The 121,896-nt window shown below is 52.0% G+C and overlaps 6 protein-coding genes and 1 long non-coding RNA gene across 12 annotated transcripts; 3 read left to right on the plus strand and 4 right to left on the minus strand.

Moving 5' to 3' along the window:
- Nucleotides 1-3,202: 3,202 nt before the first annotated feature.
- Nucleotides 3,203-5,865, minus strand: LOC136310431 (uncharacterized). Its single transcript, XR_010726564.1, has 3 exons — nt 5,358-5,865; nt 4,775-4,910; nt 3,203-4,660 (listed from the first exon to the last, which is right to left on the minus strand). It is a non-coding gene; the product is annotated as an uncharacterized lncRNA (long non-coding RNA).
- Nucleotides 5,866-6,061: 196 nt separating this feature from the next.
- Nucleotides 6,062-19,151, plus strand: H2AZ2 (H2A.Z variant histone 2). Of its 2 annotated transcripts, XM_066239896.1 has the most exons (5): nt 6,062-6,187; nt 12,114-12,191; nt 15,013-15,126; nt 17,676-17,805; nt 18,826-19,151. In XM_066239896.1, the coding sequence occupies exons 1-5, from the start codon at nt 6,185-6,187 to the stop codon at nt 18,885-18,887; spliced, it is 387 nt and encodes a 128-aa protein (XP_066095993.1). In that variant the 5' UTR covers nt 6,062-6,184; the 3' UTR covers nt 18,888-19,151. The 2 variants fall into 2 exon arrangements, with proteins under 2 accessions (XP_066095993.1, XP_066095994.1); XM_066239897.1 differs by lacking the exon at nt 15,013-15,126.
- Nucleotides 19,152-23,496: 4,345 nt separating this feature from the next.
- Nucleotides 23,497-26,299, minus strand: PPIA (peptidylprolyl isomerase A). 2 transcript variants are annotated; one of them, XM_066239289.1, is made up of 6 exons: nt 26,157-26,270; nt 25,135-25,202; nt 24,675-24,705; nt 24,498-24,586; nt 24,109-24,281; nt 23,497-23,831 (listed from the first exon to the last, which is right to left on the minus strand). In XM_066239289.1, exons 4-6 carry the CDS (start codon nt 24,504-24,506, stop codon nt 23,699-23,701), a joined length of 315 nt encoding a protein of 104 aa, XP_066095386.1. In that variant the 5' UTR covers nt 24,507-24,586; nt 24,675-24,705; nt 25,135-25,202; nt 26,157-26,270; the 3' UTR covers nt 23,497-23,698. The 2 variants fall into 2 exon arrangements, with proteins under 2 accessions (XP_066095386.1, XP_066095385.1); XM_066239288.1 differs by lacking the exon at nt 25,135-25,202 and having other exon boundaries at nt 26,157-26,299.
- A 6,031-nt stretch (nt 26,300-32,330) lies between these two features.
- Nucleotides 32,331-48,819, minus strand: ZMIZ2 (zinc finger MIZ-type containing 2). 3 transcript variants are annotated; one of them, XM_066238928.1, is made up of 18 exons: nt 48,660-48,819; nt 42,131-42,265; nt 41,858-41,972; nt 40,382-40,584; nt 39,962-40,154; nt 39,480-39,728; nt 39,197-39,343; nt 38,324-38,492; nt 37,558-37,702; nt 37,275-37,485; nt 36,427-36,532; nt 36,130-36,287; nt 35,495-35,562; nt 35,174-35,242; nt 34,675-34,919; nt 34,050-34,219; nt 33,718-33,957; nt 32,331-33,083 (listed from the first exon to the last, which is right to left on the minus strand). In XM_066238928.1, exons 2-18 carry the CDS (start codon nt 42,178-42,180, stop codon nt 32,976-32,978), a joined length of 2,646 nt encoding a protein of 881 aa, XP_066095025.1. In that variant the 5' UTR covers nt 42,181-42,265; nt 48,660-48,819; the 3' UTR covers nt 32,331-32,975. The 3 variants fall into 3 exon arrangements, with proteins under 3 accessions (XP_066095025.1, XP_066095027.1, XP_066095026.1); XM_066238930.1 differs by having other exon boundaries at nt 42,131-42,268; XM_066238929.1 differs by having other exon boundaries at nt 42,131-42,314.
- Nucleotides 48,820-54,363: 5,544 nt separating this feature from the next.
- OGDH (oxoglutarate dehydrogenase) lies at nt 54,364-101,853 on the minus strand. 2 transcript variants are annotated; one of them, XM_066238222.1, is made up of 23 exons: nt 100,233-101,853; nt 87,249-87,497; nt 77,979-78,170; nt 75,871-75,961; nt 65,767-65,882; nt 65,147-65,301; nt 64,880-65,026; nt 64,473-64,563; nt 64,035-64,214; nt 62,266-62,394; nt 61,880-62,059; nt 61,427-61,579; nt 60,821-60,923; nt 60,592-60,720; nt 60,135-60,285; nt 59,791-59,918; nt 59,525-59,703; nt 59,348-59,419; nt 58,904-59,032; nt 58,444-58,516; nt 55,624-55,787; nt 55,368-55,522; nt 54,364-55,283 (listed from the first exon to the last, which is right to left on the minus strand). In XM_066238222.1, exons 2-23 carry the CDS (start codon nt 87,468-87,470, stop codon nt 55,163-55,165), a joined length of 3,060 nt encoding a protein of 1,019 aa, XP_066094319.1. In that variant the 5' UTR covers nt 87,471-87,497; nt 100,233-101,853; the 3' UTR covers nt 54,364-55,162. The 2 variants fall into 2 exon arrangements, with proteins under 2 accessions (XP_066094319.1, XP_066094318.1); XM_066238221.1 differs by lacking the exon at nt 75,871-75,961 and adding an exon at nt 75,646-75,748 and having other exon boundaries at nt 100,233-101,847.
- Nucleotides 101,854-106,018: 4,165 nt separating this feature from the next.
- TMED4 (transmembrane p24 trafficking protein 4) lies at nt 106,019-109,366 on the plus strand. The gene is made up of 5 exons (XM_066238224.1): nt 106,019-106,219; nt 106,337-106,437; nt 106,600-106,725; nt 106,983-107,129; nt 108,349-109,366. Exons 1-5 carry the CDS (start codon nt 106,093-106,095, stop codon nt 108,496-108,498), a joined length of 651 nt encoding a protein of 216 aa, XP_066094321.1. The 5' UTR covers nt 106,019-106,092; the 3' UTR covers nt 108,499-109,366.
- Nucleotides 109,367-112,282: 2,916 nt separating this feature from the next.
- Nucleotides 112,283-120,290, plus strand: DDX56 (DEAD-box helicase 56). Its single transcript, XM_066239778.1, has 14 exons — nt 112,283-112,356; nt 112,457-112,618; nt 113,549-113,709; nt 113,854-114,024; nt 114,158-114,248; nt 114,830-115,074; nt 115,598-115,717; nt 116,301-116,414; nt 116,510-116,604; nt 117,277-117,350; nt 117,435-117,524; nt 117,971-118,076; nt 118,727-118,797; nt 119,190-120,290. Exons 1-14 carry the CDS (start codon nt 112,297-112,299, stop codon nt 119,265-119,267), a joined length of 1,638 nt encoding a protein of 545 aa, XP_066095875.1. The 5' UTR covers nt 112,283-112,296; the 3' UTR covers nt 119,268-120,290.
- The last annotated feature ends 1,606 nt before the right edge of the window (nt 120,291-121,896 follow it).

Consider the following 121,896-nt stretch of genomic DNA (forward strand, 5'->3'; position numbering starts at 1 on the left):
CAGGCGGTGGCACAGTGGATAGAGTATTGGCTTGGAACACAGAGGACCCAGGTTTGAATCCCCAAGGTTGCCGGCTTGAGCGTGGGCTCACCAGCTTGAGCATAGGGTCACTGGCTTGAGCGTGGTATCATACACATGACCCATGGTCGCTGGCTTAGGCACAAAGGTTGCTGGCTTGAAGCCCACGGTCACTGGCTTGGCTGGAGCCCCCTAGTCAAGGCACATATGAGAAAGCAATCAATGAACAACTAAGGTGCAGCAACAAAAAATTAATGCTCTCATTTCTCTCTCCCTTCCTGTCCCTATCTTTCCCTCTCTCTCTCAAAAGAAAGAACAATCTCAACAGTGTTAAGTGACCATCACATTTATATATTAATCGGCATATGTTGAAAAAATTTTAAATAACATATTAGCTCAATTTTAAATAACAAAGAATTTATGTTAGGTAAACTGATGGTGATTTCCTGTGGCATTTTCTAATATACATATCTTATTATTAACTATGCCACAAAGTCAATAACTGTTATGCAGAAGTTAAATTGTAAAGTAACTCTTGCCTGACCTGTGGTGGCCCAGAGGATAAAGCACTGACCTGGAATGCTGAGGTGGCCAGTTTGAAGCCCTGTAGTTGTCCAACCAAGGCATTTATCAGAAGCAGCTACTATGAATTGATGCTTCCTGCTCCTTCCCCTTCTTCTCTCTTTCCTCTCTATAAAATCAATAAATTAAAAAAAACTCTTTAAGAAAAGTAATTCTTTATTATTTTAGGTCCCATTCAGTCAGGCACAGACACATTCATCTTCTCTAGTGGTAAAACAAACTCTTGGGCTTCTGGAGTTTAGAGAAAAATGTCTTTATTTCATGAATTCTTATAAATGGAGAACTAGCTGTTTATGCTTCATAGATCTGTTTGTTTTTTTTAACTTTTTATTTATTTATTTATTTTACAGAGACAGAGAGTGAGTCAGAGAGAGGGATATACAGGGACAGACAGGAATGGAGAGAGATGAGAAGCATCAATCATTAGGTTTTCATTGTGCGTTGCAACACCTTAGTTGTTCATTGATTGCTTTCTCATATGTGCCTTGACTGCAGGCCTTCAGCAGACCAAGTAACCCCTTGCTGGAGCCAGCGACCTTGGGTCCAAGCTGGTGAGCTTTTCCTCAAACCAGATGAGCCCGTACTCAAGCTGGCGACCTCGGGGTCTCGAACCCGGGTCCTCTGCATCCCAGTCCAACGCTCTATCCACTGCGCCACCACCTGGTCAGGTCATAGATCTGTTTTAGTCTGTATTTCCCTTTCAGGTAAACAACTTGCATTTAAAATTAATGTCACTAAATGAAATAATTCTCTGCTTAGAATTCATTCAACTAGGTACAGAGATCCAGGTGCCCTTCACTTTTGTGTTATGAAACTATTGTTCAGTTTAAAAATAAAAGAAGTGGTTTTTGTGATACATTATATGATCTACAATGAGTTCTCTTTGTATTAAAAAAAAAAAATCCTGGCCCTGGCCGGTTGGCTCAGCGGTAGAGCGTCGGCCTGGCGTGCAGGAGTCCCGGGTTCAATTTTCGGTCAGGGCACACAGGAGAAGCGCCCATCTGCTTCTCCACCCCTCCCCCTCTCCTTCTTTTCTCTCTCTTCCCCTCCCGCAGCCAAGGCTCCATTGGAGCAAAGATGGCCCGGGCGCTGGGGATGGCTCTGTGGCCTCTGCCTCAGGCGCTAGATGGCTCTGGATGCAACAGAGCGATGCCTCAGAGGGGCAGAACATCGCCCCCTAGTGGGCATGCCGGGTGGATCCCAGTCGGGCGCATGCGGGAGTCTGTCTGACTGCCTCCCCGTTTCCAGCTTCGGAAAAATGAAAAAAAAAAAAAAATCCGCCTGACCTGTGGTGGTGCAGTGGGATAAAACATCAACCTGGAATGATGAGTTTGCCGGTTCAAAACCCTGGGCTTGCCCGGTCAAGGCACATATGGGAGTTGATGCTTGCTGCTCCTCCCTCTTTCTCTCTCTCTCTCTCTCTGTCCCTCTCTCTCTTCTCTGAAAATTGAATAAAGTCTTAAAAAAAAAAATCCCTGACCCTACCTTCATCTAGCTACTGACCCTGGAGCTTTAGCTTAGAATTCAGAAAGAGCCTTTCTGAATATATAGTGCCCCCTGTAATGCATAGTTCAGGACATAAAGGCAGGGTACCCACCTTTAGTATAAATAACAAAAAGAAAAAGCATGCTAGGATCTCAGGAAGAATGGCTGAAAACAGTCTTCTGAGGGAAGGAGGGCTGGTGTCAGCAACATGGAATGTTCTCATCTTAGCAGCTGCCAATTTTCCAGCAGGGAAAGCCCAGCTGGCGACATCACTCAGGCAAGTGAGTCATCTGGCCAGGAGGACCTCTGACCCACCCCTTTTCTGGTGGGGACTGAGCTCTCTTTTGGAAACAACTGCTGAACTCTCCCAGAACTTTCTCAGCTCAAGGTTTCTCTTTTGACTTAGGACAGAAAGTATGCAGGAGATTCTTGGAGTTTTTGTTGCAATGTTTCTACACTGTAACTATCACTTAGTCTTTGAAGGCTTCTGAGGAAGCACTTGAGCATGTTGATTCATTTCCTGCCAAGCTGTTTTCTATGTAAATGAATAAAAGAAAGCAAATTCTCTTTAAAGAGAAATTCCAGCACCATCTGTCTAAAAGACTGTGCTTTCCTCCACTGAATTTTCTTGACATCTTTGTTAAATACCAAATGACCATAGGACTCTATATTTATTCCATTGGTCTACTCTACGGCTATACTATTGCCAGTACACCATCTTGATTACTGCAACTTTGTAGTTAGTTTTGAAATCAAGAAGTGTGCATCCTCCAACTTCATTATTTTTCAAGATAATTTTGGCTATTCTGGTTCTCTAACATTTCTGTATGAATTTTAGGATAGTATTATCCATTTCTACAAAGAAGAAAGCTGGGATTCTCTTAGATCTTAAGTTTTCTCAACGTTTGGTAGTTTTAAGAGTGTAAGTCTTGTGCACCTTTTTGTGAAATTCATCCCCAAGTATTTTATTCTTTCAGATGCTACTTTAATTGGAAGTGCTTTATACTTTTACATTTTCATACATGTGAATATACTGCTCACTCGAAAGTTGACTAATTGCAGTGAAAAGCCATTGTCATAGGTCAGGTTTCCCAGGAAACAGACTTGAACACGGAAATTTGCCTTCAAGTTTATTGTGGTGTGCTCTTGGCAACATCACAGAAAATAAAGGAAGCAGGACTAGGTGGAGGAAGTTGAACTGTGATGCAGTATTAATCACACAGGGAAATGCAGAGCTGAAATGGCCCTTCAGAGTTGTCCCAAATTAAGGCAAAAGATCCACCAGTCATTGGAGGTACACTGTCCCCTGAGAAGGGGTGTAACTGTGGGCAATGCAGCTCCTTTCGGCCAAATATAATTTGTGGGAAGAGACTACTGATCAGAGGTCAGTCAAAACTCAGGAGCTGAGGAATGAACATGCCTGGGTCTCTGGAGCTGTGCACTGTGGCTTACACGACACCAGTTGTTCTCAGATTTTAGTGCACACCAAAATCTACTCAAGGGTCCCACCTCGTTTCTGATTCAGTAGGTGTGGGTCTGGAGTCAGAATCTGCACTTCTAGCAAGTTCTAAGTGATACTGATGGTGCTGGTCTAGGGATTACACACTGAAAACCATTAGATTATATCTTACTGGGTTAAGTTAGCAAAGTTGAATAATTTGTTAATGTTTGGTAGTTTATCATCATAAATGCTAAAAGCCTAAAAATCTCTAGTTAGATGGGTGCTCCTTATGAACTCATACTACCTTCTTTGAAAGCCTAGCTCACTGCAAACTAGACTTTCCTTCCTAACACACTTTGTTAACAGGCAGTTTGTTTACAGAGGACAGGAAAATTCCATCCCTTTTTCTTCAGTCTGTAAGCCTCAATAATTCTCCCATCTCTAAACGGGATAAACAAATCATTAAAGGGACTGTTCTATGATGAGAGCCAGTTTATTTCATCCTAACTCCATTTTCATCAAAATGTCAATCAGTGACAGGACAGCTGAGGGGCAGACCGTGAAGACAAGATGAATGTCCTGCAAAGAATCTGACACTTATGGGATGTTTAGGACGTGCTTGGCACAGAGCTAAGTACTTCCTCATACATTACTGAATTCGGCTCACTGGCACCTGTACAATAGGGGTCCTTATCTTCAGTTTTACAGATGACAACACAGGCTCCACGATAGGAAGCACCTCGCCCGGGTCAAACAACTACATAGTAAGTGAAGGAGTCTGGATACAAAGTCCAGCCTTTCCGGAGACCAACCGAGTGGCTTAAAAAAAAGACAAGTGTTGCGTTTTCGGGGTACTTGATGCTGCGCCAAGCAAAGCCGTCGTGGCCTTCGGGAAGTGATGTAACTCAGCGCAGTCAGAGCCCACGGCCGCGGGGCGCACTGGGGCCAAGGGGCTGCCATCCACGCGTGGGACGTCAGCGGAAGACCATCTGGAGAGGGCCAAGTCTTTGCTGACACCTGACGGACGATGAAAAGCCGGCCAGCAAGCCCTGACGGGGTAGCTCAGCTGTTTGAAGTGTCCTCCCACACGCCAAGCTTGCGGGTTCGATCCCGGGTCAGGGTGCACACAAGAACCTACCGTGAGTGCACGAATAGCTGGAACAAGTCGTTTCTCTTCCCCCACCAACCATCCCCGCCCTCTCTTTTCTGTCCTTTTAAAATAAGTAAAAAAAATTAAAATAGCCTGACCTGTGGTGGCGCAGGGGAGAAAGCGTAGACCTGGAATGCTGAGGTTGCTGGTTCGAAACCCTGGGCTTGCCTGGTCAAGGCACATATGGGAGTTGATGCTTCCTGCTCCTCCCCACCTTCTCTCTGTCTCTCTCTCCTCTCTAAAATGAATAAAAAGAAATTAAAAAATAAAGTTAGCCAGCAAGTAGCTGGGATGGGGGCTGTTTCCAGCACAGGCAAAAGCAAGAGCAACAACACACACACACACACACACACACACGCACACGCACACGCACACGCACGCGCGATGCGAGGCCTTGGGCTTTGCCCAAAGTCGATGGGACGAAGGGAAATAAACGTAGTGGATTTGTATTCAGAAGAGTGGGGGGCGCGGAGGAGGAAGGGGGGAGGGCGTTGGTTTAGGGGCTGTTGATCCCGGAGGGAAAGGGCAAAGGCCGGCCGAGCGCGGAGCTGGGGGCCAGGGCACGTGGTCGGAGGGAGGGCCCGGTCCAACGACAGCGGCCACCCCGCCTGGCCCAGGCCCTGGCGGTGTCAAGTCCTTCTCCCCTCGGGGCCCGTGCGTGGCTGTCCCCGCAGCGCCCACCTGCTGCCATTTCTGAAATGCCAGCGCGGCCACCGAGAGGCACCGTGGATAATATACGGGCCAATCCCAGGCTGCGGCGGGTGAAACACGGCCCGAGAAACAGGGCTGCCGGGTCTGCCTGCTCGTCCCTCGGCGTCGCAGCGGCCGAAGGTGCTCAGGAGAAAGGCCGCCGGCCCTGGGTCCCCGCCCACCACGACGCGAGTCCCGCGAACACCGACAAGCCCCGGCAGTTCCAAAGCCGGCGGGGAGAAGCGACGCCCACAACCGCTTCCTTCCAGACACTTCTTAAAAGCGGGAGAGACGACGCCGCGAACGCGCGGGAAAAACCTTCAACGCCTTCACTCGCCTCCCATTCGCTAATCCCGCTGTCGTTCCAGACGACCCGCCCCCATTGCTGGCGGGCGATGTTCTTATTGGCTGGCTTCCTCCAGCTCTTCGCCGTCACTGGTCCGTCCCTCCGTTCGTCAGGCTCGGCCGCGGACACAGGTGGAGAGCTGCGCCTGGCCGGGTCCCCGCTCGCACACAGGCGCGTCCGAATTGAGGCTCGAGGCCCCGCCCCCACGTGCCGTGTGCAAAAACAAACAGCCGTTAGGGAGGAGGTGCCGGGGGGCGGGGTCTGGCTAGAAGGAGATGCGCAATTGGGCAGCCGCCTGGGTTCAAACTAGCAAGGCGAGCGGCCATTGGCCAAGGTGACGCGAGGCGGGCCCCGGTTATTGTCCGGTCTTCGGCGGCGTCTGCGGCAGTGGCGGCAGCGGTCGGTGCTGCGGGAGCAGCGGCGGCGGCGGCGGCGGCGGCTCGGCAGGAGCGAGGGCGGAGCGGCCGAGACCATGGTGAGGGCGGCAGCGGGGCGGGCAGGAGGCGGCGGGCGGGCCGAGGCTGAGGGGCCTGAGCGGGCGGCAGCACCTCCGCCGCCGGCGAGCGAGTCGGAGCGCCGAGTCGTGTGCGGCGGGGCCGCGCGGGTCCCGAAGGCGTCCCGGGGCCGTGCAGCGCCGGTGCCCCAGCCCTCCGGCGGGCGCGCGAGACTCAGGTCCGCCCGGCCGGCCCCGCGGGTGCTGTCCGTGGTCACGCGCGTCCTGGCGATACGCTGTCCCCCGGTGTCCCTTTCCCGGCAGCTAAAAATACTGGAGCCGCTGAGTTGCCCTCCAATCCCTTCGATTCTTAAACCCGAGCGGAACTGAGCCTCGTCCGCTACCGGAACGTGCGAGGGTCCCGAGTGGAGTGCAACCCGGCTCTGCCACGGGGATGCTGCCCACCGAGCGCCGAGCCCAGGGCGGTCCGGACTCGGTTCCGGGAGTGACACGTGTATTCGAGCGAATGCACACGCCGAGTCCGGGGGCGCTGCGGAAAGGGGGCCTTTGCGGTGCAGGGTGCATAGTCCCAGAAGTTTGTGGCGCCGCCGAAGTCGGATCGTGTCGGTGTCAGCAGTGCATTCGGACCCTGCAGCCCAGGATTCTAAAGGCTGGGTTTGTGTCTTGCTTCCTTAAAAAGGCAAAGCGAGTAGATAAAGCAAATATGTATGATGGACGAAACGGCTTAAGAGGAGTGGACGCCTGCGGCGTTTTGCAGTGGGTGGCTTGTCATTGATAATAGTTCTCAGTTGATAATGCAGCCGCAGAGAGACACTGATTCGAGTTTTTAGACCAGGCACCAGTTGAGAGGTGGTTGAATGTTCTAAACCAGGGCAGGCAGCTGAAAGAATCCTGTAAGGAATGAGTGAGGATTTGTTGTTGTTCCTTGACCTGACCTCAGAGATCAAAATACTATGCGCTATGGCCAGAAATTTTGCGACTATATGAGGCATCCTGGGAGAAGTCTAGAGAGCCTCTGTTCTCACTGTTAGACTAGTCCACGGGTAGATAGTTATATGAATTAGTTCTTAGACTTCTGCTTCTAGTACCTGCCGTAGCCTTTTTTCTGAATGTATAATTGTTAGAGGTAAATTAACTGACACCTGCACTTAGCAGGTATATTGTTGGGCAGATAAAATGTATTATGCTCACTTTGTTAAAGATGGTACTGCCCACGTGAGGCCGTTGCCCAGGTGATATTAATGTGTGTTGAGAATCCTTGTAGCCTGGGGCTTGGTTTTGGGATTAAGTCTTTCCCACCCTTTTTGATGTGGGGCGGTACAATCCAATCATGCCTCAGAGAAGTGACTTTGTATTAGAGACTTCCCTATTTTGTATATTGGATTAGAGATTGTGAAGCTACAATATAAAATGGGGGCAGAACGAGAGTTTGCCCTCTTGGTTCCTGGGATGATTAGCATGAGAGAGCAGAGGGAGCAGAGCAGAGAGCAGAAAGAGGCCATGTGGCCAGGAGAAGCAGCCAGGAAGCCGGAGTGCTGAGTGAGATGCCAGTTTGTGTAGAGTTTGTATCTGGGATAAGGAAGGAGATGGGGAACTGAGGAGAATAAGGCTGGTGAGCTAGAAACCTTTGATTCTAGGAAACTCGGATAAGTCAGTAGCTTTGTGAGCACTGAATGTGAGTGGGTTTTAGAGCCCAGTGTGTATTTTTACTTGCCCGCCGGGTGCAAGCTAGAATTAAAGACTATGGCCCACCAGTTTGTGGCTCCGTTGTTTCTTTACCGACTGTCCGAATCCAATGCGAATCTGCATGGGCCAGGCTGCTTTGATGGTGGCCCTGGCCATGGATACTGGCCTTACATATACTCGTTTGATTTCTAACTTTAAAAAATTTTAAGGAAAGCATTAAAGAGGGGAAATGCCATTCAGAGCTTACCCCCTACTTCAGAAATAGAGAGCATCAGACTGGGTCACAGAGGAACCAGGTTCAAGACCCCCGAGGTCACCAGCTTGAGCATGGGCTCATCAGCTTGAGCCCAAGGTCCCTGGCTCGAGCAAGGGGTCACTCAGTCTGCTGTAGTCCCCCCCCCCAGGCATATATGAGAATGCAATCAATGAACAACTATGATGCCTCAACGAAGAATTGATGCTTCTCATCCCTCTCCTTTCCTGTCTGTCCCTCTCTTTGTCTGTCTCTCTCTCTCTCTCTCTCTCTCTCACACACACACACACACACACACACACACAAAATAGAGACCCTTAAACAGCTAGCCAATCTTGTAAACTCATTTCTTCTTTTAACTAGTTTTTTCTTTTTTTTTTTCCTTTTTTTTTTTAAATTTTTTTGTTTTTAGATTTTATTTATTCATTTTAGAGAGAAGGTACACAGGGAGAGAGAGAGAAGAGAAGGGGGAGGAGCAGAAAGCATCAACTCCCACATGTGCCTTGACCAGGCAAGCCAGGGGTTTCGAACCAGCGACCTCAGCATTCCAGGTCGATGCTCTACCCACTACGCCACCACAGGTCAGGCCTAACTAGTTTTTTCTACTGTGAAGAAATAATAAATTTAAATGGTAAAATCAGGCAGTCCAAAAGAGAACATTGGTTTCCCCTCTAGTCAGACCCCTAATACTGTATTTCCTCTCCAGAGGCAGTAACTTTCTAACTTACTGTGTGACCTAGAATGTAAGTGTACACACACACTGTAATCCCCCATTTCTACATAAAGGAGCTAGCTCCCTGTACTTATATATCTCTTGTCTTTTCCATGAAGAAATATGTTTTGGTTTTTTTTTCTTTTCTTTTTTTTTTGTGGGTCGTTCTTTATCAGCACACATCTATACCTCATTTGTTGAAATGGCTGAGTAGTATAGTAAGTGCTCACTCAACGGTTGTGGGTAGGTTCTGCGACTTTATAAAGTTATCTGATGTTAAATGTTGAGGCCTTGGCTGGGTGGCTCAGTGGTAAAGTGTCTGACTGACGTGTGGATGTCCCAGGTTCGATTCTTAGTCAGGGCACACAGGAGAAGCGCCCATCTGCTTCTCCATCCTTCCCCCTTTTGCTTCTCTCTCCCTCCCTCCCCCCCTCCCTCCCTCCCTCTCTCTCCCCTCCTCCCCTCCTGCAGACAGGTTGGCCCAGGCGCTGAGGATGGCTCCATGGCCTCTGCCTCAGGCGCTAAAAGAATGGCTCCAGTTGCAACGGAGCAAGGACCCAGATGTGCAGAGCATTCCTGCTAGTGGGCTTGCGGGATGGATTTCGGTGGGTTGGAGCACATGTGGGAGTCTACCTCTGCCTCCCCTCCTCTCACTAAATTAAAAACAAACATAAAAACTGAACAAAAAGGCGTATTCAAAGACTTGCAGTGTTTTATTGAGTTTATGTACCATGTCCTAACAATAAACATTAAGGTATTGCAGAAATATTTCTTTTCTATCAGTGGAAAATAGTATTCGTTTATGTTTGAAAGTATTTAAGTCATTGATTTTAGAGAGAGAAAAGAAACATCGATTTAGTGTTCCACTTTTTAATTGATTTCCTGCATGTGCCTTGACCGGGATAGAACCAGCAACCTTTGTGCTTTGAGATGATGCTCTAACCAACCAAGCTATCCACCCGGTGCTATTGGTTGTTTCTTTTTTTGTTGTTGTTGTTTTCTTTTTAAAAAAAAGATTTTATTTATTAACTTTAGAGAGAGAGGTGGAGAGAAGTATCAACTCATAGTAGTTGCTGCTTGTACATATATGTGCCTTGAGCCAGCAAGCCCAGGGTTTAGAATCAGCGACTTCAGCATTCCAGGTAGATGCTTTATCCACTGCACCTCCCCAGGTCAGGCTATTGGTTGATTCTTTTACGTGCCTTGACCAGGACCAAATCTTGGATTGTTGGCCCTGACCAGGCGGTGGCGCAGTGGATGGAGCGTTGGACTGGGATGCAGAGGACCCAGGTTCGAGACCCTGAGATCGCCAACTTGAGCTCAGGCTCATCTGGTTTAAGCATAGCTCACCAGCTTGGACCCAAGGTTACTGGCTCGAGTGAGGGGTCCTCGGTCTGCTGAAGGCCTGTGGTCAAGGCACATATGAGAAAGCAATCAATGAACAACTAAGGTGTCGCAGCAAAAAGATGATGATTGATGCTTCTCATCTCTCTCTCTCTGTTCCTGTCTGTCTGTCCCTGTCTATCCCTCTCTCTGTCCCTGTAAAAAAAAAAAAGATCTTGGAGTGTTGGTATGATGTTCTAACCAACTGAGCTACCTGGCCACAGCTGCAAGCCTTTTTTTTTTTTTTTTAATTGTAAAATATACATGACATAAAACTTACATTTGTAAGTATTCAGTGTAGTGGCACTAAGTACATTAACCTTGTACATCCATCACTGCCAGTCATCTCCAAAACATTTTCATCTTCTCAAACTGGGTCTCTCCATCTGCCCCTCTCCAAGTCTCTGCCACCACCATCTGCTTTCTGTCCCTGTGATTTTGACTGGGGACCTCATATAAGTGGAAGTATACAACATTTGTCCTGTGACTGGCTTGTTTCATTCAGCATAATGTCTTTCAGGTTCATTTCTATTGTAGCCTAGGTGAGAATTTCCTTCCTTTTTACAGCTGAATACTATTTTGTATGTATGGACTGCATTTTTTAAATTTATCTGTCGGTGGACCTTGAGCTGTTTTCATCTTTTGGCTATTGAGAATAATGCTGCTATGAACAGCGCTGTACTGATACCTGTTCCAGTCCCTGCTTCAATTCTTTTGGTATATATACCGAGAAGTGCATTTTCTGGATAATATGGTAATTCTGTGTTTACTTTTTTTTAAGTTTTTTTTTACATGCTTCTTTTCTTTGTAGAAGAGTTAAGTTCTGAATATTTCTGTGTAAATTATATATTGACATTTAAAAAAGTTATTTCCAACATTTCTAGCATAAAAGTTACATGGATTTGCCTGACCTGTGATGGAGCAGTTAGAAACCCTGGGCTTGCTGGGTCAAAGCACGTGCAAGAAGCAACTGCTGTTGAGTTGATACTTCCCACCCCAGCCCCCATCTCTCTCTCTCTCTCTTTCTCTCTCCTTTCTCTCACTCTTTTTCCTTTCTTTAAAATCAATAAATATTTTTTTAAAATGCAACCAGGAGGTTCACTGTGTATAGAGCATCGGACTGGTACACGGAGGACCCACATAGGAAACCTCAAGGTTTCTGGCTTGATAGCCCCCCCTCACCCAGTCAAGGCACACATGAGAAAGCAATCAGTGAACGACTAAAGTGCTGCAACGAAGAATTTTATTTATTTTTTATGGAGACAGAGTCATCAATCATCAGTTTTCTTTGCAAGACCTGAGTTGTTCATTGATTGCTTTCTCATATGTGCCTTGACCGTGAGGCTTCAGCAGACTGAGTAACCCCTTGCTTGAGCCAGCAACCTTGGGTCCAAGCTGGTGAACTTTGCTCAAACCAGATGAGCCCGCGCTCAAGCTGGTGACCTTGGGGTCTCGAACCTGGGTCCTCCGCATCCCAGTCCAACACTCTATCCACTGCACCACCGCCTGGTCAGGCCTGCAGTGGAGAATTGATGCTTCTCATCTCTCTCCCTTCCTGTCTGTCTGTCCCTATCTGTCCCTCTCTCTGACTCTGTCTCTTAAAAAAAAAAACTTAAAAAAAATAAAAAGTTACATTGACTTCATGAAGATTCTTCAGCCTGAAACTTGAAAACTGTTCAAATTTTTAGCAATTTAATTTTAAATAAGTAAGGTTTGATTTCATTTTTTATATAAATTAATAAATGGTAATATAACACATGTATGTTGTGTGTATATTCACATTATTTATATAAAATTGAGGGAGTCAATCACCTAGATTTTTTTTTTAGATTTTTTAACTAAAGTAAAACTAGAAAAAAAAATTTCTGAATATTTTTCAAATAGCATCTTTATCTGAAGCCTTTTTCATGTAGGCTGGAGGCAAAGCTGGCAAAGACAGTGGGAAGGCCAAGGCTAAAGCAGTGTCTCGCTCACAGAGAGCTGGGCTACAGGTAATGTATCCATAATGTAGTTCATTATTAAATTATTTCCTTCACTGTTGTAATTTCATGACCCATAGATGTTTCATTAGTTACAAAAATGTACTGCTGACCTTTAATAATGAGATTAACTGGTCAAAATTTAAATACTAAAACAATTATCTTTTTTATATATAAAGCAATTATCTTTTAATTTGTATTGTCTTCTTTCAAATGAGAACAAGTTATGAAAAAGTTTTAAATGAATTGGGTCATTTTGTTCTCTTAAAATCTATTATTTCTAGATTATAATTGTGTTCTTGATTCTTTTATAAATTGTATCACTGAAAGGAGCCTGCTGTGGTTTTCTTCTGAGGAAGGTGTTTTTAGTGGTGCACTAACTTTCAGGATGAGACAGAATTTTTGGTAGAATAACTAATTATCCATTAGTTCTCTGATTATTTCCCCAATAGCTTAGTTTTAGACTGATACACTTGAAACTATATATTTTCAAACTTTATCTGATTGAATAATTGTACCTTTAATCCACAAACAAATATTTCTGAATGAGTAAGAATTGTCCTTTCTATATAAGAGACATTTATAAACAGGAAAGTTTGAAGGCCAGACTCTAAGGTTTGGATTTTATCCTCTTGGGGCAGTGGTGAGCCACTGACAGTTTTTGAGCAAGAGGCTGTCGTGAGCTAACTGGTCCTGAAGGAAGGGGGACAGAAACTTACACTTGATGGATACATTCTGTATTTTTAGAATTTATTTGAAGTGGGAGATGGGAGACAGATGGAGGCTATTGCAATAGTTGTAAGAGTAAGGTGATACATATTTGAATTAAAGGGGGACAGATAGGAGTAGGAGTCGTGTATGTGCTCCCAGGAAGTAAGAGGACAGGTACAGTGTGAGAGGAAAGTCAGAGGTTTCTGTAAGGGTTGGAACTAAGGGACACAGGAGTTTGTGGTAGGAGCAGGTTATGAGATTTAAGAATTTAAGTGGAGTCATTTTGAAGTTCCATCAAAACAGCCATGTGAAAATGTCCATAAGTTGTAGATTTGAGTCCAGCTTTCCAAGAAAGGTGATCAGAAGTGTTACAATTTAAAATAATTTCTGGCCCTGGCCGGTTGGCTCAGTGGTAGAGTGTTGGCCTGGCATGCAGGAGTCCCGGGTTTGATTCCCAGCCAGGGCATACAGGAGAAGCGCCCATCTGCTTCTCCACCCCTCCCCCTCTTCTTCCTGTCTGTCTCTCTCTTCCCCTCCCGCAGCCAAGGCTCCATTGGAGCAAAGTTGGCCCGGGCGCTGAAGATGGCTCTGTGGCCTCTGCCTCAGGTGCTAGAATGGCTCTGGTTGCAACAGAGCAACGCCCAGATGGACAGAGCATCGCTCCATGGTGGGCATGCCGGGTAGATCTTGGTGGAGCGCATGCGGGAGTCTGTCTGACTGCCTCCCCCCACCTCACCACCCGCTTCTCACTTTAGAAAAATATAATAAATAAATAATCATTTCTGTAAAATTGATAGTTCATGCTATGAATGAGTTTCCAAATAGAACATGAGAAAGGAACACAAGGACACTGGTGGACCCCCGAGAAACACACAGAAAAAACAGGAGTGAGTAGTCATAGTTCAGAGGAAGTATTAGAACTCTCTGTAATCTGCAACTGAAGAAATGGTTTTTTAGGTCCTACTATGTGTTTTGGGGAGTAAGAAATATATCCTGCTCTTAGCAAGCTCAGAATTACTTAGGGAAGGAATGTAAACCCTCTCCTCCCTACTCCACTCCCCACCCCCAAAATTATGCCTTTTCTCTTTAAGGATGCCATCTAGAGGTTGCTAATACATTTGGTCATTAAACTGTCACCTCTGGCCCTGGCTGGATAGCTTAGTTGGTTAGAGCATCGTCCTACAGCACAGAGGTTGCCAGTTTGATCCCCTGTCTGGGCACATACAGGACTCTCCCACTCTCTCCCTTCCCCTCCCTAAAATCAATAAAATAAACATTTAAAAGAAAACTTTAAAAAATGTCACTTCTGGCCTTTAAGAGCAGCACTAATCAGAAGCCACGTTTGGGAGAAAATGGGTGACCAGAAGGGAAGGATTTCAGGATTTACTTTTACGTTTTGCTTTGGAAAGGAGGTCTTGGCCGTAACTGGACACAGTCGCCAGAGACACATGGAGAAGTAAGTGTGTGGAAGGAAAGGGTCCTGTGGAGAGGAAGAAATTGGAGCTGTTGAAATGGTGGGGCCAGAAATAGGGTGAGGAGGGTCCATAAGAAGTCGGTAGGGGATAGCACAGATCAGAGGGATTAGGGTATTTTGGAAACGAGAAAGTACCCATTCTCAGAAAGTAGAGTCACAATGAGAGAATGTGTTGGTTTTTTTCTCAGGCAGCTTTTGACTGAGGAAAGAGAAAATGGAATTGGGGCTGAAGGCAAGTGTTGGCGTTTCAGAGTCACACGAGGCTATTGTATGAAGGACTTCACCAGATGACGTATACAGTTAGAGGCCACATGGAACGTGCACTTGACTGCACAGCAGAGTTTCTCTTCATTTCATGACGACACTCTATAGTATGCAGAAACTAACTGTAAAAACCTGTGTTGGTTCATGTTCTTTAAACTTTTATTCCCTCCTCAGAATGGTAAAAGCGGGCATAGAGATTTAGGGCTGATTACTAGGACACAACACACAGGCCTTAGGAGCTGCTAATTGCCCAATAGGTTTGGCTTCTAATATAGGTGACCAAATTTTTTCACTATGCTTTACTCATTATTTGCCTTTGATGACGCTCAGTGGTGCGATGTTAAGACTCTTCAGTGCCTCCCATTCAGATGGTGTCTCTTTCAGTTTCCCGTGGGCCGCATCCACAGACATTTGAAGACTCGCACCACCAGCCACGGAAGGGTCGGGGCCACCGCAGCCGTGTACAGTGCTGCAATCCTGGAGTACCTCACTGCTGAGGTGTGTGGTGTGTTAGACATGGAAGTCCAAAAGTCCCAAACTAGAAACAGCTGGAACTATGGAATAAGGGTTTGAAACATAAAAGATACGTCTGCTCATTGGTCTCTTTAATAGCAATTTTAGATGTCTTTTTATTTTTATTTTTTTTTATTGTTTTTAACAGAGACAGAGAGAGTCAGAGAGAGGGATAGATAGGGACAGACAGACCTTTTTTTTTTTTTTTTTTTACAGAGAGAGGGACAGATAGGGACAGACAGACAGGAAGGGAGAGAGATGGAGAGATGAGAAACATCAATTCTTCGTGGTGGTTCCTTAGTTTATTGGTTATTGATTGATTTCTCATATGTGCCTTGACCAGGGGGCTACAGCAGACTGAGTGATCTCCTGCTCGAGCCAGCGACCTTGGGCTCAAGCTGGTGACCTCGGGGTCTCGAACCTGGGTCCTCCACATCCCAGTCTGACGCTCTATCCACTGCGCCACCGCCTGGTCAGGCTATTTTTAAGATTTTATTAATTGACTGGTTACTTGGGTGAGAGTCCTTAATTACTGGACCACCACTTCCTCCATCCTGGCCCCTCCTAAGGGAAACATGGGTAGCCACGAAACTCGGAGAGTTATATTTCAAGCAAGTCACGTGTACAGGTAGCCCACCTAGTACAAACAGAAGGAAGGTCTTTACTTGAGACGGATTTAGGTTTCACCTACTTAAAATGATCTTTGCTATCATTTCATTAACCTGAACAGGTCATTGTGTCTCGCTGAAGATTTGAAGTTGAATTACCAGTGGTTTCAGCTTTGCTGTGTCCTGCACTAGGTGTTTCATTGGCAGTGTGGTTGGTACTAGTTGAGAACCTCTTTTCCCTCCAGGGAAGTTGGTGGGACTTCCTAGAAGGTCCAGCTCACCAGCTGCTTTTATCCGCTTTAGGAAGTAGCCCTGGCTGGGTGGCTCCATTGCTTGGAGTACTGGCCCAAAGCACAGAGGTTGCTGGTTTTATCCCCAGTCAGGGCACATACAGGATAGATGTCCCCCTCACCCCTCTTTCTGGCTAAAATCAATAAATAAAAAAATTTTTTTAATTAAAAAACTAAAGTGAAACAACTATGAGCTGAGACTTCTCACTGAACACCCCCCCCCCATGCACGTAAGATCAATAAATAGTTTGTGGGGTTTTTAAAGCATTTTTAAGGTCAGCTAGGACTTTGAAATTCCTCTAGTTGAAAATTTCCATTATAGAATAAAGGGCTTCTAGCTTATTGCATACAGATGATAGGACCCAGTGATGTTAACTCCAAAAGAGAAATTTTATTTTAATTCTTATTTATTGATTTTAGTGAGATAGGAAGGCAGAGAAGCAGAAACATAGACCTGTTCCTGTATGTGCCCTGACCAGGGATCAAACTAGCAACCTATCAGGGTAGTGCTCTAACTATCTGGCCAGGGCAAGAAATTTTTAAATTATATTTTATCCCCCCAAAAATTATATTTATATTTTATCTTTCCTACAAGTGCTAAGAAATCCCAGCCATTAAGGGCTATACAAAAATAGAGTACGTGGATATATTAAAAAAAATTTTTGGCCTGACTTGTGGTGGTGCAGTGGATCAAGCGTCGACCTGGAATGCTGAGGTTGCTGGTTCAAAATCTTGGGCTTGCCCAGTCAAGGCACATATGGGAGTTGATGCTTTCTGTTCATCAAGATAGATGCTTCCCCCCCCATCTATCTCTCTGTCTCTCTTCTCTAAAATGAATAAAAATAATTTTAAAAAGTTTTTTTTGGCCTTGGCTGGTATAGAGTGTCAATCAGGTTTGATTCCTGGTCAGGGCACACAGAAGTGCCCATCTGCTTCTCCCCGCCTTTTCCTCTTCCTCTACCCCTTCCACTACCCGTGGCTCGATTGGTTTGAGCATGGACCCAGGTGCTGAGGAGGGCTCAGTACTACATCATCTGCCCCAGACAGGGGTTGCCGGGTGGATCCTTATCAGGGCACATGTGGGATTCTGCCTATTTTCCCTCCTTCTCACCAAAAAAATTAAAATATAATATTTTTTTTTCTAGATGTTCACATTTAGAATCTTGGTTAAGGAAGTAAATTGTCTCTTGGCCTTTCTATAGAAGTCACTTTTGCTCAAGTTTCTAGCACATAAAATATTAAAAGGCCAAATGAAGTAATGAGAGCTTTATAAAAGCATTATAAAAATAGGAATGAAAGAATGAATTTTGGAATTTATGGACATTCTTATGACTTTTCCATGAATGGCAAGGGTACTTAAAAAGAAACTGTTCTCGGGAATCTGTTTGTTTTGTAATATATTGGATGGAACTTGTTTGTATATTTATATTCCTGTTCAATGCCATGACCATTTTTGGAGGAGTGTTAATATCTCAAAATTCATTGAAATATGAAAAAGAAATGTACTGTTGGTTTCTATGTATTTTTGTGTTTTATGTACCGATGCATTGACTGCAATTACACACTGACTCCTTAAACTCTTCACACACACACACACACACACACACGTTTGATGTGCTGTCTCTGTGCCCCGCAGGTGCTGGAGCTGGCAGGTAATGCTTCCAAAGATCTCAAAGTCAAGCGCATCACGCCCCGTCACTTGCAGCTTGCGATCCGTGGGGATGAAGAGTTGGACTCTCTTATCAAGGCTACCATAGCTGGGGGTGGTATGTATTATGACTTCTTCAGCTAGATGGTTATTGGCCTTGCTAACTAATAGATAATTCAGGTCATCAATCCAGTGCATTTCATCAGCCAATGAGAAAACTTAAAACTTAAATTCTGTAATTTAAGTTTTATTAAAATTTTAGGCTTCTTCTCATATCTGAATACTTTCCCATCTACAAGGGTACTTTTACTTGAGCAAGTCCTTTATCTAAATTTCATATATGATATTTAAAACCTGGTGTTTAAAATATTTCCCATGCTTGTTAAATTATATTTGAAAAATGATTTTGAGACGTTGCTTAATGTGATGCTCTTGAAAATCAGGGCTGAGATAATTGGATGCGTGGAGATCCGGGAAGGTGAGATGTACATTGGTGTCACTTAATCATTTTTGGGTCACCTTTGGAGAAGAACCTCTTGAAAGCTGTGGTTGCTTTTCTCCCAAAAAGCACATAAAATCACATCATTTTACATACAGTTTTAGAGGGGTTCCCAGATCCTAAAGTGGGGCTTGCCTTGGTGTAAACAGAATCAGATATGAGAGGACATGTAAGTAAATTTCATTCTTTGTATAATTGTTCTTTTTGGCTTGAGGCACTGAAGTGGTCAGGTAGCCAGATTGACATTCTCTTTTCTTTTTTTTTTTTTTTTTTTTACAGAGACAGAGAGAGGGATAGATAGGGACAGACAGACAGGAATGGAGAGATGAGAAGCATCAATCATTAGTTTTTTCGTTGCGCGTTGCAACACCTTAATTGTTCATTGGCTGCTTTCTCATACATGCCTTGGCCGTGGGCCTTCAGCAGACCGAGTAACCCCTTTCTCAAGCCAGTGACCTTGGGCTCAAGCTGGTGAGCTTTTGCTCAAACCAGATGAGCCCTCGCTCAAGCTGGTGACCTCGGGGTCTCGAACCTGGGTCTTCCACATCCCAGTCCGATGCTCTAATTCACTGCGCCACCGCCCGGTCAGGCCAGATTAATGTTCTTTTTAATAATGCATTTCTTTTTATTTCATTCTAGGTGTGATCCCTCACATCCACAAGTCTCTGATTGGAAAGAAGGGACAGCAGAAAACTGCTTAGAGAGTTGTTTTAAACCAATCTTCTTCCTCCCCGTCATTGTACTGTAACTAGGACAGAAGAAAGAATGGGGATATGTGGAATTTTAAAAAGTTAAATGGAAAAGCATAATTACTGTAGACATGGTAAAAGAAACATTTGTATGTTCTTAGACTCGAAGTTTGATAAAACTACCTTTTCACGTGGCAACAGTTATGTGTTGATTGGCTGGATTTCTCCCATGTGTTTTATACAAAAATGGCATTGATAAACCATTTTTTACAAAAATATTGGCTCAAAACTGTTCTGTTTGTGATATATTGGAAATATTTGAATCTTTTAAATTTTTAAATTGGCTTTATATATAGATATATAGATATACATATATAAAGGCTTGCTATATTACAAAGGCCTACTCTAACAACTTTAACATGTAAAATTGTTTTAAAGTAATCGAGACCACCTCAGAGAAGATTTTTAAAGAAATAAGGAGGCCTGGAAGAGTCAGGTATATTTGGAAAAGTTTAGTGTAGGGCACAGCATGAATGACATCTTGAGAGGATTACATACTTTGTACTTCTTTTTCATTGATTGATTTTAGAGAGGGAGGTAGAGACGGAGAGGGAAGCATTTATTTGTGTCTCCTTTTTTTGAGGGAGGGGAGAGCTGCATCAACTCATTGTTCCACTTGGTTGTTCCATTTCTGGCTGTGCACTCATTGTTTCTCACATGTGCCCTGACTGGGGTTAAATGTACAACCTCAGTGTGCTGCGACAGTGTTTTATCCACTGCGCCTCCGCAGGTAAACCTGCAACCTTGATGTAGGGGGACACACTCTAACCAACTGAGCTACCCATGTTTTTAATACATAGAATCTATAGTATATAAAAACAAAGTACAAGGGCTGTTCCAGGTTAAGAGAGACCAAGGACACAACAAACAATGTGTGAACCCAGGTTGGATCCTGGGGGTGTGTAGACTGGGTTAGAAAGGACCTTCTAATTGCATATAAATTATACCTTAATAAAGCTGATTTTACAAACACCTAGGACCCTGGCCAGTTAGTTCAGTTGGCTAGAAAATCTCCCCAAAACACCAATACCAAGATGTGGGCTTGATCCCCAGTCAGGGCACATATGGGAAGTGATCAATGAATGCACAGCTAAGTGGAACAACTGAATGCTTCTCTCTAAAAAAAAAGTTAGGCCCTGGCCAGTTGGCTCAGTGGTAGAGCATCGGCCTGGTGTGTGGAAGTCCTGGGTTCGATTCCCGGCCAGGGCACACAGGAGGAGCGCCCATCTGCTTCTCCACCCCTCCCCCTCTCTTCCCTCTTGCAGCTGAGGCTTCATTGGTGCAAAGTTGGCCCGGGCGCTGAGGATGGCTCTATGGCCTCTGCCTCAGGTGCTCGAATGGCTCCAGCTACAACGGAGCAACGCCCCAGATGGGCAGAGCATCAGCCCCTGGTGGGCGTACAGGGTGGATCCCAGTCAGGCGCATACGGTAGTCTGTCTCTTTGCCTCCCTGTTTCTCACTTCAGAAAAATACATACAAAAAAACACAATTTAAAGAAAATTGTATAAAATAAAAACACATAGGACCACTAAGAGAACTCTGAATATGGACCACTCTTTAAATTTTATGGATTTTGCTTCTTTCCTAAAGCTTGATAAAAGCACCTGGTGACCTCAACCTTCTAGGAAGTCCAGCCAGCCTCCCTGGTGGTGGCTCTTGTCTTCCTGGGTCTGAGGCAACACTGTCCTCCAGGTGCTGCTCCTCTTGCCTTTTCCTGGGACCTTCATGTTGTAACAGTTGACCCTTTTTTTGCAGTTAGGTTTGAGTTTGCCTCATTTTTTTCAAAACTAAACAGTATTTTCAGGGACCCACAAGTGCTTGAGATCAAAGAACACAAAAACTAGAATCATGTTTGCTTACCTCTGGTGAGGGAAGAGCATACAAGGGTGGGAGGACTCCCACAGGGACCTCTGGGTGACGGGACACATTAGCTATGCTGGTGGTGGTCTGCTCTTTTACACTGTCTTACATACTTGTAGTCGGCAGTTTTTAAGGATGGCCCTTGATCCTTACCTCCTGGTGTACATGCCTTTGAGTGTGAGCTGAACCTAGTACTTGCTTCTAACACAACACAGCAAAAGTGGTGGGATGTCATTTCTGTGACAGGTTTTAGGACTGACTGGACCTAAAACCTATCACCTTGCTGGACCTACTACCTTGAGAATTCTATACTTTCATGAAGCAAGCTACCAGGTTAAGACCTTGTGGCAAGAAGCAATCCTGCTGCATAACACCCATGTGAGTTTGCTACAATGCAGATCCTTCCCTATGGAGCCAAGAGAACTGGCCCTGGCCAACTCCTTGACTGCAGAGAACCTAGTCAAGCCATATTCAAATTCCTGACCCACAAAAACTGAGTTCTTTAATCATTATCTTTAGGATAATCTGAAACACAACAGTAGATACCCATACAATCTGCTTCTGTATGCATGATTCACAAAATATTAAGTTCCTAATTCCAGAAAATAATAAACAGTCCACGTTCAAGTTTCAGTTTACTCCAGTATTTGTGAACCTCCTCTGGGCCAGGCACACCTCGAAACACTGGCAATACACCTATGTGCTAAGCACTCACAAGAGAGTGATAATCCTCACAACCCCATGAAGCAGTGTCCTGTGTGATTGTATAGAATACAAACTCAGCTCTCAAGAACAGGATAGGCAAACCACTCAGTTTGGGAATTACCCATGAGGGCCTAGTGACAGCCTCAAACCAGCAGAATTGGAGGGTGAACAGGAAACTGGAAATAAGGCCTTCATACACAAATCTTGTTTGAACCTTTTCTTCACCTAGTTAACTCTTGTTAAGCCATTTAGAACCTTTCTGACTGGGTTATACTGCACATTGACACCAAATCAAAGTTACCAATTGTAGGAATCTGGTCTGCTCTCCACCTCCTAAAGTTCTGTAAGGCAGGACTTCCCTTCTTTGCAGTGTTTCCAATACCAGCAATGTACACTGGCATTCAAGTCTGAGACATTTGTTAGCTAAATAAAAGCAATCTGAGTTAGTGTGCATGGTCACACCTACTAGCCCAGTAGAGGAGCACTGAGCTGGTATTTTTAGTGAGGAAAGAGAAGGGGGGAGCAGGCATACACTGAGCCGATTCAAGTACATCCATACCACATTGTCATCCACCATTTTTAGTCCTGGCAGTCACCCAGAGAACATGAGAAGATGTAGAGAACGAAAGCCTACGCAGGGGAGGCAACTCCATTTAGTGCCGAAGGTACCGGCCAAGCAGAGTTCACATCAACAGGTCAAGTACATCATCTCACACACCACTGGGACACAAATGATTGTTGGGACAACCAAGCTCCCAAACTGAAGTCAGCTGGGCAGGTAAGGGTGCTGCAGTGATTGGGCTTAGATTTCCGCTATTGTTCCTTCTGCCTACCCACAGACAATTCTTGACTATTGATTTTAAAGGAAACCAAGTTCATGAAGGCAACTAGACCTTACAGCTGAGGCTGGCTAGCTTTGTTATCGACAAGAAAAAATCACCATGGGAAGTCCTGATAGTAACCCATTACAGTACTACAGTTGGTTTGGGGTTTCAAGAGTGAGGCAGACATAATCAAATGTCAAAATAACCTAGAGATGTTTATTATGAATACATGTACCCTATTCATCAGTCACTCCATTAAAAGTGAAGCAGAAACATCCTCTGTGCACTACATAGATCCAGGCATCTGATCTTTCACAATTTTTGTCAACACATCTTCAAAAGCAAACAGTTGCAATCCTTCCATGAACATAGCCAGAAGACCTTTCCCTTGGGCCTGCAAAGCCTGATAGATTTCCTGCAAGGTGCCCATGTTTAATACAAGCCATCCCTATGTGTTCGTGTGCCAAGTGGGAACTTGAGTCAGAGAGGTATAGACAGGGACAAACAGGAATGAAGAGATGGGAAGCAACAATCATCAAGTTTTTTGTTGCAACACCTTAGTTGTTCCTTGATTGCTCTCATGTGCCTTGATTGTGGGCCTTCAGCAGAGTGACCCATAGCTTGATCCAGCAACCTTGGGTCCAAACTGATGACCTTGGGGTCTCGAACCTGGGCCCTCTGCATCCCAGTCCAGTGCTCTATCCACTGTAAAACCGCTGGTCAGGCCAAGTGGGAACTTTCTTAAAAGGAACTCTTCCCATTTGTCTTTTCCTGCCCCTCCTGATACCTCCCAGAATTCCACTCCCAGCTTACCTGGGGTGTAAGCAAATAACATTTATTCCATAGGTTAGAGAAGCAAAAAAGGTATTCTGTGGAATTAAGCAAACAGCAAGGTTGACTTAAGAGATAACCTGTTAGCCTGACTGGCAGCTCAGTTATAGCAACATGCTGATATGCCAAGGTTGTTGGTTCAATGCTACCAGGTCAGGGCAAAAAGAGAAGTACACTAAATGAGTGGCTGCTTCTCTCTCAAATTGGGGGAGGGAGGGTGTTGAATCAACCAATGAAAGCATAACTGGAACAGCAAATTGATTATTTCTCCCTTCTCTAAAACAATAAAACAAAAGACTTCCTGCTTAAAATGAAACCCTAACACAAACAAGGACAGACAATTGTTGTTTAGTTTTTATTTCATTATCATAAACTTAACTCTGCACTCCAGCTAGACTTGAAGGGGTAAGGAAGGAGGGACCCCAATGGACTGTGGTGATAGCACGAAGATTAGAGAACATTCCAAGCAGATGGGGGTGAAGGGGTGTTCTCCTGAGCTACAGAAGGAATGGTCTGGTGATTAAAATAAAACAAGAGAATTTATTAGAGTTGTCCACAGTCGGCAATGGTGATCTTCTTGCTGGTCTTGCCATTCCTGGACCCAAAGCGCTCCATGGCCGTCACAATATCCATGCCATCTTTCACCTGGCCGAAGACCACATGCTTGCCATCCAACCTGGAACCGGAACAATCACTACCATCAGTGACCAGAGGTAACAAGCAGCCTGCCCTGTGCATTAGGACGGGTCCGTAACTCACATGCCAATGAGATCAAAGTACTAGACACTTTTAAGCCAACTCTCCAGCTTCTACAGCAGGGTTTTTCTTTCTATAACAAACTACCTCAAGTTGTACACACCCACGCCCTACTACCCCAGAGAAGGAAAACAGCGGGGAGAGGCTGAAGCAAACAAGCGTTGTTCCCTGACTGCCGCTGCCAGGTGCCACCTTACCACTCAGTCTTGGCAGTGCAGATGAAAAACTGGGAACCGTTTGTGTTGGGTCCAGCATTCGCCATGGACAAGATGCCAGGTCCCGTGTGCTTCAGGATGAAATTCTCATCATCAAATTTCTCCCCATAAATGGATTTGCCGCCTGTGCCATTATGGCGTGTAAAGTCACCACCCTATGAACATTAATAGAGAAACCTGTCATTTTTACAACATAATCGGGAAACATGCCAAATCTGCAAGGTTACAACTTTGAAACAAGTTTAAACTGACCAGAAGATTTAAGTGAAACTAAAATGGCAGAGTCACAGCTCATGTGTACACATCCTGAAAGGTGCTGGCTCAATCTCAAATTAAGGTAACAACCCAAATCAAAACCAGTAATTGCATACCTGGCACATAAATCCTGGAATAATTCTGTGAAAGCAGGAACCTTTATAACCAAATCCTTTCTCCCCAGTACTCAGAACACGAAAATTTTCTGTTTAAAACAAAACAAAGAATATATGTATATACACAATACACACAATAAAATCAGACTGCCTTTATTAAACTTAAAAGGAACTAACCTGCCGTCTTTGGAACTTTGTCTGCAAACAGCTGTGAAGAAAAATAACACCTGCTTACATATTTTATTGCTAACCAACCATGTTTTTAGGGGCTTCTGAATCAAATTCATTTTCTCACTAGAAAAGAACGCTTCAGTAATCACTGTGAATCCCAAATAAGTGCTCCAGACAGCCTTAATGTCCTGTGGGGGTGAGTTAGGCAACATGAGACCCAAAGACATGCCAAAAATCCAAAACCCTTAATGGCTTAAATAGTGTGAAGCTTCTAAAAAGTGACTTAGAATTTTAAGTGCTATGACACCTACTTCTAAACGGATACACGCTTCTCGAATGTCCATCACCTCCCCCAACCTCAGCCGGAACCGAAGGACAAGCTTTTCAGGAATTGTTAACTATTGCTGCTGCACAATCCGGGGCACATTGCTCTAGTTTTAGTCACTGGTAACGAAAATGCTACTACCTCCAATCTGTTAACATAGCTTTAACGGATTAGATGAGCAGTCACTCCTTGGTTTCCGGGTCCCTTACCTGGTAGTGGGGTAAAAAATATAGAGATTGGTTTCTGACGAATCTGCCGGAACCTTCCCTGCACGTATCAAACATTTCGGCTGGAGACGTGTACGCCCCGGAGGAGACACTCACAAGCCCTTTCGCAGGGATCTCACTAACTGCCCGGAGACCTGCGGCCCGTCCTCTCGGCCGGTCCCGGTCCTCGCCCTTAGGGAGACGCTGTCACTCAGCTCCCGAGAACTCGTCCCCACCCTACACGGTCTCTGCGACCCGGGCTGTCCCCCGAGCTCCGCCGCCGTCCTCGCCCCGGGGACACGTGGGAGGCGCGATCGTTTCCCCTCGGGCCGCGCTAACCCGACCCTCACGCGTCACGCAGCACCAGGCCCCGGCCCAGGTCTCCACGTGGCCTGTGACAGTCACCAGGCGGCTCCGGGAATGACGGGCACGCTGGCTGGACGCGCCCAGGGGCCTCCGCCCTCGACCGGCACGAGGCCTGTACCCCGGGCGTCCGTGGCCTCAGAGAAGCGGCGGAAGTCGGGCCGCGCCGGATGACGGGGACGCGGCCTGGTCCTCCCCGGGGCGTCGGCTGCACCGCGCGGCCCGGACCCGGGAGGCTGCGCTCGCCCCGCGGTCCGGCGCGGGAAAGGGCGCCCTCGGGGGCGGCCCGGCAATGCGTTCGACACTCAGGGCGGCGCCCGCCGTCCATTTGGGGCGCTGCCAACCCGCAGGGCCCACGCTCCCCACCGCGGCCAACGGCTCGCGGTCCGAGCACGTGCGCGGCCGGAAGGGCGCGGCCGCCCCTCCCCCGTCGCCTTTGTCTGCCCGCCGCCCCCGTCCTCCCAAAATGGCCCCTCGTCAGGAAATGGCGCCGCGCCGCCGGGCTCCTCGGGCGGACGCCCTCCCGGGCCCCTGGGCCGCTGCCCCCGACCCTTCGCCCGGGCCCACCCGGCACGCCGCCGCCGCCCGCCTGACCTCGAACGAGACGCGCCCCAAGGGCTCGCCGTCGACGGCGATGTCGAAGAACACCGTGGGGTTCACCATGGCTGATTGCGCGCAACTCCGGGGTGGTAGCGTCTGCAAGGCGGCACGAGCCGCGCCGCCCGCTCCTCTTATAGTCGGACCGGGCCCCACCCACAACGGGTCGCGCGCCGCCGCTCTAGCCAATCGAGACCGCGTGCCGCTCAGAGTGACGGCGGGGCTGGCCTATGGGCAGAGGCAACGCTAGTGGGGCGCGGGACGGCAGGCGCGCGTGCGTACTGGCGTCCTCCGGCCGGTTCCCGCCCGCCGGCTCCGTCGCGGCACTGCGGCGTGGGGTCGGACGTGGGGCTCGGGGCGCGACCTCGCGATAGAGTCGTGGGTGAGGGTCGGGGACGGCCAGCGTGGCCGGCGGGAGCGTGCTGGGGGTCGCGGGCGACGAGAGGCGTCCCCCCGCCCGAACGTCTTCCCACTGCTCAGAGGGGACAACTGAGGCGGACGCAGGCCTCAAGGTCGCGTCGCGCGCCAAGGTCGCGCGGGGCCCCGGTGGCCTCGGGCCCCGCCGACCTCTCGAGTTGCTGCTGCTGCGGTGCAGCCGCCCCCCGACTGAGCGGTTACGACATGCTTCCAAAATGCCCTACTTTCCGAAAATAACCTTGCGCGTTCTGCCCGAGCCTCCTGCAGGAGGACGCTTCGGGGGCGTCTGGCGGCCCGACCTGTGCAGACAAGGCACCTTCTGCGCCCCGTTCTCTCTCTGCGCACTCCCCAACCCAGCAGAGCTGTGCTCTGGTCTCGGGGGAAAGAGCCACAGTTTCAGTGAATTCCGGGGGGAAGAGGAGGAGAAAAGGGTGACGGCCAGAGACTGGACTTGGGGGCAGGTGAACACCATGTGGGGTACAGAAGATGGGTCGTAGAACTGTGTGCGCCTTGAAACCTGCGCGCTTCTGTTAACTAGGTCACCCCAATCAATGCAATTTTAAAAACCCTTGGCCCTGGCGGGGCAGCTGAGGTGGTGAGAGCTCGGAGGCTGCCGGGTCGGATCGCCCTCGGGGCACAGACAGGAATCCACCCAGGACTGCAGGAATGGGTCGAAACAACAAATCAATATTCTCTCTCTAAAATTAAATCAGTAATTGTATTTTTTTTCCCCCCTAAGTTCTTTATTTTTCACGGCTTTATTGACTGGTTTTAGAAAGAGAAAAGAGAGAGAGAGAAAGGGGAGGGAGCAGAAGCATCAACTTGTAGTAGTTGCTTCTCAGATGTCCCTGGACCCGGCCAGGCCGGGGTAGCCCTTTAATTCTTTTAATTCTAATAGAGAATTTAAACATATATTTATTGGTTGCCTGACCTGTGGTGGCGCAGTGGATAGAACGTTTACCTGGAATGCTGAGGTCGCCAGTTTGAAACCCCGGGATTGCCCCGTAAAGGCACATACAAGAAGCAACTACTACGAGTTGATGCTTCCCACTTACTCTTCCTCTCCCCTTCTCTCTTCACATCAGCAATTTTTTTTTACCAAATCTTTTTGTTGTTGTTGTTGTTACAGTTTTTACAGAGAGAGAGAGATAGGGACAGACAAACAGGAGCGGAGAGATGAGAAGCATCAATCATTAGTTTTCATTGCGCATTGCAACACCTTAATTGTTCATTGATTGCTTTCTCATATGTGTCTTGACCGTGGGCCTTCAGCAGACTGAGTAACCCCTTGCTCGAGCCAGTGACCTTGGGTCCAAGCTGGTGAGCTTTTGCTCAAACCAGATGAGCCCTCGCTCAAGCTGGCAACCTCGGGGTCTCAAACCTGGGTCTTCCACATCCCAGTCCAATGCTCTATCCACTGCGCCACCGCCCGGTCAGGCTTTTTTTTTTTTTAATGTTGAAATTGCACTGGCCAGATAGCTCAGTTGGTTAGAGCATTGGAGCATTGGTCCTGAAGCACCAAGGTTGCCAATTTGATCCCCTGGTCAGGGCACACACAGGAACAGATTGAAAGGCCTGCCTTTTCTTCACCACCAACACTTGCAGCCAGGCTTAGGGCTGCTCACTTCACACAGGCACACAGTATGTACACTCAAAGTAAACATGCATGTGCCTTGTTAAGGGGGAGCAAACATAGGCAGATCTTTTATTGGCATTATCTGTCAATCTGGACTTCCTGAGTAAGACATTAGCAGGAACAGAACCTCCAGAATGTGGGGCTGTTTGGACGATTCAGACCAAAAGCAAACTCAAATGAATTCAATAGTGCCCTGACCTGGCTAACAGGAGGTGTGCTACCCCCAGCAAGCAGAGCTCGGTAACTCTGTTCATGCGGCATATTATACACAAATGCTCATCTCAGAAACATCTCTAAGCAAGAGAAGATGTAACAGGAAAATAGGTTATTCAAAACTACAAGAACACCCCCTTGGGAGAGGGCAACTTGTGTCATTAGGGCCTAGCGTGGCACCTCTGCCATCTCGCTTCTGCTCGCATCTGGGTGAAGCTGCCCCTGGGGGGACAACCAGTGACATCACAGTCCACAGGTGCACTGTTTTTTGCAGGCCATGTCTTTCCCTCCATCAGGCATGTCCACTGCTTCCTCGATGGCCTTGACTTTTCTCTCCCCTTTCTCCAACTCTGACCTTTTCCCGTGAACTGTCTCACAGATTTCTCTTGTGTCAGAGTGATCCTGTTTTGTTTCCTACACACCTGCCATGGTAAACCTCATCCATTCCCGTGGCTCAGATTCCCAGGTGACTTCTAAACCAACCTCCCTCCCCAGACTCCCTCCCCCTACCACCTCCTCTCTGTCCCTTCTGCTACAGCCCTTGTTTGGGCTTTCACAGGGAGCAGTCTCCTACCTGGTTACCGGGGCCCCTGTTTTTTCCAGGCATTTCCTGAGTGGTTGTTCTCAAAACCACCTGATTACGTAACTCCCATGCTATACAGCCCTCTCCACAGCCTCCCCGGGGGTAGGCCCATAGTATAGCACATACACATCCCCTTCACAGTCTGACCCCAACTGGCTGGCTTTCTAGTCTCTGGGTGGACAATTCTCCCGCCACACTGAGTTTCTCACTCACCCCACCCTGTGCTTCCCAGACTCACTCTATGCCTGTGCAGGGACACCCCTAAACACACACTTTCCCACCAGCAAAGCTCACCTCTGTTGTCTGGATGGAAAGTTGCCTTAACCTCTTTCGGAGTCACAACATCTGCAACATCCAAACTCAGTAATCGATGCACCAATGTGGTTAACAACCCCACAAGTTGTTAACTGGGTGATGAGCGAGCCAGTCCCCCAGGGATGTTGTCATTCTTACATGGCCCCGACCCTGTGACTGGCCAGCTCAGCCGTCACCCATCCTCTTGACAGCTAGCCAGCCCAGAAGAATGTCCAGGGGGTGAAGCAGCTTTCTTCCAGTGCTCCCTCCCCCACCATCTGTGCCCACTAACACCTGCCCACTTGCTGGCTCCCTTCCCTGATTCATCATCCTCTCCTGTCCCCATCTCACCAAGTCTCTCCCAGGTGGCGGTGGCAGGCCCGTTTTATTCTTCCTCCTCTCATCTCAGCCTCTCCTTCCTGTGGATCCTCCCTATCCCCAGCCCCTGAAGCATGCCCCAATGCCACTCTTGACTCACTTTTTAGAACAGTCTACACTGCTCATTCCCTTCTTCACATGTGCAGACTTCTGCCCTCTAGATAAACCCACCTAGGTCACAGGCCCATCCTGATCCATCCCCAGGATAGGCAAGATGGACTGTTTCAAATTCCACCCAAGAGGGCTGCAGTGAGGAGAGCCAAGGGAATGGGAGCTCCTCCTACAGAGGCCTGGAGTGGGACCAGGGGCTGCCTGACCTGAGAGTCAGGGCACGTTATCTGCACCCATCCCCATGTTTGGAACCTGCTAGAAGCAGTTGTCATTTTTTAAAAATGTTTGGTAGAATTCACCTGAGCTGTCTGGTCCTGGGCTTTTCTGTATGTCTTTTTTTTGGGGGGGGGGGCAAGTTGGTCACTGACTCAATCTCCTCACTCACTGGAGTGTTCAGTTGCTATCTTTTTGGGTCAGTTTGGGTATTTTGTGTTTTTAGGAATTTGTTCAGCTAGGTTACCTGACTTACTGGCACACGATCATTCCTCACGTTTTCATCACCCTTACTTCTGTAAGGCTGGCACTAATACCCGCCCCCACTTTCATGTCTGATTTTTGTTGTGATTTCTCCTTCTCACTCAAGGTTTGCTCGTTCTGTTGCTTCTCAAAGAAACACTTGTGCTCATGTTGACTATTGCTTCTTGGGTCTCTAGTTCATCTCTACATCCTAGTTATGGCCCCTGCTAGCTCTGCAGTGTGTTCTTCCTCTAGCTCTTTCAGTAGATCATTGAAACCTTTTTAATGTAGACATCTACGACAGCTTTTCCTCTGGCACTGCTCTTACACATCTCATACGTTTTATATATGTTGGGTTCTGTTTTCACTCATTTCAAAGTGAATCTTGTCACTGTAATTACTTCTTTGACCTTTTGGCTGTTCATTTCCACATATTTCTGAATCTTTCTCTTCCATCATTGATATTGAGCTTCATCCCACTTTTGTTAGAGAAAGTAGTTTGTAGGATCAATCTTTCTAATTTATTGGGACTTGTCTGCTGCTAGGTGTTCTAAGTTTAGCTGATTTTTGTTTTTTAATTGCATATTTGGTACAAGCATAAAATATATGACATAGTTCTGACCGGGTAGCTCGTTGGTTAGTGTCAGCCCCATACACCAAGGTTGTGGGTTTGATCCTCAGTCAGGGCACATACAAGAATCAACCAATGAATACATAAGTAAGTGGAACAACAAATCAGTTTCCCTCTCTTCCCTTCTATGACACGAGTGCACACTAAGGTGAAAACTCATGAAGCCATTGCTCTGCTAGGGACCAGACTCACTACCACCTTTGCTTTCCCAGACACCCCTCCCCAGGGAAAGCAGATGTAGGAACCCCATAAAATGCCCAGCTGGTGTTATGCTTTGAGATGGCTTCTAGTGCAAAACCCTACACCCTGCCCTTCTGTCCTGCATTGAGAAGTCCAGGTGATGTCAGGGCTTTGGTCACTGTTCCCCTGTCCGATGCCATGGCAGTCACTGTCCAGTCCTTTGTGTCCTGAGGACTGTGAGTAGCTTGCAGCCTTGTGTCCATGTCCTGATCTCTCCCTACCCCCCAATAAGCACCCACAATGCAGTAGGCTGGGGATGCACGGATACTGGGAGATCATGTATGAAAGGTCACCTGTTCTGTCCACCAAATCCCCTCAAAAGGGCCCAGGTGCCTGACCAGGCAGTGGCACAGTGGCTGGAGCATCAGGCTGGGACGTGGAGGACCAGGGTTCGAGACTCCAAGGTTGCTAGCTTGAGCGCGGGCTCATCTGGTTTGAGCAAGGCTTACCCAGCTTGGGCCCAAGGTCGCTGTCGCTGGCTCAAGCAAGGGGTCACTCAGTCTGCTATAGCCCCCCCCCCAAGGCACATGTGAGAAAATCAATGAAAAACTAAGGTGCTGTAACGAATTGATGCCTCTCATCTCTCTCCCTTCTTGTCTCTCTCTGTCACACACATAGACACACACACACACACACACACACGCACACGAAATAGGGCCCAGGTATGTGTGTGTGGGCAGGGGGTGGGGGTGGGGCTGCTGATGGGAAAGCCTTGTGCTGGTCCTGACCGCCTTGCTCGTCCCTGGGCCGGGCTTCTGTTCCCGGGCCTGGACCTCAGGTGTTCCCTATGGCGCTGGGGTGCGTGCTCACCCCCGCGGCCAGACAAGCTGGAAACACAGGCTGCAATGGGACAAGCTGGTTCACGTGTGGGGCCCTAAATCGTCAACAGGCAAGGATAGGCAACTGTCCCCTGCCAGAGTGTGAGGCTGGCCCCCTGCTGGACAGGAAGGTCTGGGGCTGTGGGGGAGGGGAGTGCACTGGGTGGCCCACGCGGGCGGAGGGCCCCACCCCAGAACTGGGCTCTCAGCCCAGCACGCCCACGTGAGGGGGGGGCAAGGTGGCAGAGGTGTCTCCTGGCCCAGTGACACTTCACAAAGCAGGAGAACAGCTCTCAGGCCACAGCCAAGTTGGAAAATTCCAGGGAGTAGGAAATATACCGCGTGGGGGGCGGGCGGGGCTCCGGTGGCTGGGGTAGCAGGCAAGGAGCACGCGGCCATCATAGGAATCCTTTAATGGAGACAGACGGGCAGGCGGGCATCCCTACCTGTCGGTTGGGGCACATGGGAGGTGGCTTTAAAAATGCGGTGGGGCTACATGTGGACTGTAGGGGGGGGCGGTGAGGACAAGGACGCCCACTGGAGGTGCACACGGCCCCACCCACTTGCGCTCAGGCCGGAAGGGGGTCCTGGGACCACGGCCCAAGGCACCTCTCCATTCACTTCAGGCCCCGCAGGGGCAGTTGGGGGGAGGGGGCTGGGGGTCGAGGGTGTGGAACCTGTGGAACCATAGGAGCTCCGGTCACAGCTGGATACCTGCAGGCCCTGGGACTAGGCCGAGGGGTCAGCTCCAGTGGGCAGAGCCAGTGCTAAGTGCGCAGTGGCAGAAGGGCGGAGCAAGGAGACGGCCCCCTTCCTCGGTGGGGGCGGGGCTCGGGCAGGTGGGTGGGGCCGGTCCGCTGAAACCTCCAGCAGCAGCCAGAGGGGCAAGGGCAGGACTGCTTACAGCTTTGGGGACAAGTGGCTCCAGGTGTGCCTTGAGGAGGGGAGAAAGGGAGGGCTGGTGTCAGGGGGCTGGGCTGGACGGCAGGGTGCTGTTACATCTGTGGCAAGTCCCTGCCCGTGGGCGGGGCCCACAGGCTCAGTTGTTCTCGAAGAGAGAGAGCAGGTCATCGTTGCTGTTCGCTGGGAGGTCGGGAGGTCCCAGGTAGGACAGCAGCTCATCGGGGTTGGTCAGTTCTGGGAGCAGCTGAGGACAAAGCAAACTGGCCTCAGATCCCCCTCACTCCTGCATGGCCGCCCTATCCCACACCCAGCCAGGTCTGGGTGGGCAGAGATGGGAGTGCCCACTCCCCAACACAGTCTCCCCAGCCTGTCTGTATGGAGCTGGCCCTGCAGAAGACAGCTCTGTGACCAGGGAATCACTAGGACATGTTGACCAAGACCAACAGTGACCACACAGCGCCCACCTCAGATGGTTGAGCTGCTCCCAGCACATGGGGAGCACACAGGACTGGGAGGGGACATAATGTGAACAGGGCAATGCAGGAAGTGGGACCTCAGTCCCCTGGACTTTGTTTTCAGCTGCTCTAGTGTTTTCATGTTGAACTTGAATGAGTTCATTACAGTTGAGGGACAGTCTTTACACACTGGCTCACACGACACCTGTGAGTTAGAGGGCTCAGATTAGATCCTAAGGCTGGTGTCATCAGTTATGAGTCCAGTCTTCTGGGAAATTCTGAACATGCCACCATGATGCCCAGGTCCCCAGAGTTCTGCCTTTGGTTGGAAATCACTGAGGTGTGAGTGTGTGGACCCAAGAACAGGAACCCAGCTCCCAGCCAGGCTCCCACATGCTCTTCAGCAACGGGCATGGTACTTACGTCTAGAGCCGGCTCTGGGGCCTCCCCTGCCCCAGACATGGGAGGCCCCATCACGCCTGTGGCACCATGGAAGGCCAGCTCACTGACAGGGCCCGAACTCACTGGGCCCAGGGGCTGCCGGGGCGCTGGGGGAGGGTTAGGGTGGTGTAGCTGGGGTGCTGGGGGGCCTCCTAGGCTGGGGGTGTGCAGTCCCGGTGGCCCAGGGTTGTGGCCCAGGTCCAGGTGACCTGCGGCTGCCATCTGAGGAAGGAGAGAAGGACCTGGTCAGACGGCCCAGAGCTCCCTAGAGGAGAGAGCCCCTCAGCCCCTCAGCCCCTCAGCCTGGCACTGACCTGGCCCGGAAGGCTGGGTGTAGACTTCTCTGGCACCAGGAGGCTGCTGGGAATGTCAGACTGGTAGGAGATGGGGGGTAGGCCCCGGGTAAATTCAGGAAGGGTCGGGGTGCTGGGTGTGGTGGGCGGGAAGGAGTCAGGGAAGGTCCCGGGTCCCAGGAAGCTGGAACCTGAGAAAGGAGAGCCAAGTTCTGGGTGCGGCCCCAGGAGGGTGGGGCCTGCAACGCTCACCCACAGGTAATATCGGACTTTACAGAAGTTGCTACTTAGAAAAGGCCTTTCTCATCACTGCCAGGGGAACTGGCCTTATGACAGTGCTCACAGGCCAGGAGTCGTCAGGAGTGGGACCAACCACAACACACAGGGTCGGACAGGGCCAGTCCACGGATGTGCCGGCAGACAGCCCCTTGTTTGAAACTGCTGGGGGGCTGGGGAGCAGCTTCAGTGGGAGGCCCTGCTGCCCATCCTTGTTGGCTCAACGGAGGCCACATCTACACTGCCAGGTCCGCAACCAGCACCCCGAGGCATGGCCCACGAGGCAGCAGACCCCCAGGTAGCTGACTGGTTTGGAGAGGATGGTCATCTGTCCAGGGCTGCCTGCTTGCAGGCTGGGTGCTGTACTCACCCTGGCTGGGGTAGTCGGCAGTGGCCGGGGCTGAGGGGGGCTGCAGGGGGGTGAAGGGGGTGGCTCCCGGGCCCAGGGCGGCTATCATCTCCATCACGCTGGGCAGGAGCGCGTGGGCAGGGCTCACGGTGCGGCAGCGCTTGGGCGCCGGCCCATCTGGCTCCTCTTTGATGTGCATGTCCGGCTTGACAGGCACCGGTTTCCAGCTGCATGTGGGGTCAATGGTGATCTCCTCGTAGTCAGAGCTGGGTGGGGGACACAGGAGCTAGTCACCACCTGTCCTGCTGCCTCTCCTGGCCCTGGAGCGGTTCCTAGGGAGACCTTCCACTCAAATGCACATCCCATGTGCCCTGTGGGATGCCAGCCAGGGCGGAGGCAGATTCTGTGTGGCTGGAACTGAGTGCGTTCTGTGGTGGATCCACAAGGGCACCACCCTCCCATTCTGGGGCTGCCCTCTGCTGACCACTGCAGGCTGGGCAGGCTGGCAGGGAGGACTCACTTCTGAATGTAGATGAGGATGCCCAGCATGTACTGGTCCACCTCCAGACCCTCCAGCAGGGCCGTCTTGCTGTAGAAACAAAGGGGACGCAGCTCAGAGGGCTGGCCCAACCTCTCCTCGTGCGCAGACCCGTCATTCTCAGTTCCCTCCTCTGCTCCGGGCCGCCCAGTGTGCGGTGACTCTGTGTGAAGTCTCAGCCCTGAGCTGTGCTGGCAGGTCTGTGCTGTAACTCCCACGCCCGGGCTGGGTATTTCCTAACAGACTCTGAAAACATGCCCCCGCCCCCAAGCACCGCGTGAAGATTGCCTCTGGGACACTTACTTGCACACGGGGCACCTCCAGGTCCCCCGCTCACAGTTGAGCTGCAAGTAGGACTCCAGATCGAAGCACTACGGAGAGGCAGACCATATCTCACCCGGGGTCAGTGCCCACCATGTACTTCCAGGGAGGCAGGGCTTATTTCCTAGCGTGTCTGAGGGGCCACATTCACCAGGTTTCGCGACGTCACTGTTCTAATGGATCAAGACTGGGGACAGTCACGTGGCCCTCACTGGGACTAGAATGCCACGGGGCCAAAGCCAGAGTCGGCCAGATGTCCTCCAGATGTGGTAGCTACAGACAAGACAGGGCACAGGGCTGTGCGTGCACTGATGTGGCCACAAAGACCTCCGGGGGGCGCACTTGTCTGCAGAGTTCTGGCAGAGATCCTTCGTGGCACTCATGGGGTCATAGGAGGGGGTTGCATCCTACATCTTCGACACTGTCAGCACAAGAACCCCTGAATGCAGTAAGGTTATGATGCTTAAAGGATACAGAACCCCACCCTGAAAGGGACAGAGAGAGTCAGGCCACCTGCCCACGCCGGCCAGTCCTGTCTCCTACGACCCAGGCGCTCTCATCTGCTGAAGAGAGTTACGACAGCAGATGTGCTAGAAAACCTCGCAGTGACCACACACCTGTATGTGGCGGCAGTCATGGCCGCGGGCAGGGAGCTGGATCCTGCGGAAGGTGATGGGGCACTTGAGGGACACTTTGATGGCCGTCTGCTCCACCCCATCCTCTCCGTTGAGTCCTGGGGTGCCAGGGATGGTGCCACTGCTGAAGTTCCGCTTTACTGTGGCAACAGGGAAAGGGCTGAGACAGGGGCCACCACCAGAACATGACAGCTCCCCTTGGAGCTGACCGCCGCCCCTGCCCAGGGAGACAGCCTCACGGGAAAGGGTGGTGCAAGGGGCAGGCTGGCGGGCACTCACTCTTGGTGATGCAGTGCTCAGCAGGCAGCAGTCGCTTCTTGAGGAGGCCCTGCAGCACCGAGCGGACGGACGGACGGTGCACCAGCTGCAGCACGAACAGGTGGGACTGCAAGGCCGGGAGTGGGGGTCAGGGGCGCAGACCAGGCAGGTGGAGCCCCATGTGCTCCCAGCGAGGTGCCCAGGTCTGCACTGCCTCTCCTGGTGCCCAGGGGATACGAGGCACAGGTCTGCACTGCCTCTCCTGGTGCCCAGGGGATACGAGGCACAGGTCTGCACTGCCTCTCCTGGTGCCCAGGGGATACGAGGCACAGGTCTGCACTGCCTCTCCTGGTGCCCAGGGGATACGGGGCACAGGTCTGCGCTGCCTCTCCTGGTGCCCAGGGGATACGGGGCACAGGTCTGCGCTGCCTCTCCTGGTGCCCAGGGGATACGGGGCACAGGTCTGCGCTGCCTCTCCTGGTGCCCAGGGGATTCGGGGCTCACCCTGGCCACCCAGGCCCCATCTCCACACTCCACCTTCCCCGCCCCAGGGGCCCCAGCACCACCACTCAGGGGCCCGGGGAGCCCGCCTCAGGCTGCCCATCTGACTGCCCCGGCCTGGGTCCTGGTGCGGCTGGGACCGAGGGACTCCTCATGAGGACCCGGTCCTGCGAGCCTCCTCCCAGAGACAAAGGCTCAGCTTGGTTTCTCCTACATGGTGATGTGAGTGTCCTTCTCACGATGAGCCCTAACTGGAAGCCACGAGGGCGGGTTTAACTGGATCTTCTTCTTAAAGGGCCGGAGGGGAGCTGGAAGACACTGTCAGGATAGTGACCGTCCTCAGGGTCAGCCCCAGCCCAGGCACTCACGCAGCAGCAGGCCGTGACGGTGATCTGGATGGTGTTGCGGCCCGGCTGGCACACCTGCTTCAGGTGCAGGGGCTTGTGGGAGGTCTTGTTGTCCCCACGCTCAATGGTGAGCGGGGTGGCGTTGACGCTGACCTGCACAGAGGCGGGCCAGTTGGTGTTCATCTGCCGGTCCTCGTGGTGGTAGCACTTGAACTGCAGTTCCAGGTCAGGTCTGTGGGGGCAGGACGGACGCTGAGAGCCAGGCGGGCATGGGAGAAGGTGTGGGGGGCTGGGCACCGCTCACCTCAGCATGAGGGTCTTGTAGACAGAGTCGCGGAGCTGGAACGCATGGTTGCTCACAGCCAGGTTGTGCTGCAGGCGGAAGGGCTCCAGGACCACCCCGTCCCGCACGGGGAAGGTCAGCCGCAGCTCGTCACAGGGGCCGCCGCCTGGGGGCGGGACCTTGGTGTCAGCAGGCCGGCAGCCCATCCCACCCCTCTGCAGGCACGGTGGCGAGGGGACTGCGGCCCTCCTCCCCTTCCACGGGGCCGGGGTCTGGGTGGCATCTCTCCTGGACCCCTGGGCTCCACCATCACCTCAGGCACCCTAGCCGGCATCTCCTAAATTATGACCCGCCCACGTGCCAGACAGACCGAAGGTGCTCCTGGCCCTTTCAGCAGGGTGGCGGCTGAGAAGGTGTCTATGGGCCCCTGGCTAGCGACCCCCGAGTGCTCCAACTAGGGTTCAGGACGCCGGTTACAGGGGTTCCGAACGAGAAATGGGCCTCAGGCACTTTTATACAGAAGACCCACACCCACGACAGATGTGCAGAGTCCCCGGCCCCACGCTCCCTGCAGGGCCGAGTCCCGGGCCCCACAGACCCTGCAGGACTGAGTCCCCTGCCCCACGCTCCCTGCAGGACCGAGTCCCGGGCCCCACAGACCCTGCAGGACTGAGTCCCCTGCCCCACGCTCCCTGCAGGACCGAGTCCCGGGCCCCACAGACCCTGCAGGACCGAGTCCCGGGCCCCACAGACCCACCCATCCGTCCCGGGACCGAGCAGCACTCACCAGGGGGTGACGGGTGCAAGGAGCTCATGCTGGGCTTGAGGTCGGGCAGGAAGGGCGACTTGACGTCCTGGCTGGTGGACATGTAGGGGATGCTGCTGCCAGGAGTCATGGGTGGTGTGGGGCTCCCTGGCAGTGGGGAGCTAGGGTAGCCAGGGACGGAACGGGTGGGCTGTGGGGTTGAGCAAACAGTCAAGGCAGTATGGTGGGACTGCAGTGTGTTTCTACACCCACTGGGAATGGTCGGGCAGCCCAGAGGTACCTGGCTGGGAGCCCACACTTCCCCGCGCCTGGGCGTCCTCTCTCCACACGCCCACCCCGGGAGCCTCCCGCACGTCTGCCAACCTCCTGTACCCCACTCAGCCCAGGCTGGCTGTAGCTGATGCTCCCCCCGTTGAAGCCGGTGCCCTGTCCACTGAACTATTCCGTGGGCTAAGGAGAGAAGACCATGTGCGCCCAGGGCTCTGGCTGGCCCTTAGCCGACCCCACACTTGACCCAGGAGCGGTCTGGGCCGGGCCTTGTGTGTGGGACTTCCGCCTTTATTTTCTTCTCCACATGCTCTTGTTTTCTCCAAATAATCTACAGGGAGCATGTGCTGATTTTATACTTTTAAAAACTGCCACTACAGAAACAGAGGACCCCACCTCAGAGGGGTTGATGTGGATGTCACAGAGGCTGCACTCTCACGGGTCCTTTCAGAGCAGAACCCCTCTCAGAGTTGCACTGCACTGCCCAGGACCCTTGCGAAACTCCTGGCTACTCGGCCACCGAGTGCCCACGGGCCCCTCCCCTGCCAGCCCAGACTGCTCAAGACCCATCGGTATCCCACAGAGCTGGGCTAGGGCGGCCACAGGCCCAGGCAGAGCTGGCCCTACCTTGTAGTGCAAGCCTGGGGGGCCAGAAGTGGACAGAGGCAGCCTGTGACCAGGGTAAGAGGAGGGAGCAGGGGGCTGCCCGGGTGCATACTGGGTGGTGCTGGGTGAATACTGGCTTCCCAGCAGGTACTGCTGCCCTGGATACACCTGAAAGAGGAAAGAGGCAAATGCCCCGGCCAGTGGAAGGTGTCAGGGAGGCCAGTTCCCAGGGAGGGGAGCCGTGCCCACGGCCAGTTCTCTCACAGACACACCTGACCTCACCATGCCTCTGGATGGCACTCACCTCACTGGAGTAGGCTCTCTTGACTCCCTGTCGGGGCAGTGGCTGGGCCTGGGCAGGCCCTGGGTATCCATGCTGGGGCAGGCGCTGCCCTGCATACAAGGGTGCCATGCCAACTGCCCGAGTGGGGCTCATGCCAGAGGGGCCCATCAGCCCGCCCATGCCAGCAGGGTTCATGCTGCTGGGGACGCTGGGCCCCCGGGGACCTCCGTGCTGCAGGAACTGGCTGTTAAAAGACTGTCCAGCCCCCATCTGGGAAGAGAAGAGAAGCCGTCCAGGCCCAGTCACCACTGCAGGCGCCTCAGTCTTCCCCCCTCAGCACCACGCTCCTACCTGCCCACGTCCCTCCCAGGGCCTCGTCCTCACCAGCCCCACACACTGCGTGGATGAGCACACCCCGCAGCCCCAGAGCCCGAGCCTGGCTGCCTATTGTCCCTGACGTCCAGAGCGGCCACGGGCCCACCAGGGAGGGGCTGCAGCCTCACCGCTCCATACTGGCTCAGCTCCTGGCTCTGCTTCTCCTGCAGGGCGGCCACAGTGGCCGTGGCGGTGGCGGTGGCGGTGGCGGCAGCAGCCGCCACGGCAGCAGCAGCCGCCGCTTGAGTGAAGTCCGTGGAGGGTCGTGAGGCATGGGAGGGGAGGCCCAGGCCCCCAGGTCCCCCAGGGCCACCTGCATACCTGCAAGAGACACAGAGGACTCAGCTCAGAAGCACTCCCCACCTGTGGCTCAGGGGGAGGGGTGCACACAGCTCCCACGCCTGCTCTTCCCCAGATGTTCCCTCAGAAGCTGTGGGAGCCAGTGGGGGAAGCAGAGATACCACATCCACCAAATCACTGTCACATTTCCTAGGTGCCCACCCCCATGGGGCTCCTAGCACACCTGCCAGGGGGAGGATCCCGCTTACCCGGTGGAGAAGCTGGGGCCTCCAGGGTAGCCCCCGCGGCCATACATTCCCTGCTGCAAGTAACCCTTGCTGGCGCTGCCCTCACCAAACGCCTGCTGTCCCAGGCACTGTGGGGAGCTCAGGGCTGAGCTGCCTCCTGCCATGCCAGGCATCATGGAGCTGCCTGGGGGGCTCCCTGCAGGGCCCATGGGGCTCCCCAACACCTGCAAGGAAGCCAGGGTCACCAGAGGGAAGCATCCAAACAACCTGCTTCACACAGTGGATGGGAAAATGCGGAAAGAAGAGGCTAGCACGTGGGCAGGGGAAGGGGAGGGGAGGGTGTGGCAGGGGGAGGGGAGGAAGGGGCAGTTCACAGTTGGGTCTGTGGAGGCCAGGTGAGGACAGGGAGAACGAACTCGTCCCCCAGGACCTGGCTGCACGCTGTCTGAGGTCTGAGGTGGGCTCACCTGGCTGCACTGTGTCTGAGGTCTGAGGTGGGCTCACCTGGCTGCACTGTGTCTGAGGTCTGAGGTGGGCTCACCTGGCTGCACTGTGTCTGAGGTCTGAGGTGGGCTCACCTGGCTGCACTCTGTCTGAGGTCTAAGGTGGGCTCACCTGGCTGCACTCTGTCTGAGGTCTGAGGTGGGCTCACCTGGCTGCACTGTGTCTGAGGTCTGAGATGGGCTCACCTGGCTGCACTGTGTCTGAGGTCTGAGGTGGGCTCACCTGGCTGCACTGTGTCTGAGGTCTGAGGGGGCTCACCTGGCTGCACTCTGTCTGAGGTCTGAGATGGGCTCACCTGGCTGCACTCTGTCTGAGGTCTGAGGGGGCTCACCTGGCTGCACTGTGTCTGAGGTCTGAGATGGGCTCACCTGGCTGCACTGTGTCTGAGGTCTGAGATGGGCTCACCTGGCTGCACTCTGTCTGAGGTCTGAGGGGGCTCACCTGGCTGCACTCTGTCTGAGGTCTGAGGTGGGCTCACCTGGCTGCACTGTGTCTGAGGTCTGAGGTGGGCTCACCTGGCTGCACTCTGTCTGAGGTCTGAGGTGGGCTCACCTGGCTGCACTGTGTCTGAGGTCTGAGGTGGGCTCACCTGGCTGCACTCTGTCTGAGGTCTGAGGTGGGCTCACCTGGCTGCACTCTGTCTGAGGTCTGAGGGGGCTCACCTGACTGCACTCTGTCTGAGGTCTGAGGTGGGCTCACCTGGCTGCACTCTGTCTGAGGTCTGAGATGGGCTCACCTGACTGCACTCTGTCTGAGGTCTGAGATGGGCTCACCTGGCTGCACTGTGTCTGAGGTCTGAGGTGGGCTCACCTGGCTGCACTGTGTCTGAGGTCTGAGGTGGGCTCACCTGGCTGCACTCTGTCTGAGGTCTGAGGTGGGCTCACCTGGCTGCACTCTGTCTGAGGTCTGAGGGGGCTCACCTGGCTGCACTCTGTCTGAGGTCTGAGATGGGCTCACCTGGCTGCACTCTGTCTGAGGTCTGAGGGGGCTCACCTGGCTCTGCGCTGCGTTGCCAACTCCCCACACGGTTGTGACCACGGACAGCGATCCTGCAGGCTGAGTGGCACTCTGCTGCCAAGGCACCGCCTCATAAGCGAAGGGACCATCACTGCAAGGACAGGGGTGTCTGGGAGGCCTGTGTCTGGAGGCCCCAGGGGCCACGATGCCACCTGGGAAGAGCTGAAGGCTGGGAGCAGAGGGTCAGTTTGGCCCCCCCACCCACATCCCTGGTGCCCGAGAAGGGAGGACGGCAGGAGCCCCACTCACCCGTGTGGCGCCACGGGCAGCGCAGGTTTCATGGGGTTCATGGGGTTCATGGGCTTGGGAGCAGCCTAAAGGCCAGGTCTGTGGGTGGCAGGAAGCAGCCCTCACTGGTGCTGACGTGAGACTCAGCTGCTCTGGCTGCTGGGACATGAGGAAAGGACAACAGTGGAGATGCCACTGGGAGGCCCTGGGAACAGGGAGCAGGGTCAGGGTGGAAGGGCCCTGATGTTCAAGGTACAGGCAGCTCCCCCAGCACTTGGCCCCACCCTCCTCTGCTCCCACTGATGGAGGGCAGGGCAGGTGGGACTGGGATATCAGGGCCACTCCGGGGTGTCGAAGAGGCCTGGCATCAGCCCCACTCCACTTTACCAACCCCTAAACCCAGCCTAGAGACATCATAACCCTTTCTGGCCAGGCCCTACCACTCAGAACCCCTAGAAACCTCTGAAAGCACGCTTTCTGACCCCAAATACTTCCCACACTCCCCTTCCCACAGGAAGGCCTGGATAATCATAAACTGCAGGGAATATCCAGAGCCCCCCAGAAGGCTGGGGTAGAGGCCAGGGGCCAGCAGAGTATTAAGCCATCTACCTGTCTGGGCTGGCAGCCCCCCAGAGGGCCTCTCCTCAGGGAAGCAGGAGGCAACTCACTCCCATACTCTGAGGCTAAGGGGGCTTCCTGGAACTGGGGTACAAGGGCCAGGCAAGCACAACAAACCCCAGTTCCCAACAGGACAGGGACACTTATAGCACTATGGGTGGAAGGTGGGCAGGTGCTCACAGACATGGCAAGGGACCAACACGGACATGGCAGCAGATGCTGGTGGGTCCTATGGGCCAATGTAGAGATCCCGCCTGCAGCACGGGCTCACTCTCTCCCATTCAGTACCTCAGAACTGGCTGGTACCCCAGGCTGCCAGCATCCCCTGACACCCCACAAGCCAGCCCTTCACTGACAGGCCTAGGGCCCCTGCTGGCTCCCCAGGGCCACCTTCCATCCTATCTCTACCAGGCCTAACCACAGATGCATAGGGGCTGTGGTTCTCAGAGGGTCTCCTGGGAGGCACCCTCTTGGGGTCACGGTCCGACAGGGAGCCCCACTGTGTTCTGGAGGCTGCCAGGCCTCATACACAGGCAACCACCTGGGACGCACCCCAGCACTTGGGATGCCTTTCTCTTGCCCAGCAGCAAGAGGGTGGCCCCAGCACCCACCCAACCCAAAGGCTCCCATTCCTGAGTGCTGACCCACAGACTGCCTGAAGGAGGTGGGGTTACCACCACGCTGTCCGCACACAGACCTCTGGAGGTGCACAGGGGTGAGTCCCTGAGGAGGGCCACCAGAGCAGGTCAGGGCTAGAGTGGGGTGGCTCTGCGTTGGAGGAGCAAGTGGCCTTCACGGGCCCCTCCCACCACAGAGCACTCAGGTGTGCGGGTCCCAGAGTCACAGCAGAGCCAAGGCAAGAGGGAAAGGAGGTGGTCACACCGGCCCTGCCCCCTCTCAGGAGGCAGCCCCAGGTTCCTCTCCTTCCTCCCCAAGTCCGGGTCCACTTGGGAAGCAGAGGTCAGAAGAACAGGGACAGGGCTCCACAGAGCTCAGGGGCACCCGGACTCTGGGTAGAGGCAGGACCGAAAGCCAGGGCCGCCCAGCCAGATAGGAAGTAGACTGGCATCTAATTACTCAGTCCCCACTGCCTGACTCTGGATGGTGACATTGGGGTGGGGAGGGGGGCGCTGCCAACAGCCAGAAACTCTCCTTGGACCTGCTGGGTGGGGCCTGGAGCAACATGCATGGTTTCCAGGACTTAAAATATCAGCAGCTAATTCAGACTGTGGTGTTGGCAGAAGGACAGACACCAGGGCAATGGGACAGACCAGAGAACTTGAAACAGACTCGCACAAATGCGCCCAACTGATTTCTGACAAAAATGCGAAAACTGCTTTGGAGGACATTTCAACAAGGGGGACCAGAGGGCCAGCCAGCCACAGGCAAGGAAAAGACCTCAACCCCAACCTCACACAACTCAACTCAAACAGGTCATAGATTTAAATGCATAATACAAAAATGAGAAAACCTTTAGGTAAGTAAACAGGAGAAAATCTTTGGGACTGAGTGCTAAGGAAAGTGTTCTTTTTTCTTTCTTTTTTTTTCTGAAGCTGGAAATGGGGAGGCAGGCAGACAGACTCCCGCTTGCGCCCGACCGGGATCCACCCGGCATGCCCACCAGGGGGCGATGCTCTGCCCATCTGGGGCGTAGCTCTGTTGTAACCAGAGCCATTCTAGTGCCTGAGGCAGAAGCCATGGAGCCATCCTCAGCCCCCGGGCCAACTTTGCACCAATGGAGCCTTGGCTGCGGGAGGGGAAGAGAGAGACAGAGAGGAAGGAGAGGGGGAGGAGTGGAGAAGCAGATGGGCGCTTCTCCTGTGTGCCCTGGCTGGGAATCGAACCCGAGACTCCTGCACGCCAGGCCGACGCTCTACCACTGAGCCAACCAGCCAGGGCTGAAAGTATTCTTAGATATGACACCAACAGCATGATTCATAAAAGGAAAAACTGAAAACTTCTGCTCTGTGCAAGAGGCTGCTTAGAGGGCAAGAAAATGCAACAGGCTGGGAGACATATTTGCAAACCACATATCCAACAAGACTGGTATCTGGAATATACATTAAAAGGGAAGTTCAGCCTGACCAGGCGGTGGCGCAGTGGATAGAGTGTCAGACTGGGATGCAGAGGACCCAGGTTCGAGACCCCAAGGTCGCCAGCTTGAGTACGGGCTCATCTGGTTTGAGCAAAAGCCCACCAGCTTCAACCCAAGGTCACTGGCTCCAGCAAGGGGTTACTCCTCGGTCTGCTGAAGGCCCGCAGTCAAGGCACATATGAGAAAGCAATCAATGAAAAACTAATGATTGATGCTTCTCATCTCTCTCCATTCCTGTCTGTCTGTCCCTGTCTATCCCTCTCTCTGACTCACTCTCTGTCTCTGTAAAAATAAAATAAAATAAAATATATTTTTTTTTTAAAAAAAGGAAGTTCAGTTAGAAAAAGGGCAAAAGACATGAGACATTTCACCAAAGAGAACGTGCAGATGGCAAACAGGGCTCAGGAGATGACGCTCAGCTTCACTGGCCACTGGGAAATGCAAATTAAAACCATGGTGCGAGGTCGGTGCACACCTACCAGATGACCAGAGTAAAAGACAGTGACACGCGGTCTCTCCCACGCTGCTGGTGGGGGTGTGGGACATACAGCCCCTCTGGAAAACAGTCTGGCGGTTTCTTATAAAACTAAGTCTGCAGCCCTGGTCGGTTGGCTCAGCGGTAGAGCGTCGGCCTAGCGTGCGGAGGACCCGGATTCGATTCCCGGCCAGGGCACACAGGAGAAGCGCCCATTTGCTTCTCCACCCCTCCGCCGCGCCTTCCTGTCTGTCTCTCTCTTCCCCTCCCGCAGCCAAGGCTCCATTGGAGCAAAAATGGCCCAGGCGCTGGGGATGGCTCTGTGGCCTCTGCCTCAGGCGCTAGAGTGGCTCTGGTCGCAACATGGCGACGCCAAGGATGGGCAGAGCATCGCCCCATGGTGGGCGTGCCGGGTGGATCCCGGTCGGGTGCATGCCGGAGTCTGTCTGACTGTCTCTCCCTGTTTCCAGCTTCAGAAAAATGCAAAAAAAAAAAAAAAGTAAAAACAAAACAAAAAACTAAGTCTGCAGCTACCATCTGACCCAGCAACTCGCTCCTGAATGTTTATCTCAGAGAAACATAAACAGATGACCACATAAAAAACTGTATTATGAGCCTGCCTTTGGTGGTGCAGTGAATAAAGCGTCGGCCTGGAACACTGAGGTCCCGGTTCGAAACCCTGGGCTTGCCCGGTCAAGGCACCTATGGGAGTTGATGCTTCCTGCTCCTCCCCCTTCTCTTTCTCTCTCTTACTCTCTCTCCCCTGCTCTGCCTCTCTAAAATGAGTAAGTTAAAAAAAAAAAAAACAAAAAAAACTGTACATGAATGTTTATAGCAGCTTTACTCCTAATCACTACAGAATGGAAACCCAGATGTCCTCCAGGGGTGAAGGAAGATTAACCAAGGCCTAAGCATCCACAGCTGGAGGCAAAATCTCGGAGATTCTGCTGCGTGGAAAAAGCCAGTCCCCAAAGGTTACACACTGAACGATTTCTTTTATATAACCTCCCTGAAATGATGAAATTACAGAAATGGAGAACAGACGCTTGTTGCCAGGGGTTAACCGTGGGGAAGAGGGCCACAGGAAGTAAGGGATGGAAACATCTGTATCTTGACTGTATCCACAAAGTATCCTAGTATTCTGTGAAGTTGTGCTATAGTTTTGCAAGATGCTACGGTGGGGGGTGGCGGGGGTGGCAGGTAAAGGATACACAGGCTGTGTTACTTCTTACAAATGCATAGGAATCTAGAATTCTCACAAAATTAAAACTTAGTTTAAAAATCACCACCACCAGCAGCCATCTCTCTCTAGACAGGCCCACGGCAAGCCTTTCCCAGCCCAACCAGGTCGGATATTTTAATATCCCAGAAGCAAAAGGTGGGGAAGGGCTGGAAGAGGCTGAGTCCCAGGGCAGGATGGTCCAAGGTGTTCCATTCAGAACTAAGCCCGAGTCACTGGGAGGGTTGGGGGAGGGGGATGAGGCAGGTGCAAGGGCAGCCTCCCACACCACGTGGGTCTGGGGAATTCCACCCCCCAGGGTTCTCGGCTGTGGACAGACCACAGACATTTCCAGTTCCCCAGAGCTTACTTCGCGGGGGCGGTGACTTCCTGCCTGCCAGCTCCTGAACCCAATCTGTTCTCCCCAGAAGACCAGGCTCCCGATGCCTCTGCAGGCACTCTGGCCCCTTCGCCCTCACAAGGAGAGTCATGTGAGCTTGGACCCTCTTCCCCACTCCTGGCCTGTAGCAGAGCTGGGAAGGAGCCAGGGAGTGTGCAGGGCCTGTGCCTGTCTGTATACCAATTCTAGCTGGAAGCCAGGACCCCTTGGCAGAATTGCCCTGGCATGAGGTCAGTCAAGGCCACATGACCTTCTGAGGATCAGATCGCATCTTCCTCTGGAAAAAAAGCTACAGACAACTTACTACCCAGACCCCTCTTCCCTGGAACCTCACAGCAGCTGCACCCCAGTCTCCCGTATGCCAACCAAAGGCAAATGTTAATGTTGGTCAGCCCTGTATCACCCTCCCTACTCCATCTCCCCTGCCTGGTCACCCAGGAGCAGCATGACCTGGCCCCAGCAAGCCAGCCCCTTTCCTCAGTCACAGGCAGGGAGCTATGGTTCCAGATTACTCCAGAGGGACACTGAAGTCAAACAGGTTCTGAGATCCCGGGGAGCAGGAGGATGCCAAGGTAAGGGTTCACATGCTCAGGTGCCTGGAAGTCCTGCCCACTCTACCTGCCAGGCCACAAAACTATACACTAGAGTTCATCCAGAATGCTCAGGAACGAGGATTTACGAACAGGGGTGTGGGACATTTCAGACTGGCTGAAGGGTTTTGCTACCTTGAGCCTCAGTTTACATATAAAATGGGTGTGTGGTGGCCAACCTAGAACTGAGGAAGGGAATAGACCCTTGAACCCCTTAATGTCATCAGCTCTGGCTTCCATCCTGGACACAGGTGCTAGTGGTCACTCCATGTGAGACCTGGCTGCTGTGTGATCCTCCTCCCCAGGAATCTTCCTCAATTCCTACTCCAGCCTGTAACCCTTCCCTGGGTGTGACAATTCCCCAGGGCCAGGACCCACCGGCTGAGGTTAAGATTCCCTCCCTGATCCTCTCTCAAGCTTCTTCCAGGAAGACCCTCTCTGGTTCTGGCACACCAGAATCTGGTGTTGAGTTTGGGTCACCCTACCTGATGACCCACCCTGTCTTATGTATCAGTTACGTGTGTGTCCCTGTGAAATCTTCTGAGGTAACAATTGATTTACAGACATCACCATGGATGAGGCATGGGGCAGCAGGTAGAGGGAATCAGGTCAGGAGGGAGGAGGTCAGGGATGGAAAAAGAGCAGGGAGGGGGCAGCCGGTCTGGGGGGGATGCAGATCAGAAGGGGGTAGGAGGTCGGGGTGGAAAGGGGAGCAGGGTGGGGAAAGCAGGGCAGAGCGGGGCCGGTCACAGGGGCCTAGGACAGGACACCCCCGGGGCAGGGCACCCTCCCGCCTGAGCTTCCGGGTGTCCCGTTTGGAAAGGGATGGACCGATCCACGGCTGGAGCTGAAAGGTCAACACTGCTCGAGGTGGACCCGCCAGCCACATCGCGAAGCGGCGGCCGCGGGGCCAGGTCAGGGAGCCCGGGCAGCCTCCCGCACACCCGCGGGCGCCGAACCGGCTTCCGGCCGCCGCAACAAAGGCTCAGGTGAGGTCGCCCGCGCGCACCGGCCGGCCGCCCGGGACCACGACGCACGCGCGGCAGGCCGGCTCCGGCTCCGGCCCCGGGGTTCCGCCGAGGCGCCGCACCTGCCGCCCCGCACCTGCCGCCCCTGCCGCCCCACCACCCGCACCTGCCCACTGACCGCTCACCTCCGCGCGGCCTGGCCCGGCCCCTAGCCGCCGCGGCCCCAGCTGGCGCCGCTCCATGCGCTCAACCCGCTCTGCGCGCCGCCCGCCACCCCGGAGCCGCCGCCGCCCGCGCCATCGCGCCGCCGCCGCTCCCAGGGCACAATGGAGCCGCCGCGCCGCTCATGCATATGCATGACGTCTCGCGGCCCCGCCCCCAGGCCAGAGCAATGGAGCCCCGAGCCGCCGCTCGGGCGGGGCGGCCGCGGGTCAGGGTGGCGGGCCGCGTCGGGAAGGCGGGTGGGCCGCGGGCGACCTACGACCCCGCCCCCTCCTCACCTTTCCACATGCAGCGTCCGCGGAGCCACCGCGCTTCCTGCTCGCTGTCTGCCGGACGGGGCGGGGCCGGGACGGAGAAGGCGGAGCTTGTCAGGGGTGGGGCAAGAGGAGGGGCGTGATCATGATGGAGGTGGGGCAGGAGGGGGCGGGGCCTGCCGGTGATGGCAAGAAGAGGGGCGGGGCCGGGAGGGGAGGCGGAGTCTGTCAGGGGGTGGGTTAGGGGAGGGGCGAAGCTGGGTCGCGACGGAGGGGCGGGGACGGGGTCAAGGTGTAGGAGGCGGGCCCTTAGGGCGGTGGGAGCCGTGGGAAGGGCGGGGTCAGGGAGGCGGGGGCGGGGCCGGGCCCCCTGGCAGTGGGCTGGGCTGGCGAAGACCAACCTGGTCAGCAGGCCTCAACTGGGTTTGGGAGGGTCTTGCAGGGAAAACCAAGCTACCAAACAAGATGCTGTGCTTGCGGCTGTTTCCTCTAACCACAGCCGCCCCTGCTGGGACTTTTTTGAATTCTAACCGATGGCGCAGTCTTTTTGATCAGTTTGCACCTTTGAAATGCTTTTATCACCCTTTAATTTGTCCACTTACCTGTGGTGGCGCAGTGGATAAAGCATCGACCTGGAACGCTATGGTCACCAGTTTGAAACCCTGGACCTGTGTGGTCAAGGCACATATGGGAGTTGATGCTTCCTGCTCCTCCCCTATTCTAATAATGAATAAATAAAATCTAAGAAAAAAAAATTTATCCACTTTTCCTACTCTCATTTAGGAAGACCACATTGTTGTGAGTACCCACAACTTCCTTTATTGTGTTTAAAGTACACATAACATAAACTTCACCATCTTCATTAAGTGCACAGTTCAGGGGCATTAAGCGCATGCAGCCATCATCACATCCATCCTCAGAGCCCATCATCTTACAAAACTGAACTTCTGTCCCATACCCACTCACTTCCCACCCCAGCCCCTGGCACTACCATCTACTTTCTATGAAATCTGACGACCCCAACAACCTCATTTAAATAGAACCATTCCTTATTTGTCTTTTATGATTGGCTTATGTCCTCAAAATTCATCCATGTTGTAGCATGTGTTAGATTTCCTTCCTTTAAAAAAATGTTTATTGATTTTATATTTTTAAATTTTTATTTGATTTTAGCGAGAGAGGAAGGGAGAGAGAGAGAGAGAGAAAGAAAGAGCGAAATGTAGATCTGTTCCTGTATGTGCCCTGACAATGTACTAACCAACCAAGCTATCCAGCCAGGGCTTATTTTATTGATTTTAGAGAAAGAGGAATGGGGGAGAGAAAAAGACAGGAACACCATTCTGTTCCTGCAATGGTCCTGACTGAGGATCGAACCCACAATCTCTGCACTTTGGGATAATTCCAACCAACTGAGCTATCTGGCTAGGGCACACGTTCTTCATTTTTAAGGCTGCCAGGCCTGGGCCCCACTTCCTGTGTCTGGTCTTTGCTCCATGCACTGGGCTGAATGGTGGCCCCAAGGACAGGAGGACAGGAGGACAGGTTTGCATTCTAGTCCCCAGAGCCTGTGAATCGTCATGTATATGGCAAAAGGTGCGACTAAATTAAGGACTTTTCCAGGAGGAGCTTATGCTGGATTATCCCGGTGGGCCCTGAAAGCCTGAGAGTGGCAGAAGATGTCTGAGCCAGACACCCAAATAACAATGGGACCGTGGAGCAGAGACTGGAGTGATGTGGGCACCAGTCAAGGAGGTGGACGTATGAGGAAAAGGGCCCATCCCCAGTCTCCAGGCAGAGCACAGCCCTGCCCACACCTCGATTTCCATCCTCTGGCCTCCAGACTGTGAGAAAATAGATTGCCATTGTTCTAAACCCCCTGGTTTGTGTCGCTTGTTACTCCTGCACTTTTCTCTCTGGTTCTTGTGGGGAGCCAACGTGTCCTGTCCTCACCAGGTCACCTAAAACTGGTGACCAGACCACCCTTCTAGGATATCCCAACTCCCTGGTGCCACTTCCCCTTTCTCTGGATTGGCTCTTCCTCCCCTTTCCTCCCCGGACAGCCTGCTGAGCCTGCGCTGGCCAAAGGCACCTTCTCAGTGGGCTGTCTCCCTGCTGGAGAAGGCGTCAGCCCCAGGCCCAGTCCTCCGAGCTGTCCTGTTCCCCACACTATCTCTGAAGTGGCTTGTGTGCACTCTGCTTTCACACATGTGGCCAGCCACCTTTATCTCCCTCCTCCAGACCTGGCTGACCTGGCCGGCCCACTTCTCTTTCCAATACCAATCAACAGCAGCAACGGCAGCCCCTGCGAACTTCTCACACTTGGCCCTGCTGCACTTCCTTTTTGCTCTTAATAACATCTTAATTGGGATACAACTCACATTCCACACAATTCACCTGTATACACTGTGCAATGCAATGGGGTTAACGTTTACTCAGTCGTGTAACTACCACCACAGTCAAATTTGAGAACATTTCATCACTTCCAAGAGAAATTGCACCCCTAGTCCCTAGCAACCAATCATCTACTTTCTGTCCCTATGATTTTGCCTATTTTGGACATTTCATATCTATGAAATCATATAACATGTTGTAGCATGTATCAATACTACATTTCTTTTTATGACTGAAGAATACTCCATTATATGGGCAGGACACATATTTTTAACCATTCATTTGATGAACATTGGGGTTGTTTCCACTTTTTGGCTGTTACAAATAATGTTTCTGTGAGCCTGACCTGCGGTGGCAGAGAAAATCAAGTGTCGACCTGGAACGCTGAGGTCGCCAGTTCGAAGCTGAGTCAAGGTACATCCAAGAAGCAACAACTATGAGTTAATGCTTCCGCTCCTCTCTCTTTCTCTAAATTCAATAAAATTAAAAAAAAAAAAAGAATGTTTTTGTGAACCTTCATGTACAAACTCCTGTGCAAACATACATTTTCATTTCTCTGGGTATAATACCTAAAAGTGGAATGGCTGAGGAACTCGATCCTGATTTCCACAGCAGCTGCCCCAGCTTACACTCCCACCAACAGTGCCCAAGAGTTCCGATTTCCCCACATCTTGTGTCCTTTTAATTATTAGTCATTAGTGAATGTGAGGTGGTCTCGCATCGTGGTTTCGACTCGCATTTTCCTCCCTGATGTTAATAATAATGTTGAACATCTTTTTTTTTTTTTTTTTAAGTTTTTTTAAAATTTTTATTTATTTATTCATTTTAGAGAGGAGAGAGGGAGAGAGAGACAGGGGGGAGGAGCTGGAAGCATCAACTCCCATATGTGCCTTGACCAGGCAAGCCCGGGGTTTTGAACCGGCGACCTCAGCATTTCCAGGTCGACGCTTTATCCACTGCGCCACCACAGGTCAGGCCTTGAACATCTTTTTATGTGCTTGTTAGTCATACATAATATTTTTAAAATTGAATTTATTGTGGTGACATTAGCTAATAAAATGATACAGGCTTCAGCCATATGTAACTTTTAACTGAGTTGTGTTTTTATTATGAAGGTGTAGGAATTCTTTATATATTATAGATAGGGGTTTCTGATCAGATATATGATTTGTAAATATTTTCTGCAGGCTGTCTTTTCACTGTTTTTCTTTTTTAAAAGCTTTTATTGATTTTACCGAGGAGCAAGAGGGACGGGGAGCAAGAAGCATCAACTCCTAGTTGCTTCACTTTAGTTGTTCATTGATTGATTGCTTGTCGTCTGTGCCTTGACCAGGCAAGTCCAGGGTGTTGACACTCTACCCAGTGTTACCACGCCAGGCAACTTTTTTTGTCCCCCCAGCAAGAGAGACAGAGCCAGACAGGAAGAGAGACGAGAAGCATCAACTCATAGTTGTGGAACCAGTTGTTCATTGACTACTTCTCATATGTGCCTTGGCTGGGGGGTCTTCAGCCAAGCCAGTGACCCCTTGCTCAAGCCAGCGGCCTTTGAGCTCAAGCCAGCAACCATGGGGTCACGTCTGTGATGTCTATGATCCCACACTCAAGTGGGCAACCCCGCACTAAAGCTGATGAGCCCACACTCAAGCCAGTGACCTTGGGGTTTCGAACCTGGGTCCTCAGTGTCTCAAGTCAACGCCCTATCTACTGTGCCACCACCAGTCAGGCTAATGTACTTTCCCCTATCCCTAACTCAGGCAGAGCACAGGACCCGGACAGCTGCTCAGTTACACTCAGGGAGTGTGCTGGTTCTGGGCACACTCAGGAGGACCTGCCTGCACATGGCCCCCGTCACACCAGGACTGGAAGTCTGAGGGGCAAGCCACAGGGAGCACACTGGGCAAGTTGAAGATTCTGAAGAGGCTTCAAGGACAAGGGACCCAGGTGTGGCCTAGGCCAGCTGTTTCCAATAACCAGTCTATAGGCCGGTGCCAGTCTGCAAAAGATGTAGAAAGTTTATCTGCAGACCGGCACTAAATTTCTCGAGGATCGGCAGTTGAAAACCACTGGTATAAAGGACAGGATGACTGCCAGGGGGCCGTGATACTGGAGGGTGCCCCACGTCCATACCCAGGATTTCCCCTGAGCACTCCCTCCGTGCTCCCTGTGCCCCCACCCCCAAGGCTTTAAGCTGGCCTGTTGTAGGCCCAAGATTGGGACTCTTGAGCTTTTGCTCAAACCAGATGAGCCCGCGCTCAAGCTGGTAACCTCGAGGTCTCGGACATGGGTCCTCCACATCCCAGTCCGACGCTCTATCCACTGCACCACCGCCTGGTCAGGCAGATTGGGACTCTTTTTTTTTTTTTTTTACAGGGACAGAGACAGAGTCAGAGAGGGACAGACAGACAGGAACGGAGAGATGAGAAGCATCAATCATCAGTTTTTCATCGTGAGGCCTTAGTTGTTCATTGATTGCTTTCTCATATGTGCCTTGACCACAGGCCTTCAGCAGACGGAGTAACCCCTTGCTCGAGCCAGCGACCTTGGGTCCAAGCTGGTGAGCTTTTGCTCAAACCAGATGAACCTGTGCTCAAGCTGGTGACCTTGGGGTCTCGAACCTGGGTCTTCTGCATCCCAGACCGATGCTCTATCCACTGCGCCACCGCCTGGCCAGGCAGATTGGGACTCTTAAGAGGAGACAATGGACCCCATGGAGGATGGTGACCTGCTAGTGTGGCCAGCTCCCCTCCAGAGCTGCTTGGGCTTCTGGGTGGGGGTGCTAACCTACAACAGATGTGCTGGGGGACCCATGAGGCACACCTGGTCAAGTACAGACCCAAGAGCACGTTTTTACATGGAGTGGGAGGGCACCTGGCAAGACGTGCGTGGATCATGGAGACGAGGCAGGAAGGAGAGGGTGGCGGGCCTGTGGGCACTCGGCACGAGGTCAGCATGCACTGAGGGCAGGGTAGAGGCCTCTGCTTCAGGGGAGAAGGCAGGTGCGAAGAATGACTCGCAAACAGGCCCATGGATAACTTAGTTTATGAGTCAAGCCAAATGCAAAGCAAAGTTGTTTTGCTTTTTTTTTTTTAACCAAAATAAATAAATCAGATCTGTCCCTGGGACAGGTGATGGGAGACCCCCGCCCCCCCTGCCCCCCCCCCCGAACGGCTTTGGCCAGCAGAGAGAGAATGCTCCAGGTCTCCACTGTGTGAAAGGGACAAAGAAGTCTGGGCTGTGCAGGGGACCGAGGTACAGGGTGACCAGAGAGCAGGACCCAGACCAGCAGCCGTGCCCTGGTTGTGGGGCCAAGTGGAACCTCCTGACCATCCACCCTTGGGCCCCACGCATGGCCTAGACCCTCTGAGAGGTGAAGTGGACGCTGCAGAGGGCAGACCGGCCCTCTCTGTGCCAGGCAGGCTTAGGTCGCCCCCTGCCGCCCACCCACCCTGCAGGGGCTCTGAAGACCATGGCTCCTGCACGGTGCCTGGGGCCCCACGCAGGAAGAGGAACCCGCCTCCTGCAGGTGCAGGACCCCTTGCTGGGTAGGGTGAAGCTGGGGTTGGAGCTGGCCACCCCTCCCAGGACACCTGCAGGTTCTCTCCCCTCCACCCGTGGCCTCAGCAAAGGCTGCGCAGAGGACGGAAGCCGTGGAGCCAGGGAGCGGTGGCCTTGTGAGGCGGCGGCCTGATTCCTACTTGAGCGCGGGGAGTGTGCAGGTGGCGCACGGGCAGAGGCGTGGGCAGCACTGAGGCACTATGTATTCTTGAGAAGCGAGGGCAGTGGTGGACATGGAGGCCAGCAGACCAGCGGCCAGGCAGCATCTACGAGAAGTTTTTGAAGGCGTCCAGGTCAAAGGCTGTGTCCAGCAGGCGCTGCAGCTCCGTGAGGTGGGTCTTCTTGTTCCCCGTGGCGGGAGCGGCCGCCGGGTCCCGGCCGGCATACCTGGGTGGGGCAGACGGCGATGGCAAGGTCACCCCGGGACTGTGTCCTCCCTCCCCTCCAGTCCCCATGGGGGCTGCGGCCTACCACACGGGCTTGGCACGGCTGATCGTGGTCCGCAGCCGGGGCTTCACGTAGTCGTAGTAGCCCTGGTTCTTGTGCTCCTCCTGGCACCAGGCCAGCTCGGCGTTGGGGTACTTCTGCACCTCCTGCAGCAGCAGGTCGAAGGGGAACGGCGACAGCTGGGGAGAGAGGGGCTCCGTCAGGTGAGGGTACCGGAGGGGGGCTCCGGGCCCCGGTGCCCGGGGAGGGACGCATCGGCTGTGGCACCGCCTGCCTGCACCTGCTCGATCCTCGTGATGGCCACCTGGTCCACCATGTTCCGCGCTTTGCGCTCGCGGGTGAGGTCGTAGTACACCTTGCCAGTACAGAACAGAAGTCTCTTGACGCTTTCTGGGTTCTGGACTGCAGGGCCATCCTCTGGGATCACCCGCTGGAAGTGGGTTCCTACAAGAGAATCCCCAGACTTGGCTGAGGACGCTGGGCCCACCCAGGATGGCGAGAGCCCACACAGCAGGTGGTGCCAGGGCTGACCCAGAACATGTGGCTCTGAGAGTCAGCGATGGCCCCTCCTGCCACCCACCGATGCCCTTGAGTTCTCCAGACCGAGAGACTCGGGAAGCACAGGGAGGTAACGGCTGGCGGGCGAGGCAAGCCTCGGAGGGCAGGTGGCCCAGCGCATCCTTCAGAACAGCCCTTCTCAGACTTCAGGCAGCAGCAGCGCTAGGAGACATCCCATGACCACTCTGCTCAGACCCTCTGGAGCTCAGACATTGATACTACTTCCTACACAACCACAGCACATGGTCAGAAGCTCACGGATGGGATGGTGACCCTGGGGAAAGGTGGACTTTGGGAAGCCACCTCCAAAAATGAAGGCCTCCCTTAGTGAAACACAGGGAACATGCTAGGATTAGAAGGAAACGACCTCCGTATGGTAAAGGCCAGACAGGAAAACCCACAGCGAGCATAATGCCAGTGGTTACAGAGACTGAGAGCTTGGGGGCCCCTCCAGCACCTCCACTCAACACAGTACTGGGAGTTCTAGCTCCAGCAATCAGGCAAAAAAGGAAATAAAAGGCATCTAACTTGGAAAAGAGGTAGTCAAATTTTTTTTTTTAGATTTTTATTTATTCATTTTAGAGAGAAGAGAGAAAAAAGGGGAGGAGCAGGAAGCATCAACTCCCGTATGTGCCTTGACCAGGCAAGCCCAGGGTTTCCAACCGGTGACCTCAGTGTTCCAGGTTGACGCTTTATCCACTGCGCCACCACAAGTCAGGCCAGACTGTGGTCAAATGATTTTTCTTTTTTTTAGATTTTAAAAAAATTTATTCATTTTTAGAAAGAGAAGAGAGAGAGAGACAGACAGAGAGAAGGGGGGGGGAGCAGGAAGCATCAACTCCCATATGTGCCTTGTCCAGGTAAGCACCGGGTTTTGAACTGGAGACCTCAGTGTTCCCAGGTCGGCGCTTTATCCACTGCACCACCACATGTCAGGCCAGACTGTGGTCAAATGATTTTTGACAAGAGTATCAAGGCCATTCAAAGGGGAAAGGACAGTTTTTTCAATAGTGCTGGGAAAACTGATATACACGTGCAAACGGAGCTGGACCCTTACTAGATATGCCAAAATTAACTCAAAACAGATCAAAGACTTAAAAATACAGCTACAATCACATAATGCTTAGAAGAAAGTACAGGACAACAGCTTTACAACAGTGGATTTGGCAATGATTTCTTAGAAATGACATCAAAGGCACATGTAACAACAAAAAAAATAGACACACTTGACTTCATGAAAATTTAAACATCTTGTGCATCCAAATACAGGAGAAAACAGTTGCACATCATATATCCAACAAGGTATTAATATCAAACATACTCAACAACAAAATAAAAAGTGATTAAAATATGGACAAAGGACTTGAGTAGACATTTCTCCAAAGAAGACAAATAGCCAACAAACAGATGAAAAAATACTCAACATAAGTAATCACGAGGGAAATGCAAATCAAAACCAGAGAGATACCATTTATGGTCATTAGGACGACCATCATAAGAAACAAACAAACAAAAAGAACGTGTGGGCCTGGATGCAGAAAAGGTGGACACCTTGTACACTGTTAGGAATGTAAAATGGTGCAACCACTATGTAAAACAGCATGGCAGTCCTCGAAAAATTAAAATTAAACTCTGTATGACCCAGCAAGTCCACCTTTGGGTATTTATCCAAAAAAAAAATCAAAAGCAGGGACTCAAGGAGATGTTTGTGCACCATGTTCATAGCATTATTCACAACAGCCAAAAAAGTGAAAACAACCCAGGTGTTCCTGACAGATGAAGTATACACCAAACGTGATACACACAGTGGAATACCCTTCTGCCTGAAAAGGGAAGGACATTCTGACACCACGGTGTGGCTCAATCTTCAGGACACGTGCTAGTGAAATAAGCCAGACACAGGACCAATACTGCCCAGTCTCTCTTATAGAAGGTCCCTAGAGGGCTTAGACTCAGGGACAGAGAGGATGGTGATAACCAGGGGCTGGGGGAGGGGAGGGGAGGGGACAGAGGTTCAATTTGGAAGATGGAAGTTCTGGAGATGATGGTGGTGATGGCGGCACAGTGTGAATGTGCTAACACCACTAAGCTGTGCACTTCACAATGGTTAGTGGGACCCCACGGCTGGGAGGAGGTGGCTCCCCTAGCCCCATGAGCCTGAGGACGTGAGGGGCCTCACCTCGTACCAGTGAGCGGACTAGCTGGCATGTCCTACCCGCCTGGTGCCTCTTTGTCCCTGGAGGTGACCTGTGCCAGCCTCCAGAAGCAGAGCCCAGGTGGTGGGTGACCTCTAAGCTCAGACTCATTTCACTGCCTCTAAGGGGGTCCTCGGGATGCTCCAGGCGAAGGCCTCAGACCGGGGCAGACGCGAGACACGCCTTTTGACCAGCTTGCACACAAGCTCTGACATCTGTGCTGTGTTTGGTGGTGTTCACCCAATGACCAGAAATGTGGCAATGGCTACAGTGAGAGGCACAGGATGAGCCCCAAAACCCCACAAAGCAGCAGCCAAGACCCCTGAAATGCCCATCCCCGCACCCACCTGGAAGCATCTCATCAAAGCTGGTCCTGGCCTCCGGGTGCCGCAGCAGGGACTTGGGGGTGAAGATGATTAACTGAAAAACAGAACCACAGGCTGATGATGGACCAGGCCCTCAGGGAAACAGACGATGCAGCTTCCCCGTCCCCCTCTCTCTGCCCTTAGTGGCTGGGCCCTGCTTGGCCAGTGTCCACTTCTCCAGAGCCCATCCAGCCTGCCGTGAGCCCCAGGCACCCCGACCCTGTGCCCAGGAAAGAGCCCCTTCCTTCCGGGGCGCTCCTGCCTGCAGCCAGTCTGGCCTGGCACTTCAGCCTGTTCAGCCCGTAGCAGCCGGGGGTGTGTCCCACACACGCTCACTCATCATTTAACACCCTGCTTCAGGGGCCCCTGCTGGCTTCATCTGTCTTCCAAGGTCAGCACGCCACCTACGACCACCCGCTCACGTGTCCGCCCTCCCACTGACCGGCTTCCGGAAGGGGAGGAGGATCTGGCGGCGCAGCACGTGGAAGAAGTTGCCGGGCGAGGAGCAGTTGACCACCACCCAGTTGCAGTCGTACAGCTGGCTGATGTCGAAGTTGGGCTCCTGGAGGTTCTGCGGCGAGGAAGGGGCACTCAGGGGACGTGTGGGGACTACGGCCTTGCCTCGTTTTTAGTCCTCCTCCTGACAACAGCTGCCTGGCCTGCGCTCACGCAGGTTCCACCCCTGCCCAGCCCTGTCCTGACAGACGACTCCCGGTCACTCGGGTCACTACCATTGCCCGAGTTTGCACCAGACACGCTTCTGCGGTGGCAGTCAGGGTGGCCACACTGCCTTTCAGAAGGCCTCACTTGGGGCCACCAGCTCAGTGCCCCCCCCCCCCCCAAGACTGCAGAGGACACAGCAGACGCCTAGGAGGCGCCCCCTCACCGGCAGGACATCCGGGTCATCGTTGCACATCTGCAGGAAACGCTCGGGCCTGGCCGAGGAGTGCTCTGGGCCCTGCAACAGAAGGGCCACAGCTTGTCGTCTGTGGTCTGAAGACACCGTGTGGCTGCTCTGCTGGCACGTGCCCCCCCCCCCACACGTGCGGGGCGGCCCGCTCACCATGCCCTCCATGCCGTGGGGCAGCAGCAGCACGATGCCGTTCTGCCGCACCCACTTGGCCTGCCCGGGGGAGATGAACTGGTCGATGATACACTGGGCCGTGTTGTGGAAGTCGCCAAACTGAGCCTCCCAGAGCACCAGAGCGTTGGGGCTGGCCATGGCAAAGCCCAGCTCAAAGCCTGAGGGGCCAAAGGGGTGTCAGGAGGGAAGGGGTGGGAGTAGGATGGGCTGGGGAGAGGGGGGGGTGGGGAGGGGGCCTCGCTCACCCAGGACCCCGTATTCGGACAACGAGCTGTTACACACGGTGTAGGGGGCCTGGTTGGGCCACAAGTGGTTCATGGGGATGCAGGTCTTCTTGTCCACGTTCTGGTCGTGCAGCACGTGGTGGCGGTGGCTGTAGGACAGGACAGGTGAGCAGGTAGGACCCCATGCCTCTGCTCTGCAAGCAGACCCCACACCCTGTTCCTCACAGGGGTGTCCACATCCCAGCAAGGAGAGTGTTCTGGGCCTGCGAGGTGGACCTGAGGACCGTGTCTGGGGAGTGTTCTTATGGAAGAGAAGCACCTGACACCCCCCCCCACCTCTTCTACCTCGAGGGCGGCAGCCTCACCTGAAGGTGCCCCGCTCCACGTCCTGGCCGCTCAGCCGGATGTGGATGCCCTCCTTCAGCAGGGAGCCGAAGGCCATGTACTCCGCCAGGGCCCAGTCCACGACCCGGTTCTTCACCATCTCACCACGGGTTTTCAGGATCCGGCTCAGCCCTGCAGACATGGGTGCTCACCAGACAGCCCTGGCCTCCCGTGTCACCAGCCAGCCTCGCCAGGAGAGTGAGGAAGGGAACGCGTGGGCACCAGGTCAGGGAGAGGCTGTGATGGCCCATCCTTTCCTCTGCAGCGGCCAGCAAGGACATGCTGGGCAGGGGGTGGGGGAGAGAGGGCTCCCGCATTCAACCAGCTCCTGCCTTGGACAAGGCAGGGACTGTGGTGGATGGGGATTGGGTCCCGTGCTGGTCAGCGCTCGTCACTGGACCTGCCCAACACTTCTGAAGGTCAGTGCAGCGCCCTCACCTCCGTGAATGGTGAAGTTGTCCACGGGCACAGAGCTGGCTACGTTCCCAATGTGGGTCAGTATGTCCTCTTCCAGGCCCGTGGAGGGGCAGGTCATGCTCCTGGGCTGCCCGTCCAGGGTGAAGAAGCCTAGGACAGAAGGGATGCACTGACGCCCGGCCACAGCTGCCCCATGAGAGGCTGTGGAGAGGCCTGGGCCGCAGGGTCCGTGGGCGATGCCCCCACTCACCAGGCCAGGGCGAGTCCAGCCAGTGCTTGATGTGCAGGATCTTCTCGTCCTTGGACCGGGCAAAGGCCTCCTCACAGATCTTGTCGTACTTGGAGATCTCCTCCTGGAGGGCACAGTGCAGCATCAGTAGTGCTCTGAGCAGGCGCGGGCCGCGTGTGGCCCGGTGGCTTTCCCTCCACACACTCTGCCCCACTCAGGAGAGCCCCGGCCCGCCCACTGTCCTGTGGCAGAACTGAGCCCAGCAGCGCCCTCGCCAGCACCTGCCCTTCCCACACCTGTGAGGAGGCTGCCGGGCCAGCTGCCTCGCTTTCCCTGAGCCCCTGCTCGGGCCTCCCACCAGCGCCATGCAGAACCACCAGGCCGGCAGGCCCTCCTCTGCGTGGGACTCGCCTCCAGCAGCAAAGCAGCATGTGAAGCCCCTTCCTGTGCCCCAGTGCTCAGGCCCCACTCCTCCGTGGGTCCTCAGACGCTGCACCCCACCCCACCCCGAGATGTTCTGCAGAGAAACGCTGCAGCTGGAAGTCTTTTGCGAGCCCTCGTGTGGACCAGCCACTGCGCCGGCGAGCACTGCCCGCTGGCCCTTGCACCTGCTTCCGGGCTGCGCACCTCGTACTCGGGCTGGTTGACCACGCCCTGCGACACCAGCAGCTCTGCGTACTTCTGCAGCACCGGCTTCTGCTTGCGGATCTGCTTGTACATGAGTGGCTGCGTGAACATCGGCTCATCCATCTCGTTGTGGCCGTTGCGCCGGTAACACACCTGAGGGCAGCGGGACACCAGTGTCAGGGACCACGTGGAGGGCGTGGGTTCTGCACAGACCGGCCCCTCCCGACACGACACCTCAGTCCACCTCCTCCAGGATCAGGCCCCGTCTCGCTCTCCTGCACACACCACAGTTACTCTGTCACGTGAGACAGAGCGAGAGGGACCTGGGGACGTCCCAGGACAGGACCCCAACTACCCTCCTCCACAGGTGACTCATCCGGGCCCGACACTCTTGATGCCCTCAGGAGGGGCTGCATGTGACCACACACCAGGGCTCAGGGCCCGGCCACTCACCAGGTCCACCACCACATCCTTGTGGAAGGTGCTCCTCCACTCGGCAGCCACCTTGCACACATACATGACAGCCTCTGGGTCGTCAGAGTTCACGTGGAAAATGGGGGCGTTCACGACACGGGCCACATCGGTGGGGTAGGGTGAGGAGCGGGCCATGCGAGGGTCTGTGGTGAAGCCGATCTGCAAGGGACACAACACAGGCTGGCCAGGGGTGGGTAGGGCTAGCCACTCCGTGGGACTCAGGAGCTGGGGGTCCAGGGGGCGGGGCAGGGAAGATCAGAGGCATGGCCAGGCGGGCTGGGGGTGGGGCCAAGGGCAGGGGCATTACTAAATTAATCAGAAACCTAGCACCATGGCCTGGTCAGGGGCCTTCCCCACTTGGTTACCTGGTTGTTGACGACCACGTGGACAGTGCCGTGAGTTGTGTAGGATGGCAGGTCACTCAGGTGGAAGGTCTCGTACACGATGCCCTGGCCGGCAAATGCAGCGTCCCCGTGCAGAAGGATGGACATGACCTGCAGATATGCAAGGAAGATTGCAAATCCAGCACGGTCCTGACCACCATGTCCATAGGCACACTGGAGATTAAGTCACAATTTACTTTTCAAAAACGTTTTCTGAGATCATTTCAGAGTTAGAAAGAAAGTGGCAGAAGAGCACAAAGACCCCCAGCCCCTCCCAGCCAGCAGCTGATGGCCACCACCCCTGCACATGACACACAGGACCCCCCCCCCCCCAGGAAGCCAATGCAGGCCCAGACCTCAGAGGGTGCTGGTGTGTGTGCACCACCCACGTCTGCTGAGTTCCATCCAGCTCCACATCCCGATGGGTCTTGGGTCCTGATGGTCCCCCGTGACCAGACTCAACAGTGGCCTGCCCCACACCAGGGAGGCCTGCTTTGCTCTCCCTTTAAACTCACCCTATCTCCTTGGTGATGACAGCGGCAGTGCCTGGAGAACCTCCATGTGCGGAACCCAGTGCCCCTTCCCCCCATACATATTGTCTCCAGGGTCCTGTGAGACCCTGCCCCAGGACCCCAGCTCACGATCGGACCTCTGTCCTGGAGCCTGGTCCCTGCAGACGGCACCCTGAATCCAGCCCGGGTGTTGCCTGCTCACCCGGAGAGCCTCTCCAGGCCCCCACAGTGCAGGCTGGAAAACACACGCCCATGGTCGTGTTCACACGGGATCTCCAACCTCTGTGCAGACGGCCTGCCCACGACACCTCCAGTACCCCCCGCCATCCTTGTCAGCTGCCCACTTGAGTTTCTGTGACACTGTCCAGGCCTCCAGGCCTGCCGTCCTCCCTGCTGGCCACACCTGCTCTGTGGTGGGTGTCCATCTGTCCATCAGTGCAGACCCCAGCCTGCTCTCAAAACTGCCCAGCCCAGCGCCCATCACCTCTGATGCCAGCTCCTCTTGTCCCGCTCCGAGCACAGGACTAGCAGACTCCAGTGTTTCCAGCTACAGCCCTGTAAGCTGACCCTGGGTCCCACCCCTAGTCTGACCCTCGATCCTCACCCCATCGTGCACCTCAGAGAACTTCCTGCCTGCCTGCCTGCCCAGCTCCTGCGTTCTCCAGTCAGACATGACTCCCTGCCCTGTGGATGAGGTGTGACTGCCTCTCACTCCCCTGGACGCTGAACACAGCTCCCCACGGCCCCTGCTGAAGCCCCGTATCAGCTCGCCCCCCCACTGCGTGCTCCTGGCTTCCGCACGACCTTTCTGGGGAGAGTGGGAGCTAGAAGCAGGGTCGTGCTGCCAACCTTGCACCCCCAGAACGCACACCCATGCTGGCAAACACGGTTTTCCTGCCTGTGTGGCTTTGAGATCGTGATCTGTTAGACACGGCAGTGGTCACAGTCGTGAGGGGTTGTATACACAGCCAGCCACTGGCGCTGGGTCGTCACACCACCCACCTGGAAACTGTGGCTCCACAGGCACCACCTGTCCACTCTCAGTGCCCCCTTCGCCTGGAGAGACTCTCCCCACCCGCTCGGTGACAGCAGCTCTGTCCACCGTGACAGCTGCACTGCAGACACGGGGGCGCTGAGAGTGGCCCCGGGGTGGGTGTCCCAGCACCGCCCTGCCCAGGCCTGCGGCAGACCTCCCTAACGTGCCCAGGGCGACGCGCCGTCCCGGCCCTGGTGCTGTACCTTCTTCCCCTCGGTGTCCCCGCAGTAAAACTGCTCAGCCTTGGTCTTGCCCATCACCACAGGGTCGGCAGCCTCCAGGTGGGAAGGATTGGCCACCAGCGACAGGGTGATGTTCCTGTCGGTCACACGGTTGATCCGCCGGTGGTACATGCCCAGGTGGTACTTCACGTCTCCAGAGCCCTGAGGACAAGAAGCATGTGACAGCCCTGCCGTGTCCCTTCCGTTCCCACAACCCACTGGAAGCTCCCACCCAGGGGCTGGGGAGACGTGGGGGCTGCCAGGCCTCTGATCCTCCCAGAGGTTGGCCCTTGGCCGCTTGCTTCGTGGATGGTGTGGAAGGTTCTAGCTCCTGGCAAGTCTTCCCCGAGAAACTGGTACAGCCAGGGTGCCGTGCGGGCTGAGCCGCACTGGACATTCCTACAGGACACCAGGCCTCACCTCATCGGCAGCCTCCAGCTTTGAGTCGAACTGGCAGAAGATCTGCTCCAGCTCCTTTCTGATGACGTTCGCCAGCACGTTCAGCCGCCCCCTGGAGTACACGGGTCAGCAGGGCCTGAGCAGCCCCCCAGGCGCCCCGACCTCCCCCGAGGGACAGGCAGCACTTTAGTTTGCTGCCCGAGAGGTGCTGAGACCACAGCTGGGCGGCACGCAGTCTCCCTCTGCTGTGACCCTGACGGGGCATTCAGTTTCACTTAAGTGATGTGTGGCACAAGGCCCCACGTCCGTGTGGAACCACACATGGTCCTGGCCTGACAGGGACTGCAAGGCGAGGGGGTGCTGGGACGACGGGTACCCTGGGGCAGGGGTGCTGAGGGGGTGAGAGCACCACGGGGGTGGGCAGGCACCTGTGCGGCATCCCCATGATCACGTAGTCCACGCCGTTCTCGCTCGACTTATCAATGATGGTCTTGAGGGCGGGGATCAGCACCTCGCAGCCCTCCAGCCCAAAGCGCTTCTCGGAAGACCACTTCCGCTGCAGGAACTCCTCAAACCTGATGGGGACCAAGCCGCCCTGAAGAGCAGTCGCAGGTCCGACCCGCTCCCGCTCCCGCTCCCGAGGGGCCAGAGCCCCACCCTGGGTGAAGGACACGCCCTGAGCGCACTGTCCCCACCTGGTGGACCGCACGAGTCTGGCCAGGAGGGTGCGCTTCTCCTCGCTGGTGAACTGCATGACCCCGGGTGTCTCAAACTTCTGCCGGATCCACTGGCATTGCTCCAGGTCATTGATGAACATGAACTCCACCCCGATGTGCTGGCAGTAGGCCATCTGTTGCACACACAGCACGGATCAACGCCCGCTCAGGACAGGCTAGGAATGGCCAGGCCTCCCTTTCAGATGCACCAGGAGCCCCGTGCGGGCAGAGACGGCTGTGTGTGTGTGAGCCTGCAGAGGGTGCCGCGCGTGCTCAGTGCCCGCCAAGGCCCGAGAGGAAGAGGGAAGGTAGACACTGGAGGGTGAGCAAGCTGGTTACGGCCGGGCACCCTGGGCTCATGCGTACGCACCAGGGACCTCTCGCATCTGAAATGAACACCCACTGGGATTAGAACCCACAGAAATGTTTTCTTTCTGTGGTTGGTTGTAAAAATGAAAACCATACATTTTTATCTGTAAGATAGTAGTAAGAGTTCCCTTTTCTTTACATTTAAACTATATATAGGATAAGAAAAACTCTACCTATCCGGGATGACTCCGGCCAACCCAGGCTTTTCCAGAGAGCATGCAATTGCTCACCTCCAGCCGCCGGATGATCTCCCGCAGAGGAAGCGCTGACTCCTGCCCCCCGATGAAGGTGGTGGTCGGCAGGTGGAAGACCTTGTCGAGGTCAGACTCATCCAGGCCGTAGAACCCTGCGGGGCGAGGAGAGACGGGCACAGGCACACGGGGACCACAGTTTACGGAGAGGGGAAAGGGACTCCCCAGAGGAGAGAAAAGAGAAGGAAAAACCATAAAAACCTCTGATATATATGAAAATAACATTTTACAGCTAGAAACACAGATTTAGCAACAAATGGAAGCTGAGAATATTACTGGGTATCATAGGTAAATGAGAATAAAATTGATATAAGCATATATTTGTCCAGTGCATCAATTATTCATAATTTAGAGAAAAACGTTTTTCAAGGTCCCAAAGACACCAACCAATTTTGGTTTTAAAGGCACTGGGTAAGTCAATCAGAAATCAAGTGAAAAATAGTAAAAGAGGAAATTCAAGTAGAAAATGAGGAACTGGTATAGAACAGGTCTGTGTCTTATACGGTGATAACGTCTGTATGCGGTGATTGACAGGAAGCCAGGAGACTGAGAAGTGAGGGACAGTCACCAAGAAGCCGATTGGTCTGCGGGAAAGCAGCTGGGTAGCACAGCGAGGGTCCCACAGCCATCCCTTCTCCTGGGGGTCCCCAGTCTGCACATTCGGGACCCACTCTCCTGGTCCAATACTGACATCTCTGCCTACTGATGGCTCACTAGCTGACAGCCACTGGCTGGACAGGTGCTCACTAACTGACCAGTCACTGCTGCTTCCTCCTCGAGCTGATGGGACGTGAGGGACCGGCTCTCTCAGGAACAGTGTGCTGGCTTCCAAGGGCAGGCTCAGAGAACTGTCCAGGGATACTGGCAGGTGGGTTCCCACCCACAAGGACAGAGGCCTGTTTCCCGGCTTGGGAAACAGACCGTGTATCTGAACCCCTAGGAGGTTGGTAAAAATGTACAATTTCCAGGCTCCAACCTGAAAACCAGCTCACTGGTCACGGTGGCCAGGGATCTCTCCGATGCTCCCCTTCCAGCTGGCTCAGGAACTGCAGCCTTGTTTGTCTAGCGCTTCAGAGCAAAGCCTACGTTTCCCAAACCCTTTTGCTGGCTGCTTCCCTGCAGTGGTGTGGGAGGGGCTGGTGAAGCTCGGCACTGCTCCCAGCTGCCACTCCACCAAGAGTGAGGGCTGCCCATCATATGTGTCTGGTGAACTGCCTGGCTCTGGCCATCAGCCCAGCTCACGGTGTTTCCAGAGTAAAACTGGAATCATGTGGGGGCACCTCTCCTAGCTGAGTGTCCTCACAGAACGCTCCCGCAGGGCCTCAGAGAAGCAGAGTGCCTATGCGTACTCTGGGAGGACCCCGGGATTGTAGGGCTGACCAGGGAGATCCGCGGGGACCTGGCTGCCACGACCTTTCAGCACGAGGAGCCTGCAAGCCTCGAGTCGGTGGCTCTTCACTTCCACCCTCTGAACTGATCGGTCTCTGAACCTCCTAACTATTGGTCCCACTCCCAAGTTCTTGGGTCCTTTGAGAAATCAAATCTACAGGGTCAGCTTCCAGGAAGGTGGAGAAGACTCTCTCCTCCCTGCTGCCCGCTAAGTGCAACCAAGACCCCAGAAACCACAAGTCAGGCGACTCTGGAAAGTGGAAAGCAGCTGACCAGCTGGCAGCACTGGGTTTACTCCTGGGCTCCCACATCCCCGACTGGGAGCCAAGAACCTGCACCCTGGAACTCCTCCAGGTGCAGACAGACAAACCCCAACAGAAGCAGCTCTTGCTAAAGGACCAGGAGAGGGCAGCCTGGCTGCACAGACAGAGCTGTTTGGTTCCACTAAACACCAGCATACACTGCAGCCCCACCCCCACCCAGGCTATCCTGCAGTGTCCTCCGACCTGTGACCTCCATGGTTTCGGAAAAGGCCCAAATTTCCATCTGCTCTGGGAGGTAATGTGCCTGCCCACTCCCCCGTCCAGGACATTCATCCCCACCTGGGAGGAACTCAGGGGCCTCCCACCAGAGTGGTGTTCAGAGAAGACTACTGTAACAGACACCAGTAAGATTCTAGGTCTCCTAACCCCAAGCGTGCTGGTTTCAAAAGCAATCACTTAAACAAGAACGAGGAATATGTCAGATCGAACAATATAATCAACAGACACCAGAGGGGCACAGACCTCGGAATTATCTGATTAGATTCTTAAGGAGCTAGTATCACATAGTTTCAGCAGCAACTGGAACATGACAGGGACAAATGAAAAAAGATAAGACTCGGGAAAAAAAAAAAAAGTCTGCAGAAAACAAAACACTGAAGACACAAAGAAGAACCTAAAGGGAAACTTAGAAACTGCAAAATATCATGGCTCAGATCACCACTCAATGGGTGGGCTCTGGCAGAACCAAGAACAGAGGACCAGTTGTGACCTCGAAGGTAGAAATGAACCAATGAGATGGTTCGTTTCAGAAATGAACCAATCTGGAAAGGAGAGAGCACACGGAGGAGAGAAGGAAGAAAGCTGTGGAGATGTGTGACACTATCACAGATCTCACAAGAGCGAGCACAGAAAGAGGGCAGCTTGGAAAAAAATGGCATAAAACTTCCCAAATGTGGCAAAAGACAAATCCACAAGTCTGAAGAAGCCGAGTGAACTCACGGGAGAAACTCAAAGAAACCCACACCAAAACGCCCTAGTTAAACATCTGAAAATAAAATTAAAAAAAGTCTTGAAAGCAGACACAGTAAAATGACACTTGGAGGGAAAAACAGCTCAGGTGACGGAGGATTTCTAATCGGAAGCCCTGGACCCGTGGGGGCGCAGTGGGTAGAGTGTGGACCTGGAATGCTGAGGTCGCCAGTTCAAAACTGCACTTGTCTGGTCAAAGCACATACGACAAGCAATCAATGAACAACTCAAGTGAAACAACTATGAGTTGATGCTTCTCGTCCCCCTCTCCCTTCTCTCTGTAAAATCAATAAATAAAACCTTAAAAATAAAAAAGGCAGCCCCGAAGCCAGAAGGAAGTGGCAGCCCACTTTCCAGAGCTGAAAGAGAGGAACTGTCTCCCCAGAGCCCCACACATTTCTACCGAAGTGTCAGCAAGACTTTCTGTAAACAAAAGCAAGCTTGCCTGGCTGGTTGCTCCTCTGGTCTGAGCGTCCTATACACCCAAGTTCCGGTTTGACTCCTGGTCAGGCACACACAGGAATCAACCAATGAATACATAAATAAGAGGAACAACAAATCCATGTTGCTCTATTTCTCTCTCAAATCAATAAATAAAAAGTTAAAGAAAACAAACTTGTTCTGAAATTTATATGGGAAGACAAAGGCCGGAGAAAGCAATGCAAATCTGAGACAGAGTACAGCAGTGACAGTAGTGAACACCAGGTGGCACCAGTAGGGATGTAGACGGGACCCCCACAGATGGGACCCCCCACCCAGAAGAGCCCAGCTGATTTTCCACAGAAATCCAGAAGTCAGTGAAGGAAAGACTGTTTTCAGTTTACGGTGCTACAGCCATCAACATTCATAGGCAGCCCCTCCAAACAAATAAAATCCTTCACATTTTAGAAATTAACTCAAAATGGATCATAGATCTAAATATAAATCCAAAGCTGGAAAACCTTCAGACAAATACACAGAACATCTTCGGGATCGAACACAAGGGAAAGCGTGCTTAGACTTGACACCAAAAGCAGGACCCACAAGACGGACCCACTGGACTCGTCAGAATTTAACTTCTGCTCTGCAAAACACCCACTAATCAGCTTCAACAACTGAGCAGCTAAAACCACGGTGGCCAGAGTCAGGAACAAAGCGTTAGAAAACAGCACAAGTGAAACTCTAGAAAATCAGGCTGATTGGCAAGTGCCATTTCCAAATATTACATATGGTGATTTTATCAGTATAACCTTCTGGAAATGACAGAGAAACGGACAGTGACTGCCAGGGGTCACACACGGGGGTGGGCAGGGGGGAATGGTGTCTACAGAGGACAGCAGGATGGACCCTGTGGGGATAGACATGTCACTGCAAGCCCCTGCTGGGTGACAAGGTGTGACCACTGTGGAACTGGCTGAGAGGCACATGCTCTGTTATTCCTAACAACTGACTATGAATCTATAATTACATCAAAATAAAATAAGTTTAATCAAAACTAGAGCCTCACAACCTGACGTGGTGGTGCAGTGGATAGAGCATCAACCCCAGACACTGAGGTCCCCAGCTGGAAACCCCAAGGTCACTGGCTTGAGCAAGGGGTCACTGGCTCGGTTGGAGCCCTCCTGCCTGCCTCAAGGCTCCTGTGAGAAGTAATCAATGAACAAGCAACCACAAATTGATGCCTCTCACCTTTCTCCTCCCTCCCTGTCTTCCTCTCCCTCCCTCTCAAAAACAAAAGAACACCTAGAGCCTCAGAGCCATTAATAGCAAGATGGAGGAAAATGAGCATTGAGAGAGGCCAGGTGTGGGAGACTAGCCACAGTGAGCAACAACAGGCAAGGACCCCCAGCACCCCATTCTGGATTCCCTGAAGGTGCTCTGCCCAGAGTCCAGGGTCATTAAGGGGCCCTCACTCCATGCAGTTTTTATCAATACCTGGGACAAATGGGAAGTCTTATCACCAATGCCCAAGAGGCAGAATCTGAGAGAATGCAGAGTCCAGCTGAGGGCCCAGCACAGGGGCAGGAAGGAGTGCACATGCAGAATGCAACGTGACCTCGGCACTGTGAGGGCAGAGGCACCTGAGGCCCTGCACAGGAGGGAGCAGCGCGGGGAGGTGCACACGTGAGGTGGAGGTGCTCCAGGACACAGAATGGAAGGACAGAAATGACAGAGAAGCAGCTCTACCTGCTAGGTCACAACTGAGTGAAGGGGAAACATTTCCAAACAATTAACAAACTTCAGAACACCTGACAGAGGTGTCAACTTCCCCCAAGGGCATGCTAGGAGAAGCTGCACATTCTGTCCAAGGCTGTCCTCAGCTCCCAGGAAGAAGGCTCGGTTTCCATACCTCCCACTGTTAGCACTCGAAGTCGTTCCTGGAAAACGGCAAGGTCTGAGAGCAGGGGAGCGTGGGGAAGCGCAGGAGGAAAAAGACAGGTGAGAGTTAGTTCAGAGACCCAACCCCCCACACTCCGCAGCAGTCAGGGAAGCACAGACACTGTCACAGACAGACAATGAAGGAGGACAGGGTGGTGACAAGGTGGGGCTACTATGGTCAACAGCTGGCCTGGTGTGGGGGAAGGCAACTGGGGGCAGTGTCTGAGACCCCCTTTCTCCTCCCACAGAAGTGGCCGACACATGTCTCCTGGGAAGGAGTCCATCAAATCTGGATACGTTGGGGGAAAAAAAGGGACAAGATGAAAGATTGATTCTCATTCCTCAGCAGACTAGATCTGAACCCTCAAGACTTTAGGGTGCAGATTCTTTCACTCTTGCAGATTCTAGAATCTAGAGTGAGAGGCGGGTCCGTGTCAGCCCAAGAACACAACTCAGCTGCACGCCCAGTGCGCGCCTGTCTCCCGCACTGGTGGCCCTCCTGGCCACACTGAAAACCACCAAACACCTTCCTCTCCCGAGTGGTCACCTGGGGGCAGGGGCCAGCAGGATGGGTCAGAGAGGTTCTTGGTAAGAGGGTTTACAAGGCTGAGGGCTCAGTGGTCAGAGCATGGCCACTGTCCCTGCAGCTGCTTCCTGCCCCGGGAAGGCCAGCAACACTTCCTTTGAAGTAGACGGCAAGAACTGTGACTCAGAAAGGATGCAGGGACCCTGCTCAGGTGGGAACGGCTCCCATCAAGACCTCGGAGCCAGAGGCTCTAAGACTGAACAACCAGGTTCTGCAAAGGCTGATGCTCTGCTTAAGGTGAGAAACGAAGACTGTTTTTCTCCTTCAGTCCTCAGAATCAAGAGACAGGACCATGTCAAGGGGCGACCTACAAACACACCATCTGTGACAAAGGCTAGAGGCAACACTTGCTCACTCTGGGTATGGGGTGGGCGGATGCTTTTACTTTCACCTGTACAGCAGCACACCCTCACTGGTGGGTTCAGTTATCCCCAGTCAATCATGCCCAAATATATTACATGGAAACTTCCAGAAATAAGCAGTTTGTTAGTCTCCAGTTGCACGCGGCTTTCAGCAGCATGATGGAGCCTGGAGCTGCCCACCTCGTCCTGCCTGGGAAGTGAGTCATCCCTCTGTCCACCAATTCATGCCCATTAGTCATTTCAGTTCTGAGAGAGAGACCACATTCATGGAACTTCTACTTCAGTGTATTGTTATAGTTACTTCATTGTTGGTTGTTACTCTCTCACTATGCCTTATTTATAAATTATACTTGTCACAGGTGTGTGCGTAGGAGAAAAGAGTACATGGGTTCACCACTGGGGGTTCTGGAATGTACCCCGCAGATAAGAGGGGACTGCTGTAATTTTTAGCCTCTTAAGAATACAGTGCAAACAGAAGACATGAACCAAAGGACAGTAAGAGATGAAAGTCTGTTTGTCACTCACAAGAGCACACAGGGTCCCCAGCACCTGAACACACTGGAGAAAATATCGCCTGCTGAGTACAGGAGGCTCTGCTGGAGGTGAGCGCTCAGGGTGAGCCACCGGGCTTCCAGCTGAGCACCTTGAGGGACGGCAGGAGGGCCTGAGGCCAGGCCTGGGCGCCACTGGTCTGCCAGCTCCAGCAGCTTGTGAGGACTTAGGGAGCCTGGTCCCCGCTCCTCACTCACAGCAGCCAGGAAATGCTAGGTGGACTGCTCAAAAATTATGAAGCTGATTAAAAATCAGATGTTTTCAGCTCATTCTCCCAGCCATCAAGGGAAGGTCCTGGGAGTAGGCTAACGCAGTTAAGCAGCTAAAATGCTTTTACAGTTCTGGAATTTTAATTTGGCTTTTTAACTGTTTAACTGAAGGTCATATCCCAAGACTGACAATGGGCAAACACTGCAGTGCTCCGGGCCCTCTCGCTGATACAATGTTTCCGGTTCTTCTTGTATGTGAGCCTCAATCACTGTTACTGTGAGCAGGTAGACTGTAGCGTTTACTCAGAAACTGCTGAAGATGGCAGGCTTAAGTTGCAATCTAATGCAAATGTTGCACTTGAAAGAGAAGGTGGGTGGCAGCTAAAGGGAACTTTCTCAGGTCCCCAGAGCAGTCCAGGGCAGCTCAGCGTGGCCAGACTGGGGGCTACATAGACAGGTTCAGGGTGGGGCTCCCAGCCCTCCTCTGGGAGGTGAGTGGATGGGACAGTGTGGCACCTAGAACTGGCCTCCAACAAACACACCTTGAGAAAAGGCACCTGCTGCTAGCAACTACCCGCACCAAATGGAGAAACTGTTCTACCACGAGTTCAATTTCAATCAGAAGTACCAGCAAGCCCAGCATCTCCACCGCGCTGTGCTGCCTCCACAGTAATGCCGCAAGGGCAGTGTCCTGACATCCCTCCCAGGAGCCCCCAGGAGCCCCATGGCCGCCCAGCCTGTTAACACCCCATCTCTCCATCTTACTTCAGGGGCTGGGAGAAGTGCTAGGCCAGCCTTCCCCAGCCTTCTCACAACTGGTCAATAAGGGTCAAGAGCTCAGTGGGAAGCATTTACACATTCTACATTAAGAGATTCCGAGTGGACAATAGTCCTGCTCCCACTGCCCACTGCCCCTGCCTGCAGCGTGCTCTGCAATGTGTCCCCAATCTCAGTTTCCCTGTAGAGATGAGAAGCCCCAAGGAGGCGTGGCAGCAGCCGAGGACAGCAGGACCCTTGCTCACCCCGAACCCGCCCGCAGTGGCACCGTGCCCCCGTCACTCAGGCGAGCCCGGGCCTCACCCACAGCCTTGTGTGACCTGGGCTCCAGCGCTCCACCAGGGGGCCAGTGCTGATCACGCTGGCCCAGGGTGGACCTCAGGGTCTAGCTCCGTCCTGAGGAGCTTAGCTAATTCTGAAACAATCTGACAGATGAGACAGGGACCCAGCAGAGCCAGGCCTAAGGTTCAGGTGACCTCACGAAAGCGCCCGAGAAGCGGTCCAAGGCCCGTGGACGGAGTGGTTGTGCTGGACCACTATTTTCTTGATCCACGCACATCAAGGGTGAGACAACTCAAGACTAATTTTCCTACAGATGCAAACATATATTGGTTTACACTATTTCCCATTTTTGTAGCTAAAGACTTATCATGACTTTTATGTCACATTACTTCAAATTCTCAAGATGAAAACACACTTTTCTTCGGCAAAGGGGGTGGCGGCTCCCTGACTTTCTCAAGTGGTTCTGAGGGCCCCTGGCCAGAGGAAGCAGCATCTTCCTCTAGCGACCTCAGGGTGCTGTGGGGCCACCGCTTGTGTCCCTGATTTGTAACACCCACCCCCATTGTGAGGTGCGCTGTCAGGGATGCCACTCCAGAGTGGGGTGTACAGCAAGGTCACGGCGGCCTAGAACGAACAGAGGCCCTGCCGGTGCCCTCGATGAGCTGTGACCTGTGGAGCTGGGCAGGGTCCACAGCTGACTTCCCTCCCTTCCCAGACTCATCACCTGGGTCGGCTGTGGCTCTGACCAAACTGACCACGTGGGGCAGGAAAGCTCTAGACTCCCTAAGCAGCTCTAATGAGAGCTGAACAGGTCTGTTCTGATACCAAGAAACTGGCACCCACGTCCCTGGGAGGGTGGGAAAGGAGACCTCACCTCCCACGCACCCTTCCTGTTCTGTTTGGAGGGTCTGCCATGTGACCCATGGGCCATCTCCCAGGAGGGCACGCGTGCTGAGGAGGCATCGGGACAGGTGAGGATGGGGGTGTCAGGCCTGGGTGCTGCAGGATACATGGGGAGGAGGAGGAAGAGGACAGAGGCTCCATGTCCTGGGGACACCACAGAGAATAGCCCGCCTCTGGGAGCACAACACTGCCTATGACCTGAACTGGCCCTCCTCAGTCACAGTCAGAAGGGTCTCCCTCGCACACCTGAGTGCAGGCCCAGCGCAGAGAAAACCCTGTGCCACCTGTGACTGCTTCTGAAATGCAGAAAGACCAGCGACAAGCCACTGACACCGATGCCAGAGCCACGCTGAGTGCAGGCTAGCCTCACCTCCCACGTCAGCACTGGTCAGCACTGGTCAGCCTCACCCAGAGGCGGCGAGTTAGGTCCCCTGGCAAGAGCAGTGTTAGGCAGGGGGTAATCGTCAGTCTCATTAGCATGCACGGTTTCTGTGAAGCCCGCCCACTTCAGAATTAGTCACATCATCATTTCTTTAGCACAGTTAGCAACACGGTGACTGAGAGCAGATTAACTTGAGGAAGCGACTGAGTGGGGTGAGCCAGCCACGCCCTGCACAGCACGGCGGCAGCAGCGAGGGGCGTGTGGTGATGGCCTGTAGGCCTCACACGCCTCTCTGTGCACCAGGGCGCCTTCCGAAGTTTCCTCAGTGTGATCACCAGCAGTTAGGAATCGAGACCCTCAGCTGCACAACCCTCTCTGGAGCTCGTCCCGTCAGTGACCGCAGGGCTGAGCACAGCCTCGTCCTGGCGCAGGCGGCCCTGCACCGAGGTCTGGAACCCGCAGCCGGCGGCCTGAGTCTTTGATTATCTTCTGACCACCTGCACAGGTGGGCCATCCTTTTCCTGTGTCCTAAACCTTTTCTGTCCCAAATTTTACTTTCCAATTTGAGCCTCAGACAACTGAGCTCACACAAACTGGCTGAAAAACTGGAATAAAAATAACTTGCCCCAACACACTATGGCTGCATGTCCGGTAACTTTCAAGTGATCAGAACAAAGGAAACTTAAGAGCCTTCCCTCCCGTCCGGCTGTCACGGCTGGGACACGGGAGCTAAGCAGCGCAGCGCTGGCTGCTCTCAGGCCCTCACCAAGTTTGTCTGTGGATGAGATAATGTCAGCGGGCACGGAGGAGTCCAGATCGGCATCCAAAATTCCCAGGGGGTCCAGCTGAGCTACATGGTGCCCTCGTATCTACGGAAGGGCCAGCGATGGAGAGGGAGGGACACACACAAAAGGACAGGAGAAAAAAAAGAGGGAAGGGGTAAAAAAAAGTAAAAGTACATTAAAATTAGCATTTACAGATTAATCCTCACCCACGTTTGAAGAAACAGTTACTGGAGCATCATCAAAATTTACACAACTAATTCCGAGAGGATCAAGTTTTGCAATGTGGTGACCCCTGACCTGGAAGCAATAACACAAGCAGTGGTTAAGCAGGTCCTGGGCTGTGGGGTAAAAGTCACATGTGGTCAAACTTTCCTTGAGAGCAATGAACCCAAGTAACAGATTAACTTTTAAAAGCCTTAAAATAGTTGACTTTCTTTTCTTTTCTTTTTTTTTTTGTATTTTTCTGAAGCTAGAAATGGGGAGAGACAGACAGACTCCTGCATGCGCCCGACCGGGATCCACCCGGCATGCCCACCAGGGGGCGATGCTCTGCCCCTCCGGGGCATCGCTCTGCCACGACCAGAGCCACTCTAGCGCCTGGGGCAGAGGCCAAGGAGCCATCCCCAGCGCCCGGGCCATCCTTGCTCCAATGGAGCCTCAGCTGGCTGCGGGAGGGGAAGAGAGAGACAGAGAGGAAGGAGAGGGGGAGGGGTGAAGAAGCAGATGGGTGCTTCTCCTGTGTGCCCTGGCTGGGAATCGAACCTGGGACTTCTGCACGCCAGGCCAACGCTCTACCACTGAGCCAACTGCCCAGGGCTAATAGTTGACTTTCTAAACACTACTGTGCACAAAGGCACTTTTATGAAAAATGCCTCAGGTTACAAGAAAGTTGGGAATCTGCCTGACCTGTGGTGGCACACTGGACAGAGCATCAACCTGGGACGCTGAGCTCACTGGTTCGAAACCCTGGGCTTGCCTGGTCAAGGCATGTATGAGAAGCAATTATTATGGGTTGATGCTTCCTGCTCCTCCGCCCTCCCTTTCTCTCTAAAATCAATAAATAAAATCTCAAAAAACAAAACAAAAAAACCTCTCAATATTTAAAAAAAAAAAAAAAAAGAAAAAAGTTGGGAGTCTAAAAGGACCTACTGGATAAATGGAAACAGGTCTGCTGGGGACTGTCACCCCAGTGTGATGCCACCTCCGCTTAGAACAGGAGAGGTTCCTGAGGAGGAAGGGACACCACTGCTGGGCAGAGGCAGTCTGAGGTAGACCGTGGGGTCCTGTCCGTCCCTGCTGGGGGGTCAGGGCGCAGTGTCAGACAAAGGACAGCTATGTCAGGGACTTCCACATCTGACCTGAACTGCCTAGAAAGAGGAAAAAGAAAGTCCCTCCAAGTCTGCTTCCTGAAGCACGGGGCACGTCACCCACGCGCTCTGGTGGCACTGACAGGAGCAGTGACAACCCCCTGGTGGCGGCAGCTGCTGAGTGCATGCACCTGTCCACAGCGGCACCCACTGGGAGCGGCACTGTGGGCCCAGCCTGCCGCCCTCGGGTCCCCGCACAGCTTCGCTCCTTGGGGAGAACCCACTGGCTGCGCCCCTGTGCACCTGTCCAGAGGGCGGAGAACCCCTGACCCACTGGCTGTGCCCCTGTGCACCTGTCCAGAGGGCGGAGAACCCCCGACCCACTGGCTGTGCCCCTGTCCAGAGGGCGGAGAACCCCCGACCCACGGGCTGCGCTGTGGAACGTGAGAGGCAGCAGGGGAGCCTGGCTCACAGGGGCCCCTGAGATTTTGCTCCCCAGGGCTGCCCTGGGACCAGGTGCCCACACGTGGACTTGGGCTCTTCCCTATGTCAGGTGGCTAGGGGCTGCTGGGCTCTGAGAAAGGCTCTGCCCAGGTCTGCCCCAGGGGGTGGACTGTGAACTGCAATGACCTCACCTGCCTCTCCCTGCTTCCAAGGGCATGTTCTGTCCCCAGACCCTTACAGGTTCATCTCCTCCTACTGTATTCAGGTACGAGCAGCTGACACGGGGACAGACAGTCCTCCTGGTCACTGGCACTTCCCGCCAGCTAGCACTGTCTTCCTGCTCACAAATCTTTCCTGCCAACCTATGGAGACAGATCAGGAGTGACCTCCAGGGCAAGCGCTAAAGGTGGCGGAGGACTTGCACAAAGGCTGAGAATGTCCTGCTCCTTTTCTCGTCTTTCTCATTTTTACATCCCTAGATCCCAGGGCAGGGAGACAGCGCCCAGCATTTGCAGGGCTGGAGGGCAACGTCATCCTCGGGAGGCCAGCCAGCACCACCTTACCTGGTAGGCCCTGATGAGAGACTGCACTGCCAGGTGGTCCTCAACGAGCTTGTCCACGTTGGGCTGGGCGGCTACCAGGGGCTGCGCTCGGGCCACGGCAGACAGGGCTCCTGGGCTCAGGGGGAGTGGACTCTGGTAGGCGGTGCCTGGGGGTGCCCCAGCATTGGTGTTTCGGAAAAAAATGTCCCATGACTGAAGAGAGAAGGAACACATGTGTCACTCCAGTGCTCACTGGGGCCTTGTCTTCATTTTCAGCCAAAAAAAAGAACTGTTCTCTGCAGGCAGGTCACGTCCTGGTTGGGGAATGTCCTCGTGGTCTGGTTAGCTGCTTCTATCTCCAAGGACAGGTCTCTTGGAGGCTGGGCCTGCCCCCTCACCACTCAGGATGCCCCACACCAAGGATGCAGATGCCCTGTGGCTGCCCTTCTGTCATCACCCCAAAGCCTGAGGCAGCCCAGGACCAGGACAAGGCCTTCCTGCCTATCTGTCCTAACCTTCTGTCCCTTGGCACAGCTTCTTTGGCCCAGGCCTTGCTGGTGCCCTCACCCCTGACACACAACGGACCCTTGTGTAAGAGGCAGCCAGGGCTCCAACTCCTGGGGAAACCTTGCTGTCTGTACTTCAGGAGGGCTACTCAGGAGTGGAGGGCTCAGGGAGTGCGGTCAGAGGGAGGACTTTCAATCTCTCTGAGACCTGTAATCTCGGCGAGGTACCTAACACTCTGGGCTCAGTTCTGTAAAGACTGAGTCGTATAGGTGACAGCAGTCAGCACACAATCTGCAGGCCAGCTACATCATGTCTGAATGGTTCAATTCATAATGTGCACAGATACTGGGAACTATGGTATTTTGCTCATCTCAAAGATGTGAGTTAAAAAATAAAAGTTTCAGAGATCAAAGAAACTAAGATTTAAAAAGCCCAAACTATTAAAAACCAAAAAGGCTGGAAAAATGAAAACACTGTCTTTCTTTTCTACCATGCATTTTCCAGTTTTATGGTTCTCGTCAGTAAACTCTGTTCGGACTGCTCGAAGAACATGGGAAGTACCGTCACCAGATTTGTATTTGCCTTCCTGGTGAGCACCACCCACAACTGTCCAGGTGTCGAATAGGTCTCCTGGCTCCATGGTCCCAAAGGGACCACTGCCTGCTGCCGCCAGTCACAAACTAGGAAACATGCTGTGGTGAGCGGAGGCCAGGACGCCCGCCTCACACAGGGCATTCTGGCCTCTTGCTACAAGTGGTGTTAGGGGAGCTTTGCAGAACGTTCAAATCATTCTGCAGTAAGAACATATTCCTCTTGCACTCAGAAACTTAATTAAAAAAATCAAACTGTTGTACAGGTGATGACTGTACAACATAGTGACTATATCAAACATCAGAGTTTTGCTGGGGTTTTTTTCCTAATTTTTTTTTATTTTTTATTTTCTTGAAGTGAGAAGCGGGGAGGCAGACAGACAAACTCCTGCATGCGCCTAACCGGGATCCACCCGGCATGCCCACCAGGGGGTGATGCTCTGCCCATCTAGGGCATTGATCCACTACAACCGGAGCCATTCTAGTGCCTGAGGTGGAGGCCATAGAGCCATCCTCAGCACCCAGGCCAACTTTGCTCCAATGGAGCCTTGGCTACAGGAGGGGAAGAGACAGAGAGGAAGGAGAGGGGGAGGGGTGGAGAAGCAGATGGGCACTTGTCCTGTGTGCCCTGGCCAGGAATGGAACCTGGGACTTCCACATGCCGGTCGACGCTCAACCACTGAGCCAACTGGCCAGGGCCAGAGTTTATATCTTAATAAAAACTGAATCAAGTCTGACCAGTTGGTGGCATAGTGGGTAGAGCACTGGACTGGGAGACAGAGGACCCAGGTTCAAAACCCTGAGATTGCCAGCTTGAGTGCAGGCTCACCAGCTTGACTGAGCATGGGGTCGCTGGCTTGAGCCCAAGGTCGCTGGCTTGAGCAAGGGGTCACTCGCTCTGCTGTAGCCCCCCAGTCAAGGCAAGTATGAGAAAGCAATCAATGAACAACTAAAGAGCAGCAACAGAGATTTGATGCTTCTTATCTCTCCCATCCTGTCTGTATCTCTTAATAAAATAAACTGAATTATATATTAATAGTAATTTAAAAATGTTTTAACAAACCTTACTGTTCAAGGCGCTCCTGTTTTTATCATTCTGGCTGCTTGTCAGTGTGCCAGCTGACTGTACAGAGAACTGGGGCTGCTGTCTATAGTGGCTGCCACATGGACCGCACGGCACCTGGCCCAGGTACCCTGACATCGGGAGTCCTCTGCCCCCCAGTGCGACGTAGAACCCAAGACCACGCTCTCAACTGTCCTGTCAAGCTGTTCCCACTCACACTCACTGAACCTGCTCTACTGAATGAGAAAGGAGTGGCTGCCTCAGTGTCCACTTCCCAGGCCAGGTACAGACCCTGCTTGGTCCCTACCTGGTTCATCACAAGGACATACAAAGCTGACACACTGGACACTCCAAACATTTCCAACTTCCTGGGGCTTTGACAGCAGGTCCAAGTGAACTCTCTGCATCCTGGGAGCAGCTCTGGCCCAGGGCTCTCCCTGGTCTCTGTCCAGGCCTCTGATAACTGAGGGTCTGGCCTGCAAGGAGCCCCTAAGACGTGGCAGCTAATGGCCTTGCACAGCAAGAACAAACAGCAAGCTGCTCCCGCCACAGAAAAGCTAATCAACTTTCTTTTTTACCCCAAACCTAACCCCACAATGGCACCCCATCCTCACCTGTGTCCACACACATTTCTGCTCTGGATACATACCCTGGAGCTGCTGGAGGGCTGGGCATGGCCCTAAAACCAATAGCCACTGGAGGCAGCACACACAACCCACACTTTCTTCAAGCCTTATAGCAAACAGTTTGTCTTCTGCCTCACAGAATGCTGAAGACGCGTTCAGAGACGCAGTGGCCGTCGTCCAACAGCAAGACCTTGGACCAAAGGTGCCCAGCTGCCTAGCAGCCCGTCATCTTGATGGCACCAGCTGCTTAAGGATCCAGAGGCAAAAGGCAACACAGGAGTCACAAGCTGTCCCCTCTTCAGAAACAGCAGCGTAGAGTACAGCAGGGGCGGCAGCAGAAGCAGGAGCAGCTATCTGGGACACCCAGAGCCCGTGGAGCGCCAACCTCCTGCTCCTGGAGAGGTCAGTGCCTCCGGGCAGGGTTCCTCGCCCTCCGACGATGACATGAAATGAACTTCAAGGGCAGGTGTCCAGAGCACAGGGCCCCTCCAGCCTAGCCCTGGGAGGGGCACGTGTCCAGAGCACAGGGCCCCTCCAGCCTAGGGCACGTGTCCAGAGCACAGGGCCCCTCCAGCCTAGGGCACGTGTCCAGAGCACAGGGCCCCTCCAGCCTAGCCCTGGGAGGGGCACGTGTCCAGAGCACAGGACCCCCCCAGCCTAGGGCACCTGTCCAGAGCACAGGGCCCCTCCAGCCTATCCTTGGGAGGGCAGTCGCCATTGTCAGGACCCCCCTCCTGGCCCTCCTAGCCCTCCTAGCAGGCGGAGGACAGTGACACAGAGGGACCTGCAGAGAACCCGCCCACAGGGGAGCAGACCAGGAATGCGCTCTCGCCTCTCCTGTAGCTCACACACCACCTGTCTGCACCAGGCCCTCCCTCACATGCCCCAGGCAGCAGGTTTGGGCACCTGCACTCAGGTGTGCCCTGCCCACCTGGCCCTCAGACAAAGAACCCACCTCAACAAAGGAACCTCCCACCCACCTTTACCTGAAAGATTTTTACATCTGGGTGACGGACAGTTCTTTTTTTTTTTTTTTTTTTGTATTTTTCTGAAGCTGGAAATGGGGAGAGACAGTCAGACAGACTCCCGCATGCGCCCGACCGGGATCCACCCGGCACACCCACCAGGGGCGACGCTCTGCCCACCAGGGGGCGACGCTCTGCCCCTTCGGGGCATCGCTCTGCCGCGACCAGAGCCACTCTAGCGCTTGGGGCAGAGGCCAAGGAGCCATCCCCAGCACCCGGGCCATCTTTGCTCCAATGGAGCCTTGGCTGCGGGAGGGAAAGAGAGAGACAGAGAGGAAGGAGGGGGGGTGGAGAAGCAAATGGGCGCTTCTTCTGTGTGCCCTGGCCGGGAATCGAACCCGGGTCCCCCGCACGCCAGGCCGATGCTCTACCGCTGAGCCAACCGGCCAGGGCCACGGACAGTTCTTGAAGCATAAACTTGGCAAAACCTGTGCACTACAACGTAAAACAAGTAAAATCAAGGCCAGACCTGGGCTTCTGTGTCCCCCTGGGCTGGACTGGTGGTGCTAATCTTCAGGTGTGACACAGGCAGATTTAACTGCTTATCTGCCACACTGAGAGTCAAGGCACATCCAGTCATCAAGGTCAGAGCCTCCGACATCTGCATCACAACTAAGGAAACTGTCCTTGGACAGACCAATGGCCAGATGCAGACACTCAGTCCTCTGCCCACCAGGTGAGAGAGGGCACCTGCCTGAAGGCCAGCGCCTCCGCCAGGCAGGACCACAGGGTCCTGCAGTGGACTCAGTGCACAGGACCATCTCCCCCGACACATGCAGAGGTGAGCATGGTACTCAGAGGTGCCACTCCACAAACAGCCACTCAGGTGGTCTCTGTGGCATGCTCTGAGGTTTGGAGACAAGGTCTATGATGAGCTTCTCCCTCTTGGGAGCAGGACAGATAAGACCATGCTATTTCAGAGCAGGTGCCAGGGCCAAGGTCAGCGCTCAGACAGACAGCTGGCTGTGCAGGGACCGAGAAGAGATGGTCCCATGGCAACACGGGTGAGCTGGCAGACAGGACTGGGAAGGTGGGCTGGGACCGTGTCTTGGGCAGTCTGGCAGTGAAAAATATCATGGTACTCCTTACTTGCGCATGGCTAGGGGCTGAGGGGGAGAAGGGTGAGGTGGCTCATGGTCAGGAGTGAGACCGCCTGTCCTCAGAGGTATGGCCTGCAGCCACCTCCCATGAGTGGGTTTAAGGCCATCAATCTGTTGACGAAATTCCTTAAACCAAAACATGACAGATTTCAAGTGCAAATAAGGTTGAAATGAAACCTGAATTCTTACTTTAACGATGTAACCAAAGCATTTAAGTAGCCAGCTTGTGAACTGCTTTCAAAGGCAAGCTCTCCTCCTCTGCTCCCTCACAAACCCCCCAGACCTCAGAGGACCACCACAGGCTCTCGCTGCAGTCACCAACATCCCCATTCCTCCAGGGCACAGCAGGTGCTCAACACCTGATGGGCTGGATTCACAGGCTCAGACTCCTTCACAGGCAACGGGACTGACAGGTGGCGTCAGGTGTGGTGGTGCCACGCACGGTGACGAGTGCACTGCTAGTTGCGGGGCTGTCCAGGGTCCAGAGGCTCCACCCCACCGCAGAGAGGCGCTGACCTCACAGGTGGGTGACTGCTCCCCAGGGGAGGTGGGTGTGAGCCTGCTGCAGCGAGGCAGCGAGGCGGATGGACTTTGCCTGTTCCCTGTCAGCAGATCACAAGCATCCCGGTGCCAAGTTCCCGGCTGAGAGTTCACGGCAGAGTCCACACCCCAGGCTTCAGGTTTGGAGGGACAGAAATGTTCCACCTGGTGTTCCTCACTTGTCTCAAAGGCCCCACTGTGTGTTAAGTATGTCAGCCACACACACAATGGAGCCCACCACAGGGAGCCGCCCTGCACCAGCTCTGGAGTCTGGGGGCCCTGCTCTCTTCCTGCAGCCTGGGTGAAGCCAGGGAAGGAGAAGCACAGCTACTTGACAGAACACCCCATACTGCACAGCTCCTTACACTTTAAAAAGCACCTGCAGCTGCCTGGCTGGGTTGCTAAGTGGATAGAGCAGACCCGGTATGTCAAGACCATAGGTTCAATCCCCAGTCAGGGCACCCATGAGAAGCAATCAATGAATGCTCAGGTAAGTGGAATAAGGTGGCATCTCCCTCTCTTTCTCTCTCTCTCTAAAAAAAAAAAAAAAAGGCACCTGCAAGGACATGAAGTTGATGACCAGAACTTAACCCTGGGTTAGTAATGCTTATTTCAGCTATCAAATTCTTGGACTCTGGGTTCTGAACTAAGCCATTTTCTCTTGTCCAATGTCACTTCTGTGGCTGCCTCACTGTCTCCACCTTGGCTAGGAACCCGCCCTATCTGCCCACAAACACTTTGATAACCTGATGGCCACCCTGGAAGGGATCAAACCTCAGGCTCAAAGGCCATCACACATTGATAAACTAATGATTGCCAGTCCACTGCAGACCCCAACACCATTAAAGACAACTATCTCAAGTTCTGATACTAACAATGCTTTTCAACTGCTACAAACATGAAATTCAGGCAACAAGTCACCAAGGAAGACACATGTATGGCCATCTTGGAACAAGTTCAGGTAAACAAATGACTCCTCAAGCCAAAACAGTCAACAGTGACCGGTTAAACAACAGATGTATGTTTTCCTAGCTACCTTGTACAGGGACTTTTCTGAGTTAGGAAGTGTTGCAAATCCTGCACGGTGTCCTAGCACCAGCTTCCTGTGCACATGGCCTGGCTCACATCACTGCTGTGCAGGAAAAGGCTGCACAGGGCGGTTTCTAAACCCTCCTGATATGTCTTCTCTGTGCCAACTGCTGGGCCCTGCACCCTTCCTGAAACATGGTGTGACTGCCGTGTATGTCTACACAGGACGACCAGGTGTGGGAGGCCAAGGGTCGACTGCCCACCCCCACAGAACCTGCATAAAAGGTTCCTGCTTGGCCCGGGCCAGTTGGCTCAGTGGTAGAGCGTCGGCCTGGCATGCGGAAGTCCTGGGTTCGATTTCCGGCCAGGGCACACAGGAGAGGCGACCATCTGCTTCTCCACCCCTTCCCCTCTCCTTCCTCTCTGTCTCTCTCTTCCCCTCCCGCAGCTGAGGCTCCATTGGAGCAAAGATGGCTCGGGCGCTGGGGATGGCTCCTTGGCCTCTGCCTTGGGCGCTAGAGTGGCTCTGGTCACGACAGAGCGACGCCCCAGATGGGCAGAGCATCGCCCCCTGGTGGGCGTGCCAGGTGGATCCCGGTCAGGCGCATGCGGAGTCTGTCTGACTGCCTCCCCGTTTCCAGCTTCAGAAAAATATAAAAAAAAAAAAAAAAAAAAAAAAGGTTCCTGCTTTAGGGCTAAGCATCTTGAAGGACAACACACAAGATGCAGAGAGCTGGCCCAGAGCTCCTATCCACACAGGGCCTTGCTTAAACCATCCCCACGTGCTGAGGACAGGCAGCCCCCAGGTCCAGCTCAGAGCTCTGCCCACCTCTGCATCTAGGAGGCACTGAGATCTGGAAATGCCTGACCCGTCTCCATGGAAGCAGATAAATTCAGGGGTTATGCTTGGGTATTCCTCTCAGTTATGGAAACCAAGTGGGTTTATGGTCAATTAGAGCAATGCCGCTGTTTCTAAACCACAAGTAGCCCACGGAGAGAACATCTCCAGACAACTTCACTATCTTCTCTCCTTGCTGTGCAAGCAAAACGTCCACAAACTTCAAGGTCAGCAAAGAAAAGCTGCTTCAGTCCTAGCCAGATAGCCCGGTTGGTTAGAGTATCATCTCAAAGAGCAGAGGTTGCTAGTTTGATCCCCAGTAAGCTCTATGTTCCTGTCTCTCTCCCTCCCTCTCTTGCTAAACTCAATTAAAAAAAAAGGCTGCCTCAGCTCTGTCCCATAGGACCTGCTGAGAGTGCAAGACACACCCTGGTCTCTGCCCAAGACTAAAGGTGGTGGCCCCATCAGACTATCAGAGAAAGGACTATGATGGGCGGTCCAGTGGCCACCCCCCCCAAGCCCCTCCACAACCCTGCATCACAGGTGAGCCTCACGTGCGCCTAGGTGCTGCTCTCTCTAAAACCAACTATAATTTAAGAAGACCTGGTTGGTTCCACAAAGAGGTCATACTTGAGAAAAGGAAGGCAAGGGACAGGCCTGAGCTGAGGTAAGAGTCCGGTTCTGAAACCTCTGGGCCAAGTTTATTCCAGAGACAAGCTTGCAACAACTGTCCTCAGAGACCTCTAGACACAGCACGCTGGCGGGTTGTCCTCACAGCACTTCCTCCCACTCTCAACAGCCCAGAGAAAGGCCCCAGACGACCGCACGGGAAATCAGGCCCCAGTGGGCTCAGGTGGCCAAGAAAATGGGAAAAACCCAGCTACATGCCCTCTTTCACTAAGCCATGAGGTTCAGACATAGAGGTGGCATTTCTGGTGAGACAGGGCTGGTGGCTCCTGCAGTCACACAAATGTAGCCAATCTTAAATGTCACTAGTCGAGTTTATTCTTGGGGCCCAAGCGAAGCAGGCTACCTTTTGATGAGACTCTACAGTTCACAAGGAAGGAGAAGGCCAAACCCCCAGCCATGACGTCAGCTTGCTCTGAACACACGGCCGCAGCCCCGAGCGCCCTCCACACAGCATCCCTGCCACCAGGCCCTCGGGCCCCACCCTCCAGCTCCTGCGCGGGGCCACTGCCTGACCTGAAAACCAAGAACCGGTCATTAAAACCCACATATTTCCACTGGCCAACTGCTGTGAAGAAATCCTGCCACTAGCTGTTCCCTGTACCAAGCAAACTGTGAGGAGAGGGGCACTCAGAGGGACAAGCCTTCCGGGTAACCCAGGGAAATCCGAGGGGAGCCTTCACAGAATGCACTTCCAGATACAGGAGGAAACCACGAGCTAATACTCTAACATGTGGACGGCACAGGAATCAGACGACGAGCCCTGGTGGGGCGGTTCAGGTGGTGAGAGTGCTGTCCCGAGACACAGAGCTTGAGGGATCCATCCTGGTCAGGGCACATACAGGAATAGATCGATGTTTCTGTCTCTCTTCCTCTCTCTCTAAATATCAATCAATTAAACAAACAAACAAACAAACGAGATGATTCCAAGGTGTCCTCAGGACACTGGGACGAGGAGTGCCCTGCAGGCCACCCTTCTGCCGACTTCCCGTCTCCGGCGTCTCCACCGCGGGCAGCCTCGCTGAGATCCTGGGAGGTGCAAGTGTGTCTGCAGATCCTCATGGGTCGACCGCTGCATGTTCTAGGGAGCGAGGCACAGTGGGCAAGTGGGGTGCCCCTCCAGAGAAGGTGGTTCCTGTTGGGCCCGGTGGCCGCAGAGGACTCGGTCGCAGGGGCTCCCAGCCCCCGGCCTGCCTGCCTGAGGGCTCCTCAGGACACTTACCTGAATGGCCAGCCGACATCAGCCATGACTCCAAACACAAAGGACCCGCTCCTGCGAGCCTTACCTTGTGCACACTCTTGGGGTTCTCCAGCCAGGCATAGTACATCTCCTCCACATAGTTGGAACTAGTCCCACTCAGGAAGGGCTCTGCAGCTACAGGGGCAGTGTAGCTCCGGATCTGCCCAAACGTCCTAGCAGCTGCCGGTCTGTTTTGGGAAAATGTCTTAACAGTCTGGGAGGCCGTCAACGGCCTCAACTTAGTAGCACAAGTCCTTAAATGAAACATCCTTGTCCCAAAGTTTCTCACAGCTGCCTGCACAAAAAAAGAGAGAAAAGTCAGAAAGAGCATTTCAGCAGATAAAGTTACTGGAGGAAAACCTCACAGGCTCGGGCTGGAGGAGAAAGAGTCCAGATGTGACAGCTCACACCAACCTCATGCCCAGGGCCCTGAGTTCCACAGCTGTGGGGGAAGGTCTTTTTTTTATTTTTTTTCAGGGACAGAGAGAGAGTCAGAAAGAGGAACAGACAGGGGCAGACAGAACGAAGAGAGATGAGAAGCATCAATCATCAGTTTTTCGTTACGACATCTTAGTTGTTCATTGATTGCTCTCTCATATGTGCCTTGACGGTGGGCCTTCAGCAGACCGAGTAACCCCTTGCTCGAGCCAGTGACCTTGGGTCCAAGGTGGTGAGCTTTTTGCTCAAACTAGATGAGCCCGCACTCAAGCTGGCAACCTCGGGGTCTTGAACCTGGGTCCTTCCACATCCCAGTCCGACGCTCTATCCACTGTGCCACCGCCTGGTCAGGGGGGGCAGGTCTTTACTTACAAGTTTAAATCTAATTTTAGGGATACAAACTATTACATAATGCAAACATGCAAAATCCCTAAGTGTATACATTGTATACGACAATTCCAGAAAAGGCAACAAGGACTGGTTGATCATGGGTTGGATTTGGATTACCTGCAAACAAGAAAGAAATTTTCCCCTTTACCTAGAAACCAAAAAGTACCTGCTGGACTCATGATATTCTGGAGAATATAGAGAAACTGGGAAAAACATTTCTCAAATAATTTATATTTGAGCAAAAGAAAATTCCCTAAACATCACAGATTTTGTGAACCAATGTCACTCCAATAAATTCAATTAAAAAATAAAAGCCTGACTGACCTGTGGTGGCGCAGTGGATAAAGTGTCGACCTGGAATGCTGAGGTCGCAGGTTCAGAACCCGGGGGCTTGCCCAGTCAAGGCACATATGGGAGTTGATGCTTCCTGCTCCTCCCCCCTTCTCTCTCTCTCCCCTCTCTCTAAAAATGAATAATAATAAAAAAATCACAGAGAAAGCGCTGAGTGCTGCAGAGGCACAGAAAACGCCAACTCCATGGAAGACTCACTCCGCCCAAGCAGGAGGCTGCAGTTTTCAGGCACCCTGTGTAGGAGGTAGGGGGAGGGAAGGCAGAGAGGGGAAAAACCTGAAGAACACAGGGATGAGCGGGACCCTCTGGTGGGGGAACTGGGGGTCGCAGGGATTCAGAAGAAAAGCACTTTATACAAACGTCCACCACCTGTGAACTCTGGTCAGCAACCTAATGTGTTAGGACTCTTCATGAACCTCCCTTTTATGTTACAGACCAGCTTTCTGAGGTTCAGTTTAAGTTCTCCCACAGGAGAACTTAATAGCAGGGCCATTAATAGCAGAACCAGGCTCCAAGCGTGGGCTTCCTGTTCCGCCCAGCCCTTCAGTGATCATACAAACAAACCTGAACTTGAGGGAAAGGGATGGGGTGGATAAATTTATTAGCTTCTGATCCAAAAGGACCTTGACTTGATGGTCATAATACTACTAAGTCTGTGGTATAGCCCTATCAAAACATTTTACAAAAGCTGACTGTCCACCAGATCATGAGAGAGTTTAGACTGTTCCCACAGGTTTCAAATCACTTCCAACAATTCAGCATGCCTCCAGGCGGGGACACTGTTGGACCACTTCCGGTCAGCAAAAGGGGTCTTGGGAGGGGAGGGCCACCTGGGGCAGGAGCTGGGCTCACCACAGCCCTCTTTCTGGGGACTGAGTGAACTGGTGCAAATGGCTTGGGTGAGGTGCTCAGTATTTGCCTCAAAGCAAGCACCTGGCTGTGAAGCTGGAATCACATCCCACCTTCAGACCTACCTGAAGGAAATCCAAGCTCTGAGACATGCTGAGAACTACCCAGGAACAAATGTTCATGAACTATTCTTTATATCAGGCATCCCCAAACTACGGCCCGCGGGCTGCATGTGGCCACCTGAAACCATTTATACAGCTCCCGCCGCACTTCTGGAAAGGGGCACCTCTTTCACTGGTGGTCAGTGAGAGGAGCACTGTATGTGGCGGCCCCCCAACGGTCTGAGGGACAGTGAACTGGCCCCCTGTGTAAAAAGTTTGGGGACCCCTGCTTTATATCATTTATAAGGACCCTCCCCCTTAGCCCAAACATGACCAGAACACACTTTAGGCACACGGAGGGAGAGAGCATCAAGGTGCTCCGCTGCTCAGAACAGAGTCAGCAGGAGGGAAAAGCAGGGTAGGGGCTCTAAAAACACACCAAACGACAAAAAGCTGGTCCTTAAAAATTAAAGATGAGCAAACAATATATTTTGAATTTATCTCCAGAATGTAATTTTTTAAAAGATTTTATTCATTCATCTTAGAAGGGGGGGGGAGAGAAAGGGGAGGAGGAGCAGGAAGCATCAGTTTCTATATCCCCCTTGACCAGGCAAGCCCGGGGTTTTGAACCAGCAACCTCAGCATTTCAGGTCGACGCTTTACCCACTGCACCACCACAGATCAGGCCAGAAGGCAATCTTAACCCTTATGTTTTTTCACCTTAAAAGTTAAAAGTTTTAAGTTACTTCAGTAGTTTTCCCTGAACAGAGAATTACCATAGGACTCGGCAACTCCACTACTAGGGAGATGACCAAGAGAAATAAAAATATATGTCCCCACAAAACTTGTATATGAAGCTTCACAGCAGCATGATTCATACCAGTCCAAAACTGGAAAACCCAAATGTCCATCAACTGATGAATGGGTGTATAGAATATGGTCCAGCCACACAATGAAACAGTTGCAGACATGCACAATCGAACCTTGAAAACACCAAGTGAAAGAAGTCATTCACAAAAAACAACATGTGTGATTTTACTTATATGAAACCTTCAGAATAGGCAAATCTATACAGGAAGTCCCTTGGTGGTTGGCTGCCAGGGCTGAGGGCAGGAATGAGATGTACTAACGGATATGGGTTTTTCTTTAGGGGGCACAAGAACGCTCTAAAACTAGATTATGGTGATGGTTGCACAACCTTCTCATATACTGGAAAATGGGTGAATTGTATGGCACGTAAATTATACCTCAATAAAGTTGTTTTTTTAGTATGTCCAGAAAAAAATGTTAAGTGAAGCTATCAATGCCAGTAAAGTACACAAAATGACACTACTTAAAATCCATTAATTTCAAGATGCAAGTATAAGCTTGTATGTTTGACAAAAATAAGGTTTAAAAAGTGAAAGCCAAAGCAAAACTTGTTTTTAAGGGGTTGGGGCCTGCCTATGGAAACTGCGTGCTGAAATAAAACAACTTTATCTGTGCCTGAACCTTCTCCCATAAGGCAGGGCACACCCTAGGTCACCTCCCTACACACAGAATGGGGACATTGACTCTTGATGCCTATCAGCATCACGCTGGCTAGGCAGAGGGGTAATTAAAGAGACGAGGTCAGCAAAAACAGCCTGTACACAGCCTCTCGGGAAATGAGTCTTAGAGGGAAAACAGCACACATCATTACCCTGTGTTACCTGACAACCATGTTAGAAAGAACAATTCATCTTGAAAATCTTTCTTTCTTTTCTGTGTTTTGTTTGTTTGTTTCAGTCTCATTAGGGTTCTTGTGATCAATCAAGAACACAATGCTTGCTACGTATCAACTGCAATTGTTTTGGTTTTAGCAAGGACACAAAGAACACATGCCCAGAGAGAGCACAGGATCAATTCTCCCTTCTGAACTGAGAATCTCAAAGGATCAATGCCTTTCCCTCCTACGCTTCATCAAACACAAAATGAGAGACAGAGAGGTACTGAGGATCATTTTTTTAAGCTGCAGAGGCTGGCCTGACCTGTGGTGGCACAGAGGATAAAGCATCGACCTGGAGTGCCAAGGCTGCCCGTTCAAAACCTCGGGCTTGCCCAGTCAAGGTACATATGAGAAGCAACTACTACTATGAGTTGATGTTTCCTGCTCTCCCCTGCCCTTTACCCCCTCCTTTCTCCTTCTCTCATCAGCCTCTAAGATAAATAAATAATAAACATGGAGGCATTTTGCCATTACTAGAGAGAAATGACAATTCAACTGGGGGGGTGGTGGCAGGGGGGGCAAATAGGCAGAGTAATTCTAACTTGAAGTATGAACCTTAAAACAATGCCTCACTTGATATGCGTTCAGTTTCCTTCAGATTCCCGCCACCTCACCGTTTTTCTGTAATTATGATGCAAACACACAAGCATTCTCCACACTCTGAAAGTGTTTCTGTGATTAAACAATTACAACTTACCAAAAAGACCAATCAAAGATATCTCTTAAAAAGTTGAATTTCCCAAGGTAACCCTAAATGCAAGTTAATTTGGAATGGGTAGCTGGCCAGATCTGAGATCCATGTCTACAGTCAGAACCCAAACAAGCTTCAGTTTAGGGTCTGCAGGCTGATCTGCCCTCACTGACTGCACCCTTGATGGGAGGTGTCCTGACCATAGTGCTCCAGAGTGCAGTACACAGGCACTTTTCAAAGGTGTTGATTAGAATACAAATTATTAAATCTTTATGAAAAGCAAGGCCATTTGTCAATATTTATTAAAATGTTTAAAAGCACAAATAGGACCTCCGTTCCCCACTAATACAGATAAAGAAATGGAATGCTACATTTAAAACATAACGAAATGGGCCCTGGCCGGTCAGCTCAGTGGTAGAGCGTCGGCCTGGCATGCAGGAGTCCCGGGTTCGATTCCCAGCCAGGGCACACAGGAGAAGCGCCCATCTGCTCTCCACCCCTCCCCCTCTCCTTCCTCTCTGTCTCTCTCTTCCCTTCCTGCAGCCAAGGCTCCATTGGAACAAAGTTGGCCTGGGCGCTGAGGATGGCTCCATGGCCTCTGCCTCAGGTGCTAGAATAGCTCTGATTGCGGCAGAGCGATGCCCCAAGATGGACAGAGCATCGCCCCCTGGTAGGTGTGCCACGTGGATCCCGGTCGGGCGCATGCGAGCGTCTGACTGCCTCCCCGTTTCCAGCTTCGGAAAAAAAAACCCCAAAAAAACCCAAAATGGGAGATGGAGAAGAGGCAGACTGAGAAGAGAGACTCTGAGGCCGAAAGAAAGACACAGCATTGAGCTCTTGATGTTTCTTTCTTTCTTTTTTTTTGCTTCAGATATCCCAAACTAGGTGCTGGAAAACTGGCAACCCAGAAATGCCAACTAATGTAGATCACCCCCCCCAATAAGAGCCAGCTTCCTCTGGCCAGAAGACCAGAAAAGGGGCAGCCTAACAGGACATTTTTAGACAATAACTGCCCTACTCAACTCAACCCCACAGAAAACACTGTATCCCACCCCTAGCCCATGTGGTAATGTCAGAGGAGATCAGGGACTTCCATTCCCCCCCACCCCAGTTAGGTGACAATGAGCCCCCTCAAAAATGTCAGTGAAGGCCAAGAGGGAAGCCCAGATTCTACCCTCACTACTAGGTAGTACCCCTCCCTTCCTAGGCAGGGCAAAAACACAAAGGCCTAAGAGGAAACTTACACCCACACGGAAGATTCTAAGGAGGCTGGGTGGGGAGCCTGGATTGCATTTCTGCCCAGCAGTAACTAGGTAGCACCCCTCAGTCCCCCTCAGTGTCAGAGGAAGCTGCTCTACTCAGAGATTTAGGTAAGATCCAGTCTTATAACATAGCACTAAACATCCAGGCTGCAAGTGAAGATCACTCATCATGTCAAAATAAAAACTAAAAAAGATGTTCTTAAGCCCTGGCCTGTTGGCTCAGTGGTAGAGCATTGGCCCGGTGTGTGGAAGTCCCAGGTTCGATTCCCGGCCAGGGCACACAGGAGAAGTGCCCATCTGCTTCTCCACCCCTCCCCCTCTCCTTCCTCTCTGTCTCTCTCTTCCCCTCCCGCAGCCGAGGCTCCATTGGAGCAAAGCTGGCCCAGGCACTGAGGATGGCTCCATGGCCTCCGCCTCAGGCACTAGAATCGCTCAGGTTGCAACAGAGCGATGCCCCAGATGGGCAAAGCATCGCCCCCTGGTTGGCATGCAGGGTGGATCCCGGTCAGGCGCATGCGGGAGTCTGTCTTTCTGCCTCCCCTGCCCCAATTCAGAAAAATACAAAAAAAAAAAGATGTTCTTAACTGAGATCATCTTGGATGATCATCTTTTATCATCTTTTATCACTGGGGACTCTATAGACACCAGTACCAGGATGACACAGATGTCAGAACTACCTGGCAGATGTTAAAAGGGTCAGTATCAAAATGCTTTCACGAACAATCATAAACAAGCTTGACACAAATGAAAAATAAGTAGCCTCAGCAAAGAAATAGAAGATATAAAGAAGAACTGCATGGAAATTTCAGAACTAAAAACAACAAAATAAAAAACTTGACAGGTGAAACTACAGAATGGAGACAGAAGAAAATCAGTGATCATGGAGCTAGAATAAAATAACCCGATCTGAACAAAACAGAAAAATAGACTGAAAAAAAAAAAATGAACAGGGCCTCAAGGACATGTGGAACTATAACAAAAGACATAACGATGACGTGAATCCCAGGAGAAGAGGAAGAGGAAGGTGCTGTAGAAGTATTTAAAGAAATAATGGCTGAAAACTTTCTAAATTTGGCAAAAGGCATAAAACTACAGATCTAAGAAGCTAGGTTGGCCCTGGCCAGTTGGCTCAGTGGTAGAGCGTCCGCCTGGCGTGTGGAAGTCCCGGGTTCGATTCCCAGCCAGGGCACACAGGAGAAGCGCCTATTTGCTTCTCCACCCCTCCCCCTCTCCTTCCTCTCTCTCTCTCTCTTCCCCTCCCACAGCCGAGGCTCCACTGGAGCAAAGATGGCCTGGGCGCTGGGGATGGCTCTGTGGCCTCTGCCCCAGGCGCTAGAGTGGCTCTGGTCGTGGCAGAGCGATGCTCTGGAGGGGCAGAGCATCGTCCCCTGGTAGGCAGAGCGTCGCCCCTTGGTGGGCGTGCCGGGTGGATCCCAGTCGGGCGCATGCGGGAGTCTGTCTGACTGTCTCTCCCGGTTTCTAGCTTCAGAAAAATACAAAAAAAAAAAAAAAAAGGAAGCTAGGTAAACCCCAAACAGAATAAACCCCAAGATATCCACTCCAAGACACAAGATAAGCTAACTCCTGAAAATTATAGACAAAAAGGGGGTGAGGGTAAGGGAGTTATATTGAGTGGGACACTTGAATCCATGTTAACACAATAAGTTAAAATTAATAAAAAATTTATAAACAAAAACTACAGACAAACACGAACAGCATATTTATCAGAAACTACGGAGGCCAAGAGAAAGTGGCACAACATTCTTCAAGTGCTGAAGGAGAATAACTGTCAACCCAGAATCCTACATCCAGCACAAATATCCTTTAGAAATGAAGGAGGAATCAAACAAAACATTCTCAAGTGAAGAAAACTGAGAGGATCTGTTGCTAGCAGTGCTTTGATGAATGGCTAAAGAAAGTTGTCTAAACAGAAAGGAAATGAAAGAAGGAATTTTGCAATACTATGAAGGAAGAAAGAACAAATATTGAGTAAATATAATTTCCTTCTCCTCTTGAGTCTTTTAAATTATGTGTAATAGTTGAAGCAAAAATTACAATATGTCTGACATGGTTTTAAATGTAGAGAAAAACAGTTAAAACAATTTTCAAAGGGGGAGGGTAAAGGGATGTAAATGGAGGAAGTAGTTTCTATATTTCACCCAAACTGATAAAATCATGACTCCAGTGGACTATGATAAGTTCTGTATATATAATGTAATACTTAGTCAGTGTTTTTCAACCAGTGTGCCACGGCACAGTGTGCCGTGAGACATGGTCAGGTGTGAGTATAAATACATTTAGAAACTATATTATTAACTATATGTATAATATGTACTGTGTTAGTGTCATCTTGTGTCATTTTGGTAGGTGGTGTGCCCCAGGATTTTGTAAATGTAAAAAATGTGCTGTGGCCTGACCTGTGGTGGCGCAGTGGATAAAGCGTCGACCTGGAAATGCTGAGGTCGCCGGTTCGAAACCCTGGGCTTGCCTGGTCAAGGCACATATGGGAGTTGATGCTTCCAGCTCCTCCCCACTTCTCTCTCTCTGTCTCTCTCTCCTCTCCCTCTCTCTCCTTTCTATAAATGAATAAATAAAATAATAATAAAATAAATTTAAAAAATATTTAAAAAAAATTCTCTTTAAAAAAAAAAATGTGCTGTGGCTCAAAAATGGTTGAAAATCACTGACTAGACAACCACTAAGGAGCTATACAAAAAGATATATTCAAAAACACTACGTATCAATAATAGAATTTCAAAACAAAACTCAAGTAACCTACAAGAAGTCAGGGAAAAGAAATCAGAGAAATAAAAAACAAAACAGAAAATAAAGAATAAAATGGTAGATACATCAAGTCCTAACACATCAATAACTACATTAAATGTAAATGATTTAAATATACCAATTAAACGACAGAGAAAGAATCTACAAAAACACTCACAGAATAAGTGAATTCAGTAAGATCACAGGATACAATATGAACACACAGAAATCAATTGTTTTTCCACATACTATCAATGAACACATGAAATCCAACATTTTGAAAAAGGAAATACCTAGTATAAGTCTAACAAAACATGTGCAAGACTTGTACACTAATTACAAAAAACTGATCAAAGAAAAAACCTAAATAAATGGAGACGCACTGTGTTCATGGAGAGGAAGGCTGAAGAGAGATGCCGATTACATCCAAGCCGACATACAGGTATACCGTAGTACAGTTCCTATCAAAATCCCAGGAAGAGTTCTTTGTACACATAAGCAAGACTACCCTAAAATTCATATGAGAAGTCAAAGAAATGAGATTAACTAAAATAATTTTAAAAAAGAATAAAGTGTGATAAATCAATCTACCTGATCTGGAGATTTATTATATAGCTGCAGTAATCAAGTGTGGTACTCTTGATGAGATTGACAAAAAGATCAATGGTACAGAACAGAGAACTAGAAAACAGACCCACACAAGCACAACCAACTGAATTTTGACAAAAGTGCAAAAGCAATTCAATGTAGGAAGAAGTCTTTTTAATAAATGGTGTTGGTTGGATATCCACACACAAGAAGAAAATAAAAGAAACCACTCAATCTAGATTTTACATCTTACACAGAAATTAACTCAAAGTGGATCATAAATCTGAACAACACAGAGCTGTGAAAGTTAAAAATAAAAAGCTGTGGGCCCTGGCTGGTTGGCTCAGCGGTAGAGCGTCGGCCTGGTGTGCGGGGGACCGGGGTTCGATCCCGGCCAGGGCACATAGGAGAAGTGCCCATTTGCTTCTCCACCCCCACCCCACCCCCTCCTTCCTCTCTGTCTCTCTCTTCCTCTCCCGCAGCCAAGGCTCCATTGGAGCAAAGATGGCCCGGGCGCTGGGGATGGCTCCTTGGCCTCTGCCCCAGGCGCTAGAGTGGCTCTGGTCGTGGCAGAGCGACGCCCCGGAGGGGCAGAGCATCGCCCCTGGTGGGCTTGCCGAGTGGATCCCGGTCGGGCGCATGCGAGAGTCTGTCTGACTGTCTCTCCTCATTTCCAGCTTCAGAAAAATACAAAAAAACCCACAAAAAACAAACAAACAAACAAAAATAAAAAGTTGTGAAACTTAGAAAAGTATAAAAGAGAAAATTTTCAGTAACTAGAGTCAGGCAGAGTTCTTAGATTTGACATCAAAAGCACAAAGTAGACAAAATCGATAAACTGACTTCAGCAAATTAAAATTTTTGCTCTGCAAAAGATCTTATTAAGAAAATGAAGAGATTAGCTACAGACCAGGAGGAAATATCAGCAAATCACATATCCAAGAAAGGGCTGGTATCCAGATCAGTGGTTTTCAACTGATGGTCTGTGGATCAGTATTGGTCTGCAAATAATCTTCACACAGCATCAGGGTGGTTAACTCTGCAGACTGGCACAAAATTTCTGGTGGATTACCAGCTGAAAACCATTGAAGACTGTATAAAGAATTCTCAAAACACAACATTAAAAAAATAAAAAGCAAACAATTCAATTATTAAATGGGCAAAAAATATGAACATAGATGGCAAATAAACACATGAAAAATGCTCAACATCACTAGCCATCACGAAAATGAAAATTAAAACCAGAACGAGACATCACTACACATGTATAAGCATGGCTAAAATTAAAAAATAACATTACTAGATGCTGGCTAGGATGTAGAGAAACTGGATCACAAATACACTGTCAGTGAAATGTAAAAATGATACAGCCACTCTGGAAAACACTTTGGCTATTGTTTTAAAAAATAAATATAAAACTACCATACCACCTATTAATTGCATTCCTGGACATTTATCCTAGGGAATAAAAACTGATGTTCACATAAACACCTGTATGATGTTTGCAGCAGCCTTACTCATAATAGCCAAACAATGAAAACATGTCAGATGTCTTTTGGTGGGTGAACAGTAAAACCAACTGTAGTATATGTATAGCCTCAGGGTATCAAAAGGAACAAACCACTGATACATGACCCTGAAGAGTATTATACTGTGCGGAAAAAGCCAATCCCAAAAAGGCTACATACTGTATTATTCTCTTTACACATTTTAAAAATTGATTTTCGAGAAAAAGGAAGAGAGGAGAGATAGAAGGGGAGGAGAGAGAAGAACATCAAACCAGCAACCTCTGTGCTGCAGGACTATGTGCTAACCAACCAAGCTATCTGGCCAGGGCTACAATTCTTAACATGCCAAAATTATAGAACAAGAGGGCAGATTAAGTGGTTGTCAGGAGTTGGGGGCAGGAGATAAGATGAGGTGGCTATTAAAAAGGCAACAGGTGGGATCCTGTGGGAATGGACCTGTCCTGATCTTGTTATCAGGGTCAGTATCTGGTTGTGACACTGTACTGTAGGTTTTTTGGTTTTTTTTTTAATTTTTTTTTAATTTATTCATTTTAGAGAGGAGAGAGAGAGACAGAGAAGGGGGAGGAGCTGGAAGCATCAACTCCCATATGTGCCTTGACCAGGCAAGCCCAGGGTTTCAAACCAGCGACCTCAGCATTTCCAGATTGACGCTCTATTCACTGCGCCACCGCAGGTCAGGCTGTACTGTAGTTTTTGCAAAATGTTACTGTTAGAGGAAACTTGGCTAAAGGGATACTGGGACGTTTCTGTACTATTTGTTATAACTGCATGATATATTTGTATGCACATAAAACTGCAATTTCCAAAATAAATATCTCAATAACTATACAATTATTCCAAAATAAAAACTACCTATGAAAACTATCTAAAAATTCAAAAGGTAGATAATGAAGTATTTTTTTAAATGGAATATGTGAGGAAACTGGTTAAAAGCAACTCTTATATGTGATACATATAATATGTAACATATACATATAATAAACTGAGCATTTGTATATCAATGAAATCAACGGAAACTCATACTCCTCAAATTAAAGTCTTTGAAAACAACTGAATTGTGATAACAGTTGTGCAACTGTGAATACACTACAAACTATTTGTTTACTTTAAATAAGTGAATTGTACCTTATGTAAATTGTATCTCAACAAAGCTGTTAAGGGGGAAAAAAGTAAAATGTGGACAGTGGTTTCAAAAAGCTAATCAGGATACTCTCATCTTTCTCCAACTTTCCAAAAGTTAGTACTCAGCTAATCTGCAAAGCTAGAATAATACTGCATATTTTCACCTGGGGAAGGTCTGCTCAAAAATCTGTGAACGCTTCATTCACCCCAGGACACTCATCCGAAAGCTGCGCCGAGCCGTGTCCTGGAATGAGCGCCCATCATTGGAGTGCAGGACCAAACTCTGCCCAATTCTGGGCGAGGATCAGACGGGAGGTCCTAAGGGTCGGTACACAACCGACACTTATGTCAAGTAGACTTGTGAAAGGAAGACGGTCCGTGAGTGGCGTCTTTCTCTCTCCGCAGCACGGACTATCCAATCTGAAGAAGGCCGGGGTCGCTGCGGGGCAGATCTGCTCAAGGTCGTCACCCCAGCAGCTCGAGGGGAGAAGGACGGACACCGTGGAGTGCTAAGGCCGTGGGCTGCTGCATGGGATCTGCTCCCCGAGGGCGTCACCCAAGGAGGACGGGCACAGAGGGGTACTGACTACGGTAAGTACTGAGTGCGGCGGGGCACCGAGCAAGTGGGGTGCTGCAGAATAACCCGCTCCGCAAGGGCGTCGCCCAGGAGCTCAGGGACGACTAAGAGAGGAGCCGCCCCCGAACCGTGCCCTGGGATGCGGAACCCCGGACCCGCAGCCAGCAGACTACAGCCGCTTCAAGGGCGCGCCGTCCGTCAGTTCCTCCGGGCGCACAGAGGACGCGGCTGGGCGGTCCCACGTGACGCCTCCCCGACCTTGGGGGTCACCCGGGCTACTGTGCCCGTACCCTCACATCCGCCGCTCGGCCCGCCCCGCGCCCGCCACAGCCAATGGCATGCCGCTCCGCGCCCCGCGCGACCTCTGCGCGCGTCCGCACCCGCCAATCTCCGCCCGCCAGGAGGCGCCCACCGCGCCATTGGCTTCCACAACTGTCCGTCAGACTCCCGTCCCGCCCACCCTCCCCCGTCAGCCCCGCTTGGTCCAGCTTCACTCCCTGTCACCGCGGCGCCGGCGACAACAAGGGCGCGGCAGCCTCGCCCTCTACCGCGACTCCCGTGCTCTGCCCGACGGGCATGGAGCCTCCACATCGGGTCAGATGAGGCAGCTGGGTACGCTTACCTATCTCCAGCTCAGCTCCACCCGAATGAGGCGCCGACACCCCACTCCGGGGCACCAAACTCTGGGGCCCGCCCCGGCGCGTTACGTCAGCACGTAGCTCCGCCCCCGAAGAAGTCCCCCGCCCGCGGGCGGGATAATGACGTCACAAAGCAGCGCCGCAGTCGTCCGCGGCGCGTCCTTGGAGCAGCGTGCCGGTGAGGAGTCTGCGCCGGTGGGTGACCTTGGGTTCGTGGCACCGGCTTATGAGCTGGGTCTGGAAAGGTGTCTGCGCGGTACCAGCAGTTGGGGGTCGGAGGCCTGTGAGTGAGAGCTGAGAAGATCGGACGGGAAAGAACCTTGGTCAGCGGCGGTGGAGTGGGAAGCAGGCCCCGGCGCGTCCCGGCGTGCGTGGAGCCGTCGTGGACACGAGGGTTTCCGAAATGGACATCCGTGTTGCTGTGGGACGCTGGGGCCTTCGGGCGGTGCATCGTGCCATCCCACCCCATGCAAGTGGGCATCGGCTTTAAGACGTTTTACTTACTGCTGAGAGAGAAAAAACGCTGTTACTAAGACTGTACTCTCTGATTGTAAAATGCAGCCCTGTTTCGAAATGGGAAATAATACTGTATCAGTTTTGAAATACAGAGGAGGTGGTCAGTCACATAGTGAGATTAGTCCCTTGCAGGAAGGCGAAAGCCTCATTTCGTGCTAACGTGTTTGCAGCTCCCCTTTTTTGTTCTTTACCTTTTTGACAAGGAGACATCAGACCTTAGGCTCGGGACTTTCGGTGGCCATAATACGAAGCTAGAACTTTCACTACTTTGTCTTCCTCATTTGTGAGTTTTTGGTATTTATGACAAGTGATACTGCTTTTTCTTTTTTGCACCGATGGTAGTTTTCTTTGTAATAAATTGTTCCATTTGAAGACTATATTAACTAGATATTAGTATCGGAAGGTGGCATCCAAATGACTGACATTAGAGAAACGCCATTCCAAAATGGCCCGAACTGTTCTGTGTATTTTCCCAATAACTTCAAGACAAGGATTGTACCCTGTAGGTTAGCAGAGAGAGGATACTGGGGTGACAAGGGCAGTGATCTGTGATCGTTGCACGGAGGTCACAAATAACGATATGGGCGGGAACTCAGCCTGGGGACTAAGTCACCCACCCACTTGTGGCTGTGACATAGACTTAGCGCAGTTTCTAAATTTCTAAAAGGAAAAGGCAAAGTTAGAGATGTTTTTGTTTTGTTCTTTAAGTGAGGAGTACTGTATAAACGCTTGTAAGAACAAAGTTGGGCTGATGTCTGTGTGGGATAAGGATCTGGAAACTGGGAGAAGGTGAAGGAACCAAGGAACAACTTAGGAATATTGTTTTTCTTCCTTTTTTTTTGTGGTAAAATATGAAAATTTTTGTCATTAAAGTGTACAATTTAGTAGTATTAATGACATCCACAGTGTACAACCATTACTACTATTCCCAACTTTTTCACAACTCCAAATAGAAACTGTAACCACTAAGCAATAACTTCCTGTTCCCCTCTTTTCTCCCTCTCCCTCTTCTTTCTGTCTATAAATGGACAATTCCTGGCACCTCACATAAGTGAATTCATACAGTATTTGTCCTTTATATGTCACTTATTTTACTTGCATGTTTCAGTGTCCAACCATGTTCTAATGTGTCAGAAATGGCTGGATACATTCCACTGTATGGACATGCTGCACCTTGTCTATTCATCAGTTGATGGACATTTAGGTTGTTGCCACCTTTTGGCTATTGTAAATAATGCTACAATGACCATTGGCTTATAAGTATCTGTTGAGTAATTGTAATTCCTGAGTATACTTGGTGGGTCATGTGGTAATTCTATGTCTAACCTTTTGAGGAAGTGCTAATCACCATATTGCATTCCACCAGCAATGCACGACCAAGTAGCTCGGTTGGATTGATTTGTTGTTCCATTTATTTATGCATTCATTGGTTAATTCTTGTATGTGCACTGACCAGGGATTGAACCCACAACTTGGGTGTATCAGGATGATGCTCTATCTAACTGAACCACCCGGCCAGGGCTGATTTTCTTATGTTGAACTATTCTTACGTTCCTGGGACAAATCCCATTTCGGCCTGACCTGTAGTGGCACAGTAGATAGAGTGTTGACCAGGAATGCTGAGGCTGCTGGTTCAAAGCCCTGGGCTTGCCCTTCAAGGCACATACCAGAGGCAACTACTATGAATTAATGCATCCTGCTCCTTACCCCCACCTGTCTCTCTTTCTTTCTCTTTTCTAAAATCAATAAAAATCGTAAAAAAACAATCTCACTTGGTCATGATGCATAACGTCTAAATATGCTGTTGGATTTGGTTTACTAGTAGTAGTTTGTTGAGTTTTGCATCTGTATAAGTAGGATTGGTGTTAAATCTCCTTTGTTTGGTAGGATTCACCAGGGAAGCCATCCAATCCCATACAGGTTTTGGTTCTTTTGTTGTTTTTTGTTGCTGTTTTGTCTTAATTTTTTAATTAAAAAAAGATTTTTATTGATTTTACAGAGAGGGGGAACAAGAAGTATCATCTCTTGGTTGCTTCACTTTAGTTGTTCATTGATTGCTTGTTGTATGTGCCTTTACCCAGCAAGCCCAGGGTTTTGAACTGCAGCATTCCAGGTTGACACTCTATCACTGTGCCACCACAAACATAAGAACCAAATTTTAGTTCTTATGTGTAGGTAATTTATGTTTTTCTAGTAATTTGTCCCTTTCATTTAAGTTGTCTTATTTGTTGGTGTGCAGTTCATAGTATCCTTTTATTTTTGTAAGATCACTAGTAATGTCTCTACTTTGATTTCTAATTTTAGTAATTTTTCCTTTTTTCTTTGTCTAGCTAAAGGTTTGTCAATTTTGTTGATCTTTTCAGAGAGCCAACTTTTACTTTCACTGGCTTTTAAAATTTTATTTATCACTAATTTTTACATGTTTTTTTCTAGTTTTGGGTTTAGTTTGCTTTTTAAATTCTTTATTTTTTTAGTTCCTCAAAATGTAAAATTAGGTACTGATTGATATCTTTTTTTTTTAACAGGGACACAGAGAGAGTCAGAGAGAGAGAGATAGGGACAGACAGACAAGAACGGAGAGATGAGAAGCATCAATCATCAGTTTTTCGTTGCAACGCCTTAGTTGTTCATTGATTGCTTTCTCATATGTGCCTTGACCGTGGGCCTTCAGCAGACTGAGTGACCCCTTGCTCGAGCCAGTGACCTTGGGTCCAAGCTGTTTTTTTTTCCTCTCTCAAGCCAGATGAGCCCACACTCAAGCTGGCAACCTCGCAGTCTCGAACCTGGGTCCTCTGCATCCCAGTCCGACGCTCTATCCACTGCGCTGTATCTTTTTTAATGTAGACATTTACGACTACAAATTCTCTGAGCACTGCCTTCACTGCATTTCATAGCTTTTGTTCTGATATATACGCTTTTTCATCAAAGAATACATTCTTCCTTCATTGAATGAATGTTTATAGTAGCATGGTTCTATATGCTGGGGATACAGAGGTGAATACAACAATAGACAGGCAGGATCTATGTTGTGATAGAGCAGGCATTTAGGGTCAACCAGTAAGACAGCAGTCAGTTTCAAATTCATAAAACGGTACTGTGACAGAGAATGCAGTAACACTGCTTTAATTTTTGTTTTAAGTAGGTGACATTCACATGGTTATGTTTTGCAATGTCTCCCTTGTATTTCTGCTACCTCTCACCTTATTATCTGCTGGCCTACCAGACCCCTTTTCTGCCAGGAGTAACTGTTTATTTGTTGGTCATGAAGCAACCCGGTATTAGTGAGAGCAAAGGTGGAGAGAATTCAGGACTTGGAGAGTGGCAATTTACCAACTACACTGCTCATAAAAATAGATCAGGGAAATGTGCAGATAGTACTTTCAGCCTTTTGCATAGTACATTTTCACCAATGAAATAAAAGTTGGTTTTGCATCTCATTTGCATAATTGAACAACTTTCTTTGACTTGTTTGCTTTTCTGATGTTCTTGTTAAATAAAAAAAAAAATGCTTCCTTCTTTTTCTTAAAGTTTAATATTTATTTTGAACTATCCCCTAATTTTTGTGGGCACTATGAAACAGAAGTATTCCTATACATTTCTATGTATTTTAATGAGTACAATCATACTGGTATATATTGAATATTCAGGTTACCTGTAAGTAACCTCTTATAGTCTTAGTCTTCCAGTGTTTTCCATCAAATAAAAACACCAAAGATAGCTTGGGGGGGGGGGTCCATTGATTTGAAATAGGGGAAGGGAGAGAAAGAAGCATTGACTCGTTCCACTTGGTTCCATTTAGTTAAGTACTCACTGAGTTTTTGTAGTGTGCCCTGACTGGGGACTGAACCTGTGACCTCTGTGTGCTGGGATTATGCTCATTGAGCCACCTCCCAGGGCCCAGAGATACCTTTCCATGTACTCTCTGCTCTTGCTTTTTTCACTTAGCAGTATCATTTTTTTCCATTTGCATAGTTGCAGAGTGGTTCTGGTGGGGATCCTTGTGCCAGGTATTGGCTGGGGCAGCTCTCTAATGGGAGGGCCCAAAGGGCTTCAGTCCTATGACTGGCAGCTTATTAGGGTGGGTAATCACTTGGGTTCCAAAAGAGTGAAATGTTTTAAGGCCCAGGCTCCTAAGCAATACAGGGCCAGGCCAGATTCTGGTGGAGGGAAACAGATTCCACCCCTCAATGGGAAGATCACTTGGATCCAGGGAAGGCGGTATTGTTGGTACCAGCCTCTGCAGACTTCCTACCACAGGTCCAGTCAAGATCACGTCTTATTTGGGATTATGCATTTAAAAATTTTTATTTATTCATTTTAGAGAGGAGAGAAAGAGAGAAGGGGCAGAAAGCATCAACTCCCATATGTGCCTTGACCAGGGAAGCCTAGGGTTTTGAACCAGTGACCTCAGTGTTCCAGGCTGACATTTTTATCTGCACCACCACAGGCCCAGGCTGGGATTATGCATCTTCAGTCTCCTTTAAATTAGTACATTTCTTCCCCCCCACCCCCCACCGCTTTTCTTCACTTTACTTTTTGAAAGGTTGAACCCAGTCGTCCTATATTCTGGATTTGCCTTATTGTTTTTTCATGATATCCTCTAACTTCTTAACTGTCTGTAAACTGCAAAGCAGGATAAAAGGACCTAATTCAGGTTAAACATTACTTACAAAAGTATATTGTACATATTGGTGATCCTTATGTTTTACAATGATCATCTTTTGCCAAAACAGGACGCAAGATTTTAATTTTACACTCGAAATCAGAGCAAGTCATCCCTCAATTAAAATCCCTTAAGGGGTCGGTCATTTGCCAAAGTCCTTTAAGAGGTCTAACAAGGCCTACCTGTCCCTCCCACGCCCATCTAGGACCGCATTTCCTGCTTCCAGTCCCTTGTCCAGGTTCAGTCCCAGCCCTCATGGGATAACGGACCCAAGCCCACCGCGTGGGCAGACCGGACGAAGCGGCGGGGTGGGGTGGAAGAGAGGCGTTTCAGCTTCTTCGTACTCCCCGCGCGGTCCTGTTGCGTCTACCGCGAAGCAGGAGCAGGCGCGCGTCGGCAGGTGTCAGTACTAGGCGACGTCACCAAGCTACCGTAAGGTCGCTCCTCCAACAACGGGTGTCCAGAGCATGCGCAGTCTCCGTCTGCCCGTGCTGCGGGTCCTGGGAAACGGGGCGGAGCGGACGCAGGGCGGGCGTCTCCACGCACGCGCGCTCTTGCCTGGCTGAGCTGCGTCGCCTGGGAGCGGGGCGCAGGCATGCGCATGCGCATGCGCGCTGGACGGAGGGTGCGCGAAGGCAGGTGGCGAGTCCCCGCGGCGACCCGGGATGGGGTGCCCCGCTTTGCTGTTGCTCGCGCTGTGCGCGGTGGGCGTCCGAGGGCTCTACTTCCACATCGGCGAGACTGAGAAACGCTGCTTCATCGAGGAAATCCCCGACGAGACCATGGTCATCGGTCAGGCAGAGTGGGGGTGGACAGGGCCCCTGTATTCCCTAGACGTGGCTGCGACGCCCCATGGAGTGTGGCAGCCCCGAGGACGAGGCGCGTTGTGACGGCTCTGTCTCTCCGCAGGAAACTACCGCACCCAGATGTGGGATAAGCAGAAGGAGGTCTTCTTGCCCTCCACCCCCGGCCTGGGCATGCACGTGGAGGTGAAGGACCCTGAAGGCAAGGTAGGGCCATGGATGGCTGCCCACAGGCTGTGGCACTGGGTCCCTGCAGACTGCGTCGGGCCATCCTTCCCAGAGCCCTCTGGGTTGTATAGAGCTCGGAGAATATCAACTACTCCTGGAGAGGTCAGTGCAGTGGGGCTTTCACCGACTGCTCTGTTGCAGGTGGTGCTGTCCAGGCAGTACGGCTCGGAGGGACGCTTCACCTTCACTTCCCACACCCCTGGTGACCATCAGATCTGCTTGCACTCCAACTCCACCAAGATGGTGCTCTTTGCCGGTGGCAGACTGGTAAGAGAATGTTCTTTTGGCTACAGCTCGGAATCTCTCACTTGGTTCCAAAGTTACAATTTATCATCATCATCGTTTGTGACACTCCTTGGCATAGTCAGAACTGGGGAAACACATGTTGTCCCTCTGTCCCACAGCCAGGGACAAGAGTGGGTTCCGTAGTCTGGAGCAGGCCATCGGAGGCTCCCCCGCTCAGACAGTTAACCTCAGTGTTTCTGACCCTATGGCTTTGGGGCTCCAACCTCGTGTCCTTGTAGCGCGTGCACCTAGACATCCAGGTTGGGGAGCATGCCAACAACTACCCTGAGATTGCGGCCAAGGACAAACTGACAGAGCTGCAGCTGCGAGCCCGCCAGCTGCTCGATCAGGTGGAACAGATCCAGAAGGAGCAGGACTACCAGAGGGTAAGGGCAGGTTGCTGTGCTGGGACCTGGCAGTTGAACTTTGTGTCACCACACCCCCTGGAGTTCCTGCTTGGGGCTTTCATTTATTTATTTATTTATTTATTTTAATTTATTCATTTTGAGAGGAGAGAGAGAGAGAGAGAGAAAGGGGGAGGAGCAGGAAGCTTCAACTCCCATATGTGCCTTGACCAGGCAAGTGCAGGGTATTGAACCGGCGACCTCAGCATTCCAGGTCGATGCTTTATCTACTGCGCCACCACAGGTCTGCTTGGGGCTTTCTAGAGAGCAGGATGGAGGGTATCAGTCTAGAGCACTGATTCACGACCTTTTTCATCTCTTGGCACATGTAAACTAATTACTAAAGTTCTGTGTCATGCCAAAAGTATATTATTTGCTGATCTGACAAGAAAAAAAATAGGTATAATTTGAATTCATTCAGACTGGATGGTTGTTGTATTGGCTATTGTCTTTTTTTTTTTATTTGACAATCTAAGGAAAATGAAGACAGTGTCACTGACTAAATAGGGATTGGATGTTTTAAAGTTTTTTTGTAGTATACTGGTTGAAAACCGCTACTCTAGTGCGCTTTAAAAAAAACCCTTACAGGCCCTGGCCGGTTGGCTCAGCGGTAGAGCATTGGCCTGGCGTGCGGGGGACCCGGGTTCGATTCCCGTCCAGGACACATAGGAGAAGCGCCCATTTGCTTCTCCACCCGCACCCCCTCCTTTCTGTCTCTCTCTTCCCCTCCCGCAGCCAAGGCTCCATTGGAGCAAAGATGGCCCGGGCGCTGGGGATGGCTCCTTGGCCTCTGCCGCAGGCGCTAGAGTGGCTTTGGTCGGGGCAGAGCGATGCCCCGGAGGGGCAGAGCATCGCCCCCTGGTGGGCGTGCCGGGTGGATCCCAGTCGGGCGCATGCAGGAGTCTGACTGTCTCTCCCCATTTCCAGCTTCAGAAAAATACAAAAAAAGAAAAGAAAAAAAAACACCCCTTACATTAACTTTAAAATCTAGGCATTGCCTGTTCACCTTGGGATTTCCGTCCTAGCAGAGATGCTTGTGGAGAGGCCACACTTCCATTTTCCCGGGCACTGCTGGTGGGAGTCAGGAAGTAGAGTAGGCATTTGGTCCCACAGTTGATAAGTTCCCTGGGAGGGAGGCTCTCACAGCAACCAGGACTGGTTTTCCCTGCACATTTAACCTTGAGTTTATTATCCTGTATAGTATCGTGAAGAGCGCTTTCGTCTGACCAGTGAGAGCACCAACCAGAGGGTCCTGTGGTGGTCCATCGCTCAGACCGTCATCCTTATCCTCACTGGCATCTGGCAGATGCGTCACCTCAAGAGCTTCTTTGAGGCCAAGAAGCTGGTGTAGTGTCCTCGCCATACGACCCTCCCCTCTCACCTCACTTATTTGGTACTTTCCCCATACCTTATCCACCTGGCTTGTGAGGGGAAAAAATGAAAAAGAATATAAACCACATTGGTTCCCTGGCAACAAAACATCCCAATCAGCCACTTGTTAACACTGGTTCTCAAGGACACAGGACACTGGTCCAAGCTTTCAAAGGTGTCTTGGGGTTTGTGCACAGTCAGAACTACCCAGGACTAAGTCTTGTTTCTTCCACCTCCAGTGATTCCCCTCCATCCTGTCACAAAACGAGCAAATGACAAGTCTCTCCTGTAACCTCATCTTCATCCACTCATGCAGTAGGCAATGGAAATGCCCCACCCTGGAGGCCCCACCTCCCTGCTCCCATCAGTCCTGGGTTCACTCAGTGGCTTTGTGAATGTAAAGGGGCAGAGGCCCTAGAGGATTGAAATGTTTTTCTATATATTAGAACTATTTTTTGATAAATTATATATTTTCTTTCCTACTTGAAATGTTACTGCCTGTGTGTGATGCTGAAAATACCATTGCAGCCCTGTCTGCATTGTTTATCCATGCATTTTTGATAATTACTATGACACTCTTTGACTTCAGCTGCCTGTGGGCCAGAAAGTAGATGCCCCAGCTGCTATCAAGGCCTTATCAGAGGGCCAAGCAGAGACTCCTCTGGGACTCCTGAGATTCCCATCAGACAGGGTCTCAGTAAGAGTGAGGTCATGACAGCTCACACAAGGCAGGGCACTCTTACCCTCCTTCTCTTGACCTTTATTTAAACAATGGTAAATGTTATCATGGAACCAGGTTTGGTTCTTTATACAGATTTTTCCAGTGAAATAAAATGTGTTGTACTAGCTATGTTTGAGTGAAATTCTGGGTGGAGGGGGAGCACACAGGGAATGGAAGCAAGGCTGCTGGCCTGGACTACTCTGCAGCTGACCTGGAGTGTACTGCAGCGTGTGGGGTCCTGGTGCTAAGGCTTGTCTGACTGCAGTCTCCAATGTGGGTGGACAAGTGGTTGCTCAGCCATTCACAGAGCTCAACCAAGTGAACCCATCAGCAAGGGATGGTGTGAGGGGGGTTAAGTCCTGTGATCATAAGTTTAAGCAGATCTCACTACACTTTCTTCATGCCGGCTGCTTTAGGAAACAATGCCATTGTTGCCCATTCTTGACATTTTATTTCATGATTATTTATCTGACAAAACTAAATTCTTCCTTTCATGTTTTTCTTCAAATGTACAATACTACTCCATATATATACCTATTTTAACGTGTGAAAATATGTAGTTTACCTTTATAGGTATTATCATGTAACATTTTTGAGATTCTATGTATTGCTCATATTTCTAATTCTTAATGGCTGTGTTAACAGCTGAGTGAGAGGAAATGCTATAATTGACATCCAGAATTCTTTGGATATTTAAAGTAGTTTTCCATTTTCTTCATGTTACATTAAACAGTAAAACTGGCTGGTTGTGTGGGCCAGTGGCCAGAGGCTTTGGAGGAGAATGAGACATGTTGTGTGTGCTCTGTGGCTGTTACTAGGAATCCATCCAGTAAAGCAGAGACTAGAGTCTGAGCCGTGGGAGGACAGGAAAGTACAATTAGGAGCTGAGGCTGGTTTCAACAGTCTGCCAGTGGTAGACAAGACTATCTTAATTATGTTGTTATGTCAGTGTGTCCTGGGTTTCTCCTATCAGTTTTTAGTAGGAAGGGGAGTGGAGTGAGGACAAGTGTGGGAGTGCATTACAGTACCCTGATGGGATAGGTGGAAGGTTTCCAAACTTCTGTGTGGTATTCACAGATATACTACAACCTAAATGTTTTTTTTTAAAACAGTTGGGCTATGTCCACAGAATTGTGGTGATCCTCCCACCACTCCATACTACCCTGATTTCCTTTCTGAAATTCTTTCCTGGATCATATAATACCTTAACCAAACAGCCTGCTACCTCCTTACCACACACACAAAAGCCTGACAATAGCGTTGACCTGGGATGCTTAGGTCGCTGGTTTGAGTGCAGGCTCACCAGCTTGAGCATGGTATTGACATGGTTCCATGGTCACTGGCTTGAGCCAAAGAGTTGCTGGCTTGGCTGGAGCCCCCCCCCCCATCAAGGCACATATGAGAAGAAATAAACAACTAACATGAAGCAATTACGAGCTGATGCTTTTCATCACTCTCCCTTGTCTCCCCCCACCAAAGGAAAAATAAAAGGGTTGGGGGAGCCATTCTACTCATGCCAGTCTATCATCCTGGCCTAGACCTAGCTCTCACTGGGACTGGCAGGCCCCATCTCTGTCCATCTTTTGGTCCCAGCCTCATTTGACCTGTGGTCCATGAACTGCTCTCTGTTCTCACCCTCGCATCTGGCACTCATGCTGGGCCTATGTCAGCTGATGCAAGGGGCCATCTGGGAAACTCATCACATTCCTGAGCAACACCCCGGTGCAGTCTGATTAAGCAAGTTTGTGTTGGGGTTGTGTGGTAGGCAGAATGATAGCCCTCCAAATGATGTCCGTGTCTTAACACCTGGAACCTGTGAATATGTCACCTAACATAGCAAAGGAGAATTAAGGGTGCTAACATGATTTTAAAATGGAGATTATCTTGGTATCTGGCTGTATCCAGCGACATCACAAGTTTCCTTAAAAGTAGAGGATGGAGGCAGAGGAAGGTCACAGTGGTGCTTTATGAGGACTACTCCTACTGCTGCTGGCTTTGAAGATGGATGAAGGGCACCATCAGCCAAGCTGGAAAAGGCAAGACAGGAATTGTCCCTGAGTCTTCGAAGGGAATGCAACCCTGCCAACAGCTTAATTTCAACTATGTGAGGCTTTGTCATACTTGTCACCTATACCACTATAAGTTTCTGCTGTTTTAGCCACTAACTTTATGGCAAATGTTACAACAGCAATACCAAACTAATACAGGCAAGAACCAAGATGCCTCATTTTTGACCAGGCTCTGCAGGTAACTGATGTGCAGCCAGGTTTGGGAACCTCAGACAGATCTACTTTTCTTTGTCTCATTCTTCCAACCCTTGTCCTGGCACAGTCCAATTTCTGCGACCTGCCTCGGACGGTTCGGGGCCCTGAACTTCAGCCACCCTTTCGGTGGCCTCTACCACCTGATGCTACTACACCCACGGTCGCTTGCGTTCTCCTCAGAAAGGTGTCGTCCCCGCTCATGTTCCTAGACGGCCACGGGCAGTCGGGCGCTGGAACACTTCTGCCCAAAAGTCTTCCTGAGCGCAGCAGGTGGAGCGTCCACGTTTACACAGACCCGGGCAGCAACCCCGGGGCAGCAGGGCAGGCGAAGGCGCTCCCGTCAAGTTACCACGGAAGGCACTCCTGTTCTTCGGGAGTCACGGCCAGTGGGGCCTAATGACTAAGGCGAGGCCGGTCCAAGACGCTCTAACGAAGGTAAAACCATAGCCAGCAACTGTGTGCTTGGAAGCTGTCAGCCCCGGTGGGATGGCGGAGGCGGGAGTGATCACACACGCTTCCGCCGCAGGTAACCCCAAGCAAGCGTTAGGAGACAGCGTCAGGGGGCCGGAGAAGTCCCGTGGGGCTCCCAGGCGACCCCCGACCGCTCACTACCTCTGCCCGAAACCCCGGTCCCCGCGCGCTGCCGCAGCCGCAGAGATCCGCCGGAACACCGGAAGCCTAGGCTCCAGCACTTCCGGGAGTGATGGCTTCTCCGACGTCGATTGGTTGTTGCCTTGACCCCACGCGTCGCTTTTCCTGCCGCGCGTGCGCGTTGTCACTACAGAGCTCCAACATGGCGGACGCCGAGGTGTTGGGATTCGAACACATGGGCCTTGACTCCCGGCTCTTACAGGTACCGGCGGGCTGAGGATCCGGGCAGGTGTGGCGGGAGTGGAGGGGCGCGGGTACGCGCCAGCCTGGCGGGAGCAACGGCAGAGTTCCTCTTTTCCTAGGCAGTCACCGACCTGGGCTGGTCGCGGCCCACGCTGATCCAGGAAAAGGCCATTCCGCTGGCCCTGGAGGGGAAAGACCTCCTGGCTCGGGCCCGCACTGGCTCGGGGAAGACAGCCGCCTATGCCATTCCGATGCTGCAGCTGCTGCTCCACAGGAAGGCGGTGGGTCGCGGGAGAGGCTCTAAGGCGGGAAGGGAGATGAAGAGTGCGCCTGGTGCTTTCTTGGAAAGCCGTGTCGTCGTCACCAGTCTTTCCCAAGGTCCAGGCTCTCTTTTGGCCTCTTACCTGTGAAGGAAGGCCCTAGAAAGCCTAGTGGTGTCGTGGCAAGCGTTTTGGCCTGGAATTCAGGTGACCTGGGTTCTGGTCCAGGCCTTGCTCTGCCACTCTGTAATCTTGATTAAATCGTTTTCCTTTCTTCTACAAAGACTGGGCACATCCTCTTCCTTATTGTGAAACTCCAGCTGCCTGATTAGTCCATTTTAAGTAATTTGACAACCATAAAGTAAGTTCCTCTTTGTGAGGGCCAGCACCTAGGACAGAGCCTTCTGTTCCACATTCTGAGGTGGGGAGAAGTAAGCCCTGAGTTATGTGTAAGTCCCATCAGTTGGGTCACATTGCCTGGAAGAGTTAGAGAAAGCACCAGGTAAGCCCTGGCCGGTTGGCTCAGCGGTAGAGCGTCGGCCTAGCGTGCGGAGGACCCGGGTTCGATTCCCGGCCAGGGCACACAGGAGAAGCGCCCATTTGCTTCTCCACCCCTCCGCCGCGCTTTCCTCTCTGTCTCTCTCTTCCCTTCCCGCAGCCAAGGCTCCATTGGAGCAGAGATGGCCCGGGCGCTGGGGATGGCTCTGTGGCCTCTGCCTCAGGCGCTAGAGTGGCTCTGGTCGCAATATGGCGACGCCCAGGATGGGCAGAGCATCGCCCCCTGGTGGGCGTGCTGGGTGGATCCCGGTCGGGCGCATGCGGGAGTCTGTCTGACTGTCTCTCCCCGTTTCCAGCTTCAGAAAAATGAAAAAAAAAAAAAAAAAAAATGAGAAAGCACCAGGTAGCCACAATGGCATGAACTGGCTGAAGTCTTAATTCGTGCTCTTGCAGACCGGCCCTGCGGTGGAGCAGGCTGTGCGTGGCCTTGTCCTTGTGCCCACCAAGGAACTGGCTCGGCAAGCCCAGTCCATGATTCAGCAGCTCGCTGCCTATTGTGCCCGAGACATCCGCGTGGCCAACGTCTCAGCCGCTGAAGACTCAGCCTCTCAGAGGTGGGTGAGGGCACCAGGGCTGTGGGGGAATAAAGCTGCAGGGAGATGTGGGATTGGGTTTGAGTGCACCATGAGAGGAGGCTGGTCCTGGGGGAGGTCCCAGCTGTACCTTCTCCCCAACACTGAGGTGTTGCCTGCCTGCAGAGCTGTACTGATGGATAAACCGGACGTCGTCATAGGGACCCCATCTCGCATATTAAACCACTTGCAGCAGGACAGCTTGAAGCTGCGGGACTCCTTGGAACTGCTGGTGATGGATGAGGCCGATCTTCTCTTCTCTTTCGGCTTTGAGGAAGAGCTGAAGAGCCTTCTCTGGTAAGGGAGAGACATAGGGGGTGTGGGAAGCTGTGAATTGACACCAGGGCCTGGGGTAGGTGGCCAGAAGTCCAGCTGCCACAATTAAGAGGACCCTGGAGCTGGAGTCTGATGGGGCTTTGTTTTGTTTTAGTCATTTGCCCCGGATTTATCAGGCTTTTCTGATGTCAGCTACTTTTAATGAGGATGTACAAACACTCAAGGAGCTGGTACTGCATAACCCGGTAAGTGTCCCATACAGGCATTGGCAGTTGACATGTGACACTCTAAGGAGCCTTTTGATGTTTTGGAGGGGACAGTTGTTACCAGTTTAGTCTTCCTGGTTTTAAAGCAGTAGAAGCCAGTAGTCATCAACAACACTCTTTTCTTCCAAGCCTGAAATCACTGTATAATTCCAGATGTCCCCTAAGGGTTTAAACCTAAAGTCACCTACAGGCCTGAGCATGGACTCCCCTCCCTCCCAGGGGAAGAAAGTTTGCCTGTAGCAGCACGGCCAAAGTGCTGTACTTAATGACCGCTTCTCTTCAGAAAGGTTGCTGCTGTAGGGTGTTCCTCCTCACTACAGTCATCTACCTGCATTTCTGTTTGTTCTGTTCCCCAAATACTTTGCATGTAGTTTTATGGCCTTTGTACCCCACAATAGCTAGGGTCTTTTGAATACTTACACCAGCCAGAGGGGACCTGTGGTGCTCTGTACTAACACATTTGCACTGTGGTTGGTGAGCCAGTGGCTTGCAGTACTGTTCTTGTCTTCTTTCCTGACCACAGACCTGTCTTTCCCCCCCTGTCTCCGCCCCCTTCCCAGGTTACTCTCAAATTGCAAGAGTCCCAGCTGCCAGGGCCAGACCAGCTACAGCAGTTTCAGGTGGTCTGTGACACGGAGGAGGACAAGTTCCTGTTGCTGTATGCCCTGCTCAAGCTGTCGTTGATTCGGGGGAAATCTCTGCTCTTCGTCAACACTCTAGAGCGGAGCTACCGGCTGCGCCTGTTCCTGGAACAATTCAGCATCCCTACCTGCGTGCTCAATGGGGAGCTCCCCCTGCGATCTAGGTGTGCTGCGGCTGATGTTGTGGCTGAAATAGTTGAGGATGGGGATTGTAAAGGGGAAATGCAATTTATGTTCTTGTTCCTTAAGCATTAGAGGCCAAGTTCTGGTCTTGACTTGGTATTTGGTGATGGTCACCAATTCTGAGGTACTCACATCTTCAACCAAGGAGGTTGAGTCACAAAGATACAGTAGGGAGCCTGATGTGTGGTGGTGCAGGGGATCAAGCGTCAACCTGGAACGCTGAGGTTGCCGGTTCGAAACCCTGGGCTTGACTGGTCAAGGCACGTATGGGAGTTGATGCCTTCTGCTCCTCCCCCTTCTCTCTCTCTCTCTCTCTCTCTCTCTCTCTCTCTCTTCTCTCTCACTCTGTCTCTCTAACATGAATAATTAAATACAAATAATTAAAAAATACAGTAGGGATAGAGTTTAAGAAGAGGGAAAGTCAAAAGGATGGTGATCAGAGCAGTGCTAGGGTGGTGAGCTGCCTCCAGCTTTTGGGGCTGACTTTCCCCTCTTGGGCCACAGGTGCCACATTATCTCACAGTTCAACCAAGGCTTCTACGACTGTGTCATAGCAACTGATTCCGAAGTCCTTGGGGCCTCAGTCAAAGGCAAGCGTCGGGGCAAAGGGCCCAAGGGGGACAGGTGAGTTCATGTGTCTGTCCTCCGAGCCCTCCCCTGGGAGGCTGAACTGAGAGTGCCAGAGCGGAGAGCCAGGCCTGGCTGCTGGCATCACCCACAGGGCCCATGTTCAGCTGCTGGCCCTGGAGAAGGGCAGGGAAGGGCACACCGTGGTCCCTGGCATCACAGAGGCCAGGTTGGGTTGTTGGCACACTGGTCAGGGGAGACGGCCCAGCTTGCACTGGGTACAGCTGTGACTTGTGGGGAGGATGTGCCTGAGGGGGGAAGGGAGCCCACCGTCTGCCTGCCTCATGGGGTTCTCAGATCACTCTGTGGGACAGTGAGTTCTGCTGTTGCTCCAGAGCTGTCTGTCTGCCTCATGGGGTTCTCAGCTCACTCTGTGGGACAGGGAATTCTGCTGTTGCTCCAGAGCTGAGGTTGGGCAGAGTTGCCCCCACCCCCGGAACAGTTCTGAAGTGAAAGATTCTTACTCTCTCAGGGTCCTTTACCTTCATACAGGCTTTGCTTGGGGACCCTGCTGTTCCAATAAGCTTGAGAACACCAGCTTGGGAGAGCAGGGGTGAGTCTGCTGTGGTGTTTCCTACAGGGCCTCTGATCCAGAGTCCGGTGTGGCCCGGGGCATTGACTTCCACCATGTGTGTGCTGTGCTCAACTTTGACCTCCCTCCCAACCCTGAGGCCTACATCCATCGAGCAGGCAGGTAGGAGAGCTGGGTGTGGCCGGCCCGGCACCTGGACTGTGGGCAGCCCCCAAGACTCAGCCGAGAGACCTGCGCTATGTCATCTCTCCTTGCAGGACAGCACGTGCCAATAACCCCGGTGTGGTCTTGACCTTCGTGCTGCCCACAGAGCAGTCCCACCTGGGCAAGATCGAGGAGCTTCTTGGTGGAGGTAAGAGCCAGGCCCAGGTTTCGCCCAGGACACCTTGGACCCAGTGATGGTGGTGGAGCAGGCACACTAGTGTGACCAGCCACTGCCCATCGCTTGTCTCTTGTCCCACATTCCTCGCTCCATCCTCATCCTGCCCTTGGTATCAGGCACTGCCTTCTTCAGGAATTAGCAGGCTCAAGTCCAGAGCACATTTACTTTCTGCCCCAGGGGCAGAAGGGACAAGGGTGGGGAAGGGGGTTTAAGAATGGGAAGAGGCTGGTGGTGTCTCAGGAGGCGGCCCTAGTGAGGGCATTGTTGTGGGGCAGCTGGGCTGTGTCTCGGGCTGTGAGAAGAGGACAGTGGAGGAGGGTTGGGTGGGCTGGGTGGGTTGGTGGGCCCACTACCACCAGGACGTTAAGGGCACAGGGTCTAGAGTGGCCGTGGGGAAGGAGGGTGGTAGCTGGGCAGGTTCTGAGGATGATGGACGTGAGAGGCACCTAGGATATGGAGATGTTGGGCTGTCCCGGCCAGAGCATCCTGGAGAAGTGTTGTGCCTGTCGGTGACACCCAGGTTCCTTACTGCGTGTGCACATCGTGTTGCAGGGAATAGGCGGGCAGGCGCCTTACCCTGGGCGGGGGGTACAGGAGGCCCTGGGTCTGCAGCTGGGGCTGCTCACTGCTGCTTCTCCACAGAGAACGGGGCCCCAGTGCTGCTTCCCTACCAGTTCCGCATGGAGGAGATCGAGGGCTTCCGCTACCGCTGCAGGGTGAGTCGGCCAGGGCAGAGCAGGGGTTCCTGTGTGACAGGCTGTCCTGGCAGCCCAGTGTCCTGACCCTCAGTTTCCGCCCAGGATGCCATGCGGTCGGTGACTAAACAAGCCATCCGAGAAGCGAGGTTGAAGGAGATCAAGGAGGAGCTTCTGCACTCGGAGAGGCTGAAGGTGAGGGAGGGGCAGGCAGGAGGCCTTGGCCAGTGGGGACAACACAGGAACCAGCTGTTCTGTCTCAGTGACTTCTGTGACTGCACAGTTATGCTTGTGCCCAAGCTTGTCAGAGACGTGAATCCAGAGGTAGGAGCATCTGAGTGCCCCGGCAGGGGCCGCTGGTCGGAGCTGGGAATGCCGGAGGGACGAGGTGTGTTGTGTGTCAGTGCAGGGCAGTCCAGGATGGCGCCGGGTGACTGCTGTGTGCTAAGTGCTCCACGGAAAAGGGAGCGAGGGGGACAAGAGACGCGAGATTCCATCACCTGCTGCCTCCGGGATGGGGACTGTGACCAGGAGAGGGGGCGGGAAACCTCGGCCTTTTCGGTTGCAAACACCAGTTGCCTGCCCAGAGCCCTGTGCAGCCTCGCGGGACAGACGCTCTGCAGCTCTGTTTCTCCTGTCAGACGTACTTTGAAGACAACCCCAGGGACCTGCAGCTGCTGCGGCATGACTTGCCCTTGCACCCTGCGGTGGTGAAGCCTCACCTGGGCCATGTCCCTGACTACCTGGGTGAGTCGGGCCTGGGTGCACCCCGAGTGTGTGGGGGGCGCAGTCCATCTCAGCTGGGCTGACAGGAACGTGTGCACAGACGCGAGCTAATGTGCTCACCGCACAGTCCCTGTGCGGGGTGCTCTCAGAGGAGCAAGGAGGGAGCCCCATCTTTGTCCGTAGGAGCAGTCATTGCCAACAGTATGTGGCCGACTGGCTAGGGTGTCAGGGTGCTGCTTAGAGGCCCTCGGACCATGTGGCCAGGCTAGACGGGGCTCTGCCTTGCTCCAAGGGCAGATGAAGGGGAAGGTGGAGGCCGAGCGCCCTGCAGCGGGTCAGGGAAGCGATGGGTCTGATGGGAGAAGGAAGGCCATGTGAAGACGCTGCCAGTTTGAAATGACTTTGTAGTAATGGGCCACGTGGGAGAAGCTACACGTAGATTTTCTTTCCTATTTTAGTAGCATTTTCTTTTTAAAAAAATATATTTTCTGTTACATGGTTACTGCAACAAACTGTGCTGATAAATAGCTGTGTGATTGTGGGCACTTGAATGTGTGACTGATGTGCAGTGCTGGGTCAGAACGGGAGAGAGCCCACTGGGGGGCCTGGGGTGTGTGGGTGATGGGGGGCTCGGCCTGGGGCCGGGCTGCTGAGGCCTCGTGTCTCTGCAGTTCCTCCAGCTCTTCGTGGCCTGGTTCGCCCTCACAAGAAGCGGAAGAAGCTTTCCTCTAAGAAGGGCAAGGTATGTCCCTCAGCTTTGAGGACAGTTGCAGGCCCATCCCCCACCTCATTCATTGTCACCAGGGTTGGCACATGCCTTGGAGGAGAGTGGCCTCAAACTCCTGGCTGCCAGGTCAATGGCTGAGCCCCCCTCAGCCATTCATATGTGTCCTCAAGAGCAAAGCAGGACCAGCTTTTCTGTCCCACCGCCCTCCTGTCCTGCGTGCTGTGCTCCAGGCTGCAGGAGGAGGGAGGGCTGGGAGGGTGCCGTCTGCAGTGACCACCGCAGCTCCTGTCCTGGGCTTCTGGGGTCCAGGGCTCTGCAGTGGTGGCAGCACCCACTTCTCAGAGTCTGTCTCCAGTTGGTATTAGACATCCAGCTCCTCCAGCTGACCTGAGATCTTGCCCCCACAGAAGGTGAAGGCCCAGAATCCACTGCGCACCTTCAAGCACAGAGGAGAGAAGCGCAGACCCGTGTCGGCACGATCCTGAGGCCGGCTTCCCCGGCGTGCTGAGCTAAGCACAGCAGAAGCAGGCCTCCCCCTGGACAGAGGCACTGGGCTCCAGGGCAGGCAGACTGGCCTCCAGATCTGGGGTGCTGCCAGGCTGGTGCTTTGTGCCTTAAAGACAATATTCTGGCTGCCTTGGTTGGGGCTGCCCGCGGGGGAAGGGGCCGCTCCTGAAGCTGCTTCCGGAAGGTAGGGCCTGGCTCTCTTCCTGTGGGCCTCCTTGACCAGCAGGGGTCAGCCGTGTAGCACTTCAGCCTGGGGCCCTTGGGGCCCTGTGGCCCTGGGAGACACCTGCTCCTGTGGCCTTCCTGTTTGGGTCCCGCTGACCAGCCCCCATTCCTTAAAGCTCGGAAGGGACATTCCACCTGCAGGGAAAATGGACCTTTCTCTCTTTTAAAAAGAAAAATTTTAAAAATAATTTATTTCTCAACCGTAATTGACATACAGTATTAGCTTCCGGTGTACAACCCAGCGATTAGCTGTTATACAACTTACTAAGTGATCGTTCTGATAAGTCTTGCGCCCACCTGACTCCACACGCAGTAATTACAAGACGCACTGTTGGCTCTGTTGGCTGTGTTCCTGTGCTGTATTCCACACCCTCCCAAACCCTGCCGTCAGCGCCATCCCTCTGTTCTCTGTATGTTTCTGTTCTGCTTGTTCATTTATTTTTTCTTAGATTCATTTGTTGGCAGATACGTATTTATTGCCGTTTTACTGTTCATATTTTTCTCATTTTTTTTCTTAAAGAAGACCCTTTTAAAAAAAAAAAGAAAAAGGCCTGATCTGTGGTGGTGCAGTGGATAAAGTGTCGACCTGGAACACTGAGGTCGCTGGTTCAAAACCCTGGGCTTGCCCAGTCAAGGCACATATGGGAGTTGATGCCTGCTGCTCTTCCCCCTTCTCTCTCTGTCTCTGTCTCTCTATGTCTCTCTGTCTCTCTTCTCTAAAATGAATAAATAAAAATAATTCAAAAAAATTTAAAAAGATGAGGAAAAGAGAAAAAGACCCTTTAACATTTCACGTAACACTGGTTTGGTTGTAGCGAGCTCCCCTCTGTCCTTTGATTCTAAGTGACAGCTTCACTGGGTAACCTTGGTTGTGTCACTGATTGTGCCCTGCCTGGGGCCACCCAGCGTGAGCTACAGGGTGGTGTGCAGACTGCTGCTACTTGTGCTGGGCTTGGAGGTGCCCAGGAGAGGTCAAGCTGAACCAAGGCCAGTTGCTACTGGTGCCAGCCTTGGGGCCACTGAGTGAGAGGTATCGGGTACGCAGAGGCCAGATGCTGCTTGTTTGAGAGGTTTTAGGAAAATCCCAAGCATGATGCGAGAGAGGCTGTTTGTGTGGAAGAGCCGTGGCTTGGGAGAACCTTCAGGTTGGGTCAGGCTGGGTCCCAGGGGCCCCAGGGCGATGGAAACAGCTGTGGTGCACACCTGCTGGCTCTGTGGGGTGGGGTAGGGTCTCAGGAAAGGACCAGTGGGCTCTGCCAGCTTTTTGAGGGCAAGGGGTGAGAGATGAGAAGCATGAACTAATATCACTTTAGTTGTTCATTGATTGCTTCTCATATGTGCCATGATGGGCAGCGGGGCGGAGGCTCAAGCCAGCAACCTTTAGGTTTAAGCCAGTGACCATAGGATTATATTTATGAGCTTGCACTCAAGCCGGAAGAGCCCATGCTGAAGCTGGTGACCTTGGTTTCAAACCTGGGGCCTCCATGCCCCAGGTATCTGATGGTCTATCTGGCAAAAAGCTGCCCCCTCACTACCAGCTCTTGCATTGATGCCTGATGACCCATTTACTCCCTCAGCATTTCCTGCTCCTATTCAACTTGGAGGGTTTCTAGTTATCTAGACTGTGTGTGAGGGGGGGGGGGTGTCTGCTCAGGTGGCATCATTGCCTGTGGGACAGTAGCCAATGAACTGCCTCTAGAGTTCCTGTGTCCTTATGGCTCAGGAATGGCTCATGTAGCTGAACAAGGACAGCAGCTCTGCAGCATCTGCTGGGTCTCCTCAGGGTGACACCCACAGTGTGGGAGGAGGCGGGCTTAGACCTCCCCCTCTACTTTGCAGGCAGGCGAGGAGGGGCTGAGGCCTGGCCTGGGGGAGGGGGTGTCTACTGTGAGACGGTGTGCCAGCTGGATCCCAACTGTTCCTTGTTCCTTTGACCCTGCCACCACCAGACCTTGCCAGTGAGCTTGCATCCCAGGGCCAGCGTGCACACAGGAGTCTGGGCGTCTGCAGTTATGTTCCCTGATGGATCGCAGCTGGGGCTGGGCGGAGGCCTGGTGCCCACGTGCTGCCTGGACTGGGGGCCGACACCTGGGCTGAGCTCTGGGTGCACATCCTTCTGTAGAGCTGAGGCTCAGGAATCCCTGGCCCCTGAGGTCACAGCATGGGAAGGGCTGGGCAGGGTCTGGACATCAGTGGAGGCTCACTCTGGTGCCAGGGCTGGCCCACTGTCCACCCACTATGGGCAGGTGGCATCCTTAGGCCTTTGGGAGCTGGGCCGTGCCTTGTTACCCTTTCTGAGTTAAGAGTGGGCCCTGGCACTTGGTGGGGTCTGAATTGGCCAGGGCTGTGGAGAGTGTCCCTGCACCCCGAGTTTATAGAGAG

The sequence above is a fragment of the Saccopteryx bilineata genome, chromosome 7 (genome assembly GCF_036850765.1).
Source record: "Saccopteryx bilineata isolate mSacBil1 chromosome 7, mSacBil1_pri_phased_curated, whole genome shotgun sequence".
Taxonomy (NCBI): Eukaryota; Metazoa; Chordata; class Mammalia; order Chiroptera; family Emballonuridae; genus Saccopteryx; species Saccopteryx bilineata.

What these genes read in the sequence shown, in the direction of transcription:
- PPIA (XM_066239288.1), bottom strand. Translation starts at nt 26,225, where the DNA reads ATGGTGAACCCCACGGTGTTCTTCGACATCGCCGTCGACGGCGAGCCC. An exon ending in TGGGGCGCGTCTCGTTCGAG is followed by an intron (nt 24,706 to 26,156) that starts GTCAGGCGGGCG and finishes TTTTCTTCACAG; the next exon opens with CTGTTTGCAGACAAAGTTCC. An exon ending in TTCCAGGATTTATGTGCCAG is followed by an intron (nt 24,282 to 24,497) that starts GTATGCAATTAC and finishes TAATGTTCATAG; the next exon opens with GGTGGTGACTTTACACGCCA.
- TMED4 (XM_066238224.1), top strand. Translation starts at nt 106,093, where the DNA reads ATGGGGTGCCCCGCTTTGCTGTTGCTCGCGCTGTGCGCGGTGGGCGTC. An exon ending in TGAAGGACCCTGAAGGCAAG is followed by an intron (nt 106,438 to 106,599) that starts GTAGGGCCATGG and finishes GCTCTGTTGCAG; the next exon opens with GTGGTGCTGTCCAGGCAGTA. An exon ending in TCTTTGCCGGTGGCAGACTG is followed by an intron (nt 106,726 to 106,982) that starts GTAAGAGAATGT and finishes GTGTCCTTGTAG; the next exon opens with CGCGTGCACCTAGACATCCA.
- H2AZ2 (XM_066239896.1), top strand. An exon ending in TGGAGTACCTCACTGCTGAG is followed by an intron (nt 15,127 to 17,675) that starts GTGTGTGGTGTG and finishes TGTGCCCCGCAG; the next exon opens with GTGCTGGAGCTGGCAGGTAA. An exon ending in GGCTACCATAGCTGGGGGTG is followed by an intron (nt 17,806 to 18,825) that starts GTATGTATTATG and finishes ATTTCATTCTAG; the next exon opens with GTGTGATCCCTCACATCCAC.
- OGDH (XM_066238221.1), bottom strand. Translation starts at nt 87,470, where the DNA reads ATGTTTCATTTAAGGACTTGTGCTACTAAGTTGAGGCCGTTGACGGCC. An exon ending in AGACTCGTGCGGTCCACCAG is followed by an intron (nt 65,027 to 65,146) that starts GTGGGGACAGTG and finishes GGTCCCCATCAG; the next exon opens with GTTTGAGGAGTTCCTGCAGC. An exon ending in GGGACACCGAGGGGAAGAAG is followed by an intron (nt 62,395 to 64,034) that starts GTACAGCACCAG and finishes GCATATCTGCAG; the next exon opens with GTCATGTCCATCCTTCTGCA.
- ZMIZ2 (XM_066238928.1), bottom strand. Translation starts at nt 42,180, where the DNA reads ATGAACCCCATGAACCCCATGAAACCTGCGCTGCCCGTGGCGCCACAC. An exon ending in CTGCCCGTGGCGCCACACGG is followed by an intron (nt 41,973 to 42,130) that starts GTGAGTGGGGCT and finishes CTGTCCTTGCAG; the next exon opens with TGATGGTCCCTTCGCTTATG. An exon ending in TGAGCACTGCATCACCAAGA is followed by an intron (nt 36,288 to 36,426) that starts GTGAGTGCCCGC and finishes CTGTTGCCACAG; the next exon opens with TAAAGCGGAACTTCAGCAGT.
- DDX56 (XM_066239778.1), top strand. Translation starts at nt 112,297, where the DNA reads ATGGCGGACGCCGAGGTGTTGGGATTCGAACACATGGGCCTTGACTCC. An exon ending in TGCTGCTCCACAGGAAGGCG is followed by an intron (nt 112,619 to 113,548) that starts GTGGGTCGCGGG and finishes GTGCTCTTGCAG; the next exon opens with ACCGGCCCTGCGGTGGAGCA. An exon ending in TGCACTCGGAGAGGCTGAAG is followed by an intron (nt 117,525 to 117,970) that starts GTGAGGGAGGGG and finishes TTCTCCTGTCAG; the next exon opens with ACGTACTTTGAAGACAACCC.